We start from the raw sequence: 120,962 nt of genomic DNA, 5'->3' as shown, positions 1-120,962 counted from the left end.
AGGAAGGAAGGAGGGAAGGAAGGAGTAATTTTTCTATTTCTGTCCTTCTCTTTGTTCACCACTTCAGCAGCTCCTTCCTTACATACTTTCATATAATTCTTTGAATACGGGATAATGTACCAATTTGTCTTTTAGAGCTCTTTTGTTCTAAAAGCACTGGGACCACTCCCTGACTGGAAACGATATGACCAAAATTTTTCCTAGTTTTGTTATGTGATAGACTTGCATGTTGCATTTGAGGATTTTGCAGCTCTGCAACAACTAAATTCCCTTCTTAGTATGACATGCAACCTAATACTAAAACTGATGCTTGTAGCCTGTTAGAAAATGAGATTTCATAGAAAGATCCTTTTATGGGGCTAAAATACAGAAAAAAACCCTCAAACTTGTGAGATATTTCTCACAACTATACTTTCCCCTGGGTATTCTCCAAATTTTTTGTCTACCTCTTATCTCTATCAATTTCATCTTCAGACACAAGCTTCTTCTGGAGTAACTTACAATTCAAAGAAGCCTAGAGTTGTACTTGTCTGTGAGATGCCTCCACTTATGCCCTGAGCCTTGTGCAAACGGTTTGCAAACTAGTACATTCAGTGTAGGCTGATAATAAAAAGTAAAAGAATCTAATTAAAAAAACTGAAATTAAGAGAATCATAACTACATCTGTTGTAGTATTGATATGTATAATAATGTACTAAAATGGTGGTGGCCGTGAGAACAGAGGGGTAATCATCTATTTCCCACAGTAACGGGAAAAAAGCTACCATGTCCCTCCTTGTAATGGACTTGTCATACAGAGTGACATTGCTGATGGTCAGAAATTATATTACCAATTTACAACAGTTTTTCTTTGTCATCTTTACAGACTCCTGATCACTGAAATCCGTTTAAAAGTCTGTGTACATACGATCACTTTTCCAAGACACCTATACCTAAGTTCTCCTCTGTTTATGCAAAACATTTTTTTTTTTAACTCAGAAACTGCAGAGTTTTACTCTTAAACTTACCTTCATGGTCAGACACAAATGCTACTTTATTTTTAGAATCTTTATTTTTAATGGTAATTGCATAGCAGCTTCAAAAGTGTTTTGAGAACTATAGAGTACCACTGGACTTAAAAAAAGTTCAGGCAATTCCCAAAGTATTTTCTTTTTTGTAGGCATGCATGAAGAGTATGCAAATAAGATACAGAAGTATGTGAGATAACTAGGTACTTAGTGCAGGCTGCTTTAAATCATTCCCCTGGGTCTTCACATTACTTAATGAGACATCTGTGCTGAGTTTGGAAGTTTGTGAGCTGGGCTCTTGTTTTATATCATTACTGACTAATTTTGGGGTTTCTCCCACACTGGTATCTTCTGCTGTCATTTAGCCATCTAGTCTTCCTGCACAATAATACAGAGAAAATTAATTGAATGTACTGGTTTTGATTGGGATAGAGTTTGTTTTCTTCATAATAACTTGTATGGTGATGTGTTTTAAATTTGTGATTAAAACAGTGTTGACAACGCAGGCATGTTTTAGCCATTGTTGACTGGTGCTTGTACAGTATCAAGGCCTTTTCTGCTTCTCACACTTCCCCACCAACAAGTAGGTTGGGGGTGCACAAAAAGCTGAAAGGGTACACAGCTGGGACAACTGACTAGAAGGATATTATGATGTTGTGCTCAGTAATAAAAGCTGAGGACATCTGTCTTTCCAAAAAATTGTTACATGTGGTTAGTCTATTTCTATTAATTTTGATCACGTCAAACATACACCCACATACACACAAGTGGGAATTTCTTATTTGCAATTATGGAGCATTTTCTTCACTTACCAGCATCACTATGCACACAAATAACTCTTTTCTGTTTGTATTTGCCACCTACATGCACATTTCACCTTTGAAACTGGGAAAGCCCTGTGATGCAAGAAAAATAAGGTTAGCAATGGTGCGAGTCCTGTTTGACTAGTTCTACATGCCAATAAATAAAACAAAATCCATAAAGGACTGGAGAGTTTTTAAAAATTGATTAGAAGGAAAGCAAATGCATGAAACAAATCCACTGACCATTATTTAACCTTTCTGTGAGAGATGCTTCATGCATTGTTTTGGCACTGAAAAGTCAGAAGAAAAGAAGCTTAACTAGTCAGCTGTTTAGTGTGGAATAGCTCCCCATTTCATAAAACTACAATAGAATCGATGACTTAGTTTTAAAGAAGACAAAATTTTCAAGTTAAGTTGAGCTTTAATTTTTTTGTTGCCATATGAGCTCAAAAAGAATTAGTAAGGGAAGCCTATGGACAGAGCTCTCTCATCATCTTTTTCTGCATCTTTTGGAGATGATACAGAACATGGAAAGGACACATTACTCTGTTTTGTTTGACACAAGTCACTGTGATTAGAGAATTAGGATCTTAAGATCATGAAATAATTCAAGTGGAGGGGACATCAGGAGGTTATTTTGTCCATGTTCCTGCCCAAAACAGGGTCTTCTATGAGGTCTGACAAAGTTGCTCTGGGCTTTCTCTTATCTGACCTTGAAAGCTTCTGAGGAAAGAAATTTCACAAATGCTCTGAGAAATCTATTCCACTATTGACCTGCCTTCATAATGAAAAGCTTTTTCCTTATATCCAGATGGAGCCTCTCTTGTTCGAACTTTGTGTCTTGCCTCTTGTCCTCCCAAAATACACTGCTGAGTAGATTGCCTGCAGATATAACACTGTGCTGAACATGCATAGGTAAATTAAAGCAGTGAGAACCTCCTTGAAATTAAATATTTTTTCCAAATGCCTTGAAGAAAGTGAGGGTTTTTCCACATATTACTGAGTGCAGAAAACACAAATACAGGCAATGCAGTGAGTTACTGTGGCTTCCTAGTAATTTGATTTTACACAGTAGCTGGAACAGAGCCCATGATGACTTTGGATCCTATTAATGGAGATGGTTTTACGGGGTGAAACACCACAAAGAGCTATAATAAATATTTCTTTACAATGAACAGGAAGACGTACAGGTCCTGTTACACTTTGAGGCTGAAGAAGAACATGAAACTATTATTATGATATGTTGCTCCACTGGACAATGTAAAAAGAAGTATTATGTGGCAGTTTACATATGGAGCAGTGGAAATGTTGGTGTTGTTGGGAACCAAACCCTTTCTGCTTTATTCACACAGATGCTGGGAAAATCTACATGTATAGCATCAAAGTTACATTGCACTTGTATTTAATTGACATGAAACCTTATCAGATCAATTCTAAGTATCACTCAAAAAAAAAAAGAAACAAAGGAATTCAAAAATTATGTGGAAAATAATATAAATATAATGGTTTATTTGGATCTGAAAATGGCAATGAAAGAAATTTCCCATCCTTCTGGCTGAATCATTTGCACAGATGCAGTCTAATACTGAAGATTCCTAAATACTTTTGATGCCATGTTGCTGCCCATGAGGCAGTCGGACTGCCAACATTCTTTGACAAGACTATCCAAATCCTGGAAACACAGATTTGTAGAGGGTTTAATCCCTGGAGGGATTCTCTGATTCCCCTGTAAACCTCATGTACAAAACCTGATCTTCTAGATATGTTCTCAGGTTGGACTAATGGAGGTGTTTAGCCTTCAACTTGGGCGGACACAGTGCTACAGCTTACATCCCATGTCCTGTTTGAATTTGAACTTATCTTTTCCAAACTGGCACAAGACTCTTGGACAGCTCTCAATTCTTTAAAGAATTTCTACTGAAAAAGAATCCCTTTGTGGCTCTCTCTCAAAACATTATTATGAAGAGCTTGTTTTCAAGGTAGGTGAGAAAAGAAGTAATCAAGGAGTACCAGCCCAAAGTATTTCACAAGGATGAATGAGCTTCACAGCTGTTAAGTCTTAATATTGGTGTTAGACTTTAAATATTGATGCTAACACCTATTTGCTAGGGCTTATTCAGGTCCAGCTTCTTGAATATCATACTAATGGTAATTGTTAGTAACTGGGAGGAACAGTGTTAAACATGTTGAGTCTGGGTCTCAGCCATCCCTGGAGATCCTCCACAGTCAGACATCACTGATTGGAGGGTTGTACCATCCCCTTTTGTGCTGAAGTGGATCATTTCTATAGGTTGGAGAGCATCTTCCAAATAATTTGATCTTTACTGGCTGGTGAACTGCTTCAAGCTACTGACTTACGGTGAGTAGCCAGGCAAATATCCTCATATAAGTTTTCTTCCTGTCAGTTATGTGGGGATTTTCTTCATAATGCCTTTCTAATTGTGCTTATTTAACTAAAGTTACTTCCCTAATAGTGACATACAGAAGGTCAGACTCTAGGCCTCTGACTTTAGCCTAATTATTCATTATATCAGCTCAGTAAGTCAAGGCACTTGCCTCTAGAAATTAGGAACTTACGCAAAGTGTTGTTTGCCAATAATTTTATTACATTTTTGTATTTCTACCAACTAATTAGTGAAGTGTTTGAAAAAACCCCAACCCAGAATTATGGGAAAAAAGTAGTAAGAAATAACTTTTAACAAGTAAATAAGGGACACTTTCTACCATCAAAACATCACAAAGTTGTCAGAGACTCCTCCATTTGACTTTTGTTCACTTAGTAAAAATGTGGTTTAAAATTGGGTCCCATGGTGTAATGACTTCATTCAGGAACTGCTATACTTAAAAACTGTCTTGTTCTCTGCAGGGATAGTACAACCTGGATATTTTCAGAAGACGTTTTGACTGTGAAACTGGAAATGCAATAATTTTGATTGTAAAGGAAAATTTTCTGCTAAGCTCAGACCTACACTTAAGAAGGTAAAATTGAGACAATCTAAATTATTTTTTAATCTAGTTAATTTCAGTGCATTTCATCTAGGTTGTTTTATAAAGTTGAAGTTAAACCTAAGTAAAGATTTTGATGTTATCTTTTTCTAAAATCTATAAAGAAATGTCCACCTTGTTGAGCGTTTTTAAAACTGTATTACCATATTATCTGAAGGGCTAACATGTTTTAGTATGCTTGCCCTCATGACTTCCTGTGATAATGCCCATAGCCCAAACAGATCCACAAAGAAACCTCTCTTAAAAGCAGACTCCTGAAAACCTTAAGGTAAGTCACTATGGACAGGAATCTTGATATCATTCAGGAAGTCTGGAAGACTGGGCAATTGATCTCCAATCCTTTAGCCGAGAAATTGGGCTCCAAATTGGAGCATTAGTTGCAAGCCAGCAGAAATGCAATTTTTAACTCTAAGAGGATAAGTGTAGGTTCTGAGTACTGTCTGACTAGAACAACCAGACTTTCTCCATTCCATCTTTCTATCTTCTTGCATTCCACATCTCTAGTAACCATGCTGTTTCATATGGGAGAAGATGAAAGTAAGGAAAAGGAAAAATGATCAGACTAGACATGGAAGAATAAAAGACAGACAGAAATAAAAGAGAGGTAAAAGGAAAAGAGAAAGTGTTAAGTGATTCCCTAAAAGGTTTAGATCACAGCTATATTATTTTATGCCAACATGAAAATAAGAAAAAATTTCTGTGAGATCATCACAGATGGTGGTGAGTGCTCCCTCTAAAACACACCTTAAACCCTATTTACACAGTACACATGATCACATACCTGCAGGGAGTAGTGATGTTTCCACTGTAGAAGAAAGTGTGGGGTTTCTACCCAATGATAATGTGATCTGCAGTTACAACTTCAGATGTAAAAAAAAAACCAACAAAACAAACAAACCAATAAAAATATTGCCTCTGATTTCCTTATTTTATTTTGTAAACATGGGGCATGTGAACTTAGTAACACCCTAACCAAAACTGGTAAAACGTCACAGTCTGAGACAGAAGAAAAGAAAGACCTCCATGGTTCACAGTCCATTTTGCCTTAATCTTGCCTTGAACAAGTGGAGTGTATAATGTATATAAAGTTTATTAGTCTTGGACGAGGCATGACTTTCATAGGATGTTTATGCATAAGCAAGTGAAGGTCTGCTCTACATCACTGGTTGAACAGTTACTGAAGGACTTGAGATCATACAGCCTTGGCTTGAAAATCCCAAAAAGGGAAACAACTTCTGTAGACAAGCCCAAGAGAGTGAGGGTGAGCTCCTGCTACAGACAGCACAGCACTGCTAACTCCTAGCATTCATTCTTTCTCATCAAAGCAATAAAAATCATCTGAAGTATTTTCTTTATGAAAGGACAGCTTGAAGGAATCTGTTTAGCATCTCTTAAGTTTGTTCCAGAGCTGTGTGTATGATTTATTTTTCATTTGAGAAAACATGTGAATCATTCCATCTGGAGATGTGGTTTTAATTATTCCAGTTCTTCTACTGATATGTGGTGTCCTCTTTGCCAATTTTCCTTTCCAGAAACTGTTTCTTCTTCTGTTTGTCAGAAAATACACAAGACAATAGACATTGTTTGACAATATCTATTGTCTAGCAGAACAATGTTGGGGGGCTTCCAAACATTATCAAAAGTACCCAGTACTTAGAAAGTAAAGGCTCCAGTTACTCTTTCAAACTACAACTCAAAAAGAATAGGTGGAAAAGAAAGGAGAGAATTGATCATTTGTTCGGTCCAACATTTCCCAGATTTGCTAGAATAGGGGTGCAAATTGTTTTCATTAACATATATTGAAATCCTGGCACAGCAGAGATCCAAGTTAATGCGGATTAAAAGACATTCTGAAATTTCCATTTGTGGCTGATTGGCATCCTTAGCCAACCCATGGCTAAAATGAGCAATGAAAGCTGTATCTTGTGAAAGTTGTTTCCCCAGCTTGGAGACTGACAGTACATATGTGAGAGAGAGATGTTTCCCAAAGACATGTAGCAAATGTGACAGGAAACCCTAAAACATTGTGACATGAAAATGGATCCCATACATTGCACACATCAGACTTTGCCAGGTCTTTTTCTTTATGTTTTCTGCTTAAGGCATAAATAGGAGACAACAACAGTCCTCAATAACTGGTCTGCCAGATGTAGTGTGAAGTATGGTTTTGGCTTAACCTTAAAAAGTCTTAAAGATAAAAGTAGAAGATAACGAGAATTGGAGGAGTTAAAGGCAGATACACTATTTATGTTTTTCCCTACGAACTCAGTGACTCCAAAGAATGCAGAAGTGAAAAAATCCTGCATAGACTGAAGAAGGTAAAAGAAGAATATAGCTCTGATTTCTCATTACAGACAGAGGAGTGGCCACGGGGACATGGAATAAAACAAAGAAAGCTAGAAAAACTGTTGACTGTTGAGGGGGGACAATGACTCCTGGCTGTACCCACAGTGCTTGTTAGGGACAGCAATTTCCTAACAGAAGATTAAAATAAAAAATGTTGTCCTTTAGGTAAGCATGTAAAGGACTCTGAGCCTTGGTCTCTATTCATATCTGTGTGCCTGTCACTTTGTGAATATTCATGTATGCACACTCAGGTGCATGAATTCACTTTCAGCTTCTGTAATAATGCTTTCAGTACCTGTGAAAGGTGAATGTCAGTCTGGTGGCAGTCTTTTAGGGATACCTTTATATCTTGATGATGCTTTTAACTGAGTGGTGTCATATTAAAAGCTTTTTCTCATAACAACTGCCTATTTTACTTCATAAACTGTCAAATTACAGTTGACAGTTCCAGTACCTGTTCATATTGAGTTCATGTTAGTATTCAGACCTCCATGCTTCAAAGAGAAAAATGTATGAGTGAGGCTTTTACTCTGAGGAAAATATGAATGCTGCAGAATGATAATGAATAAGTTGAACTGAAAAAAAGAAGAAGAAATTAAATGCATTTGCTAAATCAAATAAATTAGGACTCAGAATTGCAAAGTTAACTTTGAAGGTAAGTGTGGGAAGAAAGAAAGAATTAAATTCATGTTTGTGTATATATATTGGAGGCTGCTGACTGCTCTGATTAAACCAATGACAAATGTAAAAAGTAAAAGCAGATTTTTCCTTTTTAAAAAAAGGCCATGGGAAAGTATAATTTTAAATAAATATGCAGAAAGTCTACAGCTGTTGTTAGTGTAGGTAAACCTAATATATAGAATTGTCATGTCCTTTTTTCAAAAAAATTGATGAAACCTACTGGTAAGGTCACATCAGAGCAAAATTTTCACTACAAAACCAAACTACCAGTCATCCCTCTTCTTTATGTGAAAATACAAGTAGCCTGGAATAAACTGTTTTACTTACCTTACCAAGGAAATGGTAACTTAACTTGGTAAAGATATACTTTATAGCACCGAGTTTTCTCAATGCTCTGGAAAACATAATTATAAAGGCAAAACCAGGAACCACACTAAGTGATCAGCATACAATTGGATTTGCATGAAAAGGATGATTAGTGCTTCGTTTGTTATGAAGATCCTCATATGCAAAATCAACAGGGAACCTGGTTGTATTGACATTCAGTGATGTTATTGAACTGTTGAATATGGTATCTAGAGATAGTGCTTGAATTCTTCAGAGAAGGATTTGTGAACATCTCATTCCTTACTCCATTGTTCTTCCTGAAAAATACTTTTTTTCATCAAGAAGAGTTTGCTTATTTGAGGTATTTTTTATTTCCGTGCTTTAAAAATGTCAGTAATCCAGTCAGGGAACAGATCCATTACTATATAATTTTGAAAACCACAATTGAATACTTATTTTGATATCTGCCATACTTCACAAGGCTTTATTTTATAGGATGACTAAATCTGAAGAACAAAAAGCAAGATTGCTTGCCTCTTAGTTCTCAGGTTAAATTTATAAAATAACGTTTAATGTGGAGCTAGATATTTTTAATTTTCAAATAAAAAACTTGAATCAGAGATGGTACTACAGAAGAGTAGATTATAAGTATGAAGTTCTGTGTACATGCCATTTTTAGGGTTCACTTCCCAAAGTTGAACTACACTTGAAAATGTCTGACCAAGAAAATAACAAAATCAGTATCCTCAAATCCTCTTCAAATGGGCTGGGAGGGAGGCTGCAAAGATAATCAGAGGGCTGGAGCACCTCTCCTATGAAGACAGGCTGAGAGAGCTTGGGTTGTTCATCCTGGAGAAGAGAAGGTTCCAGGGAGACTTCATTGCCTTTCAGTACTTAAAAAAGGCTTAAAATTAAGGGGGAGAGCGACCTTCTACACAGGCAGAGAGTGACAGGATGAGGGGAACAGTTTTTTAAACTAAAAGAGGAGAGATTTAGGTTGAACAACAGGAAGAAATTCTTTACTGTGAGGTTGATGAGGCACTGGAACAGGTTTCCCAGAGAGGCTGTGGATGCCCCATCTCTGGAAGTGTTCAGGGCCAGATTGGATGGAGTTTTGAGCAACCTGGCCCAGTGGAAGGTGTCTCTGCCCATGGCAAGGAGGTTGGAATTAGCTTGGAAGCTCTCTTCAAAACCAAACCATCCTATGATTCTATGAAATACCAGATTTTTTTGCTCTTGGCTGTGTTTATGAAGGGAAGGGAGAAAATGGAAATTCAGGAATGAATTTTCATCTAAAGTTAACTAACTAATGATAAAATCCTAATTGAGGGAAGGTTCTTGTTAATATTAATGTTAAGAGGTAGTACCATAGCCCACTTAGGCTTAATCATGCGTTGCTAATTCCAGGGTAAACTATAATCTTCCCACATCCTGCAATAGTTCATCAACACAGCAAATTCGGTATGTAATTAATTGATACTCTGTCTGTGCCATGCACAATAACTCGTAAGCATTTTCTCCATCTCTTGCTTACAGAGAGTTGCAAATACTAAGAACATAAAGCTAATTTACCATAGTAGTATTTGTGATTATCATTGGAGATTGGGAGCTAATTGGTCACGCTAAGACAAATAAAATTTAGTGTTACTGTTCCCCTTTTTTATGTGATGGAACTGAGATATAGATCTGAGCTGCTCAAGGAAATAATAGTATTTGGCAGCATGGCTGCTGTCACATTAATGTCACTTTAATATATACCTAAGATAAATATAGTGGTATAGAAAGTAAAACATTTTTTCTTCAATCCATTCTACTGGATATATACAGTACATACTGAATGGGCTCAGATCAACTTCAGAGCATACAGCCATCCAGAGGAATGGTAGGCTGGAGAAATAGTCTGACAAGTCTCCGAAAAGTCCAACAAGGGGAAGTGCAACTTCCTGCACCTGGCAAGGAGCCATGCCATGTATCAATATATGCTGGGAGTCACTCAGCTGGGAAACTGCTTGGCAGAAAAGGCCCTTGAGGTTCTGTTGGACACCAAGTTGACCGTGAGCCAGCAAAGTGCCCTTGCTGCAAAGAAGGTTGCTTTAGACAAAGTGTTACCAGCAGGTCAAGGGAGATGATCTTTCTCCTCTACTCAGCTCCGGTGAGGCCACACTTGGAGTTCCGTGTCCAGTTTTGGACCCCCAGTACAAAACAGACATGGACATACTGCAGAGAGTCCAGCAAAGGGACATGAAGATGATAAAGGAGCAGGAGGATCCTTTGTATGAAGAGAGACTGAGAGAGTTGGGATTTTTTAGGCTGGGGAAGGGAAAGTTCTGGGGGGTATCCATCAATCTGTACAAATATCTGAAGGAGGGACGCAAAAAGGACAGAGCCAGGCCCTTTTCAGTGGTGCCCAGAGACAGGCCAAGAGGCAGCAGGCACAATCTGGAACCCAGGAGGCCCTGTTTGAACTTCAGGAAACTGACATTTCTGAGTAAAGATGATGGGCCAACTCTTTCAAAGCACCTAAATGATCGATAGGGAGTGAGAGGGAGTTTGTTCTGAACGGGCAGGACAGGATTTTACCTCTCCTAGGCCTTTTCTTTGTCAAAAGTCAGGCCCTTGAAATTTAATCATTTTTCAAGGGACTATTCTTCAACTAAGAGGACTAAAACAAATTATGTTTGTCTGATATTTCTAATAAGTGCTCCTGAGAACACAAGTGTCACTGCTGTCCCTAAAGGAATGGCTGGTCACAACCATGAACAGAGCAGTGAAACATAACGTAAGTTTGCTGGTGTGAATGCATGTGTTCCTACCTAATCTGAACCTGATCTTACAAAGACCCACATGTGACAAACAGGATAGGCAGCTACACATACTGAGTTACATAAGTTCCCCTCACCCCTTTAAAGCCATTCATCTGTTTGGACAAAGACAGATCTCTCATCCTGACTGTCCGTGAAGCAAGGAGGCAGTAGAGGTTTATGTTCCTGGTCACTAAGATTCTCACACTTGTCCATGTACATCTACCCCTGGCTGCAATTCCTTTGAAAGGAAGGCAGTGGTCTTCCATCCACAAGGGTGGTGAGACTCTCTAAGTTCACAGGGTGTATCCTCATGCAGTTCAGCAGACAGGGTGTACTCAGAGACCTGGTTCGAGCCAGCCTGACAAACCTGCAGCAGATTACAGTCATTCCAACTCATACTTTACATATCAAAACTAGTTTTCTTTGATTTCTGGTCGTGATTAGAGTATGAAGCTGCCATCTCTGGTTTATGGTGACAGAAAGATGATACAGCCTGATTCCTGGGGCCTCACACTGGGGTTTTTTTCCCAATCTATCATGATCAAATTTTCATTCAGGATTAGCAAGTATCTGCAGATATATTTTTGTAGGTGTAACAGAAATCTGCATTAAAGAGATCTTATGGAGATAGTTCCTTTTCAGTCTCTCTGATGATAAACTTTTGGTTTAATGACTCAGAGGGAGAAGACCATCTTAAGATGGCTGAAGGGCATGGGCAGCTGCTACCCAGGACTGGGTTTTAAGCATATGCATGTGGGGTTACTTGTGGCAGAAGGAGGCACGAGAGAGAAGTTTGCCTTGAAATTAAAGCAGAAGAGCTTCAAGTGAACCTTCACATTCATTCTGCTATTGCAGACAGGGACAAAATACACCTCAGAGAGAAAGAAAGTGAAATTCAGAGGAGGTAAAATGGAGCCCCTGACAACTTTGGCACTTCTCTTGTAAATCTGCTGTTTCTTTTTGAAATTTATTCTTGAAAATAGATGCTGCAAGTCCTATGTGGAGTATAAACAAGACTATTTGGGGAACACAGTAGACTTCCTACAGCTCCTGAAGAAAGCTACCTCTCTTTAAAGCAGGAAGTAGTTTGGGAGAGAGGTGTTTGCTTGCTTTCACTCAGCAACTCTCCAGCAGGCTGTCTCTGAAACTCAGCCACGTTGTCTGCTTTAGCCAAGTGTTGCAACTCCCTGCCACTCTTCTGCACCAACATTTTCTACGGAAGCATGTTTCCCACTTGGCTAGTCTTATCCCAGGTAGAAAAAGGGAAGTGCCATTTACACATTAGAGGGAAAAAGAGATGGAGTTGACGATTTGAGTTCAGCTGAGGAGGGCACAGAACCATGGTAATGGTCCTGCCTAAGTATCATGGGTTGCTCCTCTGGCTCTGGAGCTCTTTTTTACACACCAGACAGGGTGAAAGAACTCAGGTTAGGTGCCTGGATGAAATCAACTTATTGCAGAGGAAAAAAGGTATGTCCAAGACTTGGTGTTCCTTTCTGCCTTTTGCTTCAGTTTTTTCAGGTTTGTTTTTTTTTCTTGTCTGGTGTCCCCACCTAGTGTTTTTCTGTTTTCTGCCCTGAACTCCTGCCCTAAACTTGCCCTAGAATTGCTGATTCCAGGCAGCTTGGAAACAGTTCTTCCTTAACACCCATATTTCATTGGGTGTTAAAAAATGGGTATTCCAAAGATGCTAAAAACAAACCAAAGGACACTTCAACTCAATGGCATAGCTGATTTGACAGCTGAGAATTCAACAGCTCCAAATTGTGAGGGAAAGCACAATAGAGATCATAGGAATCTTTTGCCATCATTAATAGTGTGTGGTCTCGAGGGAACCATACTCTGAACTTTGGCTCAGTTGCAACCAGAAATTTTATGTGTCACACCCATAATTATTATTACTTGTCTCTGACTCCTTTCTGCTGAAATGTTTGTGGAGAGGGAAAAAATTTTAAAGCATTTTAAAATTATGTGACTGTGGAGAAGAATAAAACAGAGATTACAGGAATGTTCCACCATCCCCATGCAAGGTCCTAGGGGAAGAAAGTGAGCCAATGAGAAACTGTATTTCCCCTTCAGTGAGGCCGAATTTATGTGGACACAATAAGGTGAGGTTATGTGCTTTGACTGCCACTGAAAGCAGAAGTCTTCTCCCTGTGTCCAAAACAACCTACATCTACTCTATTACTTTCCTTTTGCCAGCACCAATGCTAATGCTGTGCTGCAAGCTGAGACAGAGATGTGAGCTTGTTGCAGAACAGAAACTTGAGAAAAATGTTTGTTTTCAGCTGGATGGGCTCTTGATGTGTTGTGAGCTGAACAAGAATTAACACTAGCACAAGGAGGTACAGGTGACTGCATACTTGAGGCAGAGATAAGAGTGAAGCTGAATCCTCCTGACTCTCCCACTTCCCATCTCCAGTGCATCTGCATCCCAAGACACAACATACCAACTGTTGATGCGCCTTGCTCTGCTTCCATGCTTTTGGTATCCTTCTTTTCTGATAGTGACACCCAGTGGGGGGGGATAGCCAAATAGTCTGAAATTAGGCTGACGAAGGGACTACCAATTCAACACTGAACTGTGCTTGGTGAATGGGTAGCAAAACTAGTTCCTCTTGAGTTTTAGCTCTCTGAGAAGTATCTCATCCTTAATTGCAGAGAGCTACACATAACAATCATCACTGTGACTAATTTTCAGGATCCATAGCATAGGGGCCATAGCATCAGTGTTACTGAAACAATATATAGGAAAGAGAGGGGATGACCAATGTTACCTGATGGTCTATAGTTGGATGGTCAGAATACAAGCAGAGGAAAAAAACTATTGTTAGGGTAAAAAATTTTCACAATGTTGACATAGTACTTGCTGTATTCTTGCAAGGTATTTGGGGAAACTGAGTACTGCCATGTGGGTGATTATTTCCTGTGGGTTGCCAAACAAGTGAATCACAGGACTGGCTTGATCAGTTACTTATTCTATTAAGTCTTAGGGTGTACATACCGTAATTCTATTTGGCTTAATCATGTTCAGGGCTTGCACACAAGGAGCTCATGAACATAGAGGAGGCAGTAAAACTTGGCTTGAGAACTGAAGTCCAGACGGTCAGTAATTGCACAGTAACTAGAAGGTCAGCAACTGGAAACCTTACTTCTTAACCCTCTTGCTCTATTACCAATGTTCACTGCCACTGAATTAATGAACCTTTCAAAGCAAATAATGAAATTAATGGAATGTATCTGAAAACAGGAAAGGGGTGAGATGTTAGGATATTTTCATTGTTAGCAACTTAATTTTTTAAACTTTGACCTATTTAAGAGTAGGCAGAGAGTAACAATGAGAATATTATAATGCTTAGGGCTAGAAGTAGCCACAAACTGAATGAGAGAAGTGAACAGTTGCAGAGCCAACATCCTTCAGAAAGCTTGCTCCTGTCCCATCCTGTAAAGGAGTGACACAACTTTCTGCTGGAAAGTTCTGTTGAGCCTTGGTTATGGTATCTCAATAAATAAGGTGAATGTAAGAATGGGTGCAAAAACTTATTCAAAGTATAAAGCAAATGTGAACGTGAGACAGAGTTTAAATTGTTTGATTTAGAAAGACTAGAAAGTGGGAGGGTGTGCACATAGAGGGAGGATTTCCTAAAATCACGAATGAGAAAGAAGATGATGATCCTGTCCTTCTTATAATGAAAGAAATAAGAGAGGTTGTCAACTAAGACAAAATCTGCTTTTTACAGGAAATAAATTTTACTTCTGGAACAGTAAATTTTCTACAAGGAAAAAAATTAAAGTGCAGAGAATCCAGAGGCTGGGTTTTTTCTTTGTTTTGTTTGGGATTTTCTGTAAGGTAGATTACATTCATACCATGTTTAGAAGCATAAATCTACTGTATGCAGTTGGAGATTCGAGAGACTTGTTCAACAGCATTCTCAAGTTGAAGCTCTACCAGGAAAGGGACAGTTAAATGTACTGTAGATTCTCCCATCATTGGTGCTGGTATGCTAGTTTACAGTACACTGACCCCACCCCCCAACAGGCACACTTAAATGCCTTATATACTTGAGCATATACATAAGTTGTATACATGAGTGGATCTGATCCTGATATAAGCATTTAAGGAGCCTCTGTCATCTTTCTGCATCATGCACGTCATTGGTCAAGTTCTCTGACAGAACACTGAGTGAATGAACTGCCATTGTGTCACAGTATGGCCAAGGCTATGCTACCCTACTTTTACAAAATAAAAAGGGAAATCATTACAAGCATCAGGTAACCCTGAAATTTAATTGTGGTGAATGGCCTTGGATAACTTGTATTACCTCTCCCCATTTTCAACCTTACAACCTGCAGGGTAGAACTTCCATTTTGGTTAACTCATGTCTCCCAGTAGGCCTATGTTGATTAAAAACTTTGACTGTATCTTAAGGGGTAACATACTGTAATTCTTGTCTGCATTAAAAATTGGACTAGGTTGATTTTCTCAAGGATTTTATTTATTTAAATTATTATATATATTTTGACTATACATTTTCAAATTATTGTATATCATTAGATTACACACATATCAGTAGAAAATGAACAATATACTTTTAACAATACATGTATTCCCGATGTAGGAAAGACCAAGTGCTATCAGTTCATGTTTCACGTTACACCGAAGTTGTTTATTCAGATATCTAAAAAGCACCCCACTACCTAGCAGGAACTGGAATTTCATGTAGAACTGTCTGGGACATTCTTCTAGATGATTACACAGATAACATGCTGAGGAATGCAGCACTGCTAATAGAGTATTAGGAAAGTAGTCATTACCATAAATGACTGTATTTTTAAGAGTGACTTTTTCTAGCAGGTTTATCTAAAGGGTTATTATGTAACACAAACAGCCCACAGCCGTTGCATTTTTATGAGGTAAATCTGACTCTGTGACACTGTCTAAACCCATTGACCTCAGTTAGCCCACTCAAGTGGGTCCAAGAACAGATGACCTTTTGACCAACATTCACCTCTTCTGTTGTCTCATGAGGCTACACAAATAGTTTACGGTTTTTTCATGTTTGAAATACAGCCTCATGTTCTTTTACATTAGAATAGAATACTATAATTCTAGTCTGAAGAGACCTACAGCAATCATATAGTCCAGCTACCTGACCCCTTCAGGGCTGACCAAATTCAAGCCTGTTATTAAGGGCATTGTCCAAATGCCTCTTAGACACTGACAGCCTTGGGACAACCAGCTCCTCTCTAGGAAGCCTGTTTCAGTGTCTGACAACTCTCTCAGTAAAGAAATGTTTCCTAAGATCAACTCTAAACCTCCCCTGGTGCAGCTTTGAACCACTTCCATGTGTCCTATCACTGGATCTCAGGGAGAAAAGACCAGCACCTCCCACTCCACTTCCTCTCCTCAGGGAACGGTAAAGAGCAAGGGGGTTGCCCCTCAGACTCCTTTACTCCAAACCAGACAGAGCATTCAGCTGCTCCTCACAGTATATGCCTTCCAACCCTTCTACTAGCTTTGTTGCCCTCCTCTGCACAGATTCAAGTGGGGCATCCAGCACTCTGTGTGGGGCCACACCAATGCCGAACACAGTGGGATGATCCCCTCTTCTGACCAGCTGGGTCTGATGGTCCCCAGGATGTGGTTTGCCCTTGGGGCTGCCCAGGCAAACACTACTGACTCACACTGAGCTGCTGCCCAACAGCACCCCCAGGGCCCTCTCTGCAGTGCACTATCCAGCTACTCCTCTCCAGTTTATACTTGTGCCCTACATTAGCCCATTCCAGGTGCAGAATGTGGCGTTGGTTTCATGCCATTGGTGACTGCCCAATGCTCCAATCTATCCAGATCCCTCTGCAAGGCCTCTTATCCTTCCAAAGAATCAACAGCACCTCCCAGTTTGGTATCATCAAAAAACTTGCTAATGATGGACTCAACTTCTGCATTCCGATCAATCTTTGATAAAAAGAATTGACCTTAGAACTGAGCCCTAAAACACTGGTGGTAACCAGTCACCAGCTAGACGTAGTCCCTTTCACTAGAACACTTTCAACCCTGTTGTCCAACCAGTTCTTTATGCAGTGCACGGTGTACCTGCTCTTCTCACAGCTGGACTTGTCCAGAAGAATGCTGTGAGAAACAGTATGGAAAGCCTTACTAAACCTAGAAAATCTACATTCACTCTTCCCTTCAACCACCATGCAGACAATATCATAGTAAAAAGATACCAAGTTGGACAGTACTTTCCCTTTTGTGAATACCTTGACTGTGTCTGATGATTTCATTGCTCTTTAAATGCCTTTCAATAACACCCAGTATGATCTCCATAATTTTCTGGGTACTGAGGTTAGACTAACAGGTCTGTAGTTTCCTGGGTCTTCACTTATGCCCTTCTTGTAAACTGGAATAATGTAGGCTAGCTTTCAGCTCCCACTCAGTAATGAATTCCCCAGACTCTTAAGGCCTTTGATAGGTTATTTCATCAGGTAAATGGACATGCATATTAAGTTCCATTCTAGCTGTATTTTAGAAGAGAACTCTGGTCTAGGAAGAAAAGATCCTGAGTTTTATTTGGAACTTTCCAAGCTTTAAATTTTCATGACCATAGTAGAGGAGTATTTGTAATTGCTTCTTAAAATTGTTTTCATCTAATAGATCTAAAATGTTGTACCATTATTTTAGTGGTTTTAGACTTAGACTGACCATAGGCTTTTCTAACCCAGTATATATCACCTCTGCTGACATGCTCTGCGATATGGTTCTGAAGAAGATAAAAGAGCCCTCACAGTTAATACCTTGAAAAATAATTTATTCACCTTTGCCTTTTATTTTGAAATAAAGGTTGTGTTTTCAAGGTTTACTTGATTGTCCCTAAAGGATTGCCCCAGATTTATTATTTTTAATTATATACTGACTATAACATGTTGGCAATTCTGATTCTGCTAAAAAGCAAGCAGATATGATCCATCTTGTTACTCGTTCCTTAGGAGCTGAAAGAATGAAGTGACAAATTGTTCATGAAATTAATTTGGCTACAATGGACACCAAAGTATGCTCTGCTTGGCATTATACCTGAAAGGCTCCTGGTGATGTAATGCTATCTTTTCTTACGCTTCCAAAGTGTGTACAGTTCCAAAGCACAATATTTATTTGTATCTGGGAAAAAGATCTATGTTTTTCTGGGATAAAATATCTGTTACATAAGAGATTACTAAGACAGTAATTCTAATCAGGGTACAGATACTTCCTAAATTACATGTAGGTATGTCTGGAGAAGCAAGACAAGGAAAGGAGCCAGAGGGGAAAGACTATAGTTAGGTTTGCTTAATTTCTTGCCAACTGAGTCATCATAGCATATTTAGAGCGATGAACAGAAAGGCTAGCAGGAAATATTAATATATCAAGAAATTATAGGTTTTGATCAGAAGCAGATGTGCAGAAATTACTCGAAAGGGTTGTTAGCATCAACAAGTTGTATAAGATACGTCATTGTCAGTCAGCATATTTTGAATTGAATAGTTTGAATTGTTCCTGATTAGAAACTGTATGGACTTTGCAGGACCACTTTTTAGAGAACACCCGCTACTGCAAATAATGGCAGTGTTAGAGAACCACTTCTACTCTTTTTTGTTATGAAAATGGTGAAAGTCATTGGAATTGTAAAAACTATAAGTAAGATTTGTTATTCATCTGGAACAGCTGAACTATTTTTGATGGAGGTCTTCACTCAAAGGAAACTTCAGATACGTATTTAGACTATTTAAAAATATGCTTTGTTTATGTATTATTGTAGTGTATATCATGAACTCTGCAAGTTTTATAAAGTTCTGTTCTCTGAAAGGAAGCATAAATATAAAATATTTATATTTTATATAAATATTCCAGGACACTTGTAATTATTCTGTGAATTCTTAAAAGTATTCACAGAAATCCCATTTGAATTGCAGCTGGGATGGATGCAAGGATTCTCTGCTAAACCCCCTGATGTTCTAGGGAATTAGGTTATCAAGAAGTCATGGCGTCACCAATGATCTCAGTGAAGCACAGAACATTCCCTAGCAGCAAAAATATCTGATAGTGTGGTGCTACTGGTATGTTTAAGATCTCTAGTAAGTTCTCTGAGGTAAGAGCCACATGATCCAGTTAAATTGCTCTTGAACCCTGTGACTCATGAAGAGCACTGGAGGTGTGCCTGCAGCATACTAGAAATCAAGTTCCTTTCTGTGTATAAGGCTAGAGACAAACTGGAGGCTGTGGCTATTTGTTGCATCATTCTGTTCATGATACAAGATTACTGTCAGAAAGACAAGCTTATTTGAAAAGAGAACACATTATTTTCACAGTGTTTTCCATGTCAAATACCTAGGGTGCTTTTCAAGGGTTACCCAAGTACCTGAGACATAAAAAGATGTGTTCTATCCAGAGATACAGAGTCCTATAATTGGTTCAGGCCTTGTCCAAATCCACTGTGCTGTGGCAAGTACCAAATCTTTTCTCAAGGACCTTGCTGAGTTTAGTGTTAGAGGATTGGTGATTCGGTACATAATGTGACTTAATCCCATTCCAGGATAAGCTGGTCCTTGTAGACTTCACTGTCCTTCACTTGTGACCCTCCTTTTGCATGGAACAATAGCAGGACTGTGCTATGCCAGAGAAGAAAATGTAGGGCAAAAATTCTATAGAAGCAGAAAATTTTGGATTGCCATCAGGCAATCCACTGAGTTCAGACACCCCCCAATATCCAGAGCATGAACGAGATATACATCTTTGTGAAGTAACAAAATGCTGTTGTTTATGACCCATGTGCACAGTGTTTGCTGAACAGCATTGCAGCAATAAGATATCATAGATATAAAATACGATAGTGCTAGCTTCAGTTCTGTGCTGAGAGATGATCTGTAGCTGGGGATAATGATAGAGAATGGGAACAAATTAAGATAACTCCCATTAGTCTGCTTTTTGATCAGTCTGGAATTGCTGTATCCCTGGTCTGAGTCGTAGGCAAAGAAGTGAAAATAGTGAATTGCTCCAGAAAAAGTTTCTATGCTGAGCTCCTCTTCTACCCACAGCTCTTCAAACTTCTTTTATGATTTGATTCCTAAGAATCAAGTCTAAAATAAAACACTCCCAATGTAATTTTGAACTAATATCAAAATAGATTCAATAGCATTTTTATCATGCAAATTCTGATTCTGAAAACTGTGTGCCCTTGGGGTTGCAGAGGAATAATCTGGGCACTATTCGTGACCAGCAGTTGATATTTAGAAATGCTGCAGTTCTAATAGATGCAATGGATATCTTTACAGATTTAGTCACATCATATGCCTTTTTATGTATAACTTTCCTCACGTGAAGATACTGTGATATTGTGTAGAAGGGATATACATTCTACTTTGTCACAATTATTTAACAAACATACCACCAAAACAGTGTCTGTTCTAGTGATCACCTTCCTGTCTTCCATCCTTCTTTCTGTCTTTCTTTTTCCAAAGAAGTTTTGCCACAGGCCCATGGAAATATTTTTCTATTAGCTACACAAAAGAGCATAAACAAACAGAACTTCAAACACATCAGTTCCATTGGTTGCCTTTGCCTTGGGTATAATTAAATAACTGAAATGACTCAAGCTCAATAAATGCCACTGGGTCTGTGTGTGTTTAAACTTTTCCAGACTCTGTTTCAAAACCTCTATAAAGTGCAAAGAAAAAGACCTAAATACAGCTTAGTCTAAATAGCGACCTAACTAAAGTGAAAGAAACTAATCCTTTGAATTAATACAATAATTGACTACATATGGACACAGATTACAGGGCTACAAATTGAGAGCAGACTAACTGCTGTTTTTTAGAATTAATTATTTTATTCCAGAGGGACAGAGAACCACTTCTATTCTGTTTTCAAATAGTGCAGAGTGGTGAATATGTGATGTGGGAGCATTGGCACTGAAAACCATTTTGGGGTAGTAGAGCACAAAGAAATCAGCATGACAGTCAATGTGAAACTCTTGGTATGCATATTAAAAGTATTATGCAAGAGAAGGAATGTAAATTGTTAATTAAAATGTAAATTGTTAATGCATCTGAAAAGTTAAAAAACTTGTTGAAGGGAATCCTAAGAATGAATCAATGATTGGAAAAACATGACTGGCACTGAAAAGCTTAAAAAGTACAGTTCATACAAGTACTGAAAAAAATAAAAATGAGAAGTGCCACTTTACAACTGTTAAGTGTCTTCATAAGGAGAAAATGGCACCTTGGCAACAGCTCTGTAAAGTACCTGAGAATGACGTAACAAGAAACAGTGGCTTAGAACTTAAGCCAATGTTAATTTTAAATGAAAGGACTGATATTATCTGTAACAGCAGCGTTGATTAACTGGGGAACAAAATTCCTCAACAAATGGTAAATTTTTAATCCTCAATACTTTCTGGAACACAGGCTCTATCTAGATGTCTTTACCCAAATCCCTGATACGTGGAGAGTTATAAGGATCTAAGATATTTGGAAGGCCAGCCTATGTGATTTTAGGGTTGCTTCTGGCCTTAAATTGTAGTAATCCCCTTAATTTGAAAGAAGTAGAGAGCTCAAGCTCAGTATATGTGAGAACAGGGGTGGAGAGGAAGGATAGTGAGAAAAAAAGGAAGGTAGAAACAGATACACATAGCCAAGATCAGAACTTATCATGTACAAGTGTCACCTTCTGCCAAAATGGAAATAAAGCACATTTTGTGTTTGACTTTTTTCTTGTCTTTGTCCTCTTGCCCTGGCTAAAGCCAGAGGTGGAGAACAACCTATATTCCGAGGAGTTTGTCAATGCTGTGCTAGTCAGCTGGAGAACTATTAAGTCAGTAGGAAAAGTGCCTGTGCCTCATTAAACTGTTCCTTGTATGTTGAAGCTGAAACTGGTTTGTTCTTTGTGGTACCATTGCAGTGTATCCTCCCTTGTTTTAGAAAGCAGAGCACAATTCCTAGAATCATAGAATTATAAAATGTTAAGTGGTTGAAACGTACCTTAAAGATCACCTAGTCCCAACACTGCCAGGGTGGGGGCATCCACAACCTCCTTGGGCAACCTGTTCCAGTGCCTCAGCAACCTCACCAACCAAGTAAAAAATTTCTTCCTAATATCTAACCTAAACTTCCCCTCTTTCAATTTGTACCATTGTCCTTTCACTACAGTTCCTATCAAAGAGTCCCTCTCCAGCTTCCCTGTAGCCCTCTTCAGATACTGGAAGGTTGCTATGAGGTCTCCACTCAACCTTCTCTTCTCCAGGCTGAACAGCCCCAACTTTCTCAGTTTGTCTTCATAGTAGAGTTCATGTAACTCTAAACTAGATGTCTACGAGCCTTCTGTAATAGAAAATTCATACCTTGGCCTCCATTTGCACAAGTGACAAAGATTAATGATCATGTAGAAATCGAGCTCTACACCTATTCTACAACTCTATAGATGAAATCTAACATTAATTCAGATGAAACCAAGATTTAGTTTTTTATCTGGTATGTTAACTCTGGTATGATCAAAGATTGTCAGTCATATGAGGTGTTTTGCTTATCCTTCGACTCTTTGAATTACTTATGTGCACCTTGCTGGCTTAAAAATAATTACATATGAAGTTACTTCCTATGAGATTGCACCAAATAGTGATGAACCTACATATTTAAAAGATAATAAATATAGTGAAGCATTTTGTGTCCTTATTTAGATAGTATATTGTGCAAGAAGTGGTTGCAAAGTACACAACTAGTTGAAATACACATCATCACAGGCTTCTGTCCTGACTGTTTCTGGGTATTGGCTAGTACTGTAATACCATCTTGAGTTGTAGTGACTGAGGCTAAGAGAGTTAGTATCTGCTGTCTCATAACTCTTACACGCTTCTTTACTGCACATATTAAAGGTATTTGCCTCAGAAGTTATACAATTTAGGATTCTGGGCACAACTCTGTGTGACAGAGAGAGGCCGCCCCGCTTTGCTGGAGAGTGGACTGACTACAGCAAGACCCACTTATGAAATAACTGTTACTCAGGATAAAGTGAAAGCTAACGTAAGATAAGATTTGCAATTTCTGATACATATTATTTGATTCATCTTCTCTTTTCTAGCAGTGTTACTTTGATGTGATCTGTACTGTGACTGGGGATGGGGTTCCATATCTGTAGAGCAGAAACCAAAAGAAGGTTGCTGCAGTACCAGAGCCCTGTGCTGTCCATGAGCCCATAAACCTGTGTTTTGAGCTGGTCACTAGTCACTCTTTCCTGAGAGAAACTCTCCATGCAAATATGTGAATAACAGCACTGGTATAAGGGGAGAAGATGGACTAAAGATAGGCTTTTTCATATTGCTTTAGAATTTCTCAATCAGCTTCTTTTTCTCAGTATTTTAAAATTCTTCTAGCTATTTTCTCATTTGCAAAGGTAAAATTCCATCTTTTCCTTCCTGAATTTCAAGGCCAAGGTGGCAGCTTTCTGAGTGGTTATCTGATTCAGGGGGGGTTTTTAAACAAGAGACTAAATGCTGCACCAGCTTTGATGTGTAGTAGACCAAAAATTAGAAAGACAATAGAACAAGAAAGTGTGAAGAAACTCCCCATGAGAAAGGTTTTATGTAGGAATGTTTGTGGTAGGTTAGCTGACTGGGATTTACTCAGTTTTTTGAGCAGGTTTTCTCACCTGTAGTGATGTCTGTGATGCCTTCATTGCATTTAAAGCTTGCTCAGGTAAATAAGATGGAAGACACAGTAGTGACATCAGTTTAAAATTACCCAGTAGGATAACATTTTCAATTACTCAGAGAGAAAAATAGCTGTATTTACTGTCAGTTTAATGGTTCAGGTGTTTGGAAGTGCAGCACACACAGAGAAGAGATATGGAAGTCATAGGACTACACAGTCTGTATTCAGAGACAAGATGCATTTTGAAAATTGTTTGGTTTGTATCACCGAGAGGCAGAATTTGAATACTTCTGTGATGTGTAAGAAAGAGGGCTCATGCATCAACTCCCTTCAGAAAAAGGCTCAACACATTCATTCCTGGCCTTTGGCATCTTGAACAGGCTCACACTCTCTTTCACTAGGGAATACAAAAGGATCTCACCTGGATCTCAGCTGATTGCAAACAAATATATATTCAGCATCTGTAATCAGGGAAGTAGGATTCTGGCACAAGTTGGTGTAACTGATCTCTGAGGGATTGGCCCAGATGCAAAAAGTTTCCTTTTTGTATAGAATCAGACTTCTTCACTTTGTACCAGAAACAGACTAAGTAAATGTAAACTCTCTTAAGGGTGCCTCAGACCTCTGCTTTGAGCAGAAAAGTTTTAATTTCAGGATTGTCTGAATTTTTCTAATAGTCATAAATATATTCAGAATAAATTGTCATATAAAACAGCAAAGCTTTATATTCGCTAACACAGAACCATCTTAGGGTGAGAAAAATAAAAACCAGTTTATGTTGTGCTGTTATTACTTCTGAACCAGAACTCTGTTTCAAAGGAAAGTATCATTTCAGCAGGTATGTGGGACATAGATATCAGAACTTTCCTATGTCCAAATACAGGTTAAATAATTTTCTGTTTGACTGAGCCTTTTCAACAATTATTATCTTCATATTCAGCTGATTTAACTTTCAGAAAAGCTAAACTCCTTTGAACTCTGATGGAGAGCATAGCTATAGAGCAATAGATATCACCCACATAGAAGACTTTGCTAGTTAGATGGAGGACATGTCTTCTAACCATCACTTACCATATTGTGAGTCAATGGAGAGAAATCATGCAGCAAATGATGCTTATCATGATTAATTTGAATCACCTGCCTCTGCTGCTATCTGCAAAGTTCTACTGTCACTTCAGAATCTTGAGAACAAGTCCAAATCATCTGCTCATCTATGTATGTGATTTTTTTTTAGTTACAGAACAATGTAACGTGTTTTGTCCAAAGGTGGCAGGATTTTTGTGGGGAAAGAGGAACCTCACTGAAAACTTTTTCAAGGAGTCCCTCTGTGTCTCAGATTGCAAATCATTATGTAGAGCAAGACATTATTTTCTCCCAGGTTGAATCACTATGTTCCAGATATTTTGGACAAAACTTGCTCTAACTACTAGTCCTCGTTTCATGCAAATGGCTTAACTCTGAGGAGCATGTAGGACTTTGTACTCTGGGCTCAGGAGCCAAAAGTGTGGCACAGTTCAAGAGAATGTAAATAAAACAGGCAGACAAAGAAGGTTGAATTTTAAAAAAATTATTTATTTCTATTACAAGAACTCTGTTAGCTGATAAAGTGGTATTTTCAAAATAACTAAATGAGACTCATTGTCTGAGCCAGGGTGCAGTCAAGCCTGGGAATGAGAACAAGGTATATAATTTTATGGACAAAATCCCTGACATTTAGGGGTAGCAGCTGCATTCCAAGGTTGTAAATCTGGCCTCATAAAGCCTGTACACTTTTTATATGTGGGCTCTGATAAACACCCAGGTGTCAATGGCTTAGCTAAAGATGAGAGTTTAGGTGGGGATTAGGTTGATGTTTGTAGCCACTTAAACCAAAACCTAGTTCAAATGGCTTGTATTTCATTGGGGTTGCCAAATATATATCTTCTCCAAACAGAGATACACTGAGCAAGTATCTCAAGTTCAGGCAGAGATGAATTCCCTCAAGCCCTTCCTGTTCTCCACTCAGATCTCTGCTGCTGCCTTGTGTTCATTTATTCTCATTGCAGCAGAATGGCTAAGGCATCCTCACCGCCGAGCTGCCTGTGGTCCTAGAGTAACCACCAAGACTGAGAGTTTAAAGTTTAAATAAACATTTGAGGTAGTTGTTTGAGGTAGGCCTTTTTGTGCTGAGTTGTTCTAGGCATTTCTCAGTTCAGCACATTTTTTTTTAGTGTTAGAAAAATAAAATAGACTGTTGTTCCTGTCTCAGACCAAATTCATTACATTTACTTTCAAAAAAATAAACCAACACCAACCCTAAATCTTGAGCCTTTACATGGGAACTGATATGAAGGATTGCTTTCTGGATGGTTAGCAAATTTAGGTAGATTTATTAGTATTTGGGTCATTTTCAGTCATCTCATTTTTCGCATGTGTCTTTGCATTTGTAGAAATTTATGTAAAAAGGTTTCCCATTTAGGCTAAAAAGCCATTGGCCCTGCCCACATGTGTTGCTTCGGATGTTTTTTCTCCCTCTTTAGCATGGAGGAGCCCAGAGAGTCTTCCTGGCCCAGTGGGAAGAAAGAAATACAAGTTTTTTGCAAAGTAAGTGTATTTCTGTGAAATTCTCAAGTTCAATTTTTGTAGTCCTGAGAGGTTCACATACATCTGTCTATATCTGACATTTTTTCCATAGGCCATCAGATTTGCTGCCATTTCAGTGTTGGGCCTGTTTTCTCAAGGACAGTATTGCTAAGTCTTTGGGGGAAAAGAGGAGTAGAAGGGAAGGGAAGGGAATATACACCTACCCCTCCCCCCCCCCCCCAAAAAAAAAATAAAAGAACTACAAAAAGAAACTGGTCAATATATGTATCCTGCTACTCTTGCCAAATCCATGCTGCTCAGCTCTGTGTCCTGGACAAAATTATGTGTTTATCTTTTGCAGGTCACTAACACACTTGTCAGACCTGTTGTTACCTAAACTATCAGCCAAGACAGTCCTTGCTGGATTGAGGCAGCTCTTTGAGTAAGAGATGGGTGAATGAAATGGCACCACTTCTGAGACCATCACTAAAGTACTGTGTAGAAAGCTACAGCTTTCCTACCACAGGGAGCAGATGCTCTGTTCAAATAAAAGCAAGCGGAGTTCTGTCCTTGTTTTAATACTGTGACACTGTTACAGTATTTAAACAAACATACATGGAATGATACCCTCAAAATCTGGAAGGGCTATCTGAAAGTCAAACTGAAATCATAATTAGTGACCAACCTTCAGGCTTTAAGGATTGCTTTGAGGGTTAATAATGAAACAAAAAAAAGCTTTCATGCTGGTATGTACTTCCAAGAGAAGTGACAAAACCTCATTGCTTGAGTCATCTTAATATGAATAATTGGTGACTAACACAATCAAACATGTCTGGGAAGAGTATAAGCCCAGTGAGGAATGAGCTGAGATTAATTCCAGTATTGAAAGGCAGGAAGGACACAAAAGGAGGGAGCTTCTCCCTGTTCTCTTCCTTTGTTGACTGGGACTTCCCTATAGATTAGCAATAACATTTCAGAGCATGGAAGTACCAGGCAAGTGATATTTTGCTACTCTTCATTATAATTGTAATCAAAATATATTTAATGCTTCTTTACTAAAATGATCAGGTTTTCACCATTTTCACATTTGGGCTTCTGTCACCTGAAGAAAAAAAAATCTGTAATAAAAGAACCTAATTTCATAATTCTGGGACACTTCCACAGCCTTGTTACCAAAGTTCATCAGATCTGTACAAGTATCTAGCCTTACATGTGCATATCCAATCAGGTGATGAGCACCTACTTTAAAAATAATTTCAAATAATATATAACATATTTTACAGAACTTTGATTAACATTTTAAGTAAGGGATATTGCATTTACTGCATCTTCACAGAATTTTAATGGTAGACTTTAAAAATTCATTTTAGGCATTTTAGTATAATGAACAACCTGCTGAGAATAAAAACAAGAGCATGTTAGGCACAGATGCAAACAATTTTAAGGCAAAGGTAAAAATATACAGACAGTGACCTTATTCTTAAAAATAAAGCAATAAAATTAGTTAGAGTGGCCCAAAAGAACAGAACAGAAGCCCAGAAGATTCAGGTACAATGGTAAGAGATCCTTCTGCACAAACAGAGCTCTGTAAGGCCACAAAACAGTCCCCTCAAGCATAGAAGCCCACACATTTGTAATCTAAATGATTTAGACTTCAGAAATGGCTAAAAGTGTGATTTTGGACTACCTAAGGTAGATCCTAATGAAATGACATTCCAGGATTTCATGTATATTTTCTTCTGAGAAAAATTATTACTTTAAGCTTGACTTTAGGCCATATTTATAATCAGCTGGTAGGGCTTTTTTTTTTTCTATATATAGTTCAGATTTAATCTGAGTTCATTCTTGACTCTCTCTAGGATTAACAACTGACAGGAAGAGCACCAATTTTCTTGAGGCTCCTGCTAAACTGAAGAACATCTACATTGTCACCATCTACATTGCTGCCTATTTCTAACACTGAAGACATCATAGTCTGCATGGATAGAGAGAAGCTGTAATGACTTCAGAATAGCCCTTTTTTCTATGAAGTACTCAGAAACCATGGAGAAACATATGAAGGGAACTTAGAAGTCTTGGTAGAAGGGTTTCTCCCATCTTTTTCTGGTACACTTGTGGAGGATCAGGACCTACTTTCCATAATGGATTTAGGGTAAATGATGAGCCCTAAATCTTTCAATGTTTCATTGAGACTAACATCCAAATACACATACATGATACCTTTGTTTCCTTGTGCTGAAAGACAGCAAAACAGAGGTCCTGGATTGTAACTGCAGATGTTTATATCACCCACTGGACTATTAAGGACTATTACCACCACTTAATTATCTTTTTAATAAATCAGGTATCTCACTGCTGGTAAAGATAACACCAGCACTACCTGGTGTTATACAGAACCAGTGAATGCTGAACAAGTGCTAACTATCAATTCAGGCATACTCCAGTCCTTTTCTGTATCCTTTCAGCTCTTTCTTCTCTGGTTTCTGTATGGCACTTTGCAGATGCAGGTCAGAGAGACTGTCCTTTTTCTAATTTGGTTCTTCAGCCTTGTGTATCTGTGGTGCAATACCTGTTGGCAAGATTCTCTGTTACCCCAATCTTGCCCTTTCAGCATGTTTGTCAGTAACTGCAGGCTTGACTTCTCAATTTCTTAAGCACAGCCCACCCAATTAAAAGCAGGCAGAAGGGTTTTCATTTGCTCCCTATGAAAAGCATGATGCCCCATGTTGTTATTACATTTTCTTAGGGTATCGCTTTAATTTACTTAAGTTAACAAACTGATGAAGAAGTTTTTTCTTTTTTTTTTTTTCATTTTGGCAAATAAACCTGGCTGGATCCATACAGGGAGAACCCCTGTGGCTCTCAGTATCAGAGATAATTACAACGGGCATGCAGCCAAGCTTTATTTTTCCTAAAAATTATTTATTTCTCTTAACAATGACATCTTTATCTTCAAACTTTCCAGAGGGGTCATTATGTATTGTATTCAGCTGAAGCTCCCATGCTGGGATGGAGCAAGATGAAAGGTTTGAATATTTAATTAGGATTCTTTTTTTACCCAGATTTCCTGGTTAGAGCAGAACGATGGGAATCAAAGAGACAGCTTTTTGTTCTCTCAGTGTATTTCCATCTGTCAGAAAGAAAGCATGTGGTTACTGAATTTTATACTACGACAAGAATCACTGATCCAGTTTACTTGAGACTGGTTGATGAGCTTGAAATGGGAACAGAAATCCAGAAATAATGCCAGGAATATGTGCGATTTCTGCATGGATCTCAGATGTCACGTGCTAGAAAATGATTTGAAGGTAATTTGACACCTTGTACAAAGTCTGGTCAAGTGTAGTAAATGTGCAATAACCCTGGAATGCTGAATTACCACCTGAGTCAGAATTATACTTCCTTTGTGACACTTTCATCATCTCTCTAGTAATTTAAAAGCTGAATTATCTTCTAGTTATGCAAAATGTCTATAAAATGATCTATAAAAGGCAGATAATTTATATATATATATTGAGAGTTCTTAAGTGTCTGCTGTCTTGAGAACAAAAACCACTAACCAAGTCTGGTTTGCTGATGCAGCAAAACTCATTTCCTGTAACAAATGTATTTATTTTAAGACTATGAATAGGCAATTTTTATTGTTCCAGGCTCTGGCAGCCTCCCCTGCTCCAAGCCTTGAAGGGTAACGAGCTATTCAGAAACTTCTTGCTTGTAAAACCTGTGGTATTTATCAGAGGGATAATACGCCTTCTCGTACTAGTCTAGACTGAAATATTTTTTTAGAGGAAAGCTTCTGGGGCCTGTATATTTGGATAATGGGCACAAGACTGTAGCTGTAGCAGAGAATAAACTTGCAAAGCTGGACTGGAAATGGCTGAATGGTGGGGATTCAGCACTGAGGTGGTTAATTTATTCATATGTCTCTAGGTGCAGTGGGGGAGACAGCCTTGTAGGACAAAGTGGATGCTGCCCAACTTTGATGGAGGCAGCCCCAGAGCTTGTTAATGAAACAACAACATCTGAGCTGTAAGCAGGTATAAATGCTGAGCTGAAAGGACAGTATCAGGATACCCAAACGATAGAAAATGATCCAATAATGGTCCTGAACCATGTTAGAGATTCACTGAGGATCTCAAAGAGCTACCAAAAATTACCTACTAAAGGATGTTTTATTTTATTATCCCATGACTCAGTTTCTTGATACCTCTGGATACTCTGCTTTCACTCCAAGAGGTAAACTGTACCTACACTGTCTAAGAAACCTATGTACCTAAACTGTGTACTTATGATAACTTAAAAAGACCGTAAGTTAATTTCGTCCTTGAAATGTAGCCCATTCTCAACTGTTTTTCACAATTTCTCATTCCGATTTGATTTGTCTGGATTGATAATTGAGAAAGATCACATTGTGATAACCTCTGCAGACATGTTTCAGTGCTGTGAGAAGCAATATGGATTCAGATGCTGCTACTTTTCCTATCTGAAGCTCATTCTCACAGATGTTGCTACAGAGACATGCCAGAGGAAGAAATGTAAGCAGTCTTAGGGAGGAACCTCCTCTATGAACGAACACAATCCCTGAGAGGAGAATGCATCCGAAGTTCTTGTACATCCATATAGCCCTCAGGAGCAGTAGTATTTTTTTTTTGTGGGTTCACCTAAATTTAAGGGTGAATATTACACTTTACTCTGTGAATTTTTTGAAGAGGATATCACTTTTTAGAATGATTTCACAGCAACTCTGTGCATTGCATGAGAATTGCATCCTCCTGTTCCAGAAAAAGTCTGAAAAAAGTAGGGAATATAGTGATTTATGTGCAAAATCTAGCTATGGTCAATTTCCTATTTAAGAACAAGATACTTCATTTCTCTGTGCCTCAGTTTCTCCATCTGTAAAATACAAATTATTTCAGAACCATAAACAAAGGCTGATGCAAAATTTGTTTGAAGTAACAATTCCAAGTACTTGAGGTACTCACATAGAAGCTAACAGAGAAGTGTAAAAATATGAGTGGGAACAGAAGTGGAATAAACAAGGTGCTAAAACACTTTAATGAGAAATATTGACGGTGAATATTGTTCATTCTGAGTGCCAATTCATTTCACAGTTGTAGTACCTGCTTTTGGGTCAAAGTAAAACGAACACTGCACAGATGAGAAACTAGACCAGATCTTACAGTCCTTCTCACAGGACAAAATCCAGATTGTCTTCTACAAAGTCACTCCTAACAAGAAAATGAGATGAGAATCTTGAGAATTTCCTGAGACTTCAAAGAAATCCTACACTTCATCTCCCTTGTTCCATGGATACTCATTACTTATTCTCATGGAAATCTTTGAAAATCCTGTATTTTCCCAAGTATCTCTTGGTATATCTGTGGCTGTGCTGTGGATTTCTAATTGTTGAAGTGCTCCTGGCACATTTGATATGGTGTGATAGACAATAAGGAAATCATGTGTTGGAGGAGAGGCTGCTCCTCACAGTGCTGTGATGAAAGAAACCAGCAGTTTGGTGAAGGAGATAATGGAAAAAGGAGATGATGTCAAGAGAAGATCAGCACAGTGCCTTGTTGCACGAAAGAATCATCTTTTCATTGTACCGTTAATCTGAATTATCCCTGAAGAGCAGAAAATCTCTGCAGGACAGATGGAAAATAATGCAAATCCAAAACAATTGTTTTCATTTCCATATTTCATTTCTATTTTCATTTCTCCAAATTCTATACCTTGCACATTGTATTTCTTCTTTCTATAAAGTTGTGTTTTTCCCTCAAGATGCTACTGGGTTGAATTGTCACTTGATAAAAACTGGAATAGTGCAATAAATGCCTATAGTTAATTTATGTTAGACAATGATCTGGCCACCGTATTTGGTAATTGTCAATACCACAACCTATGAGTGTAAGGAAATAAGTTTAGACGAGAAATTTCCTACTACTTTTCATACTGACCCATCAATTCCTTCTCAGTGTCTGTGGTATATATATATACACCCATGGTGTGTGTATATATATGTATACATTATGCTTATATATGACTGTACTATGTGTATATTAGAATTTATTTCAATTTCTTTCCTGGTAATATCAAAATCTACTCCTACTGAAATTAATATCACAGATCTTTCCATCCCATTCAGTTTTCAACATTCTCCTTTAAAACTGTTACTGGTCCATTGTCTAATTTCAAATTAAGAAAGCATGAAAGCTTCCAAAAAAGGGTCACTTATCTCTCCATCTACATGCTTAATGAAAGCAACTTTTCAGACAGTTAGACATTTTTCAGATCAAATCTGCTACAGATGGTGGTCTAATCTTACTCTTGATTACTTCACTGTAAATATAGTGACATTTCATTGAAGGCATTTTAAATGAACTACTTTTATGAGGAAAAAAAATCTGTTTAAATAGAACCATTCTAAGGCTGATGAACTCCTTTACATCCTACTCACACTGTAAAATAAGACTGAAGTGGGACATAAGCCTTGCACTGCTTCTCTGTGCGTGATGAACTGCTCTTACTTACATGATGAATGCTAAGTAGGTACATCCACTCAGGTTCCATTTTGCCCCGTTAATAGAGACTGTAAATAGGAGGTAAGATTATAAACAGGGATTAATATTAATATTTCTTTCTCCCTTTGTTTGTCCTTTTTAATGTTTGCAAACAATTATTATCTTTGTTATGCTTCCACTTGCATTTCATTATATGAATAGTTCTTTTTCGTCATCCCCCAAAATCAAGAGGAAATTTCTCCTTTAACTCCTGCATCAAAATGTAACACTAAAAAAACCAACCCTGTTATAAATTATGCCTTTGGCTGTATGGCTTTGCAGAAAAGAGTCTGGGGGTCCTGATGGATCAGCTACATTAGGCAGAATGCTACCAGCAGGTCAAGGGTGGTGATTCTTCCCCTCTGCTCAGCTCTGATGAGGCAACACCTGGAGGCCTGTGCCCAGTTCTGGGCTTCCCAATACAAGAGGGACATGGAGCTGCTGCACAGAGTCCAACAAAAGGCCACTAAGGCAGTTTAGGGACAGGAGATTCTTTCCTATGAGGTGAGGCTGAGAGAACTGCGACTGTTCTACATGTACAGAAATTTGAAGAGAGTGTTTAAAGAAGGCAGAGACAGCCTCTTTCAGTGGTGTCCAGTAGCAGAAAAAGAAGCAATCAGCACAAACTAAAATATATGAGGTTCCATCTGAACATTAGGAAATGTATTTTACTGTGAGGGTAATAAAGCACTGGAGCAGGTTGCCTAGAGAAGCTGGGATTTGCTGCATTTTCTGTTATTTTGAGGCTGTAGGTCCAAAGCAGTTTCTTACTTTTAAAATTCTTCATGGGTTTGCTTGTTGTTTGTATGTTCTTTCTGCCCAGTCTGGAAATTCTTCATCCCTCTACCTTCTCCTCTGATGAACATAAATCTTTCATGTACTCTGTCTTTACTCTCTGCTGTGACTTGATTCTTTTCAAAATCATTTTCTCTCTTTCTCAAGCAAAACCCCTAGATTCCTCTACTACTTTTGCCTTCAGCAAATAATTTCGGAATGTTGTTGTGGGAATTTAAAATGAAGTTGTGGTGTGTAAATGGAGACAATTTTTGGCACAGAGTCCTCCCCCTGGATCATTTGAATGGTGCTTTTCAACCTCAGGGTGAAAACTATTCAATATAAGCCACTGGTACACTAAAAACTTGAAGAAAATGAAATTAGTTCTCTAGTTTACATTTATTGGATTAGGGATAAATCTATACTTCTTTTTGCCTAATGTTGCCATCTCACCAGATGATTGAACAAGACAGAGGAGATCCAAGAATGATCCTTGATCTAGCTTGGTATGTTAAAAAATGAAAAAGTAAGGGAGATTGATGACTGGGACATTACTTAAGAACTTGAGAGTAGTTCATTATTGTGGGATCTTGATTATAATGGATCAATTTGAAGAGAGTTCTGGAAAGAGTGGATGTTATTTTTTAATTCTATCATCAGATTAAAAGACTCAGTAATTCACATGGTTACATGCCCATGTGAATGGGATCACAGATCCCAGCTGATGTGTGGAAATAACATTGAATTGCTATGATGGAACACATACACCATAGTCTTGTGCAATCCCAACAGCCCAGTTAGAGTTATATAACAAATGACAGGATAATTTTACAGCATGACCATCCAGATCCACTAGAAGACTAGAACACCTAAATGCCCAAGCCTGTGATCCACAGTTGCTCTACTGAATCTATTTCAGTGAGAAGATGCAGTTGTTTAAGATTTTGTTGACTGATTTATTTTAGATCCTAGGATACCGCTGCTATGCTTGCCCATCAGATCACACATATGTGACTTAGAACCAATATATGGCATGTGGTAAAGCCTATCTTTGATAAGGCCATTAAGGAGACTAAAGTTCTGGATCAGTTTAGTTTTTAGGCATTTTATATTTGTACATTCTTACTTGCCATTAAAATAACACTAAGCAATAAGGCCCAGGATTTGTGACTTCTGCCCTTGGAGTTTCAGAAAATTGAAGTCATGGGTTCATTCTGTATTGTATTTAAGAAGGGCTTACAACCCAGGAATAGCTAGATGCTCGATTCTTCTGACAAGGTCCCGAACACACAAAGGAAAACTGTGTTTAGGGAGGAAGTGGCAGACAGTGATATATTTTCCTTAATTAAGGTGGCTCTTGTGAGCATTTAGTTTGAGATTTGGATAGCAAGGCTCTCATAAAATTGATCTCATGTGGTCTAAACTTGACTTATGGACCATTTTATGGTCTATTAGATTGACAATACTAACTAAAGACTGCTTAACATTGTAAAATGCCAATATATGTGATTCCATGATTATATAAAGATCTGTTTTTTGAAAACTCTCACCCAGGGTTAGTCCTTGACAGCTGGGGAAAAAAGAGTGCACATTCTATCTACACGGAATGTGTTTCCTAAAAAAAAATTATGTCAGAAGGATCAGAATGTCCTAGTAGTCAAAGAACTTAATTTTGAAAGGTTTACTATGATCTGTGGGTGAATATGTCAGTGTAAGAGGCTGGTTTCCTGTCCATGTATAGTAATAGTGAGACTGGTTTTGTCTGTTCTTGATATTCTCCTCTTAAAAAGGAAGCCAAAAATTGTGATGAAGAAGAGAACCATAGCAATGAAGGGAGAACTAAAAAAGATGTGTGACAGGGAAACATTTAAATATTTCAATTTTTTAGAGTATAAAGAAGTGAATATGTGACCTAATGACGGTGGAAAATGCAGAACTATCAGATCACAAACAGCTCTTTATCCCAATTGGGTAGTGTAAAGAAGTGTCAGGCAAACATCAATTAAAAATTATCATAGCCATGGGAAAAAACAGTCCAACGTATCTTGTAGATTCATTATTCCTGAATTAATAAAGATGAGATGCCTTTCTAGCAATGATTCTTCAGTCAAGTGTAAGGTAAACTCACTAGTGGGTCAAGAGGTGAAATGTAATGTCCTCAAGGGTAAAGATCAATGTTCCCTCTTCTGCCTTAATTTCCATGGCAATATGCTCATGGCTTTTTGTGAAAAGACGTGGTCTTATTTCTAGTACTTTGTATAACCTGCAGATGATATTTGGAGGCCCCATGTTCAGACTTGGGTCTGCAAAAGGAGAGCTTATTCAGAGGATCCAAATTCAGGATATGAGTTCGGAAGAAGAGAAGACATTTAGTCTCCTACTTGGTAGGTCTGATAGACTGATCTTTTATTTTGCAATAATATTTTACCTGTCAAAAAAAATCCAACCATTGCTTCTCAGTACAAACTGCAGGCAACTCAGCTGTTGACTATTCTTACTGTAGTCCTCTTCATTGGGGAAACCCACACTTGTTTATCATGATAACTGTTATTATTGTTATTGTTATTAGTTTGTTCTTGTTATAAGTCCACAAAGATGACAGGTTAAAATAGCAACAGTTTTACAACATATAATAGAGACGGTAAGGTTATATTATAATTACTGTCCTTTTTAACAGAGCAACATGAATAGATCTATTTTTAAATAGCTTATTTCAGATAGTGCCTTCTCATTCATATCTGTCGAACTAGCTGATTTGTCTGAGTAAACCTGATTTTCTTATTTTTAATCTCCTGTTCACTTGCAGAGTTTGTACACTTCAAAGAGGACTAGAGTCTGCTCTCAGCAACAGAATTGTTTATAAATGATCAATCTGTTACAGATTGGGCAGTATAGGTTTGGCTAAAAGTTACCAAAATGCAGAGAGAGAGAGTTGTACAGATGCAACTAGCATTAGCCAGCAGCGTGTATGATTTCTAGAGTCGCTGTAAACTAGAAAAAAACCCAACCTTACTTAGCATGGCCTGAATTTAAGGGATTAATTTTAAGAAGCAAACAACTTTATCACTGTTAGCTAAGTACACTTGGTCTTGTATAAAAGATATAAATAACAGACCAAACTGTATTAGCTAGTTGAGGTATAGATGCCAACCCATTGCACTCATACTTGTGACTTGCTTTTACAGCAGTTGACTAGAAGACATTACATTACATTACTCTGTTCATTCAAGGAAGAGAGATTATGGAAGAAACCAGAAAGAAATCTCGACATGTTTTCATGAATCTGCATGTTTCAACTGAGAATATTTCAAGATCAGAGTTTTCTTATCACCTGAAAAAGGGAAATGAAATAGCTAAGCTCCAAGGCTTTTTGAGAGCAGCTCTGTATTTCAGCACAGCAGGGGGAGTGATTCCTCTTTGAACAGGCCCCAGTTACAGATCGGCAAGGTCTAGAAGACGATGATTTCTCATTGACTCAGTGCAGCCCTTTCAGTAACACTGAAGTGGAACAGGTTCATACACACAGCACGATGACCTTGAATGCCACAACAAAATGTAAATTCTGAGAGAGGTGCCATTTTTTCCACAGATTTGAAAAGTGAAGGATTAGACTACCTTTTTAGTTGGACATGAGGTTTGCTCTTCCATACTGTCTTTTATTGATATCCAGAGATTCAAATTTACATGTGGTCTGCAATCCTCGGGATGCTCGGTACCCATGAATAGTTGCTAGCATGGAAAACGTGATCAGCTGATTTCATTGCTCTTCTAGCATCACCTGGTTTCAGGAAAAGGAAAGAACCCAGATCTCTGGGTTGAACCCAGATCTATTGCCTAGCTGCATCTGTATGTGTAAAAGTTGTGTAGTTGACCAGTGAGAAAGCAAGGCAAAGGCAGAATGGATTCAGTCTGGCTGCCTTCACTTAGAGTATCCCTCAGGTAGACTTGGTTGGAATTCCTGACCAAGGAAGATCCAGTGGTAGGGACAGTTCTATCCTTATTTGCTTATTAAAGGTGAGTTCCTTGGTGTTGCTCATCATTTCCCACCACACCCAGAGGTTTCATTTAACTTCATAACATATGAATTTTCTGGGACTAAGGAAGCTACAGCAGCTTCTTTCTTTCTAGATAGCCCTAAGTGCTGAATATATTTGCACTAAACAGACAGCCTTTCAGCATTTCTCTCCACGAAGCAGCTTATGCTCCCTAAATTAGCCTTAATATAGTGTTGTACTAAGTTTACATCCTTCAATTAAAAAAAAAAACAAACCCAAACAAACAAACAAAAAAACCCCAAACAGGGTCTGCAAGCCATTTCACTTGCATGTGCACTGAGGATACTCAGGTTCAAAACACAGAAATCCCTCTGTAAGCCAGACCATCATGGAGCCTTTCCTCAACATCATTTCAGGTATGGATGCAAAAATCTTAGTTTACATGTTTGTCTTTGAACACTCTGGTGAGCAGGGCCTGTTTCTGAATAAACATGCCACGGCTTAGTGAGGCAGGGAGTGCACAGGCATGTAGCTCCTGGCTGAGAATTTCACTTGGCTGCCAAAGCGGCATAGGTGGGAACTTGTTTGCCCGATGTGCTCTTTGGCAGCACAATACATTAACTGACATACTGGTGTAGATCCAATTATCTGTCTGGGAGGCTCTCCAGCAACTGACACTAAAAAGGTAGGTTCAAGGAACCTCATCAGGAATAATTACAAAACAACTTGCCTTAAGGTGAGGTTTCTTCCTGTTTCCAGACAGTGAGAAGTTGATGTTCAAGCTATTAGTCTTAGCAATATATTCTTTTTAACTACAGGTATGACTCTTCTGAGCTTTCATTAAAAATATCTAATGCCCTCAAGAAGGTCTATGCATTGATCCTTGTGCATTTAATTTACTCATTATTCTTATGCACTGCATACTATAGAAATCATACAGAGTAAAGGCAGGCAATAACTTGTTAATCTCCCATTACTCCTCTGGCAAACAATATGGCTCTGTAAGACTTTTTGGCATTGTTTCTCACTGTTCTGGTGAAGGACAGATATCAGGTGCCTAGGTGAGCCCCACTCCTTTCCCTCCTGATCCTTATCCCTACCTGTTGAGGGTGCTCATAGGACATCCCAGATGACTGTGGAAACAGAATGTAGCATTTCTGTTTTCAGACAATTGAGAAAAGTAAGGTCAGGATATTTCTAATGCTTTTGCCTTGACTGCCTTTCCTCCATGCTTGGAGAGTTGAGGAGTGACATGATGACAAACAACACAAGTTGCATTACAACATTAGAACCTTTGCATTCCAAACTATGGAAGAAAATAAGCACTTGAAAATAAGGAACAGACTGGGAATAAAGAGAATGGAGAGACTTAGAGAAAAGAGTTATCCATTTGCACTCACTTTGTGATGCCAAGTCTGTCCCTGTGCAGTTCTAGCCACAGCCATGACACCTTGACACTTGACTTGGAACTATCATGGGGAGATTTCAAAATGCCTTTGAAGAGGAGGAAGAGGAGATCTGTGACGGCCAATCACTACATGCCTTCCTTGGTATAGCAAGTAAATCCCTTTCCACTGACTATGAAAACAACTTTGCAATACACTTCATATGCTAAAGTAAATGTTGTACTGCCTGAACTACCAGTGAGCAGGTTAATTCACTGCAGCTCCCCACAAGGGGCTACTAAACCTCATCGACAGTAGAATAAGATTCAGACAAGGCTCCCATAGTGTATTTTCTGTATTTAAATTTCCGCCACACTGAAAAGAGGCCGTAGGATTTGAACTAGATTGCTAATTTCTCCACTGATCCTGGCCACCCAAGGCATGGAAAAGAAAGGCTGCCACGTTTCCCCAAATGGCACATAGAACTAGAATACACTCATATATAAAGATGCATATATGCACTGTTGTCCTCTGGTGAATATATATGGAAGGTGCTAGAGACCACAGATTCCCCTCAACATCTTGTGCTCAATATGCTTTCTGAAAAGGACAACACTTGTTCTGTCTCAGATGCCGTGGGTGGAGCTGACAGTCAGTCAGCATACATGGGACTGGATGTGTGAGTATTACAAGTTTACAGAAACCCCTTAAAAAGCACAGACTGAAATTTTCTAGGGTTGGACTCTAGTCTGATGTGCGGGGTTTTTTTAAACCTTCACACTCTCTTTGTACTGCCATGAATGTTTTATTCATGTTTCCTTGTATTGTTTTTGTATTGACTTTTTTATATCTTGAAAGAATGCCCTGCTGTTTTCCCTCGTCAGCTAAAAAAAATTAATTATAATGTTGCTCTAATGGCTTAACAAAGAGCCTGAACTGTGTTGGCTGTTCTAGAGCAACTATTCTGGAGCACCTCCCATCATATTATTGGACTCTTCAATCACTATTAAACATGCCTTTAGTCTTCAATTGCTGGGTTGACTGGGGGAATCCTTAAATCTGTACAGGAGTAGTATCTGAAGTAGTTGTGATATTCTAACCTTGACAGCTGGAGAAATACAGTAAGTTCATGACTAGTTCACAGTGAGCCAGCAGATAAGCACAGATTGGAACAGTCAGGGTTATTTCCTCTCTAGACACAAAAAAGGTACCGTCATTGGGGTCTTGTTTAACACGGACATTTCTATTTCCCTTCCTATGTATTAATGAGGTAGCAAGTGTATAGTTTTCCCCAAGTGCATGAGTTTTCCTCTCAAGCTCAGCTTCATGTTTTCTTACTCCTGCATAGGGATAGACAGAGAGATATAGTCCTGAAACTCTGCCCCTTCTCAAAGCAGATCTTTCCTTAAGTCTGTCTGAAGGGGTATATAAGCTCTGCCATTCTGGTCACTCTCATGTACCTCTACCAAACAACATAGTCAATCTCAAGAACATTGTTAATGATTTTTAAGGACTGAAGTGACTTGTGGGACTGATACCATTCCCTGATCACTCTTGACAAAAACTTGTGAAAGAGTTTCACTTTCCTTGTTCCAATTGTCTATTTAAAGTTCACTACCGCGGGTCTGCATTTTCTTCAAAACCAATATTCTAACAGCTGTGCCCAAGGGCCAGGGTGAGAAAAAGAAGTATTTTTCAAGAGCAAAGGGCCTTGGATTTGTCACAATCTTCAGTGTCTGTAAGGGGGTCAGAAGAGAACAAAATCCAAATTCTGGGTACTCAGGATTTCTGAGTATCACAGCTTTCCTCATAAGAAAATCTGGCTTGTGAGAACCAGAACCTATTTGTTTCCCTCTCCACTTGTAGATCCAGCAGGATGGGTTCTACGAATTCTTATTTATCCATTCTGTTGCAGTCCCATAAATAGAGTTGTGTAGCACCAAGGATGGACTGTTCCTCACATAACCAGAAAAGATCAGTAATTTCTACCATGGAGCAGATCCAAAAACAGCATATGAAATAGCATTGAATTTTGAACCCTTTACTCTCAACTTCTTTACCAGGTAATATGTTATTGCTTACCACATATTGTGCACCAGCTGGAACTTCAGTTCTGGACTGAGCTGGCATACCAAGTGATAGCCTCATGCTCCATCTGAATAATAATCTCTCAGACCATTCTTCTGAAAAAAATGCTAATTTTTTTGCCTTTATTATGTCTTTGTAGCTTTGCTGGGCTCTTGGCCATAGACAAAGCCTGCTGATGACTTTGTAAAGTTGTCAGATACCTTTTGTTGGCAGAGAAGAGGCAACAGGTGCTTGTGATCTGTCCAAGTTATTATCCCATCTCCGCCCCATTTTATTATAACCTTCCCACCCCAAACCCATTCCCAATGTATGATGTCAGCCACATTTAATTGTCACCAGTCATTTAGCTCTGCTTTCAAATCATAGCAAGGCTTTGTTTTTGTTCATGGAACAGGACATGTAGCGTGCACTCTGGGTGCATTAAGTCTTCAAGTAGCATACTGACGATTTTTTCTTACAGTGAAAATCCCTCTGAATTCCCCCAGAACCTTTCCAGAGTTTGAGACTAGTGGAATAAGGATGGTGTAAACATCACACTTCAACTGGTTCAAGTTGATTCAAATGGACTCGCATGAGCTGGATGCTGTTTAGAATCTTCTTTTGGTGACCGACGAGGGTGATGCCAATACGCTGGATATCTCTGCAAAAGAACAAAAGACATGGAAACTGCTAAAATAGGCTGCTTGTTCTGAATGGTCTCAGTCCATTTTGCTGTACATCCAAATCAATGCGTATGGATATATATGTGCGTATATTTGTATATTCTGAGAAACAGCTGACAAGGGTTCTGCTTTTGCTTGACAAATGTGTGTGGGCGTTGGCAGAACGTGGTAGGTACAAAAAGAAGCAGTGGAAGTGGGCCACAAAAAGGATCAGAGGATTGAAACTCCTCTCCTATGAAAAAAAGGAGAGTTAGTGTTGTTCAGCCAGGAGAAGGCTCCAGAAAGACCTTCTTGCAGCCTGTCAATATATAAAGGGGGCTTACAAGAAAGATGGAGAAAGACTTTTTACCAGGCCCTGCAGTGACAGGACAAGGCACAACAGTTTTAAACTCAAAAAGGGTAGTTTTAGAGAGACAAGAAAGGGTAGTGAGACGCTGAAACGGGTTGCCAGAAGAAGTTGTGGATGCCCCATCCCTGTAACTATTCAATGTCAGGTTGGACAAGGCTCTGAGAAGCATCATCTAATGAAAGGTGTCCCTGCTCATGGCAAGGGTCTTGGACTAGATAATCTTTAGAGGTCCCTTCCAATCCAAACCATTTTATGATTCCAAGAATGTTCCTTTTCCTGGCTCCTGTCTTCTAAGTAACACTTCAGTCCCGTAGATGGTGTGGCTGATTCTACATATCTACTGAAAAGTGGTTATTACCTGTGGTAGCTGTCATGAACATTCTGATGTAACAGTTTCTCTGCAATACTGACAACATGTTTTCTAACGCACATTGGATCAGTACTAGTGCTTACAGAAACACACTACAAATGTATCATGGTACAGATGATGCCCAGAGGCTCTAGAAATATGTAAGAAACAGCAGCTACTTTGCTCTGGCTTCCTTCTCCTTTTTCACGTGTATGTATTCTCCACATAGCCCTTACTGAACATTTCTCAGATTGCTTTCACTTTCTGCATGGAAAACTCAGTGTCTGGTATCTTTTGCTCTCTGTCCCACTACTTACTCTAGAGTCATGCGTGATATGACATCAAACGTCATCAGACCAGCTTGGTCAAAATTCTCCTTGTAACGGCCCATCTTGATAGCATCCAACCACTCATGGGCATTGCTGAGCGAAGGGAAATCTGGAGGACAGTTGCTCAGGAGAGGCTGAGATGGTCTGCAAAAGAGGCAGGTTCTAAAAACCCAAGTTATCAACTTCAGCTGACCACACTAGTAAAGTAAAAGATATGAGAGGAAGAGAACACAACCTCTGAAGAGTACAGAATGAAGAACAATGGCATTTGTTCTTCATGCCCTGATTCATAAAGTCCCACCATGATATGCTGTTTCTTGGCTACCTGTGTCCCTTTTTCTGCCTAAAAACAGTCAACCAACCCAAGAAATTGATCCTTCCCATTGCCCATACTCGCTCAGGCACACTCTCTTCTCGTTGCCCATAATCTTTCCACGCTTTCTGGGTCTAGGCCTAGTAGCTGGGCAAAGAGCTTCAGTGATGAGGTTTCAGAAAGAAAGATGAGACCTTCTATACCTTTTCAACTTTGTGACTAATTCTCTCTCTCCTAAATGCTTTCCTTGGATCAGATAGTAACCTATGAGAGAATGAGTGTGTTGTTTCAGCTCCAACACCCATCAGATAAAAGCATAGTAGTAAAAGGCCAAAGAAATGACTGTTCACACATGGTATTTACTCTTTTCCCCATCATCTGAGTCTGTCCTGAAGCTATAACACTTGCTGCTTTTAGTAAACCAGAAATCACTAGATACTTTCCCCCTCCCCCAGATGTGGAGTGCATTCCACAGAGACAAGATTTATAACCACAGGGAAAAACCCTCCAGGCCAGCAGGATGTAATTTTGTCATCAGCCCAGCAGTCATCTAACCTTGGCACCATTTATTCCACCGAGATTTCTCCTTTGCTGACCTCCTGCCCCCTGTTCCATCATGTTGCAAAATGCAGTTGGGAAAATATGGGATGCAAGCAGCAGTTCTAATTATTATTTTCTGAAGAATTTCTTCTCTCCATAAGCTAAGGTCTTCTTTTCCTTCATCATCTCTTGTGGTCACACAGTATTGTGTGATCACAGAATATCTTATGCAACTGCACCCAGATTTGTCCCCTACCTTCATTCCCTAAGATCCCTCACTCATTCATCCTCAGTGCAACTCACTGAGATTTATCTCCTGTCACATTCAGCACTCATGACTCCTCATCATCCATTAAATGAATCAGGATACATATTTCTTCCAACCTGCTTTCTCTTTTTTTTTTCTTCTTTTTTGTTCCCAGTCTCAGATGGGAGGGTTGGAAAAAAAAAAAAAAGATTTATTGTTTTCTGTTCCTCATGATGCCTATCAAGAGACAAGTCCTATTATTTTGCATTTAATCCTCATCTCACCTGCTGGTCCCAGTGCCAATGGCTTTCAGGGCAGATGGCTTGCGAATCATTTTATCTAGGGCACTGACTATCTGCTCAAACTTGGGTCTCTGAACCCGTTCCTTCTGCCAGCAGTCAAGCATCAGCAGGTGCAAAACAGTTGGGCAGTCTGGGGGTGGTGGCAGGCGATAGTCCTGGTCAATGGCATTAATTACCTGCAGAAAAAGAAGAACAAGGTTTTATCATGGCTGGGAAAATAAAAGACAAAAGACCTTCAGTGAGTTGGTGTGCTGGTTTAAAAGTTAACCAGCAGGGGGAATGAACCCAACTCAAAGGAGAGATTATAAGTCAGAATAACAATTTATTAAAATAATACAGTAAGTACAATAATACAAACAAACAATTGGTCTCAACCCACAAAAACCTAAATGTATAACCCAGTACCCTGGGGCCTGAACAAAGTGGTGTTCCTTGGGTCTTGTTTGAGTCCAAAGTAAAGGGAGAGGGGAAGAACCTGCTGGTGGGAGAGCTGCTGCAGTCTGGCCAGAACTGGTGATCGCAGTCCAGTGGTGGTCTAAGTCTGGTTGAGAGCGATGAGATGCAGCCGTCCTCTGGATCCCACGAGTGGGTTGAAAAATGTTCCAAAACTCCAAGATTATATATCCTCCAGTTCAGGCAGGAATGCTTGGTACTCTCCTCAGGGCGGGGAGTTCACAAAGGGTGTGAGGACAGAAACATCCTCCTATCTCACAGGCCTCTTAACACCTAGTTTATAGCCTGAGGAGTCAGGCTCTATGGGCAGAAGGTGCGAATAGTCTATTGACAACAATAGTCTAGTTTCTGGGAAATGACATGGAAGGCTATAGAATACAGTTTTGGGTTACACCCACCATGATGAACTGATCTCAGCTGTCCTAACTAGGACAGTTGGTGTGTATGATTTTTCTCTGCTTGAACTGATATAGAATAGAGAGGTGGATGTACATTCTCACCACTTCTAAAACTTACATCCTGATTGGACATGTCCCAGTAAGGTCTTTCACCATAGGACATCACCTCCCACATTACAATGCCATAGCTCCAGACATCACTGGAGGAGGTGAACTTGCGATACTGGATAGCTTCAGGGGCAGTCCAACGGATAGGGATTTTGCAGCCCTAGAAAGCAGACAGAAAGCAACCATAACATTAGTGAGATAAGGACTATTTGTGAAAATGACATCAGTGGAACAGCACAACACAACTCTGAGCACGGGGTGACAGTCCAGTTGATTCTGTCTTGCCGACATTGTTGGTTTAAATTCAAATCATGTTCCAGGTTTCAACCTTGTTTTACTGACAAATCTAGATGAAAAGAGAGAATCATGCCTCCTTTCTGCTACAAATACCATGATACTAACTTTCATACCTTTACTTTACAGCATTTGATTCTTCTGCATCCCCTTCATCTTCAACCCACCTGTTATACTCCCACCCTTTTTGTAGTATGTGTAGAAAGTGCCAGAACTTCATAGACAATAAGTTCATTTGATGGTTAGTTATAAGCCCATAAATATACTTAGGCCATTTATCTTTTCTGTAGGAAAAAAAGAACTCTTTCCTCAAAGGGGGGTGGTACAGGATTTCAATCTCTCTTTCAGTCCTTTATCCTTCCTGTAAAAAGCTAATGAATGGGGGAAGATAACAGCTACATCAGGCTATGAGGTTTGACCTATTCACCATCATGCCATAAAGAACAGCACCAAGACTTCACCTGGCAAAGTGAGTGAGATATTGCTATCCTTGTTTTTTGCTGGTTTGGAACAAATTGCCCCAGAGACAGAAGGCTCTACTCCACTGTTCTCTATGGTCTCAAGATGGACTAAAAAGGGTACACCAAATCAAAGGGGAACACAGAAAATAACTACAGCTGTCAGCACTGCTGACTAATTCACACCACTGCAGTAACTCACCAGACCTCCAGTATAGGTGGGATTTGAAGCATCGTCCTCCAGAAAGCGGGACAACCCAAAGTCTGACACCTTGCATACCAGGTTACTGTTGACTAAGATGTTACGTGCTGCCAGGTCACGATGCACATAGTTCATGTCGGAAAGGTAGCGCATGCCAGCTGCAATCCCCCGTAGCATTCCTACCAGCTGTAACACACTGAACTGTCCCTCCTTCTGCTGCAAGTGAGGAGGCAAACAGAAGCTTTTATGATCACAGAACATAAAGCCAACAGGGAAGATTAACAAAAAGCAAGGTAATAAGGTGGATTTATGAAGTCAGAGAACATAAATCTTAACTTCAGCCAAAATCTGAAGGTTCAGGGACAGCGAATAAGAAAGTGCTTAAAGTAATCAATCTCAAATGAAATCAGACACTAGTAGTTATCTTTTTCTGAAGGCAATTCTCCTCTTGTGGTCACATTCTCCTTTAGCATCCTATGCCCAATCGCACTAAGATGACTAAATGAATGGCAGTAGACAATTCTGCTCTTACTAAGACCTTTACAATGGGCTCTACGCAGTTCTACACAATAGGTTCACATACTCTTCAAAATGTACCCACCAAAGCATTTGTGGTTGAATTAGCGTATGAACCAGTAAAAAAGAGAAGTGAAGCACCTATACCAAAAAAATGCCTGCATTTTTGTTTCATTACTAGAAAAAGCATTGAAAACTATGAGTCTAAAAATAATTGCAAGATTCATTACTTCATTACAATGTTGAAATTTGAAAATATTCTGTGGAATAAAGTCTTATATACATTACTAGAAAGTCAAACTGGAACATGCACATAAGCAACTGAAAGGTTGTGTACAAAGATAAACAATTTGGTACTGTTTACATTAATTATTGGAGTTTGAGAAGTCTAAAATACTGACAAAATGTTATATGATAGTTGAGCTTTTGAAATATTTTCACCATGATGGCCCAAAACCACTTACTCTGGTAACTTGCTATTATTTCTATTGCACCTGAAGAGGGTAATTGAGGACTTAAAGAGATAGGAGTGAAAAGGAAGAACAGGCAAAATTATCAGATCTGAGACTGGCACACAGCAAGATGAAGAGGTAACGATTGTGGGAGACTCTGGTTGTGGTACCCTGAGGAAGGAATCCAGTGATCCATTCTCCATGAACTCTGTGACAATCATGACTGGTCGGCTCTTGGTGACCACACCCTCCAGGTGGATGACATTGGGATGCTCAAATTGCCCCATGATGCTGGCCTCGCTCAGAAACTCCCGTCGCTGTTCCTCTGTGTAACCTGACTTCAAGGTCTTAATAGCTACTGTGTATTCACGCTTCCCTGGGTGTTTTAGGCGCCCAAAGCACACCTCTCCAAACTCTCCTGTCAGGAAGGGAAGAAACACACCTCAAGTAAGGAAACAGTAATGAATTTTAGTCAGGTGTACTAAAGCATTCTACTGTGGATGACTTCAGGCACTGTTTGGAAATAGGGTTATTAGGACTGTTCAGATTAAGGTAAAGTTCTTGATGAAGATTGCAGACTGCATATTCAGGGTTCAAAGGAGGAATTCTCAGTTTTAGGGCATTTTAAAACTGGTTTGGAGCCAGCATCTAAGGGTAAGTAGGTTAAGATGAATTTTGGTAAAAATGAAGGTTAGCAATCCTGACACACTTGATGTACCATGGATCCATGGGTCCATTTCAGCCCCATAGTGTGCCAGGTCTCAAGGTGAACAAGAAGGCACTTTAAAATCTGGAGATTCTCACACTACCTGATCCAATGACCTCCTCAATCTTGATGAGGGACACATCAATCTCCTTGGCAAATTCTCGAATAGCTTCATTGGGATCTTCATAGGTTGAAGGATCAATATAATACTTCACTCCAAGTCCTGCAGTGGAGGAGACAGCCCAAAACATCACCAGAATAAAACCCTGAGACATATAGGTGTTAATGATTCCTGAAAAGAGACAGGCCCTTGCCTTCTGTTGCTCAAAACCACTTACCTCGTGCACCGATATACTGCTGCAGGCGGTCTGTGTATGGAGTCTCTCGCCTTTTACTGCAGGACATAAAGGAAAGTAAAGTCAAAACACACACAAGAGTCTCTCACAGGATGTTGGGGTAGGCTTCTCAATGCAAGGCTCAGAGAACCCTTGAATTTAGGGGTACAAGATGGGTGTTAAGAGCCTGTCCATCTCCAGGTAACCAGTACATGCTTGTTTTCTACGTGGTAGTTTTTACACCACTGTTTGCATCCCCACTTTAGATATGACAAATGAGAGGGCCTCCATCACTATCCTGAAAAAAAATATTACAGTTTAACATCACTGTCTTGGAAATTGTCTTTCTATTCAGGCTAAATTTGCATTTTAATTTCATCAAATTACAACAAATGATTCTTTTTGATAGTAATCTAAGCCATCTCCTGTGATGCCTTTTAATTTCTTTGAAAACATTCTAAGAGCCATTTACTCTAATACTTAATTTGTATAGATTTCCCCCAATTGTTTTTCCTCCTGGACACTTAACAGCATTTACATTGGCTATTCTTTTCATAAGTATGGCACCCAAACACAACAACAAAGAGCCAGAGGGACAGAAATCTGTACCATGATGTTATTTTTCCATGTGCAGATCAAAACAGGTATTGTCTTTATTACTGTAATCTTTATTGCATATATGCAACTAATTTCCAGTAAGTATAGGTCCTTCTCAACACAGGCATTTCTCAGATTTCATTCTCCCTTTAAATGTGTGCAATTCAAGCATTTTTTCCCCCACGATCTAATTATTTTCTAAGTTTCATCTTATTCTTTGTTTGCTCTAAATATATTTTCCAATTTCAAGCCACTTTCTTTGTTCCCAACAGCATTCATTTTTTCCTCAAAAATCTACAATTCATGCTAGTTTATAATCATCATATTAATTAGATGAGACTGTAAATCAAACTCTGTGTTATCCTGCAGTATCTCTGCTGTACGCACGGATTTGTGTCAACCCATATGTTTTGCTGTTTCAGCACAAGACCTTTTAGCTGCCGATTCAACTAGCATCTGAACGCAGAGTATCATGAAACGTTATTTTTCCTTATGAACATAGCTAATTCTGTCATTCTAACAGATAACTGTATTATTCTTACTTGTCAGGCTTATCTCTTAAAATTCTGCTAAAATTTCAAAACCACAGACAATTCTACCTTCAAATTCTGTTCTGTCGTGCAAAGAAACTGGTTTTACTGGGGGCACACACCTAAGAGCCCTAACTCTGCTGTTCCACCTGAAAGTCAGGTCTACTTTAATGTTTTTTTATGGATTATCTAACATATTAATGGTTTTCCATCTTAAAAAAAAAACCAAAACAATTAGCTAAAATAGGTGTTTCACATTGCATATTGCCTGAAAAATGAGTATCAACACTTTATAAAAAAAAGTTAAAGTTATAGCATTTGACTCTACATATGTTCAACTTTTTAAAGAACTACTCATTTCAAGTGGTGTTCCTCATTTCCTGCATCTTCAAACTTACTTTTCTTATAGAGGACAAATTTAAAATAGAAATTTGGTATCTCTGCTTCTTCTGAACAATTGTCTATTAACTGTACATTATCCTTTAAGTATAAATGGATCAATTTTTTATGATATTTCCTTATATGTATATTTACAAATACCCATTAATGTCTTTCCCCAACACAGTTTTGGTAGTATTAACTTATTCTGGGTTTAGTTTATTTTTTTTAGAAAAATATATGCTTTATTGAGTTGTGCACAAAATATCACATTTCCAGCTGTAACAAGAATTAATATTTTTAACAGTTCAAAGCTACAAAAGGAGGCAACAATTCAATTATAACAATATTTTATAATTTTTTTCTTTCTGGAAGGAAAAATATTAAAAGAGAATATACACAGAAGGAGAAAACAAATGCGGAAAAGGGAAGACAACAAAAAAGAAATCATTAAAACTAGACGTCAATTTCTGAAGTTAAGTAGTTTATACATTTTTTAGGTCAGCAGAAAAAGCTAAAAAGTCCCTCTTGTGCAGAGGCACAGTAGAGAAAAGACACAGAATCCATTACTGACAATCTAGGGGATTAAGTTCAAACCTCAGTAAATTCAAGGAGCAGGTAATGACTGTTTCTTTTCTTCAAATAACAAAACCCCCATTGTTTACTTTTGTATCTCTACGAAAGCAGCAACCCTTACTTGTTTCTCTTTAAAATTTGTCCTTCTATTTTTGCTATAACTGATTATCTCTACAATTACTTATATGGCCTTTATTCTTTCCAAAATGGAAAGTGGTGTCTGTTTTCTTTAACCTATATTTTATGAGTTAGTGTTCCATGGAACCATAGGGGTTGTATAGATTTTACTCCTCAGCAAATGAGCCCTTGGTTCTTGGTGACAGGATATTTAGGACCCTCTAAAAAACTAGATCTGAATACTTATTCCAGCACTCCTTCTCCACTACATTGTTTCATTCTCCACTTGCTTGCCTAAAATGCAATTTACAGTTCCTTCTTTACAGTGATACATTTAAATACCTTTTGAGCACCAGCTTTAAAATACTTTCCTTGTGTTCATATTGCTAACTAGCCAAATATCAGCTGAGTATGTGAGTGGTTTACCAAAGAGAGGCTTCTCAGATAGGAACAATGGGGCAGATCTTAATTACAAAATGGCATCTCAAGGACATCTGGATAAATGTAGATCAGGTTGTTTCCCTTGGGACGGGGTTATGATGCAGGGGTAAGAAAGTTCCACTGTCTGAAGTGCACATGAGCAGGTCAAGGAATTCACCTCTTGAAGATGATGGCAAGGATGGCAATGGCAGCAATTACCAAGAAGGCTAGACCACCGAGTGCTGACCCCACGATAAGCGGCAGTCGGTCCTGCACCATCTCCGAACGTTCCCCTAGAACGGAAGACACATGCATACACACACACAGATGCAGAGGACAGGAATTGTCAGAGTTTCCCTTCTATTCAGCTGTGTCTCACCCGTAATTCCATCCCTAACAGCCCTTTGGTTCCCAGTCACTGTGCTTCTCCAGTGCCTTCCTTCCTACTTCTGAAAAACCAGTGCTCCTGAGTCCACTTTTCCATCCCCCGGTCCACTGACACCTAACTAGCCACTTAAGTATAAGCTAGCTCTACACCCAGACTTTGATCCCATTGTCCCCTATCAATTTAGCTTGCAGATGACATATATGAGTACCTTTGATCCATACAAACTGATTCCATACTGCTGGAAAGTAAGCTTCCTCATATATGCCTATGCCCCATCTATCTTTGTGTCCTATGCCCCACCTGTCTTTAAGACTTTCACAGAGCTTTCAGCTGTAAGATGTCTCACGAGACATCCCGTGTCACATGTAAGATGTCCAGCTGGAAATCAAACTACAGCAGTGTATAGTGCTACGTACTGCAACATCTCCCTAAAGAGACTTCTACTGACATACTCTGCTCCTGCTGGTCAGAGGTACAGAGGCAACAAGGAACAGGACTGGGGAGTATGGCAGTAGTGTAAACAATACACTCTGATAGCATGAAGCTTCTTTGAGTGAGCAAATCTGCATATGCAAATTAAGATATACAGAAATACAAGTTGAGCAGGAGTGTCTGGTAGCAGTCCTCCAGAGGATAAGCTAATACACTCAGGGACACACACAAGTGACAGATGATCATATACAGATCTGACTACAAAATGGTAGCACTTACCTCCCGTTGAAGTCTGGAAATACATCTTCCCACTGTATGGGCCATAGCCCACTGCTGTTCTAGCTCGTACTTGGAAGGCATAGATCTTGCCTGGGCTCAGACTTGATATGGTGGCCATGTTGGTTTCACTAGTTAAGGTGAATGAATTATCCTCATCTTCTGCCTGTGAATGTCAGTGACCAAAAAACAATGTGAAACTTCTGCCCTCGCTGCTCGCTCTCCTCATCAGGGCATGATAGTTTCCACATCAGCCCAATATTCTCTGAACCTGTTACAGAGCCTCCCAACTACAGATGCAATTCCAGACCTTACTTTCCCACACACTACTCATTCCTCACTGCTGCTTTTCATTCCCTTAGGCCTGGGTTTCTGCTAAAGACTCCCTAGGCTCTGCTAAAGACTTTCAATCTAAACGAGAGTGAGAGAGAAAACTACCTGGTCCTGTGATTTGCTTTCTACAAACTCCAAACTCATGTATTCTCCTAGGAGAATCCAGAGTAAGAACACGTGTAATGCTGTATCCAGGAAGCTGCTAGACATCACAAATAGCAGTCCCTTTTACCACTAGAAAAACAGTAGCCCCACACAATCCTGCAAAAATATTTATGTGAAAGACCAAGAATATGAAATGGGAGCTTGTCTGAATAGCCCCACATACCTCTTCCCCTCAAATCAGACAGATTAGGAGTCACAAAACATGTGAATGGAGGACAACTCTGTATTTGCCACCCTGTAATTCCAGCATACAAAGAGGTAACTGGTATTTACCACTTAGTGAATGAAAAAGTGCATTCCTCCTCAAAAATTTTCTTAGAGACATCTGCCCAGGCATAAATGGGGACACAACACTTCCCTCACAAACATGACAGACTTTTGCAGTCAGTCCAATTCCAATAAACACATTTAGAAAATTGAGTTCCTTCTGCTGTTACCTGTGTCAGCTGGTGCTAAACTTATTGTTAGCCACAGTTTTTAAGCTTAAGCAAGTGTCTTCTACTTGTTTTAATTTGGAATGTCCATAGATGTTTCCAAGTTGGGAAATGCACATGGATTGATGTCAGATGAAGCATGTATTACTTCTGGTAATAATTCTGCTACAGTTTGTTCTTTCCTCCTCTGTTCTTTCCTCCACCTTGTTCATTCTGATCCAGGGGTGCATCTCCCAGACAGAAGATTTCTCTGTTCTCTATAGAACAATCAGCACAGTATCACTTTCTACTCACCTTATCAAAGTAGCGTAGCTGGTAATCCAGGATTACTCCATTGGGCTGGTCTGGCTGAGGCCATGACAGTGTGATGCTATTGGTAGTACGACTCACCTGATGCATCATAGGGACTGCAGAGGGGACTGAAATAAAAGAGAGAAAGGAGAGATTGCAAAGCTTAACAGTGAACTATGATTGAATATTCATTATGATGAGTTAATAAGTTAGGTCAGCTTTTCCTTTAATTTCCCATAATTTGCATTATGAAGTGCTTTGTAGAATAACCAGAAGAAATCTGGCACAATACTATTCTGCTGGGAGATACAGTCATTGACAACACGGACAGAAAGAAAATTAAGAAATCCACATCCAACTGATCATGCACAGGAGATAAATTATCTGTATTGTAGCTGGAACTCACAAATTTTTACATCAAGCTGAGAAGATGTTCAGTGCTACTGACTTGTTTTAAGATCACACTTGGACAAAGAATGTGATAGTGGTCAGAACAGAAGCAGAGCACACTACCTCCCTTCTGCTTCTCCCCCAGATTCTTTGCCTGGGAGAAAAAATCAAGTATGGTCTACCGGAGCAACAGAGGCCTTTCACTATCAGATCATTGCTGCAAACCAGAAGACAGAGGCAGATGAGACCACTGCCACATTAAGGAACAGACTTCGGAGCATGCCTCAGTTCAGTTGCAGACCCCAGAGAATGAAAGCACTTCATTTTTATAGCCTGGTATGCAGCCTTGTGTTCAGACCAGTTCCTGAATCTCAGACCAATCTCTGTCAGGACTGTTGCCTAGATGTCAAAACTTTTACTGTATTTGAGACTCTCAGTCCTTCTGTGGGGCATTGGAATACAGAAGTCCAGTCTGAATGGGCTTCTAACTATCACTGCTGCCTGAGACCACCACCTAAAGGTCACTGTTAAGTGTGCATGTGTAGAAACGTCACACACAGTTTTTTCTGTCTGTTCTTAAATAGTTTGCCAGCGTTCTTTCTTTTGGTAAACATGCCAGCCTGGAATACTACCTAGATGAAGTTGTTAGCTCCCTTGATTGCATTACGATATTAAGCACTTACAGCCAAGGAACGATACTAATTACTGGGGGAAAATGTCAACTTCCCTTTATGTAAAAAGCAAGGGTCTGGACATAACAAACATAAATGAGGGATTTAAAAGCATGAATCTGAATCAGAAAGCAAACAAGAACTTTCGTCTACCAATTTTAGAAAACTTTTGACTCATTATTCTCAAAGTCTCAAGTTCCGTTCAAGACTTTGAGAGTTGTGTAATTGCCATTAATTCTCTCTAACCTGGAACTCATTAAAGCAGTAGGCAGGAAACACAATTCTATCTTGAAGATAATATGAGTAACAATTTCAAATACTGTTCATGGAACCAAGATTAGATTACAATGAGAAACAATACAAGGGACTACCTGGAGTAGTTTTACTTTTCATTTTTTTATCTCACATGTTCCGAAGACACCAGAGGTTCAGAACACCTATTTAATGGCAGGTCCTCTCCTAAGTAGTTAGCTCTTCAAAAAAATGTCCTCAGAGTAGGAAGGGAGATGAATGCCTGTTAAAGCCACTTGCATGTGAAGCTTCCTGGAGAACGGAATTTCACTTCTACCAAAACCATCCATGAATCCACGTGTACACACATGCATACTCCCCCATTTCATGCAAAAGCTAAAAGAATGTGAGTTGCATCTTAGGAAGAGTTTTTCAAGCAAAAATTCCAGGATAATTGTAAGAGGATCTTTCAGCCTGTCGGCTGTCTGTCCACAAAGCTCTTCTCAAGTTTTGCTTTCTCTCTGAAAGCAAAAAAGTCATGTTGCCAAGAAATCTCAAGCAAAGCAGCTAGGGAATCCTCATTTTCCTAATGGATGCAACATTTTCAGCAATGTTTAAATTTTCCAGAAAAAGAATACCAATGAAAAGCTGCCACCTAACTCCACTGGTTTTACAAAACAAAAAACATAAACTTCCTTGATGTGAGGAATGAAGCAGAGACATTCGGTAAATGAGCAAAACCTGCAGAAAAGCATTTTCTTCCCTCATTAATTGTGAGAAGGATAAAAGAAATGTTTTTAATAACAAGATAAAATTATTCAGAAAAACATAATTCAGGTGGTCTTCAAACAGCTCAGGTAAGTGGGAACTAATTTAAAAATGTAAATGAAACAAAAATGTAAGAGTATAAACAATAAAATGCTTTCTCTTCTCCTTACTCCTTTTATTTTTTTTACCATTGCTTGTGTTTCAAACAAGACTGCACAACTAGTTCACCTGAGGTAATTGGTCAGTTAACACTTGATCAAGACAGATTCTGCTACATTTTAATGTTACAGAAAGTTTAAATCCCTTAACATAAAGCACACACCAGCAGAGGAGCAAATGTAAATACACAGCTACGCTGTCAGGGAAGAGCCCACTTCCTTCTAGTTTTGGATGAAGATTTTGCAGATTGAGCATAGTTAAATCTCCCCTCAATTCCTCTCCTTATGCCCTCCAACAGTTAATTCTTCCTGTCCTTATCATTCCTTCCTGATCCCCAATTTTTCCCCTACCTGGAAGAAATAATCAAAGTCAACTAGCAACATTTGACCCGCATTTTAGCAAAAAACATATCCATTCTGACATGAATACGTGCTATGAATTTTCAGCTACCCATCAACAGGCTATCTTTTGCCAGCAGTAAAGAGACTCAAGCTGGCACTGTGCATAGTACATTTAGGCACAGTAAAATCTGCAACAGAACAATGATGCTAAATGGCACTCCCCTCAGACAGGCAGCATGCATAAGCAGGTTATAATTAGTTGAACTAGACATACTGGGAAACATAACAAAAAATCACACAAGTGTATCTTTTGACCATGTGCCACAGCCTTCTAGAATCTCCCTGCTATATAGGTATGTCCATCACTCAGGGTAATCAGATGCTGGTGGTGGGGATGACCAGGATAATGTAATCTGTTGTATTAAAAAATACTAATTTCAGTGATATGTACCTAATAAGCAGACACCACTTAAGGAAAAAGCCAGTAAAAATTCTCAGAAATAAAATCAGATATGAATCAAGGCAAGGCAGGTTGTCTTTAATCTGCGTCTCTGAGACAGAGTTCAGATTTTGATATGTGTGCCTCTCTTTTAAGGACAAAAATTACAAAACACTGGCCAGGGAGCTCTCCCATCACTTCAAGTAAAAGAGATATCAAGATTTCTCCATTGAAAAATTTTATACTAACGTGATGTGAATATTAATACTAAGGTGATGTGAGATGTGAACGTAATTGTTGGTGGACTAAGTAGTTATTTCCCGTCAGAAGTGTATTATAAAGTTACTGTCCCAGTGTTAATACAATAAGAAATACGAATTTCAAGGTTTTATATCTATAGACATTCAAACTACCCTACCTGTGCTGCCACAGAAGTGCTTTCAAAGCTTTGTTTTGTGTACACAAATGTGTCCAGCTCTATGTCGATTTGTCACTTTTATTCATTTTGTTCTTTTCACATGGAGTTTATACACATTGACATGTTAGGTCCCGGTCTAATGACAGCTGAAATCACAGGGCCTGATTCAATCCAGTGTGGACAGTTGTATTAAATGATCATTGTAGGTGACTTCCAACTATTCTATTCTATTCTATTCTATTCTATTCTATTCTATTCTATTCTATTCTATTCTATTCTATTCTATTCTATTCTATTCTACTCTACTCTACTCTACTCTATCCTATTTACTGAGAAGAAAAAACATGCTGTGAGATCAGACCTCTAATTAAGACTGAAAAAGCAATGCTTTTTGTATACTATTTATAAAATAGCAAATGTATGGAAATTTCTTGCACATATAGACCTAGTTAAAGCTGTAAAGCACTCCAAACACCCAGGTTCTAAATTCTGTGAGTTGTCAGTTGCAACTCTTCTACATTGTGGGACAAATTTTTTCCCGGTATCAGTGGATATAGCGGATTTAAGATAGTTTGAGTACCTTGAAAATGCTACGTTCCCTGAGTTACTAATGTTAGACAAGTTTCAGCTGTTTTCTAATAAAGGTGATGTCCTTGGCTGTGGTACCTGCTTAGACCAGCAACACATGCCTGCAGGACTAAAAATCTTATCTCAATCAACAGAGTAGGTAAGGAAGGAAGGTGAAGGAAGTGCAGACTCTTGTAACCGTACATGGAGATCCCTACTCATGCAGAGCACAGCCAAGTGCCATTCTCAGTAGACGACGAACATCTCTGGCATGTGACATTCAGTCCATATTGCATGCAGACACTTCAGGAGAGCAGATGTGACCCCTGCATGGAGAAGTCCCACAGCATACGGTCCGGGAGGAAAGAGTGGGTCCAAAAAAGCTAGTTCATATGCATGGGTTACCTCTTCCACGTGCAAAAGCAAATCATCCCAACAAGCAGGAATTCAGGCAAAAAATGCCAGGAGGCCTGCATGTTTGAACAAGGACTTCCTAGCTAAACTCAAACACAAAAAAGGAAGGATAAAGAAGCATGGAAGCATGGACAGGTAGCCTGGGAAGAACAGAGAGGCACTGTCCAAACATGTAGACATATGGCTAGGAAAGCCAAAGCCTACCTGGAATCACATCTGGCTACCGAGGTCAAAAGCAAGAAGGGTTTCTCTAGGTACAGAAGTAGCTAGAGGAAGACTAGAGAAAATGTGAGCCTACTGCTGGGTGGCACGGGGGTCCTGGTGACACAGGATATCTTCTTCACATCAGTCTTTACCAGCAAGACTGGCCTTTAGGAATGCCAGGTCTGGCAGACCTGGGGGAAGGCTGAAGCAAGGAAGACCTTCTTCCTCATACCAGATCAGGTGACTAAATATTTACACAAACTATATAATTTCATGGGCCCTGGTCAGATACATCCATCGGGGAGCTGGCTGATGTCATTTTGAGGCCACTCTTGATAATCTCTGAATCATCATGGTGTCTGTGACAGGCACCTGAGGACTAGTGGAAAACAAATGTCATTCCTCTTCTCAACAAAGGGAAGAAGGAGGCAGCTAATCCTTACCTTCACCCCTGGGAAGATGGAACAACTAATCCTGGATATCTTTCTGGGCACACAAAGGACAAGAAAGTAATTGTGAGCAGCCAGCATGGATTCTCAGAAGGAAACTCAGGCTTGATCAACCTTCTAGGATGAAATTTCAGGCTTGGTAGAGGAGGGGACAGCAGTAGATATCAGGAAGGCCTTCCACAGTTTCCCATGATATCCTCATGGAGAACACAGTATGGGCTTTAAGAACTGTCTCCCATAGTGTCCTTACAGATAACCCAAACTTGATGAAGTGTGGGCTGGATAAGCAGACAGCGAGGTTAATTGAAAACTTCCTGAACAACTGATCCCAGACCGGTGGAAGGAAGTGACAGAGCAATGGATCAGGCAAACCAGAGTTGTTGTTGACTTTCCAACCTTGGTGATAGTTCAAAAGTGTTCTGGATGTGGTCATGGGCAATTTGCTTGAGGTGACCCTGATAAGCAGAGGGGTTGCAGAATATGTTCTCCAGAGGTCTCTTCCAAGCTTGTCCATTTTCTGATTCTTTCCAGGTAGTTATGCATCTTCTTCCCCTTCCTTCTCACCCCATAATCTTCTGCAAGTACACAGTTTGATCAACCTCAGCTATGCCTCTAATGTTCTCTAATATGCCTCTATATTCTCTAACAGTAGCCCCAAATCTACCACTTTCACATTCTTGTTTCTCCTTTGTTACCACTTCAGGTATCCTATTTTCCTCATATTCTAAGCAAATGACATGAAGATCCTAGCTTTGTTCCACACAGTTTCCCACATTTCATCTTCAAGGAAGATCAATCTGAATACAACATGGAAAATCCCTTCTTTACGTGTTTATTATCTTATCTTTATTTTGAAAATGTCCTATGTCTTTTGTACACATTTCATTTTAGCTCTGACCCTTTCTCTAAATACCTGAAAATACTTTAAAAGTATCTTGGATTGTCTTCTGTCGTAACCTTGTACTTTACTTCCTATGGAGGAAGAGTGCTTTAGAAGGGCTAATTAGTTATTTTCACTTCTCTTATCTCTATTGTTAATACTTTTTATGTATGCATTCCACTCATATTTAATAAAGAGGAAAAAAATCCTTTAGGACAAAAGGTGCCACGTTTTACTTCGTACCTTCTATTTATTCTTGCTCAAAAGGTTTCTGCCTTCATTCAAACAGTGGCTAATACCTGAATTGTGAAAACAAGCACATTTTTTCTCTGCTCATGCTGCAGAGATCAGGCATAGTAAAGAGAGAAACTGGAATAGCTTCTTTTTGTAGAGTGACCACAGAAATTGTTATTAATTCCCAGTCATAGCTGGGCAAATCTGCTGAAGATGGCTAAGTTGACAAATGTCATTAATGTCACTAAGGGGAAAATTAAACCTTAAAAGAGTATTTTTGTTGTTCTATGTGAACAGAAAATGAAAAAGTTAAATTCTTAGGGACCTTTGGTGAATGCTGAGGGTTGGCAATTACATCATAACTAAGCAAATAGCTTATTACTTTGAAGAACAATGTAGTTCATTCAGAGGACAATGAGCACTTACATTCCACTTGCTTTACCTGCTGGTTTTAGCCTGGCAAAACACAGTATGTGTTTTGACAGCTCTCTTCTTATTCTTTTCTTGTTCTGAACAAGAAAATACCTTGCCTGTGTCTCTGCTCTTGCCAACTAAGTCTACTATATTCCTTTGGCTCTCCTTGGAAAAGCAAACATCTTCCAGTAATTCATCCACTTCCCTTCATAATCTCATAATCACACTTGGCATAAAATTCTTTTCCTCTTCTCATACCATGTCACCTGAAAATCTTCTTTCAGGCCCTCTTAAATTTCCTGACACTACCCATAACTGTCCTTGTCCCCATTCAGCCTCTTACACAAACCTTCGGACTGTCTAGCACTCATTTCTGCAGTGCTAAGATTTTTGGTATTGCCAGGTCCCACTGCTCTGATTCCAACTGATGCAAAAGGCTGCTACATTTCTTTTCACAGGTACAAGGCAACCCGGTCAAACAACCTTTACCCTCACACACCTCCATTAGCTCTCATAATGACTCAATTCAGTTAAAAAGTAGTCCACTTGCTTTTAAAAGTCTGTATTGATTTGCTCCAACATTTGAGTCTCTGCTGTATTTCTCTTTTTCTCTTCTTTCTAGTAATGTAACAACTGCCTGAATGAATAAGTTCAGTAGCATGTCTCTGGCAACAGACATTACTACATGCTTCAGTGCAAGGAGCAAGAAAAAAAATGGACAGATAGTTAAAGCTGTGCACAGAGAAAGTTTCTTTACAGTCCTTTAAATGAAATCCTGACTTCTGTCCTGAGACATTAGAACAGATATTTGTTTACCCTGATAAGTACACTTGAAGATATTAGAATAATGAATAAAATTGTAGTCAGTTTTTTTTTTAATAATATGGTTGGAGTTTAAGTTCTTTGCATTCTTTGTGTCAGGTTCCCATCTGTGAAGAAGTGTAACTTCATTAGAATTACATAATAGCCTTTCCTCATGTAGTTCCTGCTATTTAGAACATCCTTCCAACATTTTTCTACATATCCTGACACTTCTTCAGGTATTCACCCTCAGCACTTCAAACCTGAGCTGAAAGCAATTCCCGTCTCTTGTCTCATCTCCTTACAGTTCTTCTGGTAATTAGTAGATCATACTTGCATGTCCAAACAGGTTTTCTTATTACTATCCAAACAGGTTTCAGGTTAAGGTTGTCTTATTATAGTAAAGGACATTTTTCAGTGCCAGCCCTTCTTATTCTGATTTCAGACACATAGTCACCGAAGAATAGGAACACCATAATCAGTCTGCCACAGAAAATGTGATTGTGTAACCAAAAGATCCCATCGCACTTTGAAGAAGGGCCTGAAGACTCTGAGGGGTAAAAAACTCTTAGACGAACAGTTTTGGAGACAAAGATGAAGCGTGAATAGGTACCATGGGAAAAGAAAAAGTATAAATGTTCCAGCACAGAATATTGCCTAAGATACCTCTAGGGGGGCAGGTATATTTCTTGGATCAGCAGTGGAAGAAGCAAGAGAACTCTGACTGATGTATGAGTAAGCAGAATATTCAGAAACTGCAAGGATTGGAGGGTCTTTTTTTCATCATCTTTAATTCAATGGAGAGAAAATTTTTGCTATGGCCCTTTATTCTGAAACCATATCTTTCTCCAGTTTGCTTTTTTTGGTACCCTTCATGCTTTGCTGTACCTTTTTGGTTTCTTTCTGCATGTAAGGTCCTGAAATTTCCATCTCTGCTTATATAACAATAATAGGAATAATAATAATTGTTATAATAACACAACAACCACAAGCATTGCTAAAGTGAAAAGCTGCTGAAGGGATCAAAAGGAAGGGGTATGGTTGAGACAGTCCACGTGATGGAGGAAGCAGGGCCTTGTTAGTATGAGCTGTCACCACAAATCAAGGGCAGCTCATCTCAAGCTCACTCCTAACAATCCTGAGAAAGAGGAAGGAAAAAAAACCTGCAACCAAACACAAAAAAGAAGCCACTCAGTACACATGGCTGTTTAAGAAAGTTGGTCTCCCTTGAAACTGCTTCAGCACAAAAGAGAGGCAACTTAGAGAGAAACACCCACATACCCAAGACACCCAGGGATACCAAGAGATAACTGGAGGAATAGGAGTGGTCAGAAAAATCAAACAGAAGAAAAAGAAGAGCATAGGTTTGGTGATTCCAAAGGAGAGGAAGTAGATGCTCAATTAAATTATCTCTGATATAGATGAAGACGGTTGAGATGAGAAGTATGAAGAAAGAGAATTCTGTAGGATGTTAATAGAACACCCACCTGTCTCCAGGAAAAGCCAAAGGAACTGCCTGGAATTACCATACAGATTACCCAGCCACATTGTACTGTAAACAAAAACTGATCACCCACTTGCAGCCAGCCTCTTAAGGGGACCAGGCATCCTATAGATGCTCTGCTACTCAGTGTCAGGTAACATTTCAAAGGGAAGAAACAGATGTTGTCAATCCCCTGGCATCCCCAAACAGTAGGAAATTACTTGGGGTGTATATATATTCCCTTTCTTTCTATATCATGGAAGCAGAAATGATAAGATGTGATTTAACCAAGATCATGATGCCATATCTGGTATCACAGCACTTTTCTTGAGATTTATCAAAACCCTTGTTTTGCAGGGGTTTCCACATGACACTCTGGAATCTCATTTGGGATTTGTTTCAGTTTAACATTTACACAACTCTAAATGTTTGCAGACATTTTCTGTCACTCAGTTCAAACTGCTCCCCCTCTTTCTCCTCCTCATCACATTACTCCTCATTATATCCTCTTAAACAAGCTGTGTACAATTCCTCTCCATATTAGCTTATACATTCCTGTAAAAAACAACATATGCCCAGTCACTTAATGTTGACATTTAGCAGAACTCTATGCCTGTACATATGTAGCTCTCTCTAGCTCCAGTCCCTGTAGATGGTATTTACAGACTCTGACTGCCCACACAAGTCATTAGTAGCTTGGTTTAGTCATCCTCATGGTTTAGTTCCTAGTTACAAGGATCACAACATCTTTGAATATAACTGTACAACACATTTTGATATTTCTACCATGCAAAAAGCAAAACAAAAAAAAGTTTCTTATTAACAGGAGAATAGTATTCCAAGACCACGTATCAGAACAGGAAAGTTGAAAAGGCAAGAACAAGGGAGAAAAAAATACATGCAATGCAGAAGACCACAGAGCAATTTCAATAAAACAGGAATGGTGATTCTGCTTCTGGATTTTTTGTCAAAACTCCATTTAATGGTTCTCTAGGTATTGTAAAACTGTAGTTTTCAGATCCTTTTATGACCCACCAGACCACACAGTATTAACACATGCCATCCCAGGAATGTGTACATTTAGGTGATGAGAAAGTATCATTGTATACATTCTTTCTTGTCATACAGCACTTCTCTGAAAATTTTAACTGTACCTTCATCTTTAGACAGTGCTTATCTATTTTCCACCTCCTTATTTTGATATGCAGAAAGGCAAAAGTGGATGGATTTGATGAAACACTCAGTACTTCTTGTTAAAGTGCAGTAGAGTATGACTGAAATGAGGAGAATGAAAGGTGGTATACAGAAACAAGAGAGAATGGAAAACTAGAGTACCTCAAAACACAAAGACAAAAAAGAAATGTGAACAGGTGAAAAATGCTGGAAAGTCTGACTGAAGAATAAGAAGATGAAATGGAGAAGAGTAGGAGACAGAGAAGATGAAGAGAAATGAAGAAATGCTCACTAACACCTGCTCTGGCAAGCTGATGCTCACAAAGTCCTTGTCAAAGCGTGGCAGTATCCCTTCTCCTGCACAATCAAACAACATTCTTTGTCTGATGTACAGAGCTACATCTCCCATTGGCTTCTTCTCCAGGGCAGCTTTTTCCTCAATAATGACATCAGCTGCTATACTCATTTTTCTGCCAAGAGGGAAGAATGGAAAGCCCATTGAGAGAAGGAAGGAATGAGAAGGGCAGAAGTGAAACTGTGAAGCTAGCAGAGCACAATAAAAAAGGGCAAAACACACAAGTAAAAAGACAAAGCAAAGCAAGTGAGAGGCAGAAGTAGAAATTTTGGGACTTAGACACAGGGGTCTCCTCACCTGACTGGCTGGTGCTAACATTGATGGTGGCATAGTGAGGTGCTTCTGAACTCAATTCAGTCACCAAGTTGACAGCCTGGATCTCAAAGGTGTACTGCACACGGGCCAGGAGGTTGGAGACCTGCACGCGGCTTTCTGTCAGGCCCACTTGGCGCGGTTCAAACTGAACACTGTCCCCACAGCGCACGCATGGCCCTGAGGACCCTGCTGGGCACACTTTGCAGATGACATTGAAGAAAACATCCTTGCGGCCACCCAGGTCCCTCGGGAGGCGCCAGGTCAGGAGCACGTTGGAGCCAACAATTTCATAGCTAAGGTCACGAGGAGCAGAGGGGATGCCTAGAAGAAAGAATGAAAGATCAAAACCCCGTGAAGGAATGGGAAAGAGGTGGGGGAGGGGAGAAGACAAAGCAAGGGGAAAAGAACAGAAGAACAAGTTGCTTTTTATTCTCATTCTTACTCTTCTCTAGTTGTTTCTTTGAACAAGGCTAAGAAAAACATATTCTTTGCTACATCAAGCACACACATAAACAAAGGAACAACTTTATGATCACATTTTAGAGAAATAAAATTATAAACAAGAGTCTTTGTTTCAAGGGTGTGACTTTTTCATTTCCCTAAAAGAACATTGTTTAGGGAAATGTAAATCCTTTGAAATTTTACACAAGTTTAGTAAATATATATCTCTACTGAGATCTTGAATTCTCTCCTTTGGCACCTAATATCTCTGAACTCTCTCAGACTTCAGTTAGCCTGTTCCATCTATTACAGGAACTGGACAACAGTTTCCCTGGATTATTCCTGATGCCAGCCAGATTCCTCAATGGCAATGGGGGTAAACTCTGACAGCTGAAAAACTGCCCATTCTGTGCATCCAACACTTCTCCTGCAATCACAGTGAAGAGAAGAAGGAAAATGCAGAGAGTCAGAAGAAGGTATGGGGATGACAATGGGACAGAACACTGCAGCTAAAATGTGAAAAGTCCAGAGAGGTAAAATAGGCAGCATTATTGCACTGCTAAACCTGGGTGCAGACACAAAGCAAGAGGGGAAGGGCAGGGACACAGAGGCTCGGTGACGGGGAGGGGCAAGGAAAACATTATTTACAGAACATTTCCCTCTGAAGGCTGTAATGAAATCCAAGAATCCTCCTTCTCACCACTACTCTGTAGTCAAGAAATATTGACGAAAAAGCAAAACATTTGCCCTGTCTAACACTGAACAATGTAAAGGATGTCATCCTCTATTAGTACAAGTGGATGAGGTCTTTGGGGGGGATCTCTCTGGCTGCAATTTAGTTCATTGCTGGAGCATTTGAGTATTTCCAATAGCTATATTTCCCATGTTGTTAAAAATATAAATTATGTTGGAAAATTGCACACAGAAGACTGTCACATAATGTATTACTGAAAGATGAAGTATTTGTACATCAAGAAATGTCAGAATTATGTTTTCTTTTTTGATCTTAACTGGGCCCACTCAACATTTGCACTGTGGTATAGTATTTAATTGTATGATCATGCACTAGTTTCCCCTGAGCATTCTTACCACAGTCAATCCAAAGGATAGACAACTGCCCAGGAAAAAATAATTCCTGCGAATTACAGACTGCTTGATGCTGGCTGCTGAAGGTGGATTCTGTGTAGTACAGGAAGCAAAGGATTACAGAAAAAAACCCACAATCACATTTCCTAATTTCTGAGTATTTAACTTTAGAGCCATACAGTGTTTCCCTGTCACTTCTACAAAGTTCAAGGGTGATGCTTATTTAAGCTATATTTTTGAATGCTGATAGGTACCTTTGTTTAATTTTCTGCATCTACTTATTCTTTCTTGACCTATTAATAAATGACTGAAAAATGTCATAATTGATGAGAACCACTGAGAAGCTAACGGAAAAACAATCTATATTTCTATAAATAAAATTCACAGAATTTGAATTTTGTGCAGTTAATATGGTCTTCACACTTTGAATGATACAGGGAAGAAAATATTGGTTAACTCCTTCAATGAATACCTCGTGTATGAAATTAGTTTAGCATTTCATGAGAAATTAGTATGCCATTTTCTCATGAAAAGCTGTACCTTATGCATACTTGCAATGGACTTATTTAAGATTGCATGAGTCATCTACAATTTGACATTTTTTAATTTCTGAAATCTAGTATTGCAACACTCCAGTATTCTCAAAACACAGTTTCACCAATGTATCAGCATTGTAAAAAGCATGTACGAACACTTCTGCTTTGTCATCTACACGCAGTGAGTGGATATACCATGCAGTAAACTGCAGGAGCAATGAGAAGTTTTGGATTATTCCAGAGGTCTTGAGAAGAGGTGAATTGCAACTCCCCTGAATCATTTGGGCACATCCTCTCTCACTAACTGCCCTTCTTGCTTTCAAATACTTTGTCCAAATACTTACCAGTGCAGGGAGCATCAGAATTGTCTGAAGCAGATCGATAATAGCGGTTCTGACACACACATTCACGGGAACCTGGCAGTGGAGCGTGGCTGTGGGCAGGGCATAGATGGCAGGGGTCATCTCCCACAGACACTTTAAAGAAACCAAGTGGACAGGCTAAGAGGAGGAAAATGAGAGAGACAAAAGCAGGAGAATCATTAATTCAGATTTCAGAAACATTGCAATCTTATTATGTTTAACTTGTGCTGCTTCTGCAGGTAGAAGTCATTACATAGAGTAGCTACTACTGGTTTTGATGCTTTATGGAGCACGTATTATTCAAGTTGCAATTTCAAACCAGTTTATTCCATATAAGTGCTTGAATTGATTCACTGGCAGATGAAAGAGATCCAGTCCAGAGACAGCTTTGGCCATCTGAAATAATTGTCTTCTCATTACTCATTCAAAGACCTTTAAAATTGGAGAAGCCAAAGAGCACAGTCTTGTGATTGTCTGGAAATATCATACAGTTACATGTATTACCCACACCCACTTTCCCCCACCCAACACACCTATAATAATTGCTTAAACTAATATACACTACCATGGCGGATTTTACATCAAAACAAAGGGCAGATGCTAAGATTGGCAGTCCTACTGTTTTCCTGTAGGTCTGAAAACTTCCCAGTAATGGATAAAAGCATCTTAATTAGTCAAATTTTATCTGCAAATGCATAGAAACATGTATGTGCAACAAGTTGAAACAAGGATGGAAATCCATCCTACAGAGAAAGAAAATATAAAAATAAAAACATAACAATATGGGAGTATGGTACACTCTAGGTTTGGCAAAGATGCTATGCTGAATTACCTAATAGGAGGTGCTGGGAGCTTACACTGATGTACTAGGATACAGTTTTTACCATTTTTACCTAGGTTTTATGCAAGTTTTCTAAAGCTGATTTTCTATAAATAGATCTATACATAGATCTATAAATAGATCCAGTTCTTTTAGATTTTATGGACTAATAAGCTAGGTGAAAGTTCATTTGCAGACTGACATTTGGTTAGTTACTTCACAATAAAGAGCATTTACAAGGAATGGGACACTTTCAGATAGACCTCAGCTCAGCATTTGATGTCAAAACACACAAAGGACACCCTCAAGAGAGCAAACTGCTCTAGTGGTTACCAGAAGCAGAATATTCCCAAGGATTGTGGATAGCAAAAAATTATCTGAAAAAAAATCCCACATGTTAAGAGAAGAATATTGTATACAGGTGTTATATGAAATTAGGATCATATGTGTTCAATTCCCTTTGCAGTTACAGGTGCTGTCCAGACATAACAGCCCATAACATCTGTGGAGTCCCATCAGCTTTATACCTCTTCTTCAGCATATTACTTCATCTTCTCTCTCAAAATTCTTCTTGGCTGCAGAGCAACCTCCATATGTACAGTGATAAGAGTGGTAAGTCCTGAAACAGGTCAGACCGTAAAAGGGACTTCAATAACTCTGAATGATAGCTATTAAATAGGAGAACACTGGTTCTTCCCAGCACTCAAAAACTGACAAAATTCAGTGTGTGATGCATTGTTATATGGAAAGGAAAAGGGAAGAAGAGACTGGAATTTTTTCATATGATCCATAATGGTAAGAAAAGAGCAACTGCCTTTGCCTTCAGGCCTGTGTCCGGCAGAAAATCAAATCATTCTTATATGGAAAGATATGTCCATATGTTCCGATAAACAAAAAAAATAAGTAAGATTTTGTCCACTTTATGAATTATACCCCTTTCCCTCAGTTTAAGACTCTGCTAACAGCCACGAACGTAGAATATAATTTTTCACACTAACTGGCAAATGCACCTGTACTGAAACTATGAGTATTATGAATTGGAAGTTCTCATTCAACTCACTGCAGCATCATTCAATCAAAATTTACCACTTTCAGGGATCTTTATTTATTTCAAATTTGAGAATGCTGAACTGAATGTGAATTTTTTTCCTTACAAGTAATTTTATCTCATCTGTTTTTTCTTGCATCGAACTCCTTCTCAAGCTTCTGTCAAGGCTTAGAACTAATGGCACATTCGTTCCACTTGTCAAGGTAGACACTGTAGAAGGTTTCTTTTCTTTCATTCAGTACTACAGCCTGATATCAAGTGGGGGAACAACCTTGCTGCTAGTCACAGTAGTAAAAATGAATAGGTAATGGTAATATCTGTCATCTATGTGATGCTAGAAGGAAATCTGTAGAGGACATGGACCTTACCCCTGCAGTGCAAAACCACATTTACTCTACAAGGGCAGTGCTAAGAGAATTCAGGTAGATTCATATTTAGCCCAATTGCAAATCATATGAAAAGCCAGCAAAGCTGTGAATTTGTCTGGTATTTAGTAAATAGAATTTATTTAAAAATAAACACATTGTGTTAGAAATAAACAAATATTTATTTTTACACAGTTCTTTGAAGTCTACCAGCAACTTGCTCTTGAGCCTGGGTATGCAGGGATGAGGTCTGCAGGGATGGCTCACTATTGATGAATTAGACAAAGATAGTAAGCAAAAGTGCAATGTTGTAGGTTTTACGTAAAGGAACAAACATGTAGCACTACTATTTTGGTAAAGAAAGCCAGTTTATATAAGGTAGAACAAGTCTGTTGCTTAAAAGGCTATGCAAGATTTCATCAATGCTATGGGCAGTCACTCCAAGTGGCCATAAGCATTCAAAAGCTGCTTATAAAAACCAACCAAGTAACACATAGAGAAAGAATACAACGGGGACATGGTGTCAGCTAATGGATAACAATGTTATCCTCATGATATGAGTATATCCTCATATCACTGACACAGTACACTACTATAGAGACAGCACTTTGGAATAGGTATGTATAACAAATACTAGAGATCAAACATCTACATATGTTCTTTCTTATTTGCTTCACAAAATCTAATTTCATCATCCATGCACTGTGCTTGACATTATATGCCTGAACTATATGCAAAGGTATGTTATTGCTGTCTCCCTAGAACTGCCCAGTGTCACACTTAGGTGATTTCTTGCTACCTATGAGCTCTCTTACTCATTGAGGCAGCATCTATTTTTGAATGAAGTTCTGGAACTGTAAAAGTCAGTGAATGAAGAATTGTTTATTTATGCTGAAGAGATATGACAACCTGAAAACAGGTGACTTTACAGTAAATTACAGGTTACAAGAACAATACACGAGCTACAGTAGCAGGCTTCTGAGAAAAACTTCCAGTATGAGCAGCAGACAAAAAAGAAGGAAAAAAAAGGCCTAACCACATTTAAGAAGGAACCTGGCCTGTTTCTGAAGTGATTTGGTGATACAGGTACCATTTAGAGCAAAGTATCAGACAATGTACACATTTCCAATGTCTCCACACGCAACACTCCCTTGTCCTGTATTCAACTTCAGCAGAGTGTGAAGCAGACACATAGGTTCTTCTATAGTAAGCACTCCACTACAGCTCAGTAAACTGTACAAATGAAACTTCACTGTGGGTCCAAAAAAGCTAGTTCATATGCATGGGTTACCTCTTCCACGTGCAAAAGCAAATCATCCCAACAAGCAGGAATTCAGGCAAAAAATGCCAGGAGGCCTGCATGTTTGAACAAGGACTTCCTAGCTAAACTCAAACACAAAAAAGGAAGGATACAGAAGCATGGAAGCATGGACAGGTAGCCTGGGAAGAACAGAGAGGCACTGTCCAAACATGTAGACATATGGCTAGGAAAGCCAAAGCCTACGTGGAATCACATCTGGCTACCGAGGTCAAAAGCAAGAAGGGTTTCTCTAAGTACAGAAGTAGCTAAAGGAAGACCAGAGAAAATGTGGGCCTACTGCTGGGTGGCACGGGGGTCCTGGTGACACAATCTTTACCAGCAAGACTGGCCTTTAGGAACGCCACGTCCTGCAGACCTGGGGGAAGGCTGAAGCAAGGAAGACCTTCTTCCTCATACCATATCAGGTGACTAAATATTTACACAAACTATATAATTCAGATGCATGTCTCTCTGAACACATGGAAACACTTTTTACCATGAGGGTGACTGAGCACTGGAGCATGTTACCCAGAGGGGTTGTACAGTCTCCCTTCTTGGGGAAATTCAAAATTAGCCTGGACCTATTCCTGGGCAACCTGCTAGAGGTGACTCTGCATGGGCAGGGAGGGGTTAAGGTGTACTCTAGAGATCTCTTCCAAGTTCAGCTATTCAGTGATTTTCCTTAAACATATGCAAATTAAAATGTGTGGATAGAACCCTGTGGCCTTGGCTGCCTCACTGCCAGATCATTCACCACATTTGTGATTGTAGGTGGACAGGGAATAATGAATGGAAAGTTCTTGACACTAGGCTACATCTCATTTCAGATGTTCAGAAGTGAAATGAGAATAGGATTGTCAGGTTCCCTCTGAGGGAAGAATCTGAGAAAAGACTTTGAACAAGATAGAGAAAAGTGTGAAAAAAAAGCAATAAGAAAGAGGATTCCCCTTCCTGGTTCCACTCGCATTGCAGAAATGGCAGCTGAAGAACTATGGAGTGGAATACTGAGCAATTTAGGAGGAAAGATCTCTCCACAGTGACTATTTTTTTATTGTCTAGTGAAAAATAATTACTACATAAACCTATAATCTCACCCTGTTATTTCCAGGAGGGATGGCAGATAGAGAGAAATGATCATGCTTTGAAACTCCCGTTCTGCCCCTGGGTATTTCTATTTCCAGAAGAAAAACAGCAAAATGAAATCATACAGCATATTGCAAGCAAAGCTGATTTACAGTAATTAAATATGATTCACATCTCTCTCACCTTCCTAATGAATATATAGCTATAAAAAAATACTGTGACTTAAAATTTGTTGTTACTTATACTTTACAACTGCAGTTTTGGCCAAAAAGGCTGGACTGAATACAGTAGACACTAACTGGCCTCCAGCTAAAAGCAGCTCAAGAATGGCCTCCAAGAGCAGGCACTGCAGCTATCACAAACTTTCTGCTTCCATCTAAACCCTGCCTCTGCATCCAGTCACAGACATGCTTACATTCATGAGCACCTTTATCTCTTTTCAAAATTGTCTGAGATAGGCTAGCTCACAGCACTCAGGACCTTAGCCCACAGATAGCAATAGTAATTGTTCCCATGACATGGAGTTTTTCCTGGCATTGCCTCAGTCCAGTCACTATAAATAGTCAGGTCAAGTCAGGAGGAAAGAGAAAAAAACTCCCTGGCAATTTAAATAGGCAAAAGCCACTTCCCTTTATTCAAGTAGCCACAGTGAGCCTAGGGCCGTCTTTACACACACAGACAGAATCCATCTCTCATTTGTTTCTGAAGGATCTTACCTTACATTCCCTTCTTACTGCAGATCATGGCATCAGGGCCACTTGCTCTGGTCTTACAACATCTGCAGATGACCGTTGTGCTCACTGGAGATAGTTATAGCAAATATCCAAGCTGAAGCAAGTCCACCATCACTAGAACTCGCATGTTTTGCCTTAGTGAACATTACCACTTCAGGAGAAAGACCCAGAGAAAGCCTGAACAAGAGCAGCTTCTCCTGAAACACCTCCACGGTGTGCTTGCAGAACAACTTCACACAAAACACCAACACCAGCCAAGCCACTGAAGGCCTTGTCACCAGCGATAGTACGACTTATCACCCCCCAGGCACCAGGACTTTCCAAGAAAACACAGATCTAGCTCTCATTGATTCACAATATCCAATGCAAGGACAGAGGGTTGCAGAGCTAGCTCCTCAGGGGGCAGAGCAAGCTGCCACTTCCCATCAAGTCAAGGCTACTATGAACGGAGAAGGCAGAGTTCAGAGTGCGCAAGCGCTTTTCCTTCAGCTTGTCTCAGTTGTTTTTCATATCTTGGCACAGTGTCAGAATGCCACAGTAGTTCAGCTGGGCACAGCTCATCTCAGACATTGACCCAGTTTTCCTCAGCTACAACACTCGCCCCTGCATTGCCTGTGTTTGCCTGACTGCTCACTGGAGACAAGTTCCACCCGGGAGGCCAGAGGAGTAGTTTCTGACAGACTTCTATAACAAATATCAAAACCAGCAGAGAAAAGTGCTGGAATCACAGAGTGGCATAGGGGAAGAGGAGTAAAGAAAATGAAAATCAGGAGAGGACAGACCAAAAAACAAAGAGGTTAAGAAAGAGAAAAATGCATCGGAAAGCTCACTTGGACAGTAAGGTTGGAGAGGAAATATTCTGAGAGCTAAACAAAATGCAGCAAGGGGAGAAGGACCAAGAACAGTAGTTGGGAACTTCAACAGAGCTTTATGTACTCCTAGTAGTGGTTTTAGGGAATGTCATAAAGATGAAACTGACTTTTTGTACACAGATATGATTTGGAACTGAGGTGGGACACAGGGAGACATTTAGAAAAGCATAAAATTGCTCTCTTCTTTACTGAGACAAGTGATCTGTTTCTTATATGGGAGTTGTGTTCCCAGGTGTACTGTAGGGCAGTAAGAATAAATACTAGATGTGAGAGTATTGAAAATGAAGAGTGTCAAAGCTGGCATTGGAGTCAAAGTGGGAAGGATGAATGGACATAGCTGAATTTGTGGCCTAAAGAAAACTGGATGTGCAGAGCTACAGAGGGCCTCAAATGAGAATGACTCCAAACAAGGGATGGAGTTTGGCACTCAGAGGGCAGGATGATGGAAAGGAGTTAGTAACTTATAATACTGTAGAAATATGATGTAGACATTTAGACATTACATCTGTCATAAAGCAAGACAGACAGCATAATTAGCATGTAGAAGACACACCAGAAAAGAAAACACTAAGTATTTTTTAGATAAAACACTGCTTTTTTCCATCACCCAGAAATAAGTCTATGACTAGCTCATGGTGATAGGAAGCAAATTCCCACTGGGCCAGGTTGTTACTGTGTATCTTGCGTCCTATTCTGAGAGAGATGGGATCAGACAGAGGTAGAAGCAAGTCATGGTGAAGCAATAGCGCCCTGGGTTGATCTAGTTTCATTGTTGCTACAGCTGTTTGGGTGGGGAAGAGACAGTGGAAAATAAAAGACACACAAGGAGAGAAAAGTGTGGATTTTGAGTTGTAAAGAAAAGCATCAAATCAACTGAGATAAAATAAATGAAGTGACTAAGAACCCTTTCCTGCAGAACTGTTGATAGGAGATCAGTTGAGTAAGGGATTTTTTAGTTAAAAGAGGCAGAGCTAAAGCAATTACTAGCTAATTATATATGGGAGGACTGCCAGGGAATGGGTTGCGCGAAGCAAAAAAAGGCAAAAACAAGAGAGGAAAGATTTGGGCAGGGTAAGGATGAAATATGAGTCTAGAGCAAGCACTTGATACAAGAAAAGCAGCAAACTACTTGAAAAGCACCAAAATGTATGTGTATGTATCAGAAAAACTGATGAAAAGAGCAATATGGAAGGGGAAAAAAAAAAAGAAAAAAAGAAAAAGGTAATCTAGCTCAAGGCACCAAACACTATTGTCAACTGTGAGTTTACCTTGAAATTAAAGCTCTTACTCAGGAGAGGCTAACACACTGTTTTTTTTCATTGTGAAGAAGAGCAGGCTGCGGGGTGGGAACTTACAGCTGGCATCAGCCACCTAATGGGAGGATATGAAAAAGGGGTAGGCACGAGGTGGTAGAACATGAGATACACACAAGCTGTAATAACCTCTTATTACACCTTACTAAAATCTCCTTCTACATAGGAAAAAGTAATTTCACCACAGGTGTTGTCAAACACTGGAACAGTTGCCCAGGGACATTGTGTAATCTTGATCTTTAGGAATAATGAAAACTAGATTAGAATAGGCCTTGAGTGACATAACCCAATTTGGTCCTGCTCTGAGCAGGGGTTGGAGAAGATCACTTCCACAGGTCCCTGCAATGTAAATTATGCTATGGTTTTAAAGGAAGCATCTTTTAAGTGATTAAAATCTGAGAAAAGCTTATTGTGCTTTTTTCTTTGCTAATAGTATGTGCATATTTTTACCAGACTACTGAAGCTTTTGCTTTAACATAAATCTTAACATTTTCTTAGCCTTGTACACTGAAAAAGTTTATCCAGGCTGGTCAGAAAGGGTATCTTTCAATAATAAAAAAATAAACATGAAGTACTCTTCCCAAATGAGAAGTCAAACAGCTGTGTGCACAGTTGCTCGCTCCCGTAGTTATCGGTAATAGAGATGTGATTCCTTCTGCAACCAGAAGGGACTACATATAACCATAGGACATGGGCAATTTTACGGAATCCTTACAGCTACTACAGATGACAGGCAGACCTTTTGCTTGCTTAACACCCTTAGGGAAAGAAGAGAGAAGAAGCAGGCATGTGGATGGCTAACCTCTCTCACTCCTCCTCCTCAGCCAGACATAGAGAGAAAATTGGATTAGAAAGATGGTGGGCAGAGGTAGAGAAGTTAAAAAGACACGGAGTTTGTTTACCAGTTACTATCACAGGCAAAACAGACTTGGCTTGGGGAAATTTAATTTAATTTATTGCTGATTAACATAGATTTGGATAATGAGAAAACAAAAACAAACACTGAAACAACACCTTTCCTCCTCCCTGTCCCAAGCTCAACTTAACTCTTTCCACTCCAAACTTGTTCCCTCCTCCTCTCTCTGGCTGCTGTTTTCTGTCTCCAGTTAAATATATTTGTACAGAGGTGCCACAGATATGGCCAATCAGCTCAGCTCTGTCCTGAGCTCTGTCCTTCTTCATTCAGAAGTCAGCTTAGCACTTTATCTAGCAGTCATTTCTCTTCTCCTTTTTGTCAACACTGCAATTTCTGAAGTATTTTTAAAATGTCTCAGTCATGAATTCTAAATATTATTTTCAAAAGCATGTGGTAACTTAAATCCTATATGACTTTTAAGAGCAATGATAAGCAGCAGGTACTGTATCCCAAGAAACACATTATTTAATTGTTTGTGGGGATGGATTCGGGAACAACTGTTTTCAGTAACAAATATGTGAATCGGAGAGAAGGCTTGGGAGAACAGCCAATCAGTCCAGAATTTTGGGAACCAGTAGTCTAGGATAGCCTAATCACACAGAACATTCTGCTTCCAGCCTTCTATGAGGAAAAACACAAGGTGCAGAAAACCTTGCCAGGCAAGGTTGCCTGTGTGTATATATCTACCCAAAGAAAAGGAGATTAGGTCCCAACCTTCTTTTTTTTCCTCTTCAAACTGCCATTGTCCTTTCTGACCGTTCAGCATGAGAAGTCTGCTCAGATAAGGTCAAAAGTGAATCCCACACAGAGCACATCCCACATCACCCAGAGGGCTTACTAAAGATTGTTGGTTCACTGTTCTATCTAGTTGGAGAAATTTGCCATATAGTAAAATACAGCAGGCAGTCTCATAAAACTAATAAAAGAAAGTATCTTAACTTATGATAGGGGGCAGGGGGAAAAAACAAGGGCTTTCTATCTTTCTCCTCAGAATGGCTCTTGGCAGATTCTTTGTTCTAAATAAAGAGGTAACAGCTGGTCCAGGAAGGACTCCACAGGCTTGCATATGGTGAGGGGGAAGGCAATGCCCACACACTCTTCTACTAAAGTGTAAGAAGGAAACTTGCTTCTCCTTCCTATCCTTGGATGATTCTTCAGTCTTATTAAGAAGAGCTCTCTGCGGTATCATCAGTAGAAATCTGCCCTTGGGCTATTGCTTTTGTTCTGTATTTCATCTACAACACTGTAGCAGCTCTGTATCATGGCATACTTCTGTTCTTAGGAAGGGAGAACATACATACAGAGGGGAAGTGCTGGAAAGGACTCCACACAAAGAAACACCAAGCAAGGGGACAAATTACATGAACTGAATGTGGCTCCATTCAGACAGGACAGCAACATATTGTTAGCAGGAGAAGAGATCAGGAACAAACACTGATTGAGCCAGAGGAGTTAACAGGAAACATGAGCAGAAAAAAAAATACCCTCTAACATTAAGATTCATTATTTGGTTGTCTTTAGCTGCTCTAAGCTGCTCATGGAATCTTAGGAAGTAATTGATGGGAATGGAGTTTTGTAGCTTGATAGATTGTCATTGTTTCAGTTATTCCTTATAGTGTTTATCACTTTCATCTTTCTCCAGCTTCTGTGATAATGAGGCTGCAAGGGAGTATCAGCTTTCACTGAATGGTATGAAAAATAGAAGATAGATTTTTTAAAATTTTATCTACCAAGCCTAATTCCGTTATTTTTTGAGTGCTTAAGACTACTATCTGATACTAAATTATTGACTGGCAGTTTATCTAAACTGTGAACTAGTAATGCTACTGATGCAGACAGCAGAACTAGTGCCATACAGAGCTGCTCTATGTCCGCCTGAGCTTACCGTCTCAGGAGCAGCACTATAGGAATGTAGTTACATTTCTTTCAGGATGAGCAGGATAAAAAGGCACACACATTTTAATTATTCTCAAAGTTTAAACAAATGAAAAGCACTTACCAATTTTAATTGCTTTATAAGTCTCCAGAACAATGACCTGTATTTTAATAAAGCTATTTTACAAGACCCAAATCACTTCACGAAGCACGAATGTAAAGTATCATATTGACAACCATTAATTATCTGTTGCATTTGCGCTTGGTGTTAACCAGGATATTTGTACACCTGATGTTTGACTCGAACTCTTATTTGAATAAATTATAATCCAACTTTAAAACTGTGTCTGCACATTACGTTTATTTTTTAGATTAGTAAGGGTGGTGCAGCAACACTTTATATTGCTGAGAGATTTTGAGTAGATGCATATTAAAACAAAGGAAGCATGAGAGGAATGTTATACAAAAAATTACATAACCAACATAAGCAGTTTCCTCTAATGGACAGTCTTAAGCTTGAGATAGGAATACAGTCATGACATGAGACTGGGTGTTCAGGCTTGGCCAGATTTTGGCCCAGTATCGCTTCTGGGTGATACATAATTTATTCTATTTCCTCCAACAAACACAGAAAATACCATGGGACCTTGGGCAGAGAGTACATTACTGGTAATGATAATACCATTATGACTATTTTTTCTTGTCAGGTCAGCCCTGCTACATGTTTCCTGTCCCATGACCAGGCTGCTGCCATTTCCTTTTTTTTTTTTTTAATTCCTAGTTCCAACAGTACTAGCAAAAGGGCCAAAACTAGCTAGGGCAGTAGAGTGTATTAGCTCTGAGCCCAGCTCTGCTTCATGTGGCATGTTTCTTCTAACACTGTTGCCTCTTGGTAAAGAACTGGAGTTTTGGTAGGTCTGGCTAGTGACAACTCCTGGTAATTCTGTATAAGTAGCCTAACAGGCTGCCTCTTGTGGCAGCTTGAACTAAGGCCTGAGTGGAGTTTCCAACCATGTAGTTATCACCAAGAAGTGGTGTCCCAGCTTTAGTCAGGACAAGGTAATTTCTGCAGTAGCTGGGAGGGGGTGTGGCTGAGGGGGCATGACCAGGACCCAGATGCTATTCTGTACCACCTAGGGTCATTGCTGGGGGCAGTGGGACAGGACTCTCTCTTCGGAGGAGAAGGGTGTTCTTTCTGGTCCGCAGAAAACGTGGCAGAGAAAAGCTGATTGGTATTTGTATATTGTCATGGACTTTCCATGCAAATAATTTCTTTGTCTTATACCTTTTCTTATTAATATTGTTGCTGTTACTGTTCATTTTCTTATCTCATTGCTGTTTCCAGTAAATTGCTCTAACCTCAAACTGTGATCTTTGCCTTTTGTGCTTTCAGTCTGAGGGAGACCGGGAGCAAGAGGCAGCATGGTTTCAGCCAGAGCACTAAATTGAAGAATACCACTCCTAAACCCCTCCAGCTCCAGTTTGAGGTGCTAAAAGTGTCAGAAGAGACTGCTAGTAGGCGTTCACTGTAAGAAATGGTTTAACCTCCTAGCTCTGTGAACTTTTCACTAGTACCAAATACTGCTGATACAGAGAACCAACAAAAAAAGGGGCTGCCTAAAGGGTGGAAAAAAGGTTCTCTCACCTTGGCAAGCTCGTTCATCATCAACAGGCTGGTAGCCAGCCTTGCAGGTACATCGTCCAATGGCCACCATCCACTCCCCTTCTCCATTGCAGTGCAATCGAACACTTGAAGACCCAGTTGTGCTTGTCTCTTCAGCATTTGGCACACACGTCCCTGGTGACTCCACCAGCGAGGTCCTCTCCCCTCCTGCAAACGTTTCAGGAAAGGAGGCAAATCCTTTCACCACAGCTGGGCACTTGTAGAAAAAGACTTGGACTGCCACCAGAGACATGCAGGCTCCTGAGTCCTGGAAGGCCAGGTAGAAGCCATGCTTGGTAAGTGGTCCAAAGCTACGTACTTTAACATTCATCTTTACCACCTTCCCAGTGCTGTCCACCTGGGAAAAGCTTTCATCAGCTGCAATAGTATCCACTTTGGTCCAGGGGCCCTCACGCCACTCTGGCAGGTCCTGAGAGGCTATGTCAGCCTCTGACTGGTGATAGTAGAGTGTGAAAGTCTCCTTGCAAGAAGAGGCCACAGTGCGCATGCTGGCACAGTCTCTCACTGAGAAACGGAGGCGGACATGGACTCGGTGGGCTCCACGTCGCTCTATGAAGTGAGTACGCAACCAGTTGTTCTGACCTGGTTCAGCCACATTACAGACTTGAAAGGTCCGGATCAGGCGCTTCTTGTCATCCAGGACACTTACCTCATCCCACTACAATGGAAATAGGGGAAAGAAAAGAAAAAAGAAACTGTAAAAAACCCCAAGATTCAGTGTTCAACTGCATCAAAAATACGGGACAGGTCTTTGTCTTCCCCTTCCTTCTCCTTGCCAGTCTTGTCCATGACAAGACTTGAATCTGCTGATGCCATGTGCAGCACAGCACTCTACACAGGACAAAGCATGACCCTGTAAAGAAGAGTGGTCAAAGTTTTGAAGTAAGAACTGTTGTGACAGAAAACATAATTAATACAAACTTGTCACATGGCATTCAGAATCTTAAAATGAGAGTCACTTTCTTCCCTCCTATTTCCCCATGTCTTATCTCCAGGGACAAGACGCACAACACAAGCAAATGAGACAGAGCAACAAGACACTGTTCTTTGGAAAGCACATTGAAGTAGAAGTCCCTTCTACCCAGCTTTACCACGGTTGGAGCTATCCTCTGACATCTCCTATGCACACAAGACATTCTGCATGACCACTACAGGGGCAGGCCCAGATTTGGTTTGTGCCAGGAGGAAGGCACAAAGGAAGGATAGGGAGAGGTTACTGTACTGAAAGCGGGTTACTGTACAAAACTGTTAGAGAAACCCCTCCTTACCCTCTTAACTAGCTTTATATAATAGGTACAAGGTCCTGAGTATGACAGAGGAAGTACACAGTGAGATAGAAGAGAAGGGACCCGGTCAAGCATTCTCGTGAAGATCTGACCAACAAACTGCTCGCAACAAGATCTGCATTAAACCAGTACCAAAAAGAAAAATTGGCAAGTTGTGGTCATTAGTGACACTGTCCTGTGTGAAACAGAAGCACCCATTTGCAGATCAGGACATCTTTTTAGGCAAGTTTGCTGCCTCCCTGGGGCCTAGTTTAGGGCTATCACTAGATGATGGAAGAGCTTAGTACAGCCTTCAGACTATTATCCACTCCTGCTTTTTCACATGGGTACTAGTAATGTCCCAACAAAAAGTACAAAGTTGATCAACAGAGATTTTAGGGCCTTGGGAAGAATGCAAAAAAATTCAGGAGCACAGGTAGTGTTTTTCCCAATCCTCTTAGCAACAGTGAGACACTTTGGAAGAAACAAGTGATCCCAAGATATCAATACCTGGCTTCAGGACTGGTGCTTCTGCCAAAATGCTTGGTTTTGTAACCATTGAGGAATCTTTGAGACACAAGGTATGCTGGGACCTGACAGGATCCACTGTCCCAACAGGTGAAAGGTATCTTTGCTCATAAACTGGACAGACTGATTGAGAGAGATTTAATCTAGAATTGATGAAGAAAGGGCATATCAACAGGAGAGCTGGAGGTAAACCAAGAGTTGGCATGGCATAGCCTGGGGATAGCAGTGCTAGTGGAAATATGTATGCTGCTCCCGGGAGCATGGAGGGCTCCGGTGCACAACTGAAATGTTTGTACATCAATGTACACAGTATGAATTATGGAATCATGGAATATCTGAGTTGGAAGGGACCCACAAGGATCATTAGAGTCCAAATCCTAGCTCTGCCACAGTGTTCCTTGGACTCAATTCTAGAGCCAGTTCTGTGCAAGGTATTTATCAAAGACCTGGATGCAGGAGTTGAATGCACCATTACCAAGTTTACTGTCAAGACTAACCTGGCAAGTGCTGTTAACTCTCTGGAGGGACAAAAGAGCTAGCAGAGGGATCTGGATAGATTAGAGCATTAGGCAGTCATCCATGGCATGAAACTTAACAAGAACAAATGCCAGATGCTGCCATCTGGGATGGAGTAACTCTGCACACAAGAATAACGTGGGAGAGGAGTGGCTGGAGAGTGCCCTGCAGAGCACCCTAGGGGTGCTGGTGGCATGAGCTCAATGTGAGTCAGCAGTGTGCGCCCGGGCAGCCCCGAGGGCAAACCACATCCTGGGGAGCATCAAACATGGCATCACCAGCTGGTCAGAAGAGGGGATTATCCCACTGTGCTCAGCATTGGTGTGGCCTCACACGGAGTGCTGGGTGCAGTTCTGAGCCCCACCATTTCAGAGGGGTGTGAAGGTCCTGAAATGAGTCCAGAGGAGGGCAAAAAAAGATGGTGGATGGGCTGAAAGGCATATGCTGTGGTGAGCAGCTGAGGGTTCTGGGTTTGTCTAGCTTGTAAAAAAGGAGGCTGAGTGGCAATCCCCTTGCCATCTGCAGCTTATTGAGGAGGGGAAATTGAGAGGGAGGAGCTGATCCCTTCTCCCTGGAGTCCAGTGATAAAACGCATGGGAATGGTTCAAAGCTGCCTTAGGGGAGGTTTAGAATTGACATTAGGAAACATTTCTTTACCGAGAGGGTGGTCAGACACTGAAATAGGCTCCCTAGAGAGGCGGTCAATACTCCAAGCCTGTCAGCATTTGACAATGCTTGTAACAACATGCTTTAACTTTTGATCAGCCCTGAAGTGGTCAGGCAGCTGGAGCAGGTGATTGTTGTAGGTACCTTCCAACTGAAATATTCTGTTCTATTCTATCAGTACGGAGGGATAATTATTTATATTAGGACAGTGGAAAGCAGACAGTAAGGAGGTGACAATAGTATCCCACCCAGTATCCTCCTCTCTCAACCATCTGGCTTTGCACAACACATTGTGTTCAAATTGTTCATATGTACAAAATCCATGAACAAAGTCTCATTGCTTCCAGTTTCCCTTTCTTCATCATATGCATGCACGTCTTCCCAGCAGAGGCACAGTCAAGAAGAGGACAAGGGAAATGCTTACCCCATCAGAAGGGTGTGTGGTCCAGCCAATCTCTGAGGTCTCTTGAGTTGTATCCAGAAGTATTTCTGTTTATATTTAAAAAAATTAAATAAAAAGAGTATTTTGTGCTATTACAAGTCAGACTAAAATCTTATCTGTTCCTCACAAGATTGTCTTGTAGAGGGCTTCCATACACCAAAAATATACATTAATGTTTTGAGATTAAATATGACAGCTATGTCCATACTAGTAAATCAAGATGGGCCAAGATGGGGTAGAGGCACTGGGTACATAATCATGCTAAGTCATGATTAGCAAGTTGTTTGGCAATGTTCTGACCAGATTATCCCAGGCAAAGTGTAAGCACACTGACAGCATGGAGCAGAGTCATCATAATGAGCAGTATACGCAAGGCCACTCTCTTTTTGGAAAGGGAAAGGTGGGACAGAGAGATGAGTTACATGAATGCATGCTGGTCTCCTTAGGACTAGGGTTGCCTGTTTCATTCGCAGGTGTAAATGTGGACACAAGGCCAAGACACGTTTGTTTCCAGTTCTGGAACAAAATTTCTTTTGGAGTTTAGGATGACGACCCAGTGGATCCTGTAATGGATTCACTTTGTTCTGGATCTGGGCATTACATTGCAAGCCAGTTTTATCAGAAAAATTAGTATTAAATAGTCTGTTGCATTATCCTGCTCAGGAGTTATGCAGGGTACATGCAGAGCTTCACAGGCCAAGTTTATTCCCACAAGTGGTCTGCATTTCCATTGTAATTGAATCTACTACTGGAGGCAGATACTAGCCTTGACTGCTCTTGAACCTGTTATTCTCTATTTGGGTACAAAGAAATACAGAAGAAATTGTAACAGTGCAAACTATAAACGTATCATTCTCCAAATTACTATGTCAAGGTCTGAGACCACCCTGGAAGTTACTAGTATGGAAGCATGTGCACTATACTGTGTACATTTATAGTGAGGACACAGAAGAAGAACAAGACTCCCTTGAATAGATACTTATATGTGTTGATAAACACTGTATAAATCAGTTGCTTTTTCTTTAATTCTGGAAAGTTTTATTTGTTTATTTTGACTTTCCTATTTCCATTTTGTTGCTTTAAAAAAGCAAAACCTTACAAAACAGATCAAAAAAGCCAACCCAGAACCCAACAGCAACAGCCAGCTTATTTACAAATAGGATTCACTGTTCCTATTCACCTTCTAAAAGTTTATAGATATGACTGTTCCATGTTTTATGCAGGAGAGAGATTCTCAATGGTTTCTATTTCCAATTTATGGACTGCTGATGTCACTATCCATACCAATGCACCTGGGGATTCATTCCACATTAATCATCAGAAAGGAAAGACTAGACTCATCCTAAAGCAGACATGATCAAGTGAGCAAGTTTATGCAGATCTCAGTCTTCATCAATGTCCCTGAACTATGTTACCTATATTCCTACAGGAGACCTTATATTTCTTAGACCTTCCTGAAGAGCTGATTCCTTGATCCAAAAGCAGTGCAAAATACCTGGGCAGGCTTGCGAAAACTGGAAGGAGCTTACTGGTTAAGCACAACCTCATTAAAATTGTCTAACAGACCTCGAGAAATGCTGAGCAGCTCAGTACTCAAGGGTAACTTGGCTCAGATGGTTACTCTGAGCAGCAGAAACTCTGCAAAAGGCCTATGCCTCCCTGAGGCACATGCTTCCCTAGGCTGTCCTGGCAGCAGAGGAACTTGGCATTCCCCCACACCCATTACAGTCTCAATTGCATGGTCTGGCATAGGGGTTGCACTGCATCATGTCATTACTTTGCCACTGGGTTCCCAGACATTGCCTTGATATGCTGAAATAATATACAAGGTAATTTTTCAACACAGAAAGAAGTTTTTTTTCTAATCAGGTCTGAGTCTCCCATTTACCTAAGTATAATGCCTCTACCCCAAGGAAACTAGTAGAAAATAAAATAGAGAAAAGTTAATCAGGGCACAGAAAGTCAGATAAAAAGTGAGAAAGAAAAGAAGAAGAAAGAAAATAGAGAAGACTTGCTCAGCAGACTGCTTGCCATGTCAAGCATATTCTCCAGATAGCTTCTCACCAGTGAGCAAGGTAATATTTATCAAGCACAGAAGTATTTCACAAGCAAACAGAAATAGGCAGCCTGAAGCAGACAGAACTGTCCCTCTCACAGTGAATATTTTAAGTCAGAAAGCATTAGGAAAATAAGAAAAGTACACAAGAACTTTGTGTGCATAAATCTCATTTCACAACCTGCAGTCCAATGCCCCTCACTATTTTTCTTCCCTTTCTCCCTCTCCTACTGGCTTCATGCCTTGAATCAGATCCCCAGTCACACTAGCTGCAGGCACACTCACAAATCTCACAAGCTGTTAAAGTGCTCTCTAATTCTGAGGACAACAGGCACAGGTCCACTCTACCTTCTGACTTACGTGTAGACACAGTTTATGATAAGATTAATTGGCATGGATGATATTCCAATTTTATATTATGAGTTATTTTAGTTCAAAGAAGAGAAAAATAACTGATGAGAGATTCTCCTGTATTTCTCTTCCCTAAACTAAAAAGAAAAAGATCATCTTTTATAGAAGAGTCAAATGGGTTCATTACAGTCTTTGTAAAACAAAATTTTAAAGTAGTTAAACTCTCATTTAAGTATCCTTTGTTCTTGCAGGCCAGAAAGAGTGAAATAAAAATCCCCAATACTTAAGCTAGTACTAGTCTATACTTACATCACAAACCAATCTCTTGAGCCGCATTATACTATAATGTCAATATCAAGATCAACTGGGCAGAGTGCGGAAATTGCTATTACAGATCACAATGTTCAAAATAGGCATTTTAATGATTTTAAGATTTTGGATAGCCTGCACCTTCAAGCAAGACTATTTAGTGCTTGTGTTACAGGCAAAATGTTTTCCTGATGTGAGAGGATGACAATTCACCCAAGGATCATTGACCCTTAGACAACCTTCATGAAGGCTTTCTAAATTGAAGAATACTTCTCCTCAGTGTCTTAACAGTGCAGTGGTGCAAGAGTGAATTATACAACCCAAGCCTGCCCAAACTATAGCCACTGACAAGAAAGTTGATCCTGAGAAGACAGCAAAAGAATCTCTTCACCTGTGGGATGAGAATCTGGTGCAAAGAATGACAACACCACAAATTACAGAATGAAACAAGTTGGAAGGGAGGTACCAGAGGTCATCGTTATCAACACGCTGCTCAAGGCCAGGTTAAATTACAGTAGGTTGCTCAAAACCTTGCCCAGTTGAATTCTGTATATATCCAAATGTACATGTACATCGCTAGATAAGGTGAAGGGCAGTAGAGTAAAAGGTAACATTCAGAGAGTTCACTTTGCTCTGGAGCTGAATGCCCCAAGCAGCAAAGCTCTAGCAGACTTCTTGAAAAGAACTGAAACACTACTGAGCTTATTCTGCCTTCTATGATCATGCCTTGAACACGAACAAGTAGGAAGGCTGTGAATGCTCTCTAAGAAGGTTGGAAAGAGAAAGCATTCTCTGGGTTTGTGAAAAAATATTGTTAGGGGTTGTCAAACCCAGTAACCTCACATAAGCAAGGCTGCTGCAGCTTCATGTCTCTGGGTACAACCAATAGCAAGGTTGAGCGTGTATTCCCTACAGGCACACACACAAACACATGCAGGCACTGCACACATGCAAATGGCCAGCCACAAAGATTAACACAGGCAGACAGAAACACTCACCAGCCATGCAAATAGAAACAGCACCACCAATGGCCTCATCCTGCTCCCCTTTCTGGGTGGTCAGGATGAAGGTCTGTTAGTGGGAAATATATATGCATTTCTATACAATACAGATCCATGCAATAACTGTCCTTAAACATTTAGCCTTCAGTAGCTGACCTCTGGATCTGCGGTCTCTATGTATGCTGACACCTGAAGCTTGCAGTCCTACTCCTTTTGCTAGTATTCAGACAGCCTCACTCACTGATACATCCCTTCACACACACACACAGAGGTATGCTGTGGATCCTCTACTAACTGGTTTTAAGCATGCAGCCTATCCAGTAGCTAGACCTGGATTCTTGTTCTCCTGGGTTGCCGACACTTGGACTTGTGAGCCTCCAAGGTCTGCAGCCAGTTGCTGTAGTGCTGCCCCACTCCAGAGAACCCTACTTACATGCACAAACACATGCACAGGCACACATACTATGAATCTCTCCATTAATTGGTCTTAGACACTCAGCCTACCCAGGAGTTGGCCTTTGGATCATCTTGTCTCCAGTTGCACTGATATACACAATATATAGACAGGACTCTCAAAGAACCTCCAGAATTTATGGTGACCTGGACCTCCTGATTCCCTCAGTAGACAGCCCCCTCCATCTGTCTCACTCACAGAGACGTGCACATACAAAAGAGTGTTTTATTCATCTTCTAGACTCTCTGGCCTTTCCCTGGTTTCTCAACCCACTTACTCTACTAACAAGCTAGTCTAGCTTGATAAAGAGATTGCAGACTCACTAACAAAAGCCCATCTGTGGTCCAACCTGAGTTCCTAGCACTTGATTTTCATCCATTCCAGGCTCTCCAGCTTCTGGTAGCACTAACTCACGGGCCACTATGATCTGTGGTTCAACTCCAGTTGCTGGTATACAAATGTCCATGTACACACAAACAGCTGCAGACTGTTTACACAACTGGTCCCTTATGTCTACTTTCACACACATAATCCTCCCCAAAACCACCTTGATCCTTCCCTTTCCTCACCTATGATTCCTCTCCTAAACAACCCACAATAAGTTTTGTAGAAGCCCTAAATGCTCTTCCTTACTTCCCCTAATAAATACCATGGCCCCGCTGGCAGTAACCGCCTTCAATCTCCACGGTGTTCCAGAGAGCACTTCCATTGACTTAATTTAATGCTTTCCATTCCCACTCCATGGGCTGATCACACTCCTGTGATAGCCCTGGGAGAAGCTGGGTCACAGTGCTTATTTCTCTATTAGGTTATTCAGGTTCCCCTGCCTTTCATTGTTCCTCTGTGCTCCTTTGAGCATGTGGAGAGGACTCTTTTATCAGGAGCCTTTTATCACTCAACTGAACAAATATTTTTATGCATGGGGTTCTATCACCTGGAGACAGAATACAGTCAAACCTTTGGGAATCCTTAAATACACTAGAATTTCTTCCAAAACTAAACAGCTATTGTGGTGAAGTAAAATCAATGGCCAGTGACATATGCAACTGTAACAACTATTCTATTTTTCAAAAATTAGTTGATGAAATAAGTAAAAAAACAAACAAAAATAGTAAAAAAATCCTACTTGTTCATGAACTACCCAAAGACTGATATTATTTTTTAACAAAAACTATCTTTTTTAAAGTCAAGTTATTACTTAACACAAAAAAACAAGTTGCAGGTTATAAAATATGTCTCCTAATATAAGAGAATACATACAAACCCAATCTATATGAGACAAAGGAATTTTAATTTTTTCTTGGATAAATCTATATTTTGAAATAATTCTGCAATCAATGATCTTGTATTACTTCCGCACTCCTATACAATTAATTTTAAAAAAGCTATTTGGAGCCAACGGGACATGTGTTTAGTAAGTTCCATGAAGTATATATTATTTAACTACTTGCTGTGTCAGAGTAAAATCCTGATACTATCAGAACATCAAAGTTGTCATCTGAAAGAAGGAATTCTCACACCCCAACCAGGAGTTATGTGCCATCTGTGAAAGAGAGAAATCACAGCCAAATGGTCTAGGATATGGAAATACACAGCTTTTTGTAACACAGATTTTAAGCTTTATGAATGACTGTGTATTTTTCTCCTTACCTGCCCTTTTCTTTGATAAAGCTCTAAGGAAACTGCCAGGACTACCATGTTGTGCTACTTCACCTTCTGATGTCAGAAAACTCAGACATTGGGAAATTTAAAAAAAAAAAAGTTTCACCTTTGCATATGAAGTCAAATTAAATTACTATCTACAGCTTTTCTAGTCATAAAATATAATGTGTATTCTTCTGCAGCTTAAGATGTTCATTCTGCAAACACCCACTACTGAGCCTAGAAATTGGATCCAACTGCCACTGCCATCAAACTGGCTACTTTTGATGACAGCGTGACTTCTGGTGTTTATCTATGTTTTCCTGCTTACTTTTTTGCATAGACATTAAAAAAGAGTTTATGTCTTCCAAAGTTTCACTGAAGCATATATTTTAAGTCCCAGATATCCTACACTACAAGAATGCCATCCTTTCTCCTTGAAGGTTTAATTAGTTTTGAATATAAACGGTGTTAGTTGCAGCATGAATAGTCTCTACTGTCCTACTGGCCTCTGAGCAGCAAGGGCTAGCCTGCAGTTTGGGAATAGATCCATCACAGGACTATGGTACATGCCTGGGAATGTGGATGTCCTAGCACAGGGAACACACAGGAATCTACTCTGGAAGAAAACAAATCAAACAGAGCTGCTGAGACTGACCAAAAGGATAACCCCCTGTCTGTTTCCCGCTTACAAACAAGCTGCACATCCAACCAAGTCTCCTTCACCTTCTGCATGTCTACAACAGGATATTCCTCTGGGAAAGCCCTGGGCTTTCCAAGCATGCAGCAAAGATTTTGGCACGCAGGTGAGTGCCAGGAAAGAACCTGGAAGAAAATGTTTGCTAGGATTTTAATAACTCATATGAATCACAAGTAGTCAAAGTAAATTAACACTAATTTAAACCCTTTCTTGTATATACTAAACTGTATATAATAAAACAAAAGACAAATGTATTTTTTTCTCTGAAAATTCCTTTCGAGGAAAGTATAGTTTTCCTCCACTTCAAAGGCAAGCCAATTTAAGCAATCAATACATTATTTTCAACAGCCCAAGATGACAACCAGTTAATAGAAAAGACAGGGGAAAAAAATGAAATAAGAATGTCTGACCTCACTAACTTTTTCTTTCATGTTCCCTTTTGCCAAGGAGACACTTTCAATGCAAAGAGGTTCTACCAAGGCAGAATAATTTTTCTCTCTCTATCTTGCACTTCTGGAAGATAGTTAGAAAAGTTGTCCAGTCATTCTGCAGGCTGGAGAGCTTGTTGTAAAATAAATGCAGTCACTTACATGCAGAACACATCGTTCCTTTGGAACATATTTAATGAGTTCTGCAAAATGAACTCTGCTTGTGTTTATAGCTGTAAACATTTATAACTCATTCAAAGTAAAACCAATATTCCACATAAAATTCATCTCAGCGCCCTAGTAAGAGCTATTTCATTAACAAGTTATCACTAGCTCTCACCTGTCTTGACTGCAGCCTATCAGGCATTCTTAAATTCTATGCTTCACTAACTTTTACAATCAGAAAAGTTAACCTAAAATGTTAACTTAAATGTTAAGTGATAAATTGTAATTACATACATATATAGATTTTCAAAGAAATAAAATTTCTGTGTAACTGTCTTTGACAAAAGAGAAAAATACATTACTTCACCCAGCATGTAGCTCAAAAACTTTTGCAGAGCCATAAACATTGGGAAATGTAATCTTAATGAAAACTTTCATGCAATCTTGTTTCATTTTATAAAGCTAAAATAACAAGTTTACAAATGTCTTCTGTTTGCAAAGCAGTTTTCCTTCATGTTTCCCACGCAGTTTTTTTTCTACTGTGAAAATCATGTCTGGAAAACTTTGGACAGACATGCTCATTCCTGTTGAAATCAGTGTGTCCAAATACTAGAGCTGTATCAAATAAATTCAGCCTAATGATTCCTTTTTATGCATTAAAACCAACAACAACAACAAAAACATCTTCACTTGCTTACAAGAATTTCTTTACTTCTGAGTCATGAAGGAGTCTGAAGTTCGACTAGGTCCTGTAAAAGCATGCTGCCTTCAATTTATCAAAAGTATTCTGCATGAAAAGTATTTGCTCTTTTCATACTGCATATAAAGATGGTTTGAATACTTTGACTACTTCTCTTCCCCTCTCTACAGTTTCTCCTTCTTTTCTTAATTATTTATAGTAAGGTTTATAAAATTTCAAACAAAGCTTAGTTTGAGAAAAAAAGTGATTTACATTCGGACTGTGAAATCTAACTCAAATGCCTGAGAAACACTTGGAAGAAAAATTACCTTGACTGATTTTCCCACTCAATTTTCTTCAGTTAGAGGTGAGACATATTTTAGACACCATCTAAAACTTCTAACAAACATTACAAAAACTAAAGACCACACTGGATATTCCCCATATTTTTTAACTAAAATCTGAAACCTGAAGTTCAGGTTTCTACTCTATATAATAATGAGTCAACAAATCAGCCATGGGCTTTTTTTTCTTCCTTATGGACAATCCTCTACTAAAGCAAAGCTTTCTACATAGTTATCATCAGACTTTCCTCCCCTACTGCATAATTTTTCTTTGACTTTTGACCACAACAAAAATACTTACCTCTGAGATGCAAATCAGCTTTGGAGTGCAAACCTAGGACCATGCAGCACGGTCACAATGAAGGTGCTGACTCCCCTGACTCTGAATTGAGAGTTAAAAATCAGCTCATGGGAATCTTTACTACTTCATCTCCATAGGCAAAATTTTAAATTTTACTGTCGTATTTTAATCCAAGCAATTCAACTACGTGATCTGTGAAGCTGTATCACACGGTGCTTTCTCAACTCTTTTATCTCTACAAACTTACAGGAGTGAGTACAGAATTCAAAAAATGTCAGTTCCTACAGGCATCACTGAGTTGCTTCATATTTGCAGAGAGAATTCACATTTTCTCCCCCTTTTCTATCTCAGTTCCTTTACCAGTTACACAAGGAATTACACAGTACTTTGTAAGATAATTTTAAAATCAGTAATTAACAGAATTTCAGAGATTTAAGAATTTGTATTGTAATCTTATATTGATTATTTTGTCTCTAAACTCCTCCCCCACTCCACTCCCCTCCTATTAAGAGAAGGGATGCTTTAACAAGCTTTCCACTTTTTATTAGACCTCACACTATTCTCTTTTCCTATCCTCTAGGTCTTTCCTTGTCTTCCTTTGATTCCTCCTCTCCTTTTTCAGAGGCTTTTAGAAATGCAAGAGATGAACATTCATCACAAAGCAGTACAGTTCATTGAGCACATGTAGCTGCAAGGATATTTCTTGGAACAAACAAGAGGACTGTTTACAATACCTCTGCCCTTCTCTAAGTCTCTTCCACAGCTCTCATGTTACCTCCTGCTCTCATCGCCCTCCCTCCTACCATCTATTCTTTCTTCTAGCGTTTTCTTGGCCTTCCTTTTCTGCCCACCTTTTCCCTACACTGCCTTCACTGCTCTCTCCCTCCTCTCCTCTACTGGCTGAATGTGAACTGCCTCTTCTTGTTAATGTAAAGCATTCTCTCCATATCTATTATTTGAGGCAAGTTGTTCAAATGCGAGAAAAAGACTTGATTTCAGCCCACTGTATGCTGCCTTCTAGAACAGCCTAAACATTCAGAGATTGTTTCACAAAACAAACACCGTGCAAGAACAGGAACACAAGAATCAAATATATGCAAAGCATAAACAAGGAGCTTATTTCCTGAGAAAAAAAATTATTCTTTGAGGCCGTCATTTCTGAGACAGCTAGTAGTGATGTTCATTAATGGTCTTTCATAACAGGGTTTGCCTCTCCCACTAGAAACAATACTAAAACTTTTACATCTCAAGAGATAGTCATCAACCATCAAACAGAAAGACATATCCTCAATGCTCATCTGCACTAGGATAAGTATACTGGAGAGCACACTTTTCTTACTTATTCTTTTTTTTAATCTCTACAGAAAACTTCATTAAGTTGTTGCAATATATAGCATCTGTTCTTACCTTCTAGTGAGGTGACTAGATGAAAGCAGCAGACCATCCAGATCCAACCCATTCCCGCCACTCTTCTTGCACTGATGCCACCATTAGAATCCATGAAGATTCTCTGTGAATACCACCATCTTTAACAAACACACTCCCTTGAAACGGTCAGAGATTTCTTGGAGTGTTTTAATATCTTCCCAAATCAAAGCACAGAGGCCTTCACACAGAAATACTGTTTAAGGAAAAACAGAAGATGGAAACACAAATCAGGTCACAATAATACAAAACTGACAGTTTTTATACATCCACTCCATCACTTAATACTTCCAAGATACAAGTGAAACAGAGTAGCACAGACTCAGCATTTACCACGAACCCAGCCCTCAAGACTACAGTCAGTCACAGGTGTTCTACACACTGCCCGTACAGATTTTGAGACATTCATGGCATCAGTGAGAGCAGGTTCCCACATCAGTGTTAATCTGTACCACAGTATAGGCTGTGCTCCTACTTAAGTTCTGACCCTTCACATCTCCAGCAATGTATCTTAGAAGGCGTGCATTCCATTTCCCCTGCATGTTTTTCAAATTCTGTCTCATTTTGCCTTTTCAGGACTCTGCAGGGCAGTAGCAATGACAGGAGAGTTTTTGCCAACACAAATCCGCATGGCTGACACACTTGTAACTGTGTATCAGATGTAGGCACTTGTCCCTTTAAGCATACGACTGCACATTACTGAAGCTGGACAGTATTTTTCCCATTGATATGTTGTACATGAGGAAGAGAACACTGTGATATTTAAGGTCAAATAGGGAGACTGTTACAGCCAGAAAAAGCAGAAAAAGTCCAAGTTTATCATCTTAAGTGGGAAAAAAATTGAAACAAAACTCTACCACCACCATTAAGAATCTGACACGCAGGCTTATCTCAGAAAAGGAGCAGCATGTGGCCTAATCTAGCATTGCATGAGATCAATCCAGCACAATAATTTTGCTAAGCAAGGTAATTTTGGCTCCATCTGACCAATTCTCAGCCCACCAGAGAAATATCACAATAATATGTAGGTTGCATGCAAAAAGCCAGTATGTTTTGTTTCTTTAGGTGCTCTTTGCGCAGAGCATTGAAAATACTTCAATGTCTTCAGTGAGACAGTGAAGCGTAGCTAAGGAGAAAGAAAAATGTCTCAGGCAATATAGAGGAATGGCTCAATAACCTGGCTAAAACAGCAGAGGGAAGAGTTGTAATTAAAAGGGGCAGCCTCAGTGCAATTATCTGAAAACCTTGCAATGTGGGATTTGAGTAAGTTTGGCATTAGCAGAGGAAAAAGCAGCCTGGGGAGCATGCAAAAAGGCAGCGGAGTGCAATTTGATTTGCTTTTCTGGAGAAGGGGAGAAATTACTGAGCAGGATGGAATAGTTCTCTTTTACACTTTTACACTGCCCCCAATAAGAACCTAGAACACCAAATACATTGGGCATTACTAAAATGTAAGGAAACTAAAGAAACCTCAGCAGGAGGTAAAAGGTTTGATTCATGACTTATAATAAAAGAGAAAAATAAAATCACTTAAGTATAACAGAGGAATAATGAAGATAGTATAATATACAGGTACTGCATATTAGTTAATGCATGCACCACGATGTATCACAGAAGAAAAACACCACTGCATGTAACTGTAAAAAGGAGAAAATTTCAGGTTGAATGATCAGAAGGCACTTCTTTACAGAAAGAACTATCCAAGCACATAGCAGTGTTCTCCTGGAACAGGGCTTAAGACTGTTGCCTGAGCCACAAAAATCAAGACTGGGTATACCAGAACCAAGCCTGCATGACTATTCTATATGGAGACATAAGTACTCACCATTTGTACTGCCAGTCAATCTGTAACATTATAATATCTAAAAGCTTTTTTATTAGGCCAGTAAAATCCTGAGAGATGGGGACTTTTAAACGTTCACTTTGATGGCAAATAAATGCAGAAACAGAGGTCAAATAAACTGAACACAACCTTGATTTCAGTCAATGGGACTGCATTCATTTACAGAAGGTTTGAAGACGGCTCACAACCCAGATTTTCTCATGTCACATAACTAATGAGTGGCAGAGCAGAAGACAGAACCCAAATATGCTCTGGCCGCTGAATTTCAGGCAAAAGTACTGAAATTACCACAGATATAACTAAAAAAAAATCCCTTGTACACAAAAACAGACACAATTTCTGACTTCAAGGAAACCGATTTTTCTGCTTCCCTCCTGACCTGCATCTCTCTCTTACAACATCTGTTTGGCTTACTCTGGTCAACTCTGTATCCCAGCAAAGTTGCGTGGCTCTTCATGAGGAATCATACAGCCATTGTCCGGATTAGACTGGAATTTATTTTTCCCTGAAATAAATTGTGGCTAAATGAAAAAGCTGGTTATGATTTAGTAGTTAAAAATAGGTGAGTTTTTTTTCTTTCCTTTTTTTTTTATTTATTTTATTTTGCCTCTTCCACACCTCAATGAAAAATGCTTACTCCACAACGAAGCAGAGAGACAACATTATGGAAGCATTTAAGGGAGAGTAGGAGGGAAGCACTAGCCTCTCTGAATTAAAGAGTACCAAGCCCCTAAATTGCTAACCACTGCCCTGCCCTTCCCCCTAGCACTTGATGTGTATAGAATCTGACTACACCCAAAGACGCTCATCTTTCATTCTTCAGTTCTCCTACTATTTCTTCCCTACACCAAACTACGTAAACAGAAACCTCAAACCATCTCAACTTTTAAACCACCCTCTTCTCTTGTCCACACAAGCACCTTTTCATGGCCTTCTCAGCTATTTACTTCTTCCAAAACTGCTTTCAGAGAGATTACTTCTTCTTGCTATGGAATCCACTATTCCCCATTCTTCCCCAAATCCAACTGCAAAGTAATACAGCTTGTCACAACAGGATTCTTAAAAAAACTTCCTTAAATACCCCTTCTCATCCTCTCTGTCTTCCAACTACATGAACTTGCTGGTCACGTACCATCTGTCAATCCTCTTATGCTAACTCTTCCATAAAGGATTCTAAACCACTTTTAGGCATATATTTCCTTAGGTAGTGGAATTATCTCAATCTCCTTGGAAGTCCTGAAAATCCTAAAACATCTGAAAAGCATGACAGCTCCTGAGGATCCCAATGTCTTTTAATGATTCAGCTCTATAAAACTGAAGATCCCAAGCAGTCAGAAAAGATGAGTCACTTTTGCTTTAGCACCAAGCTCCAAGAGATGGAAGATGGAAGTCTCCAGGTTATCTGCTTACATTATTCACCAGCGCTATCATGGCTGTTTACTTTGGCACTATCTCTGTGCCACTGTACCTGGATTACCAAAATTTATGTTCAAGATCCCAATAAGAGAGATGAATACAATCATTACCAGTATTTTCAAGAATATTGGTTTCTTAGTGGAACAACCAGAGAGAAGAAGAGTTCTTTGGGAAGCTTGTCAAGATGAGTTTTGAACATTGCCAAGGATGGAGATTCCTCAGCCTCTTTAGGCATCTGTACCAGCGCTAAACTGATTTTTTTTTGTTATTATTTTTTCATGGGGGATTTTTTTCTTCCTTATATACAGTCAGAATCTCCCTTGCTCTATTCCACTGTTTATTTCAACAGCTCTTGCCTAGCATCTCAAAGCTTCTTATACCCAAAACGGCAAACACAAACTATTTCAGCTGGAAAGCCTCGAATGTGAAACATAATATGCCTGGCTTAACTGGCATTGTTTAAGGTCTGTTTCTTCTTGCCAGACAGAACCCGTGCTGTAATTTCTCACTTTTTCTGAACTCAGTCTTGAAGTGGGAACACTTTAGTACAATCTCCAGGCAAATGATGCTCAGTGCTACAGAACAGATAGCAATAGTGCTCCCATATGTAATAAACCAATTGACATTATTACAGTTCTGAGCTCGTGGGATTTCTCTCACAAAGGGGGTTGCTGTGTGCCCATGCTATATCGAAACTCTGGTAAAGTATTTAACGCAGTCAGTACCTCTGAGGCAGCTTCCTTATGCAAATAAAGGGTTCCCTCAAAGTTCAAGCACCTGAAGAGCCATGGGCACTAGTGTTGCTTAAACAGGTCAGCGTTAATTCAAAAGTCTCTTATATCAGTACATGTGCTTTTATTAGAAAGGTATCGGATTTGCTCCTAGGTTTGTGTAGTCATTTATTTTAGAGTACCCCAATGGTATGTGTCTTGAGTCTCGATGGAGGTGGTCATACACGTGACAAATCTAAGATGGTTCTCCTTAAAATGGACAGATTTTTTTTTCTTCTGGGCTTGCATGGCACTCTGAGACTGATCAAGGACAGTCACAACTATAGAAACTGTGTTAATTCTGTTCTGCTGGACCTAAGCTTTAAAGAAAATACCTTGTTTTCTAATCCTTTTGATTCTATCCATAAATCTTTAGAGAGACCTTCGCTGAAGCATGTTCTAGCTTAGTATGCAGACAATATGTAGTCACAGATGAGAAAGTAATGCACATTGACCCTATTCCCCTCTGACAGATACCCCGTGCAGAACCTGACATCAAATAGCATTAAACATGCATCTGAACCACGCACCTGGTCTGGCTTCTGCAAGAGGAATTCAGGCATACCTTTAGGATTAAGAAAAAAGCTTGGATTGTTCAGGCACTGCACAAGCCTCTTGAGAAAATACAAGGGCCTGACAGATTCTTCTTCTCCATTAATGAAATGTAGCTGTTTCTTTGAGTTCTGTGAAATTAGAGCAAACCAGAGGCATCAAGAAGAACTATCAGTACCATAGTCCTAATCTCTACAGAAGACCTACGGGCAGTTCAAATATTCTGTTTCTTAAAAGTTGATAGGAGATTGATCCACTGCAGAGAGGATGCTCCATCCTGAACTACTTTGTAAAAATCCCAACTCTAATATTGGTTCAAATACTTTATTCCCAGGAGGCATGGGGGCAAATGGAAACAATGGACATGTCAACACAATGTAAAAATTGTCAGTTCTTAATCAAGAGTTCCTGACAGCTTTCCTTATTGGAAGAACACTTGTGGTTTTGAATGTGCAGTCAAGCAAATAAAAACTCTGCACGCTTTAGTGCAAACTACATTTCAAAACACAAGCTAACAATGAAGCAGACCAATGTCCACCTAACCCAAGTTTTCTCTGTGCCACCAGTGCCAGGAAGAGCTACATGGAGACGCTTTGCAAGCCTGGCCTCTACATGATCCACTCCCCCTACTATTTCTCCAGTATTCACAAATATAAGACAAGGGTTACTAGAAAATATCCCTCAATACATGCCCATTAGTATCTCTTTAGGAAATTATCCAATCCCTGTTTTGAACATGCAACAGATTTGGAAATATATATATCCTCATGCAACAAAGTATTTTTATGTATTTAAAATTGTTCTACTAATAGAAGTTGAAGTAGTAACAATGCCAATTTTTTTTAAGCTTTCAATTCTTCTTAACTGTCCCAAGATCTTTTCCAAATCATCTTGTTTCCTCCCACTGAACAATGCTTCTTCCTCATTCATTGTTAACTGACTCCTCTAAGCTTATCTCACAGTAGAAATCATTATATGGGTACAACTTCCCTCTGCGACATTCGATTCCACATATTTCCCCCATATTTGTCATACTTCTTCATACAATGCACCTCAAAAATACTTTGGGGCAGAGAAAATGCTGTACCTTTGCAAGCACAGTCTTCCCTCCTCTTGCACATTTTCCCTTGTGACTCATATTAGCTTAATATTATCTCTGAGTAAGAAGCATTAAGAAGATAAATGAGCACAACATCTGGGAGAGTCAATAAACTACTATTCCAATTGATTTGTGCTGCACACAGATTCATCACATTGAATCTGTGTATAGAAAGTGGAATTAATACTTCTCATTCATGATAAATAGGGAACCACGACAGTGTTATACATGAAGGAAGAGCCTTTCCCCCCCTCCTTTATTGCCCCCAGTGTTCTCCCACTATAATTGCTCCTTTGCCACTGAGATGCCCTTGCAGCTATGGTCACACATCTCAGGAGGTTAAATCTCACAATGCTGTTGTGAAAAGCTGTCATTCAATGCCTGTCTAACACTTTGAGCATTACATAATACTGCCTACCTTCTTCCTTAGACAATAATTACAATAACTGCTATTCATAGAAATCTTTCTACAGCCCAAACAGGAAACGAATGGGGAGAGAGCAACACATAATTTATTGCTCTGGGATTTAATATTATGAAGTTAATGTGTTTTCTTCAAAAAATCTATCACTGGGACATATATAGCAGCACAGAGAAATGTTCAATTAAATAAATAAATCATCCTGATAGTTACTGTATATCCTTTTATTTTATGTTACTATTTGAGATTATTTTTAATTACTGCAAAATACTTTAAAAATATCTGAGAGGAAAGTAGAATTGGTAACAAAGCCTTGTGGATTTTTTATGGTCTGTTCAGTTTATTAATGTAATTCTGAGAGAAAGGCTCAAGGTGAAATATATAACTAAGCTTAAAGAAATTCTTCTTCAACAGTGTACTTCATAAAATATTTCCTCTAGCTGGCTTGATCATTTGCTTCCTACAGATTATCTAAATAGAGCTGTGTCTTTTGGGATTTCTTAAGTTTACAATGACAATCCAAAGGTTAATTTTGAATGTTCTCCAAAGAAAAGCATTTATTTCCTTGTTTACCATGGAAACACCAGGAGGCTTGAAGCTGATCTTCCATGCTCTGATTATACATTTCCTAGTGGGATCCAAATTAAGAACTTCCATAGGGAAAGTTCCCTCTTAAAGGGAAGTAAGAGACACTTCTTTTCATGAATTTTTATTGAACCCTTGAGGCTCAAATAGGGAGCCCAAATTAGAAGCATAATCACTCAAATGACCTCTACAGTCAGTGGACTGAGCTGAATCATATTCAGTAGGTAACTAAGACCTGCACTAATTAAAAAAAGGGAGCTATGGACAGCTGAACAGCTCCCTCCAGATGACTCCCTAGGTGCAGCCTAAAGGTATCTGGGGAGATTCTGAGCCTCCGTGCTGCCTTCCAACTCACACAGGTGGCCACATTTGCATTTCTTTAGATAACTACCATGCTTTCCCTCAAATCTCATTTCTCTGCCACAACACATACTTGGCTGGAGTAGGCTCACAGCATTGCTTGTGACTCTAGTCTTTCTTCCTAACCAAAATTCATTCACAGCTGCCCTGTGTTTCCACAGACTTTCTCGATGACTTCACATTATGTTTCTGCTATGCCCAACAAAGATGGACACTGATCTCTTGAAATTATAGCAATTAGAAAAAATATTCAAATTAAAGATACAGAATCTTCCTTCCATCTATTAGGTACTTAAATTACAAGTACAACTAAGTTCCTGAATAAAATCTCTTCCCAACTCACAAGATTTCACTTCATTGACAATTTATATAGAGAGCTGTGTACTTTTCAAAGAAACACTGGTCATTATACTCAAGTTTCTAACATTAACACCTAGAAGCAAAATTCCAGCTCTAGAATATTAATAACATTAAAGAATAAAATATGTCAAGAAACTAATTGTTGTGTTTGTTATCCATCACTTTCCTGACAGAAACTCTCCTAAAAACTAACAGGGATTGGAGTGATACAGAAATCACTCCCTTTTTATTTCCATACAGTAAATAAAGGAGACTACACAAAGAAGAGGGAGGAAAAGAATTAGCAGCTGTCCATCACATTTCTCTTCTTTGATTGAAAGAGAAGATGACAACTGTACCTGCTGGGTAGAGTTTCACTGAGCTGTTATCAATTTTACTCTAATTTCTCAGGATACTTCTCCCAGTATCACTGTGCACAGATCCTTGCAATGCACCTTCATCTATGTGAAAATAAACATGTTTTCAACGTCAAGTATGACTTACCTTTGTACGAATGAAAAAAGGAAGACATAAGCCTTCAGAGATAAAAAAAATACTCAATTCACAAGCTCTAGGGCACAGCAGCAAACCTTTCTCAAGCACTGTGTAAAATGTTGCATTCTACGCACAGGATTTTATGATTATAGTACTAGACTTAAGTATCTGAAGATCACCACATTATTAACTTCTAGGTAAAAATAATCTGTGGTAGTAAAAATCCTTTGAAAAGTGATACTTCCTTTTCTGGTATAACTGGCAATAACTAAGTTTAAACAAACACTTCAAATTTCAAATTTTATGACAGAACAAGTTTGAAAACAATAAGGAAAAATATGCATACTATTTTGACATTAAAAAAGGGAAAGGAAATGAAACTTTCACAAACAGTTTTTAAACAAAGAATGTGTGACTGTCCCGGTTTCAGCTGGGATAGAGTTAAATTTCTTCTTAGTAGCTGGCACAGAGCTGTGTTTTGGATGCAGTATGAGAATACTGTTAATAACACAGATATTTTAGTTGTTGCTAAGTAGAGCTTACTCTAAATCAAGAACTTTTCAATTTCCCATGCTCTGCCAGCAGGGAGATGCACAAGAAACTGGGAGGGAGCATGGTCAGGACAGCTGACCCGAACTGGCCAAAGGGATATTCCATACCATGGAACGTCATGTTCAGTGTATAAACAGGGGAGAGTTGGCTGGGAGCCACTGATCACTACTCAGGGACAGGCTGGGCATTGGTCAGCAGGTGGTGAGCATATTGTACATCACTTCTTTTTCTTGGATTTTATGCCTCTCTCTCCCTCTCCTTCTCTTCTTCATCATCATCGTCATCATCACCATTATTACTGTTATTATTTTATTGTAATTATTAAACTGTTCTTAATGTTTTTATCTAAATCCATGGGGTTTACCTTTTTCCAATTCTCTTCCCCATCGCGCTGGGGGGTGGGGAGCAAGCAAGCAGCTGTGCAGTACTTAGTTGCCAGCTGGGGTTAAACCATGACAGTGACGTAAAGAGTATGTCCCTAAAATCATATTCTCATCTACACAGCAATGCTGATAGTGCTTCTTTTTCAAGTGAAATTTAAGTTATTATATACCAAGTTCTGATTGCAGATGGATGGAAAGTGATAAAGAACTCAAGCACAGTGTTTGCAATGGCCAGACAAGCAACGCCACAAATCAGACAAATAACCTTGACATTTGCTGAACAAGTCTGCTATTGCATCTGCAAATCTGCACAGACAAACCAAACACAGAGCTGCAAAAGAGCCTTAAAGGCACTGTCAGAATGCTGGAAAAGAAATCATGGGCCTGCAGGGTTGAGCAGGGGAAAAGTAAGAGGGGCTTGCAAAACTAAGATATGGATAAGCCTAAGAAAAGGAATGTTTTATACTAATGCTGTTTCCCATTTTAAATTAAGAATGCAGCCTTACTTGGCATGTCTAGAAATATATGAACCAAGATCTATGCACAAACATTCAAAAGACACAATGAAGGGAAAAAAAACAACAAACCAAAAATAGTTTTCTTAAACTGTTCTTTGTGGACCAATTTGCAAAGTCCTTTAGTAAGGATTAATATTTTTTTCAGCTGCAGTAAAGAATCTCCATTTTTTGTAAAAATATGCTTACTGTACTCTTCTCTGCTTTTTCCTTCATAAGGGTTTTACAGTAAGAAATATTTAGCAAATCTCTTCACATTAACAGTATCCAAGGCTATGTTGTGTATGGGGAGATAGTGGCAGCAATGACAGCCAGTTCAAAGATAATGTTCCTCTTCCATGGGAATTCCCAGCATTTTGAAATTGCCTTTCATTCCATGAGAGAAACTATCATTTCAAAACAGATTACAGAAAGAACTAATAATATTAAAGCATCTTAATTTAAGTGCAGCTCTTTTTATTAACCTCCTTTCTGGCTTCAATGAGGCAACTTGGGTTTTCAGAGAATGTGCTTCATAATTTAAGGGTTAATTAAAACTACCTTTTTCCATTTTAATCAGTTTCACAGCCTTGGGCTGTCATAGAGCTTGGTTCACAAATTGTTGGCTTCATGCATTTGCAGATAGAGGCTACTTTTAGAACTATTTAATTAGTAGCATTATTTCTCATCATTGCTTTTATACCTGTTAAGAGAAGCAAGACTGCTTCTTTGTAAAACAACAAGGCAGAAAAGCGCCGAAGCATAATCACTTTACTGACTTGTGAACTGCCTTTATCTTGCTGTCCAAACCTCCTCCTCAGTCCCACTGCATACAGTTGTTTACTAGGTAGCCTCCATTCAGTTACACCCTCACAAAATTGCAAATGCCAGGTTTTGAGTTCATAAGGTTGCCCTAACAGAGGTCTATAACATAACATATTCCCTGAATGGAAGTGGGAGTAAAAAACTATCTTCAGTCAAGCCGATCCCCTTACGTTTTACTAACTGCACCAACAGGCTATACAATACACAAGCCCTAGCTCCAACACATAAATTAGAGCGTTTGATGTGGAAATGCATGCACAAAACTAGGAAGCTGTGAAGGAGAGAGAAAATGGCTCAGAGAAGAGTTCTACCACACAGTTTTCATCTCTATATGACCACGGTTTGCCTAGACGGGAATTCTGTCTGTTCTACTATTAGTTTGAGTCTCCTGCTCCCATTAGGCTCTGAAACACTACAAAATAATCCTACGCTGCCCCGGTCAGAACTCCCCAGAGCTGTACACCAACACTAACTGCAGTCTGTCTACAACCATTTTTGCAGGAGGCATTACTGAACTGTGCAGTAACAAGCAACTAGGGAGGTACCTTGGCAGCAATCTCTCAAGGCACACCAAGAACACAGAGAAAGGGACTATGAGACTTAAAACTAATTTTGGAAAAACTTTGAGAAAATAGATGGTTTCTTCAGTTTTGCTCTCTTCAGTTCCAGTCTCCAAATCCATAATGCTCAGTTGCTTCTCCTCATCCTACCATGGTCTCATCGTTAAAAGGATTGAACTGAGCAACAAGAACAGACACTACAAGGGTCCTGTTGAACTTCAGAAACATCTCACTTGGTCTTTAACACTAAGTTTCTTTTAAATTGTGTCAACAACGTCTAGATATTTATTTAATGATTCATGCTAGTTCAATGCTTAGACCAGGCTCTCACTTTGGTTTTCGAAATTGGGTTGCCCAAAATTGGCTCTTGTCTACAAGACAATCGAGAGAGGAACAAAGCAGAAATGGTAGCTTGAAGAAAAGAAGTGAGATTGAGGTTGCAAAGAAGCAAGAGATGACCTGAACAGGAATGACTGTTTGGAACAATTACCTGAGTTCAGTGAAGCATCACAAGGAGCCCATGTGTAGCAAAAGCAGGTTAGAGCCCCACCAAAAATTTGAACTTGCCACTGGCAGAGCCTGAAGAGCAGCCAATTTCATTCTCAGGTCCTTCCCTCCTCCTCCATCCTGCATTTCCAGTTCGATGTTTCCACCCTCAGGAAATGGGAACATTATGTACCACTAATATTTCAGCAGAACAGAAATAGTCTTAAGAGGAAATGGGAAGGCCAAGCAGGTTATAGTAGAAAGATATTTCAGGCTCATAGCATCTCTTTCTAATGCATGTTTGTATTATTTTTTGTGACAGAGATGAAAGCAATAACACATAAATCTCAGAGTTCATCCTGCCTTCTCTGTGTCTCAAAGGTTTATTTATACATCAGTGTGGATGCTGGGGCTCACTGCTCTTGTTACAACCACGTCCAACCTCAAAACCATAGGATTACATTTAAAACGGAGCGAGTACAATACACCACTTCCTTTCTTTGGACACCAACCAGTCTTGGTTGTAACACAGCAGATCCAAGATGTATTTTCTGTCAGGAAGACACTCCCTCCCCCACTTGCTGGTGAGACTGTAATAATAGAAATGAAAAGAGTAGGGCAGATATCTTTATCTAGACAACATCTGGCCTACAGTCCCAGTCAACTGTAGGATTTTTGTCTGTATATTTCTTTAAGCTTTCCTAGTTATTTTTTTTAATGACATCAGCAATAGGACTTCCATGACTTTCTACAATCTACTTGGACCTTTGCTGGAAGAAAACATACTCTAATACTGAACCTGAAATTATCTACTTTGGGCAACTTGAACCATCCCTTTTACTTCGGCTGTGTTGTCTAGGATCCTGTCAATAGTCTCCCAAGTACTATAACCACTCCAGAGCAATCCCTTTTCAGTCATCATTAAGCTAGTTCTTTTTAATAGCATTTTAAAAATTCCATATAGTCTCCTGATCACTTCTGTTGGTCTTCACTGAGCCCTCAGCTCATCAGCGCTGTGACAGAGAAATTCACACAATCAAATGCCAATAAACTATGTGCATTTACATCAGGGATTGTCCAATTTCACCACCACAGATTCAGAGACACTAAAGAAAATACAGTAGAAAACACCAGGCTGACCTGCTATGATCTGGAGGGTGGGGAACTAGGCTGTTTTCAAAAGAATCATCACCATTTTAAAATAACTTTCTGAGCTTTTAGGGCAAGTTACCCTTTCCAACTCTGAGTTCTATACACATAGCTCTTCATAACGCTGTTAGATACAGTGGGCTGGTACAGACCACCAGCTAAGAGAAGCAAGACAGGTATAACAAAACAACAAGTCTTTTATAACCATTTCAATTACGGTTGTCCAGTAGGTGTTAATTTATCAGACAGAATAAGACTTGGTTTAGTTTAATTCTTTTAAAGAATTGAACATTTTTATTTTTAATCTGTTTCCAAAGTCAGATTTGCTTTCCTTACACTCTGTCATCACACACACTCTTTTGGGGGTAATTCATTAGGCATAATCAAAAGAATCTACTCAGGAAACAATTTTTAAGTTATTCTCTTCAGTCAACAGTGATTTATTTACTAATTTGATTTCATAGAATCATAGAATCATGGAATGGTTTGGGTTGAAAGAGACCTTAAAGATCATCTAGTTCCAACCCCCGTCCCATGGGCAGGGACACCTTCCACTGGACCAGGTTGCTGAAAGCCCCATCCAGCCTGACCTTAAACACTTCCAGGGATGGGGCATCCACAGCTTCTCCGGGCAAGCTGTTCCAGTGCCTCACCACTCTCTGAGTAAAGAATTTATTCCTAATATCTAACCCAAACCTATCCTCCTTCAGTTTAAAGCTTTACATATCCTGGTCAAAAGTCCCTCTCCAGCTCCCTTGTATCTCTTTTAGGTACTGGAAGGCCACAATAATGTCTCTCCAGAGCCTTCTCTTCTCCATCTGAACAATCTGAGCTTTCTCAGGCTGTCTTCATAGAACAAGTGCTCCAGCCTTCTTCTTGGCTTCCCCTGGGACGGCTCTCCCTTCATGGCCCTCCATCTTCTACCCAAAGTTAGTGCTTAGTGCTTGCAAGAACCTGCAGCTTCCTGAGACCACCTAGAGTCCCTTCTAATTCCAGACTGGTAAAATTATCCATGAGAAACACACAACTGTCAACACAATTCTTCCAGTCAGAGTTAAGAGGACTTTTGACTAAAACAAGGAGCACAAATCATGCATCATTCCTCTTACGTTATTTCACTAAATGTGTTTCTGGTACTCAGCCAGGGGCCCTGAGCAAGAAGGTAGCTACAGTAAGGTTCAAAATGAAAACTAATTACTCTTCAGCACCTGACTCCACATACGTGTCCCAGCAGAACACACCACCAAGGCACATGCAAACTAAGAAAATTCCCTCTGTCAAGAATCTATCTCTCTCCTAGATTTTAAGAGACCACTGATTTATAGTCAAGTCACCAGAATTTGTTCTCAAATCATCTTGTACTGCTCCTTTAGGTATTTCTAACATGCCTAGATACTGGAAGAGGAGAACGCTACTAAGATCCTCTCTGCACTCGTAATAAAATGAACATTCCTCAACAGAACTCTTCCACTCCTGATACCATAGTGATGGCAGTGGCAACTGCTGGTATGGTACCCCCCTTATGAAGAACTCATGCACCAACCAGGATTAGAAAACTCACTGAAAAGTGAAAATGTCAGTACATATTCACATTCTCTTGCTGCTGGCACCAGCTGAAAGCCTACTGACATTAGCAAGGGAAGAGACCATCTGGGAGACAACTGCAGGCAAACATCCCAATCCAGCTGTGCTTCCAGCAGCTTCTTCCTGGCTCAAACCCAAGCAGGAATAATTTCAAACATCTTCCTGGTGCAGAAAGCATTCCAGATTCTGTGTACTGGAATCAAATTGATCCTAGCTGTGAGTGAAACTTAACATTTGGAAATTCAAACAGTTTTATAAACAGTCCAATTTCAATTTCCAAATTGAAATTATTCAAAACCCGCCCAGAAATCTCCACAATACTGTCCCTCTTGTGACATCCCACTCTCTTTTTAAAGAATAGTTAGGAAGATAAGAGAGTTCTGCCAAGGAACTTTGCTTCCATTTGTAGACATCCTCAAGATCTGAGAGAACCTGTGGTAAACCTGATGCTAAAGGCCTCCACACAGGCGTCTGTATCCTACACACTGCCTCTGAAGTGGTCAGCTGGGCCAAACAGATTCATATCATGTGAGTGTTTTGCAGTAAGTGGGAGAGAGATCAGGTCATCTAGGGAGCTTTGAAAGCTTTACAGTAACTTGAAGAAACATCAGTATGCTAAAACAGAAATGTTACAAAGAGTCAGTAGTCCTCAGTCTACAGCTTCTAGGGTTTAATTACATGATTTAGACACACTGGATATTTTCCAGAGACATGGCACAGAGCAAAAAACTGCACTTGGAAACTGCAGAATCAGCAGAGGAATCATTTACTTGGCAAGCTTAAGTAGACAGAAAAAAAAAGCCTCTCTGAAAATGAAGTCATATATGTTTCAATATGCAGGTCTGGGCTGGCGAGAACTTCCATCCTAAGGTGAATCAAGACCTTAAGGACTCAGCCTTTATATGTAAGGCTATAGTTTTCAAACAGGATAGGCTGTGCTCTTATTGTATCCAGCATCTACTCTATTCCCAGGACAGCACTTTTTTTCTCCTCTTTACCCATTGCTGTGTGCACATATGAGCATGCGCATGCACATTGCATATGGGAGTGGGGGTGTGCATGTGAAACATTCGAACAAAAATTTTCTTGACAAGCAAGCCTGAGTAGCAGAATGCACAGGGGCCTCTGAAGGCATGGAAAATTGAAACCAGTGACTAGAAGAGCTTTTTTCAGAAGTGGTCTCAAGAACAATCTTCAAGTAGGACTTCTGTGACAGAAGCATCAGCCTGCTCCATAATGACTTTTTAAGAGGCAATACAGTGCCTTCAGTGGGTCAGTACCTCCATAAAGAACACACTTCTTAATTTTTTTTAAATACAACATATGTTAACAGTACACTTCAAATAAAATTCTACTCCTGGTGGCAGAGGAATATTTCTTGAAAGCACAACATGCCTCTAAGAACAAAGTACTAGTGTAGTTCTTCTTTGTTAAGTTTGAAGCTCCTTGTATAAATCAAAGGTGAAACGAGTGACAACATGAAATGGAATTTTCTTACTCAGATTTGCTGGTCACAAGTTAGAGTGCAATGGATGACATGAGTAATTAAGGAGTTTTTATCCTTTTGGGGGTCTGTTTACACAACACAGACAACACTGGAGACAGAGAGCTAGTTTGTTGATGTGTAACATCTACAGAATTATTTACAGAATAATAATGTTAAACTTGTGCACACCACAGAAGTCTGTGACACCGCATGGTTGCCAAAAAGAGCAAATATGGGGAGAAGAGGGATGTTTGGCCCAAGTCATGCTCAGCCCAAGACTTAACACACAGAAGCTAAATTATTAAGGTTGCAAAGAGTTGGAAAACCACTGAATGTGTGGAGTCAGTAGCTGGAAGAAATACTTTAACTCTATTGTTTTAAGATGATACAAAACTCTCTAACAAAACATAATTTTTAATTTTTTTAAGCAGTAAGATGTAACACTAATATAATATTAAAGCAGGTTTAAGAAAAAATTGGCAAAATAATTACAATATTTATAAGAGGTTCATCAGTTTTCCCATAAAGTTTTAATCAGCTTTTCACAGAAATTAGTCTTTTAGCTTCTGGAAAAAAAGAATTACATGTTTATGACCAAGAACAGTCAATCTGGAACATTCTTAATAAACACATTTTCATGATAGCACCCTTTTTGGGGGATACTGACCTTTTCTTTTGGTGGCTAAACTGCACTATAAAGCTCTAACTTGACCATACTTACCACTTTGTACTTCTTCCATATTCTACTGTTTCTGTGTGCAGTAAACATGTGCAATGTGGCCACAGAAATGAGAATTAAAAATAAGCTTTGCAACCTTAAATGTGCTCCAAAAGTACTTTGTAGTCATCTGCAGGGACTTTAGGATAACCTCTGCACTGCTGAGGGATAATGCATGAAACACAAGGAAAGAAGGTTTTAGGGAGAGTGGATCTATAAAGGGGAGCATTCCTGAAGCCAGAGGAAAAGTATGCATAAATTTTGTAACAGTGCAGGTATCCAGGAAAGGAGAGTTGACCACAAAACCATTTTATCTTAATGGAGGCACACAAGATAAGGGGTGAGAAATTATACTTATCTCTTACATGATTCTCTGCATATGGCAAATAAAATATCAAAGGGCACAAAGAGGGATGTGAATTTGTACAGGCATAAAGAAGACAATTCTCAATGGACTGAGGGATCAGCTCCCTTGTCGGACACATCTGCTGGAAGCCTATGGGAGCGTGCTGAAGAATAAGCAGCTGTCTCCTTGGAGCCACCACCTCCCTTCCCCCAAAAAAGGATTTACACTGTGTCATTGGTCAGTCCACAAGTAAAATACGGAAGGAGAAGAGAGTAACGGCCTTGGGCAAAAAAAAAGACAGGAGGCATCGCTCCCCCAACCCTCTCCAAAAAGTCTCTATAAACCAAGCTGTTCTTGCCACAGATAACAGCTTGGAAGAGCTGAGAACCTCAGAACAATGCAAGAAGACATGCCCTTCTGCAGGGTTTCTGTGGTTAAATTAGAGAGAGATACAATCCTAGTTCATACAATCTCCAACATCCCACAGTAATGGTCTTTCAAAATACATGGTCATGTAAACAATTCTGAGCAGCTCAGTGTAAGTGCAAGAAAGTCAAATAGGAGGGAACTCAGAAGACAGGAAAAAAATATTTAGGCTAAGACAACATACATGGAAAAGGCAGGAAAGGATGCAATTACATGCAGTTATCTGAAGCCTGACAAAACACTAGCAAAATAAACTGAAGTAGTGGCAAGGTGTTGAATTTATGGAATGAACTTCTAAACAGAAACAGACAGTATTTTCTTTCAGCACCGAGATGGGGTAACATCAATGGAAAAGGATTATTAGATTGTGGATTATCTTTTCCTTTCCTTCTCCCAAAGGAACCTCAGCACTGGAATTATTTCAAACTGGGAATAAAAAAATAACTTAAAATAGTCAATAAATCTTGTATTAATGGCTTAGGGCAGGTGGATCAGCTGTGACTAAACAAGAAGTGTACCCACATCCAGTTTCATGCTTCTGATTAGAACCTACATAACAAGGAAAAAGGGAGCCTCCCTCCATCCCAACTGAAGCTGCAAATGTGTTTCTGTATCAGATGCATCTGCTGGCAGCAACTCTGCTTGACTTTGTTGTTTCCATTTGCCCTCTCACTCTCATTCCTCATGAAACTCCATAACTTGGTACTCTGATAGTGATGGATGACCCTTGGGATATTTGTTTCCATGTCTTTACTCTCTGACTTTTAGAACTTGTAGGAGAGGCAGGTGATATTCACCCTTCTTCCCAACCAAGTGAGTGTAATTGCAAGAGAAATTTCAGAGTAAGTGAAATCATCTCAGTAGATCCACAAAAGGCAAATTTAAAATTACCCATCACAACAGCCCCTCCCACATTCACAGATTTATTTAGCTTGAGTAGTAGTAACTTGCATCATCTCCTTGAAAAATAGGTTAACATGGTTTTTCTCTGCCACAAGCACTCATACAGCCATCTGTCCCCCAAAAGAGCACTGAACAACCCTACCCACAGACAAGGCCACACAACCTTCCACGTATCATTCCATGAGAATCGGGAACCTACACCAACATCCATCCAGCCCTACTTCAGAGACTTCAAAGGCAGCAATTCCTTATGGCTCTTCAGAGAACTAGAGGGAGAGGGAAACAACGGGCATGGGAGCACACCAAAAGCACCATGCATCTGTGGAACGTGTCTGCGTGTGATAGTAATTTCCGTGAGCAGAGAAGCCGACCCGATTCCCCACATCTGTCCTCTCCGTGCCCACAGACGGCACCTGACAGCAGAGGTGCGCTTGGGGGAGGGTCACAGTAACGCAGCCAGACCACGGCCACAGTAACGCAGCCTTTCAACAGCATACACCAGAAGAGGAGAAAAAAACCCACACAATCTGAGGAGTTTTAATCCCTCTCGAAGTAGTACTCGTTTGTTCTGTGTCTGCCCCTCCCTCGGATGGCAGAGACCGGAGAGTGTACCCGCGACCACGGCCCGCTCCGGTCGGGCTCACAATGCCCGTCCCCGCCGGCCCGATCGTCCGCCACGGTACCTTGTGCAGGACTCCAGCAACACCCCTTTCACTTCCCAGCATTACTCGAGCAGTTTTCGCAGGAGCCCTTCCCGATAGAGCCGTGCCGACCGGCCTCCCGGCATCAGAAAAGTTGGACAAAGACCATTTTTCATCGCGCGAGTTGCACCATCCCGACGGGCCAGCGCAAGCTCCGCCGCTTTGTCCCCCGGCCCCAGGCACAGCCTCTGGCTCTCGGTCGATGCCTTTCAACAAGTCGGATGCTCGCCAGCAGTCCCGATACTTGCGCTACTCTCCAAGCCCTTCTCCGGGAACGTCCTCTCCCCGCCCAGGATCTCCCTCCTGCAGGAGTCTCTCTTCCTCTCTCTTCCCAGGATATGCCTTGTCCCTTTCTCCGGGCTCCTCTCTCTCTCTCTCTCTCTCTCTCCCTCTCTCTCTTTCTCTCCCCCCTGGCTCCCTCCCCTCTTCGCCGTGCCCCTCCTCCATTCTCTCTCCGCCTCCCCGACCTGCTTTCCTTCGCGGAGGCCCAGCGACGGCAAAAGGGGGTGGGGGCGCTGCGAGACCCCGCGCTCCGGGGCGGCTCCAGCCACTCCTGTCACTTCCGCGGCCATCGCCATCCTCTCTCCCGCACAGCCCCGTCGGCTCCCTCGTCCCCCGCCGCCTCAGGCTGCCTCCCCTCCGCCGCCCGCCCCTCGCAGCCGCTCTGCTGGGCGGGCCCCTGGGCGGCACCGGGTTCCCTCCGCGATGCCGGGCTGTGCTGCTCGGGCTCCCTCCCGCTCCCCCACCAGGTCTCTTCCAGAGGGGGGTTTTCCAAGCGGGTCTTCCCTCGCCGCAGCATCAAGGTTGCGGCCGGGCGCCCTCTGGGGATCTCGACTGTGGCTGCAATTGCGCCTGCCCCAGCCCCTGCCCAAGCCCCGGCCCCCGCCCCTGCCCCTGCCAGGTTCAGCTCAGGAGGGACAGATTGGCCGTACAGAACTGATCCTTGGCCAGTCTGTCTTGACACTGTTGAAGTTCATGTTACTATGTAGCGTCTCCTGCTGTTCGCGGCAACCCCGCCTCAAGTTAAAGCGTATGTGCTTAGTTGTGTTCTACCTCCAAATGCTCTCCCTCTACTCAGCCCCAATGAGGCGCATCTGGAGTGCTTTGTCCAGTTCTGGGCTCCTCAAAACAAGAGAGAGACAAGGGGCTGCTGGTGTGAGTCCAGCAGAGGAAAGGCTGAGGAAGATGGGCCTGTTTAGCACCTAGAAGAGTTGTCTGAGAGAGGGGACCTTATCAATGTCTATAAGTATCTGCAGGGAGGGTATTAAGAGGAATGAGCCAGGCTCTTCACGGTGGTGCCAAGCAATAGGACATGAGGCAACAAGCAGAAACTGATGCACAGGAACTTGCTCCTGAATATGAGGAAGAACTTCTTTGCTGTGCGGGTGACCGCACACTGGAACAGGTTGCCCAGAGAGTTTATAGAGTCTCCCTCATTGGAGATATTCCGTAACCATCTGGACACAACCCTGTGCAATGTGCTCTAGGGTAACCCTACTTAGGCAGTGATGACCTCACCAATCTTATCCATTTTGTGATTCTGTGAAATGTCACAGAGGCTAGGTGCTTGTTTGATTGATTCTAGGTACTAACAAACCTCAGTCATTGGGATGAATCAACCAATTCTCCCAAAGGAGAATTTTCTCAAAGGAGAACCTCAGCTTCCAATGTAGAAACAAAGGACTGGAAGCATCTTTCTGGGTCTCTTCATTCTCATTCTGCAAATGTCACTGGGCTGAACACAGAGAAATGCTAGAGGATGAGGCATGCTGCAACAGCCTCTGCATGTACCTACCATTCACTGAGTTACACAGGTAAGTGGCAGAAAATGAGGAAGGGTGCAGTGAGCTACAGTGTAAGCACAGTGTGCATTAAGGACTGAATGAAAAATATATCAAAACTCAGTGGCTTACAATTCACAAATAACTTGATAACACAGAGCAGAGTTTTGGGCTTCTGCTGACAAAGTGACTTCCTTTGGTTTGAGGTATGAGCTTCACATTATATACCATAGAAAGTGACTGTGATTCCCTTCCACATAGGACACTGGTACACATACAAAACAACAAAGCACATTAGACACCCCACTGCATTGTAAAATATATAAAGTTCTGCTTAAAAGAAGTACCGTCAGCAGATAGTGGCACATGTCAGCATTCAAAAAGCTAGGGCTAGTTTCCATACAGCACAGACTTCTCTAGCAGTTCTGTATATATGCAGAATAACACAAATACCTACGTCTGCCCAGACAGCATAGTTTCTTTCTTAATCCTCTCTGTGGGGGTTTCTAGACACCAATTGCAACAGACTTCTTTCCTTCCAACTTCCCTCCCCCCCTTTCTCCCATCTGATTCTAAAACAAATTTTCTTCAGGAGAAACTGCAGGTATTCAGCTTCTCTTGGAATCTGGTCCTTACTCAGTAGGGTAGTAAATTTTTGCACATGTTTTCCTTTCTTCCTCGTTTTTGTACTATGAGGAGCATCTGGCCCCTAGAAAGGAGCAGTGGGACTGTACCATTGCACTGGGGTCGGGAAAGAGGTTAACAAGCTGCTTTGTTCAATAGCTGCAGAAACACTTCCTCCCCTTTATGGTAACGGAATATTCCCCCCAAAACCTCTCCTCCCCCTTCTTGTGGAATGAAAGCCAAGCATGAGCAAACTGCTACACTGAATAGGGAAGTCTGGGAAAAGTTCCTGTGCACGTGTGCACATGCAACATCCAAACAGTGTTTAAAACCTCACCTGGTGAAAGACGAGCTGACAGTCAATCTTTTACAGGGGATTAATTTTATGGCAGTGTTTAAATGTTCTTTCTTCAATGTGGCAGGATTTTGCAATGCTGCGGCATTTATATATTCAAAAAAAGTTTTCAGTTTCTGAAATCTCCCTCTGCTGGGCAGATTATTACCCTACCAGAAAAACTCATCCCTCTCAATATGAAAAGAATCACAGCCAACATGACAGAAACATAGAAGCAAAAGCTCTCAATCCAAAACTACCATGGGTAGATCACGTTCTCAGGACAATCTTAAATGTGACAAACCCAGCATTCCTCATGCAACAGTGTGACTGCATGATATAGAACTGTGATCTCCAAAGTGGGGTGCATGCACCACAAGGGGTATGCAAGACAACCCATTGGGGTGCAGGAGGAAAATATTAGAACTTCAGTGGTATATAATTTATAAATAAGTAAACATATGTATATTGGGGGTGTATGCTAAAGCCTTTTAACAAGAGGGGTACGTGATCAAAAAACTTTGGAGACCACTGATATGGACAATCGTATACTCCAAATTACATAGACATACATTCATTTTATAGACATGTGATTCCACAAAATATTGAGTTTCAAATATCCAGACACACAAAGAGATCTTGCAATATTTGAAGAAAAGAAGAAGGTGCAGTTATTAAAAAGATGGTCAGGACAGCAAAGCATAATTCATTTCTTAAATACTCTCTTCACTGTGTGAAACATGTTAGGTCTTGAAGAGAAAAGAATTGGAATGTGCAGGGCAGACCACACAAACCAAAGAGAAGAAAACCACCCATGAGAGAATAGCTGAGGAGGATAAAAAGGAGGGGTTGGGTTAAGACAGGGGGAATAGAGTTTCAAAGGAAAAAGAGAGTAAAAGGAGGGTAAGAGTGAGAGAGGTGGGAGACGGAGGTAGAGAAAGAAAGATACTCACAGAGTGACTATAAAAGACAGACAAGGAAAGAAAGGGATGTGGAGAAGAAAGGGAGGAGCTGGCAACAGCAAATAGAATAGCAGGCAGAGGAAAGAATAAGAAGGGTAGTATTTATACATGAGAGGACATGTTTGACAAGCAGTTTTGAAACAGAACTATTCAGCGGATAAAATCTCCAAGAAGATTTTTTTCAAGGGCAGATTTATCACTGCAACTGTCTGAAATAGCATATTTTCCTTTACAGATTTCTGGAAAATGATCATACATCAGTAAATTAAAACCTTGTAATATCCTCTGGATACCATATCTTATGGAATTGTTTTGTTTGGTGATGTGTTTGGTGAAGTAAAAAATTATTTTCTCCCTAAGAAAGACCAGCAGAGAAAGAGGAGAAGCTTATGTAAAATTCATAAGAAATAACTGAATACAATTTGGGGAAGCACAGAGTTGCAAAAGGAATGAGGGGCAGCCCAAAATAGAGTGTGAAAAACCAGACCTTTACAGTCTCCACACTGGTGCTTGGCAACCATTAGTATTCACCCCTGCTTAGAGCTTTGTTTCCTGAGCTTTAATGGAAATAAATCTAAACCAGAAAGGGGAAAAAACCCTATCTTCTTAATTATTATTTTTATTAAATATGTGTATCAGTTGTTATGAGAATTACCTTCCTTGACTATTATATATCAACCAGTCTTTATAATATGACAGTGTATTTATTTTGTAAATATGTATTATTTCACATTATACACTGTATTGTCATAAAGTTTTGAAATTTTACTGAAGACATTAGTATTGTTCCTGCTTAAGTAAAAGAAACTAAAGGGTGGCCTAGTCCCGGAAATAAAGACTTTGCTTCTTGGAAGCTTGCTTTGTCCATGAAGGATAAAGAATACCTGTGGACAACCAACACAACACCACTGTCCTAGACCACATCTTTGAAACCTTCCCAGCATCACCTGGCATCATAGGTAAGTAACTATAACAAGACTGACTCCAGGAATGTCTGCATCAATAGATAAGCATTAAGAATTCTGCAAAAAATGTAGATGGTTTTCAGAGATTTACTGTGATTAATAATCAGTAGTGTGCGTGTTAGTGATTAGTCAAATCATGTAGTACCTGAATGTTTGAAGGGTATAAGAATTGTGTGTAAAACCACATTAGGGTTGGCCCAATTTGGCTGAGACACCTCATGCACATGAATTAATATTTACCCTTGTAATTTTATGCTTTGCATCCTAACCTCTCTCCCCAGTTGGCACGGGCCAGTTGCAAATTTTTGCAACAATCTCAAAGGTGAAGAAACAGCTAGACTTGTGCCAGTTCGCTGGAGCTACAACCTAAATGGTTTTTTATCTATCCATTTTCTAGCATTCTCCCTATGTAACCCAAGCATTTTAACACACTCATCACACAGATTGAGAGCCAGCGTTCATGATGCTAACATCCAGGAGGAAAACCAGTCATTTCTGCTGTGGACCAGGATTTGGAGAAATTTAATAGGATAAGTAGCTGCCTAGGAATCCATGACTGGGTTTACAACAAGCCTAGTTCCATGCTGGGACTGGACACTATTTAGTCAATTCCATGCAGACCTGCAATCCAGCTGTGTAAGTTCAATACTGTCTACTAGGTTTTTACCTGAATGCCCAGACATAGTAAATTAATTTGTAGCTTACTGGGACATGAGACACTACAGGGTTCCTGAAGCTGCCAAAGGGGAAAAAAATAAGATTCATGAGCCCTACAGCCATGGCTCAGGAACAGAAATGTGCAGTGAGAGAGATGTGTATTTGTCTTGTGTATGTTGTTACTAAAGTCCTCTGAACTCCCTAGAAAGTATGAATGTATAGGTATATCTCTTATAAAGGTAGTGAAGTTGTGAACTTGTATGTGTTGCAAAATTCTCTTTCCTATCGAGCGCCCTGTCTATCTGCTGATCCATGCTGATCCATGTTCCAAGCTTCACTCACTTCCACTGAAGTGCTGCAACCATAGCTCTTGACCAAGCATGAAATTTCTAATTTCTGCTCGTGAAAACCAGGAACTTCAAACTCCTGTTGGAATAGGCCGGGCAAAGTACCACTGTATTTTTTTCGGTATTGTCTGTTTAACTTGGAAGGGAGGTGAAAATAAGTTGCAATTATCCCACTGTTTTGTTGCTTCTATAAGAATGTTTGAAAGTATTCCATACTTAAATCAGATCTGTGCTAGGTTCAGGTGACTGTTGCTCATCTGAAGAATGACTCTAGGAAGCTGCATAAGATTTCAAAAAGCTCTGCTTTTACAGAGTTTATACTCTAGTGGAAAAAAAAATGGACAAACAGTTACGTAGATGGAAAAGGAAGTTGCATTTCCTAAGCGTCCTGGGATTTAAGCAAAATTGCCCTGCTGAAAAGGTCACATAACATGGAACTTTTTCTTGGAAGCCCAATAGAAAAATAAGGACATTAAGTTACTGGCCTTGAAAGGCAAAGAGGTGAAGGCTAAACATCCTCAGGAAGCTGAAAGGATTGGAGCCGAGGTTTTGTAGGAGAACGTAAGGTACCCACGGTCTTTTTCAAACTGGGTAGCTTGCGCCACCCTATGTCCAAGTCTGCCAGTAAGGTCTCAGCCTGCTCAAACTCACAGCAAGGGGTCATATAGAAGACTGCCGTTGCCGTTTAGCTCTTGGCTGAAAAATGAGTAGGAAAGGAGAACTACAAATTTAGTTCGGAATAAAATGATTTATTTTCTTTCTGAGAGAAAAAGAATGTGGGAAGTGTTAAAACAATTTTGATTAGCCTGAAACCCCATTTAGCTTAATTATTTCAGGAGTTCTTCAGAGAAGGAAATGAATGGCTAGATGCATAAAGCTGCTAGCAGAAGTGTTTCGTGAACAGAACCGGTCTGTAATTTGGCAGTTCCTGGGTCCCAATCTGTTGCCTGGGTGCCGGTTTCTTCCCCAGAGAATGCTTAATTACTTGTAAGATATGGAAACATCTCAACAGGAAAATTAATTTCTCCCATCACTCGTTCTGTCTCCCATGCACAAACTGGCATGCTCAGGAATCCGGTGGTAGCAACATATTTGTAGAAAACAGTTCAAAAGCACTGTACTGCAAAATGGGAACTTGCTACTAAGGCTATTATCCCACAGACATTTCAACCCCAAGAGAATATGAGCCTTTACAGAGATAGGAAACCTTACACTCTTTTTTCTCTGCCCTGAGCTGTATTTCCTCATCACTTTCCTTGTACTACCAGTAAAGATTTGTGCAGTGATCTGGATCAAAGAATTGATCTGTCTGAAAACTAATTCATCAAAAATTATTTGTAAAATTTTGGAGTACATGTAGGAGACTTTATGGGGCTGAATAAACACTACAGCTAGAAGATGGATGGGAAGGCAAAATGTGTGCAGGTTGGAGAGGGACAGTTAAGGCCACCCCTTTCAGCAGCAACCTAGTTGATACGTTTTAAGTGGACATGTGCCAGTCCCCAGAGTATAGGCCTTTAAAACTGAGTATCCCATAATAGGGATGTGTTTTCATTACCACTTGCTCTTGAAGTCTGTGCATTAAACTGTTCTTTTCCTACCAAAAATAAAGCTGAAAAAAGAAAGTAAGAAAATCCATAAGAAACTATGAAGGAAAATAAAGCTAAACCTGAAAATGCCTCCGGAAATGGTTGACATGTCATTGTTCCATAAATATGGAAAACACTGAGGGTGTGTATGTGCGAAATCACACAGGCTTAGCCACAGTCTAACAGGAAAAGAGTAAAACCCCTATGCATGAGGCAGCACTCCTGCAGAAGGTGAGTAATTACTTTCAAGGTAACAGTAGCAACAAACTGCTGCTTCTGTTCATCATGTTGAGGAGTGATCCATTATAATCACCTCAGCCCTCTTGCTTATCACCCTGAATCATAGAATTATAGAACCACAGAGTATCTTGACGTTGGAAGGGACCCATAAGGGTCATTGAGTCCAACTCTCTGCTCCTCACAGGACTACCTAAAACTAAACCATATCACTAAGTGCTCCTTGAACTCCAAGCTTGGTGCCAAAGCCACATCCCTTCCTGCTCCAGTGACTCACCAGGGAGGTCCCAGGTGACTGAAGGTTGACAAATCTGATACCCATCCACAGGAAGGGCCAGAAGGAAGATCCAGGGAACAACAGACCTGTCAGCCTGACCTGCGTGCCAGAGAAGGTCACGGAGCAGGTCATCCTGAGTGCCATCACATGCCAAGTGCAGGGCAATCAGGGGATCAGGCCTAACAGAGGCTGATTGCTTGTGACTCCTCACTCGCTGCTTCTCAGAGACAGTGTTCTGTGGCGCAAACCCCCTTTGCCAGGAGGAAAGAACCATGAGGTGTCCTCTCTGGATTCCAGTGATGAAAAGTATTTTATTCAAACTCCTGCGGGCTTTTAAGAACTCTGGGGAAGGGTTTAGAAAGAGGAATGTGACTGGGTAAAGGTTTGGGGGAAAGGGAGTGGCTTGAGGACTCTGCTAGCCAATGGGGGATACAGGAGGACCGAAGTCCGATAACAAGCCAGGGATTGGGGAGAGATGGATGAGACAATCAATAATGCTTGTGCAGGGGCAGGGACTGGTTGGGAGAGGGAAGGTAACATGGCGCTGTGCAGGGAGACCGCATGGGTAAAGGGAATTACAGAATTCAGGGGAGAACGGTACAATAAAAATGCAAGTAATCAGTGTCTTTCCACTCCGTCTGATCCCGGAGAGCCGCCACTGTGATGAATCTGCTCCTAAAGGCGTTCTTTCCAGGACTCGTAATCTCTGTGTTCTCCCACACAGGTCCACCCAGGAGGGGTTCATGAAAGGCAGGTCTTGCTTGACCAACCTGTTCTCTTTCCATGACATGGTGACCTGCCCAGTGGATGAGGGAAAGGCTGTGGATTTTACCTTCCACCTGGATTTAGTAAAGCCTTGACACCATTTCCCACAGCATTGTCCTGGAAAAACTGACTGCTTATGGCTTGGGATAGGTGTATTAAAATGTGGCTGGAGAGAGTGGTGGTGAATGGAGCTAAATCCAGCTAGTGGTCAGTCACTAGTGGGGTTCCACAGAGCTCAGTATTGGGACCAGTCCTGTTTAATACCTTTACTGATGATCTAGACAAGGGCATCTAATGTATCCTCAGTAAGAATGCAGTCAATACCAAGCTGAGTGAGACTGTTGATCTGCTGGAGGGCAGGAAGGCTCTGCAGAGGGATCTGAACAAACTGGATCAATGGTTCAACAAGGCCAAGTGCCAGGTCCTGCACCATGCACCACTACAGGTTTAGGATAGAGTAACATGGCCCAGCATAAAAGAACCTGGGAGTATCAGTCAGCAGCCAGCTGAACATGAGCTGGCAATGTGCCCAGGTGGTCAAGAAGGTCAATGGCATCCTGGTTCATATCAAAAATAGTTTTGCCAGTAGATCCAGGGCGCTGATCATTCCCCTCCCCTCCACACTGCTGAGGCTGCGCCTTGAGTCCTGTGTCTAGTTTTGGGCCCCTCACTACAAGAAAGACATTGAGGTGCTGGAGCGTGTCCAGAGAAGGGCAACAAAACTGGTGAAGGGTCTGGAGCACAAGTGGTATGAAGAGTGGCTGAGGGAGCTGGGGTTGTTTAGACTGGAGAAAAGGAGGCTCAGAGGAGATCTTATCACTTTCTACAACTACCTGAGGTGGAGGTCAGTCTTTTCTCCCAGGCAACAAGTTATCACTTGTTATCACAAAACAAGAGGAAGCAACCTCAAGTTTTGTCATGGGCGGTTTAGATTGGGAATTAGGAAAGATTTGTTCACCAAAAGAGTTATCAAGCATTGGAACAGGCTGCCCAGTGAAGTGATTGAGTCACCTTTCCTGGAGGCATTTTAAAGATCTGTAATTGTGGCAGTTAGGGACATGGTTTAGTGGTAGACTTGGCCGTGTTGGCTTTATGGTTGGATTTGATGATCTTAAAGGTCTTTTCCAGCCTTAATGATTCTATACTTTCCTTGTGTTCCTACCACTGGTCATCAGTGAGAAATCAGCACCTCCCATTCTATTCACCTCGGTTTTTAAGCTTAACAAACTGAGTGACCTCTTGCTTTGGAGACCTTTCATCGTCTTAGTCACCCTCTTCTTGACATGCTCTAATAACGTGATGTTCCTCTTACATCGTGACGCCCTAAACTGCATACGAGACTCAAAGTGAGGCCACACTGGTGCAGAGCAGAGCAGAGCAGAACAATCACCTCCCTCAGCCAGCTGGTGATGCTTTGCCTGATGCCCTCCAGGACACAATCAGCCTTCCTGGCTGCCAGGGCACTGCTGACTTGTATTCAACTTGCCATTAACTTAAACCCCCATATCCCTTTCCACAGGGCTCTTCAGCCTCTCATTCCCCAATTTGTATGGATTAGAATCCAGGATGTAAAGAGAGAGGACTAAGATTTTTGAGAAAGATATGAAAAAGAAATGAAGAAGAACATGGAGAAGGGAGTGTAACTTCGAACCAGACCTCAGGAGAATAGAGCTAGTGGAGGTGTTTGAGAGTACTGCACCGAAGTCTACACACAGGGGTTCAGAGGCTAAAGATACGATGTGGAGGGTTCTAGTATTTCTCTAGTTCTTTCAAGAAAACATGGAATTCTAGGTAGCTATGGGTGAAAAATCACACAAAGCTTGCAATTTAGAAGTAACTTTCAAGAACTGCGCCTTGGGACCGGGAGACTCCACTTTGTGTTTCCGTGGCCGACAGTGCCACCCGATGGACAGAGTTGGCACTGTTGGCTAACAGGACACGCTGCCTGACATCCAAGCATCCCAGCACAAGCTGAACGCGTGGGATCGGCCCCCACTGACCTCCAGTTGATGTCTCACGAGTGCCCTTTACCAGAACCAGAGATATAAAAGCATTGTGTATACAAATTTTAGAAATTCCATAGGAAAAAAACCCCAAAGCTTGGAAAAGTACTAACCCTCTTTGTTTATGGGTGTTCACTAGCACTGCACAGTTCAGGGTACTGAACTCGGTAGAGAGAGAATTTTGAAACTACCTACCTTATCTCCAGCATTGCAGGGATACTCATGAATTCTAAGTGACTGTAATTAATCATTAATCATTAACTACTACTCTGATGGGCTTTTCTTTGCCACAGAAATTGTCTTGAAGCTCTCTGTTTAAAGTCAGCCTTATCCTAGTGACACAGTGTGATGCTGCATTGTGGAAAATTAAGTTAGTTTTTAAGTCTTTTTTTTAATTATTATTTGTCTATGATTTCCTCTGTGATGCGTGTTGACCTCTACTCTTTCAGCCAAGACAGTCAGGGTCCTCGTGCACCAATAAGCCTTAATTGTCCTGGACAACCTCACCTGCACCCTCCAACAATGCAGTTTCTGTCCATTGCCCCAGGAACTGTAT

The 120,962-nt window shown here is 40.0% G+C and overlaps 1 protein-coding gene across 2 annotated transcripts; it reads right to left on the bottom strand.

Moving 5' to 3' along the window:
- Positions 1 to 40,942: 40,942 nt before the first annotated feature.
- On the bottom strand, positions 40,943 to 110,478 carry LOC127468013 (ephrin type-B receptor 5). 2 transcript variants are annotated; one of them, XM_051780707.1, is made up of 17 exons: positions 110,333 to 110,478; positions 91,355 to 91,568; positions 81,501 to 81,565; positions 78,063 to 78,759; positions 66,074 to 66,229; positions 63,649 to 63,987; positions 52,964 to 53,088; positions 51,741 to 51,903; positions 50,820 to 50,934; positions 48,027 to 48,082; positions 47,792 to 47,911; positions 47,153 to 47,400; positions 46,015 to 46,230; positions 45,071 to 45,220; positions 44,084 to 44,277; positions 42,688 to 42,843; positions 40,943 to 41,650 (listed from the first exon to the last, which is right to left on the bottom strand). In XM_051780707.1, exons 2-17 carry the CDS (start codon positions 91,446 to 91,448, stop codon positions 41,542 to 41,544), a joined length of 3,003 nt encoding a protein of 1,000 aa, XP_051636667.1. In that variant the 5' UTR covers positions 91,449 to 91,568; positions 110,333 to 110,478; the 3' UTR covers positions 40,943 to 41,541. The 2 variants fall into 2 exon arrangements, with proteins under 2 accessions (XP_051636667.1, XP_051636666.1); XM_051780706.1 differs by lacking the exon at positions 110,333 to 110,478 and adding an exon at positions 109,848 to 110,263.
- Positions 110,479 to 120,962: the final 10,484 nt, after the last annotated feature.

This window comes from Manacus candei, unplaced genomic scaffold (genome assembly GCF_025592945.1).
Source record: "Manacus candei isolate 608988 ecotype Guabito, Panama unplaced genomic scaffold, ASM2559294v1 h1tg000014l, whole genome shotgun sequence".
NCBI lineage: Eukaryota > Metazoa > Chordata > Aves > Passeriformes > Pipridae > Manacus > Manacus candei.
Note: the sequence above shows the minus strand (reverse complement) of the source record. Positions and strands in the feature narration are given on the sequence as shown.

Coding starts and splice junctions, on each gene's coding strand:
- LOC127468013 (XM_051780707.1), bottom strand. CDS start 91,448: ATGGATTCTAATGGTGGCATCAGTGCAAGAAGAGTGGCGGGAATGGGT. Junction 78,760..81,500: donor CCACACACCCTTCTGATGGG/GTAAGCATTTCC, acceptor TTTCCATTGTAG/TGGGATGAGGTAAGTGTCCT. Junction 63,988..66,073: donor TTCTGATGCTCCCTGCACTG/GTAAGTATTTGG, acceptor TCTTTCTTCTAG/GCATCCCCTCTGCTCCTCGT.